Below are 139,569 nucleotides of genomic sequence, written 5' to 3'. Positions count from 1 at the left end.
TTGCCTTGCCCACAGATTTGAGCCCCAGCTTCCATCTGTATGCAGGGCAGTCGTGCTGACAGTGGGAAAGGGAGCCATGCAGGATGGCGCCACACGGCTGTGGTGCGAGTAGAGGGATCGCACACACTTCGCTCGAGTGCCGCAGTCAGCAGAGGGGCACCGGGATCTCTCCTTGCCCAGGAGATATCTCCTTGTCCTGTCGGCACCCCGGTACCTTATACCTGCCTGGCTTCTGGGGCTGGCAAGGAACCAGCAAAGGCGCCTCCCAAGGAGTGTGCAAGGGTGCAGAGGCAGTCGTGTTGATCGAGTCTGGGGTGTTTTGCACACACGCTAGGTGTAAGTGCAGACACTTCCTGACTTGGCCCAAGTTTGGTGTCAGCAGGGAGGAGGTATGGGGCTTTGCCCTGCCGTGCTCTGGGGCTCGGCTCCCAGGGTCTCCTGCAGCTCCCCTGTGCGCGGCGCCATGATGCGTGTGACTGGCAAGTGCTAGGATTCAAAGGACCTGATCAATAATTCAGCTAAAACGCCCTTTTTAAATCCAAAGGCTAATGGCAGCTGTACAGGAACTTTAATCTATTATAGTATTTCAGACTTTGTTTAACTAAACCTCAGAGAGAGCAGCGTTACAATAGCTAGTCAGGACCGTGTCCACACGGTAATTAGTTGCAAGCAGTCTCACTGGGCTAGCGAGGGAGATTGCAGCCACACGGTGCTGGCTCCGGCACGTCGGCTCACATGAGCCAAGAGCGTCTCTCTCTTGATATGCCCCCAGCACGGGATTAACAAGCTGGATATACCCCCAGACTCTTCATTGCATCCTAACTGGAAACTTCACACCTATTTGTCTTGCTTTTTCCACCCACCAACGTCACTTCCTTTGCCCGTTCACTCCAGATTTCCCAGGGGTCATGTTCCGGGTGTCAAGTTGGCACCATTTCTTCCAGCCTTACATCTAGATTAGCAAATCTAGTGCCTGTTACACTGCTTTCCAAGCACGTGGGCACCAGGGGACCGCCTAGCTGACCTCCTGTTTCTCTGCCTCTCTCACGGGCACATACATTGTCACGCTTGTAGCTGCTCAAACCTCCCATCATCTAGTCCACCGCTGAACTCCTGCAGCAGAGAGGAGCACGGTGCAGAGAGGGCAGGGTCCCGGTTACGGTCCAGCCAAGCATCTCTCTGAACTTTCTGCCTCCTTTCATTGGAGGTCTGCTCTTCGCTGCTCTCCCTGGTCTGGAAAGACACAAACAGGGGCGTGGATGTGGGCCTTCAGCTCCAGGGCACAGCCTCCCCTACCTCCCATTTATCCAGCAGCTCGGACAGCCCCGGCTGCTGACACAGCTCCAGCATCCCTCCATCACACCCCACCCTACAGCCTTGCTCCTCCACAGCCGCTCTCCCCTCCATCCCCCGATCAGCGCGCAGGGGCCATGGAGTAGGTGGCAGGTGGACATGTACCACGGGCAGTGCCAGCGGTGGCACCATATATATGTTTATCAACCTAGAGGCTGCAGGGGTTCTCCGCATCTCCTGCCACCAGTGCAAACCAAGCTGAGAAGCGGCTACCTGGCCTGCAAGCTGCACTGTGTGAACACGGCTACATTGCTTCCAGCTCCGAAGCTAGCCTAGGTAGCTCTGCACAGCCCCCTCCCACGCTGTAGAGACATGCCCTGTGTTGCTGAGCCACCGGCTAATTAGGTCTTCAGATGCCTTATTATAGGCTGGGGGTGGTTGGCATTAGTGGGTGCACTGCTATAGTGGGGTTGAGGTAGGTAGAGAAAACTTGCAATGAAGGGGTGACTGAAAGCAGTAGCGATGGGAAGCAGAGACGGAGAGCAACAAGGACACATGCAAAGCCCTGCAGTTGGGATGCAATAAGGGCAGGCACAAATACAGCCTGAGGAATGACTGGCCAGGATGCAGGGTTGCAGAAAAGGATGCAGGGGTTACCACGGACCATAAGCTGAGTACCAGCCAAGAGTGTGCTCCTGTTGCAAAACAGGCCAACAGGATCCTGGGGTGTAAATAGGTGTCGTGTGTCCAGTTTTGGGCCCCACACTTCAAGAAGGATGTGGACAAATTGGAAAGAGTCTAGTGCAGAACAACAACAATTAGGGGCTTGGAAGGCAAAACTTAGGATGAGAAGCTGTTGGGGTTTTTTAGTCTGGATAAGAGTGCAGGGGGGTTGATAGCAGTCTTCACAAATACCAGAGAGGTGATGGAGATGGACTCTTCTCTGTGGCTGTAGGGCCAGGGCCAGGAGTAATGGTCTCAAACCGCAACAGAGGAAATCAAGGTTGGAGATTAGCAGGAACTTTGACTAGGAGCGTGGTTCAACATTGGCACAGGCTGCCTAGAGGAGCTGTGGGATCCATCCTTGGAAATTTTCAGGAGCAGGTTAAACAGATACGTGGCTGGGACAATTTAGTCTGGGATGATCCTGTCCTGGGCAAGAAGCTGGACTAGATGTGAGCTCCTCAGGGCCCTTCCAGTCCTATGACCCTATGGGTTGCCAGTGGGATGTCTGCACCACACAAGACCCCCAGCTCTGCTCATGTTACCTAGAAAGTCACAAGCACCATACTGTCTGGTATCCAGGTTGTAGCCATATCGGTCTAGAGGAAAAGGCAATCAGGACTCATAGTAGAGTTGGTATCTTTTATTAGACCAACAAGATTTTTGCATTCCTAGAGCTAAGTAGCAATCATCTGCTTCTCACTAATTGATGGGATTAGCTGTGCCAATATAGGGCGGGGGGGGAGGGGCAGCAACACACACAGTGTGCCCTGGTGTCAGCCCCCAAGCTGCATGTTTTAGTCCTGGCTGGAGGAAAACTGCTGCTCTAGGTTGAGAAGGGCTTGCAAGCACAGTCCCCACTCACTTCTCTAAAGCAGGGGTGTCAAACCTATGGACCACAGGCCAGGTCAGGCCCAGAGGTGGCTCATCTAACCTGTCGTCCTCTCCCAGGGCTGGACTGGAGAAATCACCCATGCAAATTCATGTGAAGCCATGGCTTCTACTTGCAGCAGCTGCTGAAGCCACGACAGGAGGAGCCCACCTTCTCTAGAGCAGGTATAACCCACAGCCACGTACACAGCAGGCAATATAGCCTGTGGACCACTTTGTTGGCACCTCTGCTCCTAGCTGATCTCCTTTTCTCCCCACTGAACGTGCTCTTCTGCTTCGTGATCAATCAGCCTGCAGGTTTCAGGCTGCCACCGAAACCAAATTCCTGGTTCCAATCGCAGCAAACAATAGAGGGGAAAAACCCATTTAATGAGAAAGCTTGTAATGTGTTTTCAAGCCAAATATTGACCTTGGAACAGCTCGTCTCAAATCGCCTTCCTACTTCCTTGCCGGACCTTGCAGCTCGTTCTCCCCGTGCTGCCGTTTTGCCTTTCTCGCCGATGGAGCCGCAGCCGCGCTTTTGCTGATTTCCATCTGCCCCCGACCCCATTTCTCAGCCCGTTCTGACACCGTAATTCGGAGCCTTTGTTTTTCAAAGAAGCCATTGGCATTCTTGTGCACGCACGGGAAGAATGAGCTATTATTCACCGAAGCTATTCCTTGGGGCCTGGCCGAGGGCCTGGGGATAAATGCACAATGCATTACGCAAGACGCTCACCTTGGCACCTCAGCAGACAAGCAAACCGACAGTGCTTCCGTCTGGTTTTTCTGGAGTAATCTTTCCTCGATCGATTATTAACGGCCCTGTTTCTTTCAGGCAGGCCAAGCCTGGAAACTTGAATAAGCTGCATTTTTTTCTTTCTTTGACATTGCATATGTCCTGACAGGTCCGCTGGGCTCCTGAACACACCCGTCAGCATCCTTATTTGCACCCATTGCATGGCTCTGGGCACAGGCCTGGACCCCATCGGGTCACACACTGTGCACACGCATGGCAGAAACAGTGCCTGCCTCATAGAAGAGAGAAGTCAGGTTGGACAGGCCTGCTGAAGTCACACCTAATCCAACCCCCTGCCTGAGGCAGGATGAGCCCTGTCCAAACCATCCCAGACAAATCCAGAACATAACTGCTTTAGTACAACTAAATCAATCCAGACACAGCACACAACACAACACCCAAACGTCCCATCTCCAAGGCAGGAGGTAACAGCCGGACACAGACCAAAGAAACCGTCAGTATGGACAATCCTGAGCAAAACTATAGCTGCCTTGACCCCCCAGGCAACAGCTCATGCTCAGTCTGCATCCTGGGGCTGCAGGGGAAGGGCAAAGGCATGGGCCCTTCTTGGTGACGTGCGTGGTTTCCATGCTACTATTTTCTCTTGTCTCTAGGAAGACCTGACTGCTCTGCAGGGTCCTCGTAGGGGCCGGAGAGCTGGGCTGAAAGCCCTTCCATATGTCTGGATGCTGAATCACCACAGGTTGAGGCAGGACACCCTGATGTCCCTGCAAGTTGATGTTGGCGACCAGCATGGACAGCTAGAGACCCTCTGGGTAAATATTTGTGGGGAACACGGCACAGGGGACACAACGGTGGGAGTCTACTACAGACCTCCCACTCGAGGTCCTGAGCTTGACCAGGAGTTCGCCCGGGAACTGACTGAGGCCGCTTGCTCCAGGACCTTGGTTGTCATGGGTGACTTCAATTACCCGGACATCTCGTGGGAAGATCACTCAGCAAAATCCGAGCGGGCGCAAAGCTTTCTCTCATGCGTGGATGACCTCTACCGGACTCAAGAAGTCTATGGGCCAACAGGAGGCAAAGCGCTGCTCGACCTGGTACTGGCTACGGGGGACGACCTAATCAGCGACCTAGTGATTGATGGGAAGCTGGGTGACAGTGACCACGAGCTGATCACCTTCACCATCCGCCGTAAAGCTGGCAAGTCAGTCAGCAACACAGAAGTCCTTGACTTCAGAAAAGCCGACTTTGACAAGCTCAAGAGGCTAGTCGGTCAGGCCCTCAGGGACCATGACCCCAGGGAGAGGGGAGTTCAAGAAGAGTGGTTGCTTCTCAAGGAAGCGATCCTCAGTGCACAAGCTAAATCTATTCCAACACGGAGGAAAGGCAGCAAGAAGGCACAGCAGCCCCCCTGGCTCTCCAGAGACCTAGCGAACCTCCTGCGGCTAAAAAGGAAAGCCTACAAAGGATGGAGGACGGGATTCACCTCCAAGGAGGATTACTCCGCGCTGGTCCGGTCCTGCAGGGAGCAAACCAGGAAAGCCAAGGCTGCAACTGAACTCCAACGAGCTTCAGGCATCAAGGACAACAAAAAGCCCTTTTTCAGATATGTGGGGAGCCGGAGGAAAAGCGAGGACAACGTTGGACCCCTGCTGAACCAGATGGGGCAACTGACAACTGACGCCCAGGAAAAAGCCAACCTATTAAATAGGTACTTTGCGTCAGTCTTTCATCAGTCCCATGGGATGCCCATGCCTGCTATGAGACAGGGAGGTCCGGGTGATGGGGATCCCCTACCCTCCATCAATGCTGACCTCATGAAGGAACACCTTGAGAAGCTGGATACCTTCAAGTCAGCTGGTCCTGACAACCTGCACCCCAGGGCACTCAAGGAGCTGGCGAGCGTCATAGCCCAGCCCCTGGCACGGATCTTGGAAAATTCCTGGCACTCTGGTGTAGTGCCTGAAGACTGGAAGAAGGCCAATGTGGTGCCGATCTTCAAGAAAGGGAGGAGAGTGGATCTGGCTAACTACAGGCCCGTTAGCCTGACTTCTATCCTGGGGAAGATCTTAGAAAAGTTTATTAAGGAGGCCATCCTTGATGGACTGGCCTAGGCTAACATCCTAAGGGACAGCCAGCACGGGTTTGTTGCAGGTAGGTCTTGTTTGACCAATCTCATTTCCTTCTACAACCAGGTGACCTATCACCTGGACAAGGGAGAAGAGATTGATGTCATATATCTTGACTTCAAAGAAGCTTTTGATCTGGTATCCCACGATCACCTCTTGGCCAAACGGCCCAGTTGTGGCCTTGGCTCCACCACGATCCGCTGGCTGGGAAATTGGCTCCGTGGTCGGACCCAGAGGGTTGTGATTGATGGCAGTCACTCATCATGGTGCCCTGTGACCAGTGGGGTCCCTCAAGGCTCTGTTCAACATCTTCATTAATGATGTGGACATTGGAGTCAGGAGTGGACTGGCCAAGTTCGCCGATGACACCAAACTTTGGGGAAAAGCATCCATGCCAGAAGATAGGCGAGTGATCCAGGCTGACCTGGACAAGCTCAGCAAATGGGCGGACAAGAACCTGATGGTGTTTAAAACCGAAAAATGCAAGGTTCTCCATCTTGGGAGGAAAAACCTGCAGCACCCTTATAGGCTCGGCAGTGCTACGTTGGTTAGCACTACAGAAGAAAGAGACTTGGGGGTCATCATTGACCACAAGATGAACATGAGCCTGCAATGCGATGCTGCGGCTAGTAAAGCGAGCAAAACGCTGGCGTGCATCCATAGATGCTTCTCGAGCAAATCCCGGGACGTCATTCTCCCCTTGTACTCAGCCTTGGGGAGGCCGCAGCTGGAGTACTGCGTCCAGTTTTGGGCTCCACAATTCAAAAAGGATGTGGAGAAGCTGGAGAGAGTCCAGAGGAGAGCCACGCGCATGATCAGAGGTCAGGAAAACAGATCTTACGATGACAGGCTGAGAAACATGGGACTCTTTAGCCTGGAAAAGCGCAGGCTCAGGGGTGATCTGATGGCCACCTACAAGTTTATCAAGGGTGACCACCAGGATCTGGGGGAACATCTGTTCACCAGAGCGCCCCGAGGGATGACGAGGTCGAACGGTCACAAACTCCTGCAAGACCGTTTCAGGCTGGACATAAGGAAGAATTTCTTTACTGTCCGAGCCCCCAAGGTCTGGAGCAGTCTGCCAGCGGAGGTGGTTCAAGCGCCTACATTGAACACCATCAAGAGTAAATTGGATGCTTATCTTGCTGGGATCCTGTGACCCCAGCTGACTTCCTGCCCTTTGGGCAGGGGGCTGGACTGGATGATCTCCCAAGGTCCCTTCCAGCCCGGATGTCTGTGAAATCTATGAATAAGCAGCTCCGAAGAGCCAGGCCTCACCTGGACAGCCTCAGCCTGTTCAGGGGCCTCATAACCACTGTACCCAATGGCTGTCTACCAGCCATTACTGCACCCTTCTTGTACACGCAGTGAGGACACTGAGACTAAGACCCATGCAGGGGGTGTGCACCTACACCCCAGGGACCTTCCCTGGGTGCCCAAACACCCCCTGGACCTTTGACAATCTCTCCCCAGGGATTCGCCCATGGTTTGGCTCCAGAAGGTCATGGCTGAGCCAAGAATTAGACTTCAGTCTCCCCAAGGTGCATGCATTGCCATGCCTTGCCCCCCTGCAGATGTCCTCAGGGTTTGGATAGCCTTTTTGCTTCTCTGAACAACCCCCCAGAGATAATAATAAGGGCTCGAGAGTTGCTAAGACCCTGATTGTTGGATGGAGGGTGGCAGGGCCAAAATAGTGCTTCCCCAAGGTCATGACAGGACACTGGGAGCCCAGGAGGGAGCTCACAGGGGTCAATCAGATGATGAACAACTACGTGTCTGCATCAGTTATCCCACACACGCCAGCCCAAGTCGGAGCATCTTCTAGCACCTTTATATACGGGCAGGTGTTTACCAAGTCAGCTTAAGCTGGAGCACTGTTTGGGGACCTTTTATCATACATCTTATATATCCTCATCTGTAACATGTTAACTGTTCATTTTTTCTTTTATTGTCAGTTGCCTTTTGGTGGCGGGGGGGAAGGCAGCATATAAATCAAATTAATAGAAAAAAGGAGTTATTTGACAAAAATATTAAGACAGGACACGATGCAAGGTGAAGGGTTTCATCCGATCATAAAAAATGAGGGCTGAAAGGGACCTCAGGAGGTCCCATCTAGTCCTACCCACTGCTCCAAGCAGAACCAGCCCCAACTAGATCATCCCAGCCAGGGCTTTGTCAAGCCGGATGGGATGATCTAGATGATGGATGCGTCTGGGATGATCTAGAGGGTGATGCGTCTGGAGCCACAGTAGGAGCCTTAAGCTGCTCCTTCACCAAGCCCCTAAAGGATACAGACCTAGCCTTGCTATCTTGAGTGAATTAGTGCTGGTGAGAGACATCTGCCTGGTAGCTTCATCTCCCATCCCTAGTCTCCCAGTCCATCCCTTTTCCTTTGTAAACCAGGCACAGCAGGATCCTACCAGCTGGGCGCATATCACCTGCCTCCCCTGCTTTCCCCCCAGGGCAGACATAGTACAGGTTGCTGGCAAAGTCTCAGGACCATGTTCCCTATAGCATCTTTACCTCCTATAGTTGTCATATATGATATACGCACCTCTTTCAGGGGCCCTGTACCCCATCAGTAGGATGCAGGGTGAGGTTATGGAGATGAGAATCCAGACCCTTTTATTTTTACTCAGTCACAGATGTGGTTTGACGCAAGGAGCTAAAATAACACGACCAAGATCACACACCCAGCATCTGCATATAATGTATATTTAAAGGTCCATTTTTAAATATGCCATCCGAAGCAAGACATACAACTTTCCAGCCGGATTTCCAGGAAGTGCCCGGGCATGTTCATGTTTCTTCCACCCAGGGGGGCGAGCCCGCAGGCGTCCCAGCTGCCTGCAGAGGGTTTAGGATTGAGAGTATGACTAGGAGTAGAAAGGTAAGAAATATTTATTGACTTTACAAAAACACAACTATGCATAGTAACAAGACGAACAATGACAGACAAAAGCAATTTGCATTGGCAACTTATCGGCAGTCACCTCTGATGCCCGATACACAGCAAGTTCCTCTTTCCACAAAGTTCAGCGAGGTCTGCCATCCCTGATTGGTGCTGTCCAAGGGGTACCGGGAAGGACCCTGAAATGCAGTTCTTGGGCTCCTCGAGGTCCACTGGCCCACTGATCCAGGCAACAGCTACCTAATCCTTTTCACAGAGCTGCCTCTTCCTTCTGAATTGTTTCCAGATCTTCCAGCTAATTTATAGCTTCTGAAGGACACTGATAGCGTACGACCACTCAGATTCCTTTTACTTCAACTGTCCTTAGACTGACCAATAGCAGTACAGGCCTTGCATTCCTTTGATAAGGTAATTTTAACTGCGCTACGGGGCCTTACTACTTCTAGGCTTTGCTAAATTTACTAGGCCTTACTTTATACAAGGCCTCACTATATCTTAAACTTTAATTAGGCTTTTAGCAACAACGCATAGCTTAATAACTAAACAAATACAGGAAAAAATACTTGGTCTAGTCTTCGTAGAGCCTTCAGCAAGCACCTTTATCACACAGGCATACCTTTCAGCTGTCACACTCCACCCCTTGCTTGCACTATGATAGCTACAACTGAGATGCTAAAGCCACATGTGCTACATCGGGAAATGGGGAGGGATCTATACATTTAACTTGCATAGCATGAACAGATTTACAACAATGGTTGAAACACCATTTAGCAGTTGCCACTAGGGCAGTGCAGAATACTATGATGCTCAAAATGGTTAGCCACGTAGTTGAGGTGACACTTGGTGACACACGGATAGCACAGATTACATCATACCATATATATGGCTCGGGCACGTTGACAGCCAGACTGATGATTCACCCACCCTCTCAAGCAAGGAGCTGAGTGTCTTGCCGAGCTTTCGCTTTAAGGCTTTGCAGCTTATTTTTCACTTTATTCTAGTTTTTTAACCGTGGCATGTTTACATCTGACACTTTTAGCTCCTAAGCAACACGAATTGCATAAAGTCCAGGTGGTATCTCTTTGTCTGTGGGACTTAAATGCACTTACGGAACGGAAAATGACTGGCCAGTCTCATCTAAGCAACCCTTCAGCTACCCAGGCTCCTGCTGAACAGCTTGGAAAAGTAGCTCGGACATACCATTGTTCTGGTCTGAACAATACTCGGGCAGTGAACAATGAAGCATTTAGGAGGGTTGGGATTTTAACTTGTGACCTCCACCAGGGTGTGGAGTTATACACAGGCAGTGTTGGGGCCTCCCGTGGGGGAACGGCCAGAGACAGTAGTGAACACCCCACTTTCTCACAGATCACATCTATCCTTCCTTCTTTGGGAGCCTGCAACTATGCTTCGCCTCCCAGAGAGTGAAAGAGGACGATGCTGTATTGGGCTAATGAAACAGCATTGCCCTGGCAGGATCATAGCACTGATTTGCTTTAGGGACCCCACTGGTATAAAAGGATGAGGATAAGTGGTGGAGACTTGCGGATACAGCCTCCTTCTGGTTGTACTGAAGTGGGTACCATTACACCATGCCTGCGTTGGTATGATTCACAAACCATGTAATAACTTTGTTCCAACTTGTAATGCGCTCTCCCACCTGGTGGGCCTCACACCACCGCTGGAGAGTGCGATCAGCCATAGGAATGGGAGGGGGCAGATTCTCCCATAAACGCAGTGGCTCGAGAGGCTGAACAGATGCAGAATTTACTACTGGGGACACAAACTCAGGGGCGCTGAGCTCAATGGGGTTCCCCTCAGGAAGTATGTAACAACAAATTCCCAAACGGAGCAGAGCTACAACAATCACCTCCCCTTCCAGTCAGCCATTCTAGCCTTCAGGTAGGGAATGAACCCAAGGTAATAACTGGTGCCACAGGTGCACTGACAGTTACCACACCTTGCCAGTCAACTCTCCTGTTTCTTCTACTCAGAGACCAGGACTTCACTTGCTCCGGGGTGGCACGTTTCTTCCAGTATGGATACTGCAGCTGGACTACGTGAAGGCCATCTGAGTGTGTTTCCGGGGGATGCTCTTCAGGGTCAGGCCGCTCCCTGAGGTCTTCAGGAGCAAGTTCATTAATATCTGAGTAATAAGAAGGATAGCAGACATGCCCCACCCAGGAAACACAATAAGGCATTAATAAAAAGACTACATTCAAAACAGTCCACCACTTCATGGTGCCAGTTAATTCAGACTGCTGACAGAGCAGGACTCGTCTCCAGTGGCAGGCTCAATGAGGAATGGTTATGGCTGCACTTGTGGACAGATCCAATCTGTAGGAACAAGACAACAAGAGGCTCGGTTCCCGTTAGATGAATCTGACTTAAATACCCACCAGATCTCATGCACACTTTTTGCTAATAGTGTCCTCTCCCATTTATCTTGACGATGCTTCACTACTACTCAATCTCCTGCCCGGAGCTTTCCCGGGTCACCACCCCTAGGTCACTCTACTGCCGGCTCGCGGGGATAACCCAATCCAAAGGCCTGTTGCATGGGGCTACCTCCTGGACAGGGTCGGTTATTGGCCCAATTGATAGCTTGATCCAGATGCAAGTCCCAGTCTTTTAAGAGCTGGGCCAGCGGCCAAGCGCAAATTGCATTTGAGGATGCCATTGGCTCGCTTTACCAATCCGTTAGACTGCAGATTGTATGGGATGTGATATGTCCATAACATGCTATGTTTCGTGGTCCAGTCATACACAAGATGGTTGTGGAAGTGAGGGCCATTATCACTCTGTAGTTCTATAGGTGGTGGATGCACAGCTAGCAGTTTCCAGTGCTGCACAAGTGTCCACCAAGGGGTTAGTATTAGCATTCAAAGCTCGAAAGTCAAGTCAGCCACCACCCTCCATTTGGCTTGTGCACTGCTGCACTAGACTGTTATACGGAGAGTGGGTTCAGATAATAGTCCCGTCTTGTGACTGCTGACTTATGATACACTGGATAGGCTGGGTGGCCCCAGGGGGAGTTTGATACTGGGGTCTGTGTACTACTTTCATGGGAGGCAGGGTTAGTAGGATCATGCTACATGGAGTTACAGCTGTTATAGCGGTTTCTTTTGTTTCTCGGTGAGGCACTGCGCACCCAAACTGCCAATTCTCTTGTTCAAGGGCAAACTGCTGTCTTCTTAGTACATTAAGTCCCAGTAAGCTTGGTCCCCCTTTAAGTATTACAGCTGCCGCTGTTACCTTAGAGCCATTAGGTAACGCAAAGGTTGCTCGGACCAGATGTCCTGGTCGTCTGGTACCTCCGACTCTAATTACTTGATAAGGGGTTCCTTTCTCCCCCTTCCAATCTGCGGAATCTAAAAGGCACAACTGGGCACCAGTGTCTAATAGCGTCTCAATTGACTTTTTACTTTTACCTAACTGAATCTGTACAGGTATCTGAATTCTGCATTTGAACTAGCCAGCCTATTCCTGGCTCTTCTGGCTTGGACTTCTGCTGCTTTTGAATATTTTAAATCTCCACATGGGTAAAGGAATGCAGCTCTGTTCAGGGATTCTCTCCCTGCAGCCTTGAATGAGTTATCACCATGGGAAAAACTTGGCTGAGTTTCTCCCTCGGGGCGGGGAAGGCGTGGCTAGGTTCCTCCCTCTGGGCAGAAATGTACGGGGGTGTTTCAGCACCAGGCTTGTCTTCAATCTCCTCCTCTCCGTCAATCTTATCCCTTTGATTTTCCCAAAGCTCAACTTCTGGTTTATCTCTATACAGACACTTGTGGGAGGATGGCTCCACAGCCTGTGCTAACTGCACTTTCTTCTGGGGGGAAGCGGCCCCGCGTGTGATCATAATTTTTCCTTCTCTCTGTTCTAATGTCTCCAAGAAGCTCTGCGCAGCTCACGCCGCCTCACAGTTGGAATCTCTCACGTCTTCCAACTCCTTACTCAGCCGGGTGACCTCTTCCCAGAGCTGGGCAGTCTCTTCAGCCCCTAACCGCAGGCATGTGGCCAGCAGCCACGACAGGCACCCCTTCTCGGGGTTACCCCAGGCAGCTGTAGCAAACCCAGCCCAATGATCGGGTACAGTTCCTGGGTCACTCCAAGCAGGTCTCAATCTATCCTTATCCCATCCGGGATTCTCCACCCCTGTCACCTCCTTAAGCAAAGCCACTAACGGGGCCCATGCAACTCCCTCCATTCTGCTCTTTCTCTCCGGACCAGAGCCTCTCAATCCTGTTTGTGACGCCAATTTATGTCCCAGCCACCTGCGGAGGGTTTCGATTGAAATTGTGGTCAGGGGTAGAAAGATAAGAAAGATTTATTGACTTAATGAAAACACAACTATGCGTAGTAACAAGACAAACAATGACAGAGAAAAGCAATTTGCGTTGGCAATGTATTGGCAGTCCCCTCTGATGCCTGATACACAGCAAGTTCCTCTTTCCACAAAGTTCAGCAAAGTCAGGCATCCCCGATTGGCGCTGTCTGAAGGGTACCAGGAAGGACCCTGGAATGCAGTTCTTGGGCTCCTTGAGGTCTACGGGCCCACTGATCCAGGCAGCAGCTAACTAATCCTTCTCACAGAGCTGCATCTTCCTTCTGAATGGTTTCCAGATATTCCAGCTAACTTATAGCTTCTGAAGGACACTGATAACATACGACCGCTCAGATTTCTTTTACTTCAACTGTCCTTAGACTGACCAATAGCAGTACAGGCCTTGCAATCCTTTGATTAGATAATTTTAACTGTGCCACAGAGCCTCACTACTTCTAGGCTTTGCTAAATTTACTAGGCCTTACTTTATACAAAGCCTCACTACATCTTAAACTTTAATTAGGCTTTTAGCAACAACACATAGCTTAATAGCTAAACAAATACAGAAAAACACTTAGTCTAATCTTCAACAAGCACCTTTATCACACAGGCATACCTTTCAGACGTCACATGCGGGCTCTTCAGGGAACGTCAGTGTGCACTGAAACGCCTCCTGAAAGGCATCCAGGAAAGGCTCTAGGATTTCATCCACCGTGACATGCCTCTGGAGCTCCTCGCTCAGGGAGGTGACGCCCAGCCCTTCCAGTCCGCAAGGAACAATGTGGTCAAACCACCTGAGGTCTGTGCAGCAGTTCAGAGCCAGGCCGTGGGAGGTCACATGCCTTCCACAGTGGACGCCTGGAAAGCAAATTATACCCGTTAGTCTGGGAGCAACCCTGTGGAAAGCCAACAGCTGCCAGCACAGGCCGGGTCTATATTCCAGAGCTCTGCTAACATAACCGTGGTGGTCAGGAATGCAAAAGAAATCACACCCTTAGGGACACTGTTGTGCCAGTAGCTCTCTGTGCATGCAGGTCACTCGGCTATGGCCAACGTAGGTCGTGTTGATCGGGGAGCTGCCTCCCCTTAAGAGGACAACACAAATAACGGACACAGACAAGTTCTCTTCGCGGGGGCTACCAGACTGGAAATCCTCAGACCCACAGCACACGCTTCGTATGGCAGCCTGGGCACCAGCTTTGCTGTGCAGGCCGAGGCTTGCAGCCCTGGCACGCAGTCCCGGGGAGGAACCATGCCTGGCCGCAGACAGCCCTAGATCTCGGGGGGGAGGAGGACACAGGACAGCAGGATGGACATGGCCCCAATCCTACAGAATTTTACATTGATTTTATTTTATTGTTAAGCAGGTGGGTATGTGAGGCCCCTTGTTCCAGTCTCCCATTCCTCAGTGCTGACTTCTGAACCAATGCCAACAGCCCATTTTGTCATTAAAAATGTGGGGTTTTTTCCCCCTCTATATGGCAATCTAAAGTTGCTTTATATAACACAGATAACAGGCCTGTGTGTTTCCTAGGTGCGACTAATAGTTCCCCAAATTCTGAGTTTACCTTTCTTTGAGCATGTGTTGAAAAGTGTCTCAACTGCATGGGAAAATGGGATGTTAATGTCACCCGAGACACGTATTTCTTCAGAAGATTGAAACTGTCTTTGAATAACTGTCCACATGTTATTATGCCTAATGTGTTCCTAAATATTAAAGCTTCTGAATCAATGATTAGGATTAAATGCTGGTGTTAAAGATGACGGGTACGATCTTAATTTTTTCCATGCGTTTTCCTACATTTACAGTGTTCTCATAAAGGGAGGGATTGTACAGTTTTTTAGGAGTAGAAGGTTTCCCCAAATAAGAAAGAGATATACCACTAATTAAAAAAAAGTTAGTTAATTAACCATAAAGTTACTTTTGGCTAAGGCCCTGATCCTGCTAAAACTTGCACGAGTTCACCACTGTACCCACTCTGCTAATCCAAGCAACTCGAGTAAGTTTCTCTGGTGAGTAACGTGCATAAATCTCCCCGGGATCGCTGCATACAGATGTGCCACTTCAGTCACTGCCACAAGTAACAGTTATAAAAACAGAATGAGATTAGGGGGAATTTCCCATGATTTCAGTTCATTCACTACATTTTGTATGTCTTTAGTTTTGCAACGACCCCTGTGCTATTCTCTGGGCTCTTTTCCACACATGTCACACGACAGCACGTGAGGAAAACTCACGCTGTATACAGGCCAGGTCTTCAGTTCTTTCTGCATGAGGAAGGATTGATCTAGACTGACATGAGCAAACCTGAAGGGCGATGAAGTTTATACCAACACCACAGAGCGGTTGCCTGGCTTCACCTCACTAACAGCACCTCCTGGTGAAGAGCTGGGTCTCACAGTACATGAGAAAGAGTGCTGAGATTGCTGTTGCCATTTTACAGATGGGAAAACTGAGGCACACAGGGAGACCAGGCAACTTTCTCACAGTCACCCAGGGCCCGGGAGGCAGAGCTGAGATTAGACCTCTCTCCTGCCTCTATTATACCTGCCAGGCCTCGTTGCTGGCCTAGGGGCCCAAAACCCAGGCCTCCTACCACCTTGTCCTGCCCACTCCTCCCGCAGGAACAAGCTGCACCTGCGGGACCCAGTGCAACCACCCAGACACTTGGGAATGGGGGCCCTTCTTCTCCCTCTGAGCCCAGACAGCTGCACCCAGCAGTCCCTCTAAGTTGGCGCCAGGACCAACAGGGTGCAAACTCTCCGGGGGGAAGGCAGGTTAGCAGAGGCACAGCCCACACATGGCTCATCCCCAGCAGCAGCCGCAGCCAGCGGGGTGCAGCAGCATGGGGGTTCCCAATGCCTAGCCATGGCACTGGGAACCCCCCTCAGACAGACGCACGTGCCCTGGACCTGACTGACCCGGGAGGCCCTTGGGGTGCAGGCCAGGCCCAGCCCGCGGCCTCGATCCTGCACTCAGAATCACCCGCTCCCCACGGCCACCCCCCAGCACCACTGCCCAAGCGCCAGCACGGACCTAACCCCGCAGCCTCCTGCCCTGCCCTGCCCCGCCCCACCCCGGGGGCCCGTGCAACCGGGAACAGCCCCTTGTAAGGTGGCACACAGGGCGCTGCATCCAGGCACGTGGGGCCCTGCCACCCCTTGTCGCGGAGCCCCAGGCAGCCAGGTACACAGGGCCTTGCCATGGGGCGCCAGGGCCTTGCACCCAGGCAGACGGGGCCCAGCCACCCCTTGCACCGGGACACCCGGCAACAGGCACACGGGCCCCGCCCGCCGTGGAAGAGGCCGCGCCGCGCACTCACCGATGGCGCAGATCTTGCGGCCGCGCAGCCAGACGCCGGTGCGGGGCGGCGGCAGCGCCTGGGCGCGGGGCAGCGCGAGGCGGCGGCAGAGGCCCAGGGCCGCGGCCTCGAGGCCGGCCACGAAGCGGCGCAGCGGCAGGCGGCGGCGCTGCAGGTGCAGCACGGGGTAGGCCAGGAGCTGGCCCGGGCCGTGGAAGGTGAGCAGCCCGCCCCGCGCCGCCCGCCGGAACCCGGCGCCCAGCGCCCGCAGCCGCCGCTCCAGCTCGCGGGCCTCCGCCGCCCCCGCCGCCGCGGCCCGCAGCCCCGCCGTGTACACGGGCCCCGCCGGCTCGGACAGCACCAGCGCGTCCGGCCCGCCCGCCGCCGCCTCCCGCACGCAGCGCTCCTGCGCCGCCAGCGACCCCGCGTACGGCACGCGGCCCAGGCGCAGCACCCGCACGGCGCCCGGCTCCATCCCGGCCCGGAAGCGCCGCCGCCGGCGGGCTCGGGCAGGCCCCCTTGCGTACCAAGGGGCATGTGGCGATGAGGCCTTGCGGGGCTGCGCGCCTCCCCCACTGAGGGGTGCTAGGAGGGGCGGCCGGCAGGCTGAGGGAAGCGGTCAGGCCGCACCTGGCCCCGTGTCCAGTTGTGCTACCGCCGGCCTCAAAAGCGGCAAAAATATAGCGGGGGTTTGGTGTCTGAAACAACAGCGAGGCTGTCGGCGGCAGACCCCCACATCCCGCGCCCGGCGCCCCCCCGGCGCCGCTGTGTGACCCCGCCCGGCGTCACTGCAAACCGGAGCGAAGGAGTTTTGGTAAAAAACCCTCGAGTCTCAGATGATCTCACAGCCACAAACCTCCGCAGGACTGTTGTGAGCGTTTTAGGAAAGGCGTCTGTCAGGCTGGGGGGTCGTGAGGTCTTTTAGTCCCGCCGCCCGCTCAAGGCAGGACCGTCCCAGCCCCGCGCCTGTGCAGCCTGCTCCGCACCGGACTCCTCGCATCTGTCCGCGCCCTTCATGAAATCGGGGGCTCGACCCTGGCCGCAGGTGAGGCCTCGCCAGTGCCGATTAGAGCAGCAGAACCGCCACCCTCGACTTGCAAGCGAAGTTCCTGCTCGTACAGCCCAGGATGATGTGGGGGGCTTTTTCTGCAGCAAGAGCACACTGTTTTGCAACAAGAGCTCACTGCTGGCTTATATTCAGCTTATGTGGGGCCCTGCTGTCCCTTGCAATGGGGCACACAGGCTGTTGGTCCATTGTAACCCCTGCCGGGTCCTCCTCTGCACTGCTGAAGCCCAGCCGGTCCTTCCCTAGTCTGTGTTTGTGCTTGTAATAATTATCTCCGAGATCGTTTATTTTAAAGGACAGAGCAGGGAGTGCTCTGTTAGCCATGGTGGGACCTAGAGAAAATAACGCAGCAATCCAGTCTGAACTTCTAATTGCAATTCCAGCTTCCCCCGAGCGGTAATGGCTCCACCATTGCAAACACAGTGAACGAGACTCCACTGCCCCTTGTCAAGCCATGGTTTAAAGATATCAGGGAGATTAAAAATAAACCCTACAATGTACACAATATTTATCAGGTAATCTGCCAGGGTCATAAATACTTGTTTTTATGAAAACTTGGACTTCCTGGATGTCTGCAGTTTGTCACTCATTAGCTTTCCATCAGACAAGATGCAAAATCTACTGTGTGGTTATTTGCAAGGAAGGCAAAAGTGAGCCATAAAAGGCACTTCTGTTCAGTTCCTCTCCTGTTAATGTAACGCGGGTCCCTGGTATAACCTGGGAAACCGTGTCATCGCATCCATCGGTCCATTCAGGATCCAGACTCCTTCCTCATTGCTGTCCTTAGCATGAGGACGCAGCCCCAAGATCATTGACAGCTCAGTCGCGGGCTTCAGTAGAGTTACTCTGGATTTATAAACTGAAATCCGAGTCCAGCTCACTTTGTCCGCCCTCGGGAGGAGAGTTTTGTGTACTGGACCGAGGGGAAGAGAGAGACGGAGTGTGTGCATGTTTGTGTGTATTGAGTGATTTCCTTTTCTGTGATTAAGCATCACGTTCTTGCTGGACATCAAAGCCAAATGCTCTTCCTTTTTGGCTCGCAGTGACAGGGCATGCATAAGATCAGGAACATCGTGTGTAATGGCTCCGGGCTCCTTTGTAAATAAGACGACGAGCATGAGTTTAGTTGTGTACCTCCAGTATTTACTCCCAACATCCTGCTTTTGAAGCAGAGAGGATATGGAAAAGCAGCGCGGAGGGTGACCATAAATGGCTCTATGTTTCTCCAAATAGAAGAGCAGGAGCCTTTTCAAAAAAGGCTTGCGCCGTGTTGCGTGTTAGCTGCGTGTGACAGTACACTGCCCTTTTCTAGTGCCCTTCCAATTGAGGCACTCAAAGCACTTTTCTTGGAGTCTCTTGTTATTTCTGGTATATAACTACGTAGCGTTGCACTGCAGTAAGCACTGGACAGGAGAAGAGGACAGGTCCCATCCTGAAGTTTTTGGTCGCACCATCCAGCGTCCCCGAGCTGCTAAGAATCTGACAGGACAAAAATAAGGCTGCCTTTCATGCACGATACATCATGAGCTTCCCGGAGTGGTAGGAATGCTTGTCTCAGCAGAGATCGTGGAAATCCAGGAGTTCCTTGGTGGGGCAAGAGGCAGAACCGCTCTTGTGCATTCATTCACCCCACGATACATCCCTGTGATGGAAGCAGGGGGAAACAAGGACATCCACGCTGGAGGCCGGCCTCTGATCACACACAGAAAGAAACTCCCCCAACCCAGGGCTGCGAGTCCCACTCCCCCACGCAACAACATGCCCTTGTTGCCGAAGAGCGTGCGCATCCACGATCGGGGGGAGGAGGTCAGACCCGGGTGTGAATGCCACCACTGTGGCTGGCTTCTGGTCCGGTCTGGGCCTGACAAGGGAAGCTGCTGAGCTCCTCATGTTGAGATCCCTGGCAAAGGAGGGTGCTCATAGCTCCCAGGATCAGTCCTTGGATGCATTGCATCACTCCAAAGTGGTGTAACACAACAGTGGATGAAAGGTCCGGGGTCCGTCCACATCCCCATTGGTCAGAGATCCCAAACCTCTACGCTGGCTTGGCCAACAACGGTGCCAGTCCATGCTAATTCTCATGGGCTTTTTGTGACAGATACCCCCCACTGGGAGCTGGACTGAGATCCCCCCCCACTCACTTCACATATGCCACCAATGCCGTGCAATAGCCCAGCTGTAAGTGAAAGGCTCTGTCCTGTTTCTGGGCCCAGAAGCCATTCCCTCCCATGCACCAGCATTCCCCATCTCCTTTCCTGTTGCGGTTGCATTATCACTGTATATGGTGCTGCTGCCTTTACAAACCCTCCTTCCTAATGTGTTCCAGCCCTGGGGCCATGCCTTGCGCAGAAATAGAGGCCTGGCTGTATCCCATTGACCCTGGTCTAGGGTCCCGATCTTTTCCCGCCTCCCCTCCCTTGACTTTAATGCAGTCCATTTGCAAAACAAGGGCCTACATATTTCCACCTGTGGAAGGAGCTATTCGGGTGGTGCTTTTCTCCCAGAGGTCATTCTCCTTTGGAGAAGGTTCAGTTGTTTCCTTTTGCTTCCTGCCCCCTTTGTAATGTTGGTCCCGGGGCCTTCATAAATAAATGACTCCAGCCACAAGTATGGGAACCAGTGCTGCTGAGACGGCCGGCACAGAATATATAGTGTGAACATAAAGTAAAACTATGCATGGATTGGCATTAGCAGATTCAATAGAAAATAAAATAAGATTCAGAACTGCAGATTCCACATAATGCACCTCCTTCACACCTTCAGTTCAGAGTAGGGAGCCATTCAAACTATACCTGCCCCTTGGTTAGATGAGCGAGGGCTGGTCTGACAACAGGGCTCAGGCAGCCACAGGCATGGTATGGTATGGCATGGTGTGTCAGGGCAGGGCATGGCATGGCATGACCATCATGCATTTGATCCTAAGCCAACTGTACTAATAGGCTCATTGACTTTGAAGGCAGCAAAACAATTGTCCATGGGTGCCTCCTCCTGCTGCAACCCAGCCCTGATTTCACTCATCTGTAATAGTCACCTTAGGGTGCTCCCAGCCCTTCTCACATCACACAATGTGCCTCGTGACCACCTCTCCTGAATTTTTCAATGCAGACAGACTTAGAGCCAAGTTGCAAACTGCCCCCACGTGAGAAATCTGCAAAGGATATTTTGTCCATTGGCACTGGCTCCTGACACAGATTGCAGACAATTAAAATTGCTCGTGCTCAGCATTTTTAGTCGTAAGCGTATAGATGCCATTTAGCACGTTCTACTCTGAGGATTTCCCAGGCTTCTGGGTTTGCTGTTCTGACCCCGCATTTTGGCTCCATGTGTCAGGGGGTTTTCAAGCCTCCCCCAGAGGCGCTAGGTGCTGCTGCAGGCCAGGCTGGGGATGGGGACTGGGCTGTGCCAATGCTCCTGCTGGGACCAATCCAGAGAGTCCTGGCTAGAGGGTCTTGTCCCTCTGCCCAGGGTCACACCGACGCAATATTTGGGGTTGGGAAGGAATTTTTCCCCATGGTCAGATTAGTATGCACTGTGGGGGTTTTTGCCTGTCTGTAATGAAGACTATGATCTCTCCCTGGGACCTCTTGAGTACATATTAACAACCTTTTACAGCAGCAGGATGCCGCAGTCCCCCGGCTTCACCGGCAAGTTTGGGTTGTGTTGTGTCGGGGTTGATGGTGGCTTTAGGAAAAGTTTAGGTGCTGGATGTGTCGGGGATGGTTTGGATGGGAATGATCCTGCCTCAGGCAGGGGGTTGCATCCAATGTGACCTCTGGAGGTCCCTTGCAGCCCCGCTGCTCTGATTCTCTAAGTTATAGACCCTGACATAGGGCAGGGGTTGCTGCAGTTTAAACCTCGCTGTTATGCTGAGGCCTGCACTGATCTCTGCCAGTTGCTATTTGGAATGAAGGCCAAAGCCCCTTCTTAACCTCTTGCTAATATTAGCACATGTTACACAAGAGAGGAAGTAAGTTGGAGGGCCAGCGGTTGCAGTTCAGCTTGGGAAGCCCCGTGCGTAGCTGAAATAAAATCCCTAAAGTTCAATCTTAACTAATTACCACCTCCCAGGAGCTCTGGCTCTAACTGGTTCTCAGAGGTCCTGAAACAAAGGAACTTCTCAACGTCTCTCACCCAGTAACACCTCCCCAGTGCAAACCAGCTCATCAGCCAGACTCTGGTTGCAAAGGGAAGCAGCTTTCTGATGCAATCCACTGTGAAAAAAACAGGAAGAAAGCTTAGTGCGAAGCTTCTGCCTGGCATTTTCTGACATGCCTTTCTTTCTGCTTCGGGGTTAAGATGGTACTGCTGCACTAACCGAGTCCGTCAGGGCTGTCTAAGCAGCTCCTAGCCATTTAAAAACGCAGTGTCCGCAGGGTGAATTCAGCTGCACCACTGGGTTACCTGGCCCGTAATCAACTGATCTCCTATAAGCAACACTTTTACTTGACCTTTGGCTCCAGAGGAGCACAAGGGTTGGGGCTTCTTAGTAGTCTTCACATATCTGAAGGCTGAGTCCAGCGAGGATGGAGATCAGCTTTTCCCTGTGGCGGTAGGGGTCAGGGCTAGGAGCAATGGTCTCAAGCTGCAGCAGGGGAAATTTAGACTGGAGATGAAGGGAAACTTTCTGACTCTGAGGGTGGGCAAGCACTGGAACAGGCTGTCCAAAGAAATGGTCAAATCTCCGTCTTGGAAGTTTTCAGGAGCAGGTTGGACAGACATGTGGCTGGGATGGTTTAGGTCAGGGATAATTCTGCATTGAGCAGGGAACAGGACGAGATGACCTTGGGAGGTCCCTTCCAGCCCTGCTTTCCTGTGATCCTAAGGGTCTATGTATCTCTGACATCCAGAATTAAGAGTTGCTTGGAGTGGAGGCTTCTTCAGAGACTCCTGTGTCTTGGGCAACGATGACGAGGTCTGCGTGACTCTCTGCCTTACGTGTCCTGGCAGGAACTGCCAATTTGACTTGCAAATGGAGCAGCTGAGGTCCAGCACATGCAGGAGTAGTATTAGTTACCCGGTAGTCTCATGTAAGGTATGCTATGGGACCTGCTTTCCCTAATGACCATGAGCTATAGTAAGAAGAGTCCACTGTGGTAAGTAAAGATGCAGATGTGCCTACAGCATCAGGCCTGTTTTTGGTGTTTTTTTATATTGGTTAGCCCTAGTCCCTGTTAGGCAAAGCTTCTGCCCCTCCCAGGACCCCAAGTGCATAGACCCACGTACCAAACTGTCTGCTGTAAAGTAGCCTGGGTCTTGCTCTCCAAGAGGGGCTTCAGTGGAGCAAAAGCTTTGCACGGCCCCTTTGCACGGGAGGGAAGTTCACCCACTGGCAGTTATGCGTGCACCAACAACTGTCTTTGAATGTGCAGAGTGGGAACACAAGGTCACACCCCCAGTGCCAGCATGGCTGGAATTGCACATCCTCCTCACGGTGATAGAAGTGATAATTTAGGACATACCCTTACTCTAGAAGACTACAGAAGTTGATTATTGGGAAATGGAGGAGGTTCCTGGTCCTGGGGGAATGACCTAAAACTGTACCCTGCTGGGGCTGGGTGGTGTGGTGGGGATGCTTGTGGCAGGGTGGCTTCCAGGAAATGCCACACCAGTGTCCCCTCAGTGAAGGGCAAGAATGGGGTGCCAGAAAGCTTTGGCCCAGGTTGCCTTGCGGGTGACCCTGTGGAAGGGAAAGGCTAAGGGAGAAAACCCTGACAGAAAATCACAGGAGCCCAGTGAGAGGGCAGCGTAGTGTCCAGTGGTCATGTAGAGTAGGAGCTGAGGGGGCCTGACAGACTGCACATGGGCTGAATGGAGTAGCCAGTGTGGAGACCCTAGTGAAAGAGCATAAATGGCAGCCCTAGTGAAGGGGAATGAGAGGAGGCCCCAGTTACAGGGCAGTAGGTCTAGGCACATCTGAGGACACCTGAGGCAGAGTTTGTATTTTGGATGTCATCTGCGAGGCATGGGACACGGTATAAGGGGAGGTTTGGAGCTTTGCGTAACACCCTAGGCATTGGGGCATAAAATAGGCAGCCTCCCACATTATTACATAGTCTTTTATACATCAAGGCGTGGCAGGAAAGACAGGGCAGAGTACCCTAGACAGGTGGGCAGGCGGACTTGGTGACCAGCCTCGTGACTCCTCCCTGTCACAAGACCTTTTACACATACAGAATAAATGCAGGATAGCACTGGGGGATGCCTTTGCCCAATAAAAAGCATAGTGGCACTGCTCGCTGTTGTCTGGACTGTGGCCTCTTTCATGCCGCATATATGCCCCCTGATGCTTGAGCACTTCCAGGAGAGGCCAGCAGTGAAGGGGGGTTGCTTACGGATAATAAACCAGCCTCTGACTGCCACAGCCTGCAGTGAAGGCCACTTGGACTTGCATGTTGGAGCATCAGGAGAAAGCCAGTGAGATGGAAAAATGGGGCATAGAGCCATTGTAGGGTCTTCTGAGGCTGTCACCTTCTGCCCAAATGTAATGTGGGCTCATGCATTTGGATGTCAGTGGTGCTGAAAAACCAGACCAAACTAGTGAAAGGATCCGTGACAAATCTATTCCCTTTCTGGTGAATTGGACCTATTGCAGCATGTGGCTGCAAAGTGCCTGGGCAAGTGCTGCATGTTCTCATGGTGCCTGAGGGAGACCTGTTCTGCCAAAAAATCCCAGGGACCAGGTACAACTTTCACTGAGGGGAAATGTTCAGTCACTGCAGTGCACGAATGGACCAAAATCAGACCCACGCTAAACCAGCTGCTGCTCAGGGGACACGGTGTCCTCACCTGCAGACAGCTTAGCGGGGCAGGGAGTGCCATTCAGTGGAGTTCAATGGATTTGGGACATTGTCTGGGCTATTGCTGCCCACCTTACACTTTTCAGTTGTGGGAAGGAGGGTGAAAGGTGCATACGGCTCTGTATTTACTCTCTAGTTGAAGCTAACGCCAGTATGTAGGTCAAAAACCTACCCAAAGGTTTTGTCATGTCCTTGCTGACACCAGCAAGATGGTGGCCTCCATTTTACTAGGCGGAGAGTTGAGACCCTGCTTCTTCAGTCCGCTGAACCTCCTCTGTCCTCTGCCCTTGCTAGGTCAGATATCATCCATGAATGGGATAAGCTCCCTTCCAAAGCAAGATCAGGCCACCGGCTCTTAGGTACTCTTTGATCAAAATTCACTGAGTTTGGGGATCTTCCTTGTACTGGTCGCTCAGGCCCAGAATCTACCTGATTCCTTCTACGCTCTTCCTTCCATAGGTGTTAATGACCCTCTCTCCTTTTTAATGGCCTTTGTCTTCAACTAATGGAGCTATTCTTCCTTCTGCAATTCTGCTGCCTGTTCGCTGCTCCTAGTGATGCAGCCCGTATTTCAGCCTGTTTTTATCTCTAGCTAAAAATATTAAATCAGATGTGAAGATAACTTTCAGAGAAGCCCAGATGATCAAAAAGGCTTGACTTTCTTTTATGAATCGGAAAAAGAGATGTCCATCTCATTTCTAATGACTGCAGGACTAATGAAACAACATCTTTTGATGACTCTTGCCTAGTTTGTGGTGGGTTTTGTATGCATAAGATAGGATGTAGCAAAGTAATGCACATTCCAACAAATTTATATTTGCTTTTGTTCCCATTGTAAACTGAATAATCTAGCCCTAGACCACTAGCAGATTAGTAGAGCTTCTATTTTCCATGTAACTAGGAGTTGTGTTATAGGTGATGATGATGCATTACGCCACCTGCACCCCCTTTTTCAAAATCCTAGATCCCATGCCAACCCCTGATACAAGCTCTTCCATGATCTGTCTTATAGCTCATAGTGGCATAAGCGAGATCAGAATCAGGCCTTGTGCCTTCATTGGCCCCTTCCCACATCATCAGCTCATCAAAAGTCCTGAATCCTGTTCCTTTTTTGCCTTAAAATTAATTGGCAAAACCAGGACATCCCCTACACTGGACCTTCTAGGTGTAAATGCAGCTCCCAGGCGTGAAGTCCAAGGTCAGGAAATCATCCACAAGCCTCTGAACAGGAAACTGAACTGAGGAAAAAACAAAAGATGAAAAGGGGCCATAAAAAAAGTGATGAGCTATGTGTTAAGCTCCAAGTATTCCTTCCGTAAACTCAGCCCCAGCCTCCAGCCAAGAGCAACAGATCTTGGTGCAAGAATAGTTACAATACGGCTCAGATGGAGGGAGAGCGCACAATAGGAAGAGGATGTATACGATTTTATTATCAGCAAAACAAACTGGATGCCAGCTGACTAATGCGATTGTTGCGATCACCAGGAAGAAGAAGTCTTCTCCAACGCGCCGGGGAGTCATGTGCGTCACGTGAGTTTATTTTTAAGCCCCGGCCAACGTGTGCAATTTCCTTCCCTGCCTCACTAGGTAAAAAATGACGCATTCGAGCGCGAGATCTGTATCCGCTCTGAATTCCCAGCGAATGACTTTCACCCTAGGACAGAGGGCATCACATTGAATATGGCCCGAGAGCTGGTCAGGTTTCCTTTCTGTGACCCTGGTATGTCATGGGTGCAGTTCAGCCAGCACGAAGACATGGAAACCTATCTGTGTTTTCATTTCGAAGGAGAAGATGAAATAACTGACAACATCTGGATGGATCTCTCCACTGCCTTATCTTACTTTTCCCTTCCACGTGCTACTTGCCTATAAATTATACTCCTCCACACATGAATGGGCCTGAATTTTTCAGGGGGACAGAACCTGCTTGTATGGTCATTCACTGGGCATTGACAAAAATATCATTATAACTTGCACAGTTTTGGCAAAAAGACTGCATGCCCTTCTCCAGCTGTTCTTATCTCTTGCTCTCTTCCATCGACCATCAAGGCAGCAAACGTGGGGACTCGGTCTGGCCTTTGGATTCAGTCTAAGTGGTCTAAAGCGGGGTGATAGGTCTTGGGCAGCCTCCACTCCTCCATACGCTTGCCTAGGGGAATGCGTCAAATGTCTTGGTGTTATAATCCTAGACCTCTTATGTGCACACCATGATCCAGAGGACCGATGGGTGCCTACTACGGGTAAGTTTGCTCGTTGCCTTTTTCTCTGGAGGCGGGGGATGTGATTCCTGAGGACCAGACATTGGTGTTTTGGCCGAGAGGCCGAGAAAGGGGATATCTACACACCATTTGTGTGAAATGACTCTTCGAGTATGTCCTGAAGATTGGTCTCTGCTTTCTCCTGCCAAGGGCACCTGATCTGCAAAGCCCCACAGGGGAACACAGGAAAGTTGGGCTGGAAGGGACTTTGCGAGGTCGTTTAGTGCAGCCCCCTGCTCAAGGCGGGATCATCCCTGACTAACCCATCCCAGCCCAACATTTGTCTAACCTGCTTTTGAAAGCTTCCACGCATGGGCGTCTGGTGGGGTCACTGGATCACCAATGGGGTGGGGTGGAGGGGTCCTCCAGCGGCCCAGCACCAACTGAGGGGGGGTCCTCGATCCAGCAATGAAAGCAGAAGTGCACTTCCAGTTTTATCATTGGTGCTTCCAGGGGGTGCATGGCCGATCTCGGGGTGCATGTGAACCCGCGTGCACCCCCTACACATCGCCAGTTCTCCCAAGGATGGAGATCCCACAACTTCTCCAAGCAGCATGCTCCAATTCTTGACCAGCCCATCTGAGCCAGAGACGCCCTCCTCATCTTCAACCTCAGTTCCCCGCGCTGAAGCCCCTTGGCTTCTCTGTTCCTAGTCCTGTCCCCTACGGCCACAGAAGAAAAGCCCGTCTCTGTCCTCTGCCCTTTGGGTATTTGAAGACTCGTATCAAATGTCTTCTCCAAACTAAGTAACCTTCGTTTTTTTCAGTGTTTCCTCATAACTCCTGCCTCCCAGGCCCCTATTCGTCGTTGTTGCTCTGCGCCGGACTCCTTCCAAACTGTCAACAGCCTTCTTGAGGTCCCAAAACGGGACGCAGCTCTTCAGATGGGGCCTCACCAACATCTGCTACCACGCAGAGAGGTGATATTATTAATGTAAGAAATGATTTTGCAGAGGAGCACTGAGGCTGGGAGATGGGTCCCTCTGAAATGACAGCGCAGCCCGGGACTAACACCCACTGTGTGATGCCTTCCTTCCATCCTCAGGGCCATTTCAGCGACGCCCCAGGGCTCTTCGCCCACGACTGACAGGCCGTCACTCCTGCAGAGAAAGCCAGCGGTTTTCCAGCAGCCCACAAGTCAGCTGGCATTTCAGCTGGACTGCAATGCCTCTGCTAGGGCAGGAGAGCAGAGCTGTCAGGATGACAGGCGACACTCAATTTTGCAAGGGCTTGTGACTACCAGGACCACAAAGCAGGATCTCGTTGTGCCACCTGCTGATGGAGAGAGGTATGATACAGGACTCGCACCTTGTTGAATGAGATGCCTAGGGTCAGAAGGCACTAGATCACACCACAGGTACGCAGAAAAGGGCCCCTCCCTCCCCTGCTGCGATATGGGACCCAGGAGACCCAGCGCTGTGACACCGTATTACAAACATTCACTCTCACGTGTCCAAGGGGGCCTCTTGCGCCCACGGCTCAGGTGTAATTTCGGCTTCTTTCTCTGCAATCCAGTAAGTTGCCCTTTTCCAAATTCAATCACATTATGAGCCTAATTCTGGCTTGCAACAAATGGCCACACACAGGTATAAGGAGATGGTAGACCCTCTCCCATTGATCCGTGCCTAGACCTTAGGCTGAGGTGTGCAGAAGCAAGTAGGTCCTGTATTCACACTACTACTCCCCCAGCTACGACCCTTGAGTGAGAGGGGTCTTGGCTTGTCCCTCTGAACCCAGCAGGTAGTACAGGTCCTCACCTGTGCTATATGTCTCCTGCCACATCAGCCATCAAGGCAGCAAACATGGGGACTCGGTCTGGCCTTTGTAGACATATGGCAGGAGACATGTAAGCAAAGACCGGCAGCACAATCCCTTTGGGTGGTAGAGGTTTGCACTGTGCCATATTTTCCTGATGTCTCAATCACTGCCAGGGTATAGCTTGTAGCTGTCTTGGTCTAAAGACAGGCAGAGAAGGTGCTTTGGGTAAATCTGATAACTTCTATTAGACCAACTCAAATAGTTAGGAAAAAAAATCTTCTTTGCAAGCTTACAAACGCCCTTTGTCAGGCTGAGGAAGGGTGTTTGTGCCCGAAAGCTTGCAAAGAAGAATTTTTTCCAACTATTTGAGGTGGTCAGTCACTATCATGCACTCATTTAACTGCATAACCACAGGATGGAAAGCAAGGCCACATGCTTACTCTGAGCATGCAGTGTACCCGACTCAATGTAAAGGGCATTCACAAAGCGCAGGGACAGCCTGAGCATTGAGCCTGTATCTTGTTTCTTAGTGCACCTTATGCCTCTAATTAGCAGCTGTGCAGCTAACGGGGCTGCTTTAGAAACCTTGCGTTGTCTGCTGCTAGCCAGGCTCACCACTTGTATGCTGCCATGAGGTACAAATACATTATATAACAGTGGGGTCCAGGGTTTCCTGTGCAGGTCAGTGGTGTATGCACTTAACCCGGGGGGGGGCAATTATTTTGGGTGGAGGGGCACTTACTGAGTTTTGGGAAGCCATCGAGGGCCATATAACAGACAGCCAGGGGCAGATAAATATTAATTTTCTAAACTTTTTAGGGGCCCCACACGCCGGATAGAATGGCCTGGCAGGTCTCATGCGGCCCGCAGGCCGCGTTTTACTCACCCCTGACTTAACCCCAGTGTTGGTAACCTGTGTCCATTACAGTGCAAGCCAGTGATTCTCAGCCAGGGTGCCTGGAGATCCTGCCAGGGGTGCCACACAGTGTTAGCACTGGTAGGTGTGCAAACACGATTCACAGGCTGAAACCAGGGATTTCAAATGGCGCTAAAAACTCACTGAGCTGTCGTGAGCTTTGCTGAGTTCTTTGCAACAGAAAAATCACCCCCGTATTTTTTCTGTAGCAGAAAAAGAGTGTAAACGAAGAGCTGGCATTCTCGGAGGGGGGCCTCGAGCCCGATGAGGCGGGCCTCGGCGCTACAAGGGTTGAGAAGCCCTGTGGTGTCAGCCAGAGGGAACAGGAATGACGAGGTGTTGTGCTGGGAAGGAAATGATCTGCTTATCCAATATGCCAGTAAGCAGAGTCCACTGCAGTTATTTTTACAAGACCATCGTGGCTTCCTAGTTGTTCGCACTTCTTTTCTTTACTTTTCTTGCTGTGGACAGATATTTAAAGCAACGCTCGTATCTTGAGCTCATAGCTGCTTCCACCTCGCTCCTCATCTATTGCTGAATCACATTCCTTGCCTGTTTTCTTTCTGCCATTTGACAAAATCCTTGCATACAAGAGAAGGTGTCACTTGGCACAGCGTGGGACTTTGGTCCCTGAGACTCCCAAGGGCTAAGGACAGTATTTTTCAGGGAAATGACATTAAGCTTCACCTAGAAAAATATGGTCCAGTAATCAGATGCTCACAAGGGGACATCTCAGGGTGAGCAGCACCCCGCGCCGCGAGCCACCTCACTGGTCCAGTGGCAGAATAAAGTGGTAGTCACACATGGCCCTTCACTTTTTGCAGGTCATCATTAAGGGCTATGCAGGGACACTGACTGGCATAGCTGCTGAGGAATAAGCTGTTCTTCATTAGCTATAGGTCCCTGCTTGGGCACTTGATCCCAGAATAAAAATCACGTGGTTCCAGAGTAAAAGCATCAACTGTCGTAATAAACCAACTAATTACTCTGGAACACAAAGAGATTTTTATTTCAGAGCATGTCCACAAAGGGAGCTATTCTGAAATCACTTTCCCACCCCGGAAACATTGAGAGCACGCTCAAAACAGTCTGTTCCGATTTTGTGCCTTGCAAGGACTAGGGCGCATCTCCACGGTCATTAATGTGCTTTGGGTAACGCGCATTAAATCTCGTACCTCCATTGTGAAGTGCTAGAAGAAAGGTGCATTAGCCTATTTTAGTGAAAAAGCATGTTTTTGGTGACACTAATGTGCATTAAAGTTGGCCAGTGCATATTAAAGCACATGTGTAGACTTGCCCTCAGTAACTCCTCAAACTTTTTCCAGCTGTTGCTTGTTTGCTTTAGTTAAGAGGGAAAGCCATGGACCCGATTCACATCTTGTGGTGGTTGCACGGGGAAAAGTCTGCATTTTCAGCAGACCTGATGAAAAATGTCTTGTACTTGAAAGCCTGCCTAACTCTATCCCCATACTGATGCATTAAAGAGATCACTCTAAGAAATCCTTGCCTCTCTGTGCTGTTATGGGGTTGTACTGCTTGCTCTTATCTGTTGAAAGTGGAGGGGTTTAATAGGTGTTGTTCAGATGGGGAAAGGGTTAAAGGTAATGGCCCTCTGGATGGTGCTGGGAGGGTCCCTGGCCTGAGCACTGGGGCTTTTCCTAAAAGCAGGTGGCAGGAGATGTAAGCAGGAGAGCCGGAGCGTGCACGTGCCTGTGTGCACCCCCGTGTACCTGCGTGAGCGCCTCCAGCCCGCTGGTGCGAGCGGGGGTCGAGGGAGTCTGCCACGTGGGGGCTGCAGCCGTGGGGCAGAGGCATCCCGCCGAGGGCCGCAGAGAAGCCGAGACCTCCAGGGGCGAGGAGGAGCTTGCTGCAGAGACCGTGAAGACTCCCGCCTGCCCCTCGAACCAGCCTCCCACTGAGAAGAAAGCACCAGCCACAGTCTAGTTAGAGTGAGATGGGCTAGGTGATAGTGCATTTGAAACCTTCATGTTGCATTCTGTCTTCCCCCGCTCCATTGCAGTGTTTTCCCTAATTAGTCAAGTTGGGGGGTTTTACCCCTAAATTCAGCTGTCTTGCAACCGAAGCAAGAAGTTTGTGCCCTCACGGCCTTGGCTGACTTGGGGGTCCTGTCACCCCCTCTGTTTACTCCCATGTGCTAACCCCTGATTTACCTTGGCATGAGTGTAAAGGCGGATCAGGCCGGTGTCTGCCTCGGAGCCTTTATCACATGAATGCCATTGTGTAACCGAAACCCTTGTCCCTCGATCAGGCGGATCTCATTTCCCTCTGCACAGCGGATCTTTTCAGCAGCCCTTAAGTGGTATCTCATGATAAGGCGCACAACAAGGAGATGCTTCAATACCAATAATCAGATCAGGTCTGGGCAGATTTAGTAAACGAGCTTTGAAATGGGGGCCTCCCCTCCCAGCCCTTCCTTCAGCCTGCTCTGATGCTGAGATGGCTCAGGAAGTCCCTACGTCACCTACAATTAATTAGACCTTTGATGACACCGCACCAGATCAAAACCGCTCCCTTGCGCCATGCTTCCTAGTGACTCTATATAACGAGCTTCCAGGGATACTGGCTATTCTGTTCACCTACAGGAAGGTGCCTGGAAAATGGTCATCACCGTGAGTCCCTGGGGTTTGCTTCTGCTGGTGCTGGTGGCTCTGGCTACGAGCAGCTGTAAGTACCCCGCGGCCGTGTTAATCATAGGTGATGCTTGGGAGAAGCTGATCTAATGTTTGGGAGACAGGACAGCTGGGTTCAACTCTGGGCCGCCTCCTCACCCACAGCAAATAACATCGCTTTCTGGGCCTTATCTTCTTCATCTGCAAAATGGACATAGTTCTCTGCCATTCCTTAGGGCATCTGCGTCAAGAGGGTAGCGAGTCTCATATCCTCAGGGCAAAGGATTACAGTGAAGCTTGGTCACGAGACCAGCCTCACTGAGAATATCCCCAAATCATTTCTTAATGTATACTCAGAAAAGCAGCTTCCTTGCCATATTGTCAACGGCTTGGTTGGTCACTCAAAATTATGTTCCCTATGGTGTGAAATTCCCTCCCTCCCACTCCATTCAGATGTGTTTTACCTCTTTTATTTCTCGTTCGGATCAAAACCTTAGGAGAAACAGCTAGGAACCGTCTGCGTTTCCATCCTCCATCCGACCTGTGATTGCATGTCATTGCAGATATGTGATTGCATATTGTTCTCCAAGGCACCGTGTGTCCCAGTGAGGGGTACACGTTCGCCGGTTTAGTGGCTGGCACAGAAGACCGGGAGACAGGACCCCTGGTTGTGCTATTGACTGTTTTGTATGAGCACTGGCAAGTCATTCGACCTCTTCTTGTTTAATTTCCCTCTCTGAAAATCCTGGAGAAGATCACTGATCTCAAGGCACTGTTGAGAAGGCTACCCAGAATTTGTAAAGCCTACGTATTTTCTCCATCTATCTACAAGGGAGAGCACACAACAGTGCTCTTGGGGTGTGCAAACTTGTTCCTCTCCGCACCAGTGATAAATTTAGCATGAGAAGAATGACTCCTTTAGATAGCCTTTAAAATACATTCGTTATTGAGCTTTAAAGCAGTGTGGCCCTCTGTTTGTAACAGCTTATTAAAGGAAGGAGCCCCATGGAGACCCCACTCACCTACCCACCCGCTCTGTCCGGTACCCCCTGCACTGGGTGCAGGGCAGACTGGCAGTGGCAGCCGTATAGAGCAAGCTACCATCGCGGGGGCTGCTAGGAAGCCGAATCCAGCTGCTGCACCCCCAGCGCACTGCCCCTGCCCCTGCCCCTGCCCCTGCTGCACTGTGGGACTAGCCACGCCTGCCACAGCTTGGGCTGCCCTCATGCCTGGGCCAAGGGACCCACCGCAGGCTACACAGAATCCACTGGTGGGCCGGATCCAGCCCTGCTGTAGAGCCTCATCCTGCTCCTATTAAAATCAGTGACAACCTCTCAAATTTTACGTGGGCTGGGAGCAGGCTCATAGATCCACAAATGATTAGGGATCATTCCAATCTGCATGCAAGCAGATAGGCTCGGGATCAGAAAGCAGAGCAGCAGATCAGGCAGGAGAAGGGGACTGGAGTGGCACTTGGCTGGGCCCCTACTGGGCTAATGCATGAAAAGGCAGGGGCTGTGTCCAGCCCTAATGTGTCACGCCTCGTCAGTGCAGCTCGCTGGCGAGAGGGGCCCCTGGGTCGTAGCTTGGGTCGCGGTTGACAGCAGTAGATCGATGATGCAAAGAGACTTGCAGCTTGAGGCAAGCTCCAAGGAGAGGCTTAAAGTCCACTTTGTGATTTTGCAGGTCCGGGTGCCGGTGCCAGAAATTGGGGCTGTGCGAACTACCGGGGCTACTGCCGCGCTGTCTGTTACCCTCAGGAAAATTCGGTGGGACCCAAGGACTGCGCGGAAGGTCTTGTGTATGTCCCCATTAATAGTGTTCTCATGTCTTGATCCAGCATGTTGTGAGCCCCACACACACTGGAGAAACCTGAAATGCTCAGAGGAAAGCTCAGCCCCCGCATCCCCTCCACCCACTGACACTCCAGTAGTCCAGAGCGTGCAGCCAACGATCAGCAAATGGAGCAGGTTGAGCTCTCTTTATTTTCATGGTGGAGGCACAGCTCATGGAGACAATGGGTCTCAGGGTGTAAAATATGTCAGGCTGAGTGTTGCAAGGGCTGGGCATTCAGGGGAGAAAGGATAACGGGTCAGAGCATTATGTACTTTTCTGTTGGAAGGCTCAGGGGTGGGCATACAACATGATTAATACTGGGTAATATACCCTGGATTTTACCCCAAAATAGAGGGAGGCAGGTAGGAACAGAAGACTGCAGAAGAGAAAACTGGGGGGGGTAGTTAATAGCAGCCTTTAATTACCTGAAGCGTGGCTCCAAAGAGGATGGAGCTGCACTCTTCTCCATGGGGGCAGATGACAGGACAAGGAGCAATGGGCTCAAGCTGCAGCAAGGGAAGTTGAGGTTGGATATGAGGAAAAACTTTCTCACTAGGAGAGTAGCGAAGTGCTGGAACTGGTGACCCAGGGAGGTGGTGCAGTCTCCATCCTTGGAGGTTTTGAAGACCTGGGTAGACAAAGCCTTGGCTGGGATGATGCAGTTGGGGCTGGGCCTGCTCGGAGCAGGAGGTTGGACTGGACGTGACTCCTGAGGTCCCACCCAACCCTCATTTCTCTGCTTCTGGGAAGAGTAAGGAGAGGTGTCTGAGCAGCTCCCAGAGGCACCTGCCTGCAGTACCTGCCATAGCGTGCCTCACCATCCCGTGCCGGAGAGCAAGTTTGCATTGAGTAAATAGCTATGCCAGGATGAGACACACATCACGTGCTCTGTAGTAACTCACGCAGGGTAAAGCAGGGTAGAGCTTTTTGCAGGGTAATGTAATCTCCAAAAACAAACAAAAAAAGAGACTGGTGTCTGGGTAAGGCTGTGTGTTGTGTGTCCACTTCACTTTCACTAAGAAGCAAAGTCCGTTCACTTTGCATTGTGTATCTGCTCCTCGAGTCTCAACATTTGATGTTCACAGGCATCCTGGTCTGAATTTAGGGTGCCATTTGTGACCAAACTTGCCTGACTCTGTTATGAAACTGTGATCTGAGCTCAGGGACATCAAGCCACCTCCTGTGCCTCATCTTCCCCACTTCTACCCGGGATCTAACCAGCGCTATTTCTCACTTGCTCTCATCAGCCTTCGCTGTAGCAGATTCGTTACCAAGTTTTTGAAAAGGGGGGATTAGTATCTAACTGTTCCTTTGGGCTGCCGGCTGTGATTGTCCTTTCTTTCTTTCTCAGTTGCTGCATCTCAGGTGCTTTTGGGTAAAGATGCTTGTACCTGGGGACGTGCTGATACCCGAGAGGAAGCCCCACGGAGATGTTTTACCTACATCAGGAAAGACAGGAGATATCAGTCAACCAGCAACAATGCTCAGCAAGTCCTCCGACCTGCATAAAACCTTTGTTACAAATAATGATTTGGGATAATGTTTTTGACCTTGATCTTCTCCCATTCTAGTCAATGGGAAAATCTGCATGGATTCGAATGGGAGAAGGATGAGGCTCTTTCTTTGCCTTCTGTAATGAAATACAGCCACTGCAGCAGCATTAGTCCCGGGACTGGCTTTGTGATTAGGGGAACATCCTGTGCAAAGAGCACACCCTCCTCCTCATCTCCCACTTGTTCAGAAGCTACCCCCCCACTTTTCTCTCTGCCACATCTGGTGTAGCACCGGTGTGATGGGTCCCACAAATTTGGGGGCTCCACAGGTTTCACATATCCCCAAAGACAATTGATGTTCTGATCCGTCCTGCGTGAGGGGGAGCTGAGGGGACGACAGTAGGAAATAGGTAGCTAAATTAGATAGAAAAATTCTCAGTAAAGGGTTCATGAAAAAGCAGAGAATATTTGGTTTCAGGACAGTTCTGCAATAGTATTTTCCCTTCGGAAATGCAGCACACGTGAATGGTTAACACATGAGTTTAGTGCAGTGAACTCAGGAAGGACTGGCAGATTATATATCCCCCAGGACTGATTATAGGAGTTCATTTCCCATCCCAGGTCAATATGGCCGTGCACAGATGCATCAGCAGCTGATGTCAGCTAAGGTGGTACAGTCTCAATATGGATCCTACTAGGTAAGGAGCCAGAGTGCCCCCGAGGGAGATTTAAAAACCCTCCCTGACACATGGAACTGCAAGAGCGGTGGGGTAGGCAGACAAAACCTGACACACAAACGTGACTGAGACATCTTTCTCTGCAGTATCGTGGTTACAGATTCACTGGACCACCGGCTGTTCCATCCCAGGATGAACGAGAAAGCTCAGAAGGCTTTCACTGCTTCGCAAACTTGTAATGCGGTTATCAAATTGCACACGAGACTACAAGTGATTTATTTAGCTTCTGTATGGCCTTGCTTTTGCCCTGCAGAGGAGGCTCCACCTAAAACAAGAAGCTTCTCGGGGTGCTGTCATTCTTAGCCGCTTACGTACCGAGGAAAACAAAACCCATTCCTGCCTGGGTTGTAATCACAGCTGTTTTTCTTCTCATCTGAAACAGCTGCAAAGGATTTCAATGCATCTCTATCAGCCCAGCCAGGGTTTTCAATGTCAGTCTGGTCACTCCATTTAGGGCTCCATCTAGACCAGGATTGACCTCTTTCTCCATAGCTCCCAGTGCGCCATTCTGGATGACGCTGCCTAGAGGGACTTCCGCCTCTTTACATTTACCAGTGCCAGGACATGGGCAGCCAGGCCCAGGGGGCCCATCAAAGACCAATTTTACAGGATCAGGGTAAAAGCCAGAGTTATAAAGGCCAAGCAGCGTCTAGGGATAAGGTGGATCAGGAGCCTGGGGTAAAGAGAAGAGCAGAAGTCATGAGCAAGATGTTTGAGGAAACCAGGCGAAGCAAGGAATCTGAGTATTGCCCAAAATTTGGAGAAGCCGGACACTTAGACGTCCTCTCCCTCATCTTATGTATGGGAAGTGGAAGGTCGGGTGATAGGAGGTGGCCGGGAGCCAGCGGAGGCTGTGTCAGTGCTGGAGGCTTCCTCAGGGAGGTTGGGGCAGAGAGCCTTACCGGTCAGGTCAGGGCCCTGGGTTCGTGGCTGCAAGTCTCACATACCCCAAACTGCACCTCATCATGGGGAAGGGGTGCACCTGCTTGGAGATGGGGAAGAGGTGGACCTGGAGCTCACCCTGGGGAAGGGGTGCACCTGCCTGAAGAAGATGGGGAAGGGATGGACCTGCCATTCACCACGTGGAAGGGGTGCACCTGCCTGAAAAAGATTCCTCATATTCCCAAGCTTGCCTCCCGGTCCATGAACATCTATCACCCGCAACAGCCCCATCCTCCACAAGTCTCACGTTGCTTGCCGAGGCTAAGCCAGCAACAGTGGAGGCTCCCTGCTGAGCTACCACCTTGAGTGTCAGGCCAGGGAGGCGAGCTTAGCAAGAGCCCTGACAGCGGCCGGTCAACGCGGTGAATCTCAACTGCCTTGCGAGGGGTCTCAGTGCACAAAGGGCAGCCTCACTACCACCGGCTATGGCTGATTTGAGGAAGGGGCCTCCAGCTGTAGGAACTGCTCCAATGTCATAAATGAACCTTGGGTCCTGGGAATAAATCAGGCTGGAGCCTGCCTGAGACGCAATGCTCATCAAGTTCTCCTGACTCAGTAAGGGTAGTTTCAGCCAAAGAAATTGGGGGCCAGGGTCAATCAAGGTCAAGTCGCAAGGAACCAAGTACCAAGAGGCACCTGGGATGTTATAATGTCCATAAGTGTCACAGAAGGAGGATGGGTGTTGTCAGATGCTCTTGAAAGTTGGGAATTGCAAGTTTTCTGGGTCCAGGAGACCTTCTGATCAGGCCACGGAGATTTTCGTGGGTGATTTTGTGTTCTGCACCCATCACCTCATGGTAGGGTCCACGGTGACACCCCCGGGCAACAGAGCTAGCCTGCAGTTAGGAGGGAGAAGGGCCAAAGCCCAAGAGGGGCAGGGTCCAGGGCCGGGGAGCCAGGCTGCGAGCGGGCAGGACAGGCGCTGGAGCTCATAAGCCGAGGTCCGGGGCAGTGGGCTTAGGCTAACAGGCCCAGCTAAAGACGAGGGGGTCGAAGCCAGGAAGACGGAAAGGGGTGTGGAGGCCTGGCACGGCACTGGGGGCACGCAGCACCTGCAAGGCAGGGAGCGCAGGGCTGCGGGGACAGGCGCAGGCCGCGAGCCAGGCCTCTCGAGCCGCCGGAGCCCCAGAGCACGGCCGGCTGCACCCCCGCGCCCCTCGGGGCGGGGCTCGGCGGCAGTTGGAGGGGGCGGGGCCTGGGGGCGGTTGGGGCGGGGCTGAGGCATGGCGGGGACGCGGCGCCTCCGCGCGCTGCTGCCGCTGCTGCTGCTCGGCCCGGGTGAGGCGGAGCCGGGGGGTCGTTACGGGAATGACACGCCCCGGCCTGCGCCACGCCCCCTTCTCTCCCTTTGGGCCCTGTCTGCTAGGCCACGCCCCCTTCCCCACTCGTTATGGGGCGGCTGTGCCACGCCCCTCTCCCTCCTCCCTGTGGGGCAGGGCCCCCCCCACTGTCCCGGCTGGGCCACGCCCCCTTCTCCGACTGGTTTGGGTGGCAGCTGGGCCACGCCCCATCCCCCATTGGGTAAGGTAAGGGCCACACCCCCTTCCCAGCAGCTTGCAGGCCCGTGCCCCCTCCCGAGGGGAAGGGGCAGGGGCCCCAGGGCTGGGATGCAGGCCCCCAGCCGGGTGCGGGTGCCCTGGGCTGGGCAAAGAGCCCAGGGGAAGGGGCTTCCCTGCAGAGACACGAGGCGCGTGGCTGCGAACGCCGGGGCCCGTCCCCGCCCCTCGGGGACCGCGGCCTGCACGTGCCGTGGACTCCCGCTGGCGCCGCCGAGCAGGGCAGGTGCCAAGGTCACCGCCACCGTGAAGGGAGCGTTGCCGGCCCTGAACAGGGAGACCCTTGCACGGCTGCCCTCGCACAGCTTTGCGCAGCGCAGACGGGTCCGTTGCGCCGCGGGCAGCCCTCCCAGGAGTCTGCTTCTGCTGAGCATCTCATCCGTGCTTTACCGTGCGCGCCGGGGGGATGTCTCCCTGCCTCGCGCCTTCGGCCTTCTGGCGAAGGGCAAGTGAGACTCGGGGGCACACCTGCCCGCGCGATGCCGCCCTGGGTCCGCGGGTACCGAAGTCTGGGCGGTCAGATCCTCGCTGGTGGCAGCGTCACGTGGAGCTGAACGCCGAGCTCTGCTCGGCAGGTGGGGTTTGGAACTGATTTGCCTCCTTTGGCCCGAGGCACAACATTTTAAAAAAAGTAATAATTAGCAAGTACCCTGCATTCAGATGGTAAACCTCTCTGAGCTGTTGCACCACACAGAGGATCGTAGGGCCACGGGGCTGCACATCACATCTGGCCCCTGCCTGAGGCAGGATCAGCCCCGTGCAAATTATCCCATGCAGTCCAGCCTGGTAGTAAGACGCCAGCCACCCCGACACAGCGCTCTCACTACAGATGAGGCAGGGCGACTGTGGCAGTCCACGTCCTGCTTCTGGGAAATGTTAATATGCACTCAACAGATCCTGGGTAAGATCCAAAACCTGCTTTTTGCTGCTACTTCAAGCCATTCGTCTGCATCCTCCTCTCTGCAGCAAAAGGGAAAAGGTGTCTCCCTCTTCTTTACGGCAGCCCCTCAGGTATTTAAAGACTGCTTCCGTGTTTAAGCTGGCTGCAGGCAACGGTTTGAGAGCACACAGCTGCAAGCAACCAGGACACCACGAGCTAGCTGGGAACACACACTGTCCCCCGAGCCTCAAAACAACAGATACTTGCATCAAAAATACCTCTATTGCAACAGTTTGCAGGTCTTAATTGGTTTGGGCAGATTTCTGATCGAATTCTGCCTGCCAGGAGTATTGCACGTGGTCCCTGCCAGCTTGCTGGTGGGCTGCTGGTAAACCCGGGCCTCCCAATCTCTAGGCATGTCTGCCGGGAAAGTTGGCCGCCACTGGTGTAGAGGAAGGAGAAGGAAACATGTCTTGCTAAGGGGATTTTTGGAGGATCTGAGCAAAGAAGGGGAAACGGATCTAGCCGATGGGGATATTTTTGGGTGTGCAGAAATACAGCATGACGAGAGGGGATTTTGAGACCTAGACAAGGCCCGCCCAGGAGAGATGTGCAAGGAGTACAGAAGGGAATGTGGTTTTTTGAGGGTGTCATTTTTGGGAATGAAACAGCAGGAAGCAGGACCACGAGGAGCCAAGATCAGGGTTGTTAAACTGAGAGGACTGAGAGGGGGACAGAGAACTGAGCACGGGCTGTAGGAGATACTTGGGGGAGAGGGCACGTAGTGGGTACCAGTGTAGCGATGGGGAGGTGGAGGCCAACCTGGTTGGATGTGACACAGAGGAGGTTTGGAGGAGCAGGGGCTCATGTCAGAAGAGTGAAGCAGGCTGTAGCATTAGGTGGTGGATGAAGGGGTATTAGGGGCTTCATTTGGTGAAGAATGGGTATTTGCTGAGGGGAGACAGCTGAGATGGAAGGAAGGATGGATCCTGGCAGGGAGGTTCGGTTGGGCTGGGCTGGGAAAAGAAGACTAGGAACTAAAATACCATTCCTCCTTTTTCTCTCCTGTCTTCTCAAGTCATTTGCAAATAGCATTTCATCCTCCTTGTGTTAAAATTGTTCCACGTGCAGGCAAGTGACTTGCATCGAATGACACATCGTGGTACAAGGGTGTGCCACAGCTGCCGTAAACTTCTTCAATCTTCTGTTTTTCCAATGTGAGACTATTTCTTTTCTAGGCATTTTGGAGACTGCAAAATTCTCCTACTCGGAAGTAATAGTGCCAAGAAAGCTAGAGGCAGGAGTTGATGGCTCCAAGGTAATGCATCTCTTTAAGAAAAGAGGCTTGGCTCTCATGGCCTTAGAGCAGTGATTCGTGAGTCCAGTCTCTGGCAAATCCCAGCCAGTTCAGTGGAAGAATGAATGCCTCTCTGATCCCTTTGGGCACTGGAGGGGAAGGGGGTGTTTCTTGGCCCATTGATGATTTTGATCGAGTCTCAAGCACAAGGATAGATAATAATAATGACACTTTCTTCTTACCTGTGTAAATGCCATCAATATTTTTATTAGTGGAGTTTGACATACAGGCTTGACATTTATTATCTGACATGGCACAAATAAGAACCTCTGTACAAGGTACTGAAATAACCTGATCTGGAAGGGGCTCAAGCCTCTTTAAACATTTTACAGTGTTCAGATACTTTTACTGTGTTATTGTTCACAGCATACAGGGCTCATTTCATCACCACTGGCAAACCTAGGGTGGGGCGCAAAAATCACTATGCACCTTGGTCTTCCCTTTGCTGTGTTGCCAGCAGATCGAGGGCAGTGACTCTTCCCCTCTATTCAGCACTGGGGAGGCCACATCTGGAGTCCTGTGTCCAGCTGTGGGCCCCCCACTACAGAAAGGATGTGGACACATTGGAGAGAGTCCAGCGGAGGACAAGGAAAATGGTTGTGGGGCTGGGGGACATGACTGGTGAGGAGACGCTGAGGGAACTGGGCTTATTTAGTTTGGAGAAGAGAAGAGTGAGGGGGATTGAATAGCAGCCGTCACCTCCCTGCAGGGGGTTGCAAAGAGGATGGAGCTGGACTGTTCCCAGTGGGAGCAGATGACAGGACAAGGAGCAATGGGCTCAAGCTGCAGCAAGGGAAACTGAGGTTGGATATCAGGAAGAAACTTTTTCACTAGGAGGGTGGTGAAGCCCTGGAACAGGTTACCCAGAGAGGTAGTGGACTCTCCATCCGTGGAGGCTTTGAAGACCCGGGTAGACAAAGCCTTGGCTGGGATGATGTAGTTGGGGCTGGGCCTGCTTGGAGCAGGGGCCTGGACTAGATGTGACCTTCTGAGCTCCCTTCAACCCTCATTTATTTTATTCTATGATTCTACGAACATTCCCACAAAGTAGAGATCTCTATGAATACGGGACCAAGACTGAGACCTGGGTGGCTAGAACGAGATTGGCAAACCAGGTGGCAAAGCAGGACATACTCCACTTCTTTTTACAAGAGTTTTGCTGGTATTTGTGCAGGTGCACCACTATTAGCAAGGCTGAGGCCATTAATACAGAAAAAGTGCTCGAGTCTATACCCACATTGGGTTATACTTGCATTGAACATGTTTTATTGATATGATGGTAAATTTGGATATTCTGATATATAGGGGGCACTGTTTATAAAATACAACCCTCTTCTCTTCCTCCCTCTCTCTGCCAATGATAAAAATTGCACCTTCATGGCACCTGATGACAGGAAGTTGGAGGACAGGAGGACAGAGTTGGCATGCATAGCTGGCTCCCATGGAGATATCCTTCCCTGGGTCACATGAGAGGAAGAATCAGGTGCTACAGTATAGTGAAGGGTAGATCAATGAGCATGGTGATTTTGCTCCCCACGTTCCCCAGAGGTGGTGAAATGAGGCCCAGACCTTGGCATTCACTAGGATCACCCAACATGTGTAGGGTGGCTGTTTCCATGCTTGGGGGCCCCTTCTTAAAATTATAGACCATGAGGGTTGAAGGGTCCTCAGGAGGTTAGTTTGCACTAAGGGTCTCTGGGCTGCTAATACTAGACGTGCACCAACATGTCGGTTGTGTGTCGGATCAGCACGGATAAAAGGAAAATTAACATATTAGCTCTTGGCTTGTTTTGCCCAGTGTAGCCGATAATTGTCACTGATAAACATAATATGCCTTTTGGCTGTGCCCCCAGACACCGTGTACATGTGCACAGTCGCATGAGTGCATGGGGCCAAGATGTAGCCAGGCAGCGTGGAGAGCAGCGCCCTGCAGTTAAGTCTGAGGAGGGGAAGGGGTGTGTGGGAGAGAAGGTGCATGGGGGGGGTGCAGATCAAGTGAGGGAGGGGTTGGGCCAGGGGCTGGGGACACTGGTGAATGGGACCAGGGGCCAGGGCAGGGAACAGCACAGAGCCACACATCGCTTATTCAGTTGGTGCAGAAGGAGTAGGGAAGGGAGATGGCTCCCTGCCACTGTGCCCACCCCCAGGTGAGGCCTGGAGGGGGCACGTACCCCCATTTTTGTGAGCAGGGCAGGTGCAGGCTGCTCGTTGTGGGCTCAGAGGTCTCCGCTCTGCTGCCTTTGCCCCAGGGGCCAGAGCTGGCTGTGCACCCCCTGCCCAGCAGGAGGCGCATGGCCAGCTCAGGCCCCCGGGGCAAAGGCAGCATTGTGGAGGGTCCCGAGCCTGCAGTGGGCAGCCCACATCCACCCTCGCCCTGCTTGGCTCTGCTCCGGTTAAAAGCATCCCTGCACTTAAAACTGGTGGCAGCAGCGCTTGAATTAAAGTTCATCCAACCTTTATGTCAAGTGCCTCCACTGTCAGTTTTATGTGCTGGGACACTGATCCCCTGGATGAGCTGCCCATGGCTCTGTCCTGCTCCTTGCCCTGGCCCTGGGTCCCATTCATCACCCTGGCTGGGAAGAGCTCACAGCCTCTGCCCCTGCTCCTGCCCCACTCCCTCCCTCACTGTGGGGTACTCAATCTGCCTCCCCATGCCTCTTCTCTCCCCCATGCCTCTTCCCCTCCATAGGTTTACCTGCAGGGAGCTACTCCCCATGCTGCCTGTCTGTGCTGTAAATCTGTTATTGGATCGGTATCAGCCAATATGGCTGGTTAATAGTGAGCTATGTGTATCGACCAAGAAAATCTTCATCAGTGCACCCCTGTTCCAGTGGTGGCAGTGTTAGGAAAACGCCTCTTGAAAACTTCCCTGTTGGGGTCTGATGAATGGAGTGAATTTCAACCTGCTCTTTGTGCAGCTGTAGAGATGGGTCAAATCTACTGCTTGGAAGAGTGACTGTAGGACGTGGTCGATCAAAATATTCTTGACTACTGTTAAATTCTTCTTAATGCTTTAGGAGGCGGTGTCTTATGTTATTAAAATAGAAGGACATAACTATGGTGTTCATCTACTACGAAAGAAGTAAGTGCTTTCTTTCCATTCTTTCTTCCGCACTTTTTATAGCAAAATAGTTATATGTGGGGTTTGACACTCATGTATGCAGAAAAAGCCCTGCCCCAAAGCAGTGTCAGTCTAGATAAGGAGCAATAACAGAAGGTGAAAAAAGAGGAGGAATGTATTGCAAGGAAAATGGCTTTATTTTGGGCCATAGTAATTATGGAGGGACAAGCGTTTCTAGTAAAAATGTATTTCCATTTTAAATGTTTTTGAAAAATATTGTTTAGCTTTGCCAACCCTTATGAACTTCCCCTCATTTGATCTTATGCCAAGGAAAAGGTTGGAGAGGCTGGACAAGATATTTCAGAGAGATGGGAACTGCTTTTTGGGGGAGATCCCTGCATGTTGGCCCTATAATTATAGCACATCCTTTGTGTAATGACATGTAAACACATGCCGTAACACTCGGCGTGTAAACAAATGACGTGGAAGCCCATCTTTTGTGTGGTGTGTTCCTCGTTTTATCACGCCGTCCATTGCATTAACGGTCTGGGCAGCTCTTTACAAGACGTCATGTTTGAAGTGTAAAGTGTGCCAGGCACCTCTTAATAACAGTTGCATACAATTATAGTCAACTAATGAAGTATCTGGAGATTAAATAGCTGAGTGTGACTTGTGATCAGTGCACAGGGCCCTGGATTGGGTTCTGTTCCTCTCTGTCCTGTGCTTCCTGTGGAGCCCTGAGTGAGTGGTTTTGGACAGGCGACAGCTGCTGAAGCAGGATGAATTAGTTGCCACGAGATTTCTGTTGAAAACACTTCAACGTATAACATCCGAAAGAACAATCCACATTATTGTCACGGCATTGAAGCTAGCTAGCTAGCTCAGTATCTCTATTCTGCTGCACTCATTTCTGGTTGCCTTTACTACCTAGTGCTTTAGTTTCCCCATCTGTAACATGTAAGTAATATAATTACAGCATGGATCCCTATAGCTAAGCTAGATGTATGCTATTGAGTTGATTATGCCTTGCTCATGCTTCAAACCAACAGTTTGCATGCATCGGGGCAACAAATGGCAGGGGTCTTTGTTTTCATGTCTAATTTTAGGGCTCTTCATTTTTGTTTTCAGGATGTACATAGCCAAAAATTTCCCTGTTTTTACTTATAACACAAGAGGAGATTTGATAACTGATTATCCATATATTCAGGTGAGTCTGAAATGAGCATGGTGGAAGGTACAGGTCTCAGTAAAAGTAAACTGCTCTGCTGTGCATTGCTGAGTTGCTAGCAAAATCTTGGGAGTTCACTGGATTATAATCTAAGGATGTGTCTGTGTACTAGGTTAGCCATGGTCTGGGCAGATGGAAGATAAAATTAGCGCAGGATATGGTTAATGAACCACTAATTAATAACCCAGTGGCAAAATCCTGAATCTCTTAATTAAATCATAGAATCAAAGAAAACAAGGATTGGAAGGGAACTTGGGAGGTCACATCTAGTCCAACCCCTGCTCCAAGCAGGACCAGCCCCAACTACATCATCCCAGCCCAGGCTTTCTCTACCCAGGTCTCTTTTAGGAAACTCCAAGGATGGAGACTCCGCTGCCTCTCTGGGTAGCCTGTTCCAGTGCTTCACCACCCTCCTCATGAGAAAGTTTTTCCTAATATCCAACCTCAACTCCCCTTGCTACAGCTGAAGCCCATTGCTCCTTGTCCTGTCACCTGCCCCCACCGAGACCAGCCCAGCTCCGTCCTCTTTGCAGCCCCCTGCAGGGAGGTGAAGGCTGCTGTTCAATCCCCCTCGGTCTTCTCTTCTCCAGACTAAATCCTCCCAGTTCCCTCAGCCTCTCCTCACCAGTCCTGTCCCCCAACACTCAAACCATTTTCATCACCGTCCACTGGGCTCTCTCCAGTGTGTCCACATCCTTTTGTACTGGGGGCCCAAAACTGGACACAGGACTCCAGATGTGGCCTCCCCAGTGCCGAATAGATGGGAAGAATCACTGCCTCCATCTGCTGGCAACTCTCCTCCCAATGCAGCCCAGGTTGCCGGTCGCCTTCTTGGCACCAAGGGCGCACTGCTGGCCCCTGTTCAGCTTCTTGTCCCCTGGCACTGCCATGTCCTCTTCTGCAGAGCTGCTGCCCAGCCAGTCACCCCCAGCCTGCACCGGTGCAGGGGATTGTTCCCTCCTCAGTGCAGGACTTTGCACTTGTCCTTGTTGAACCTCATGAGATTCCTTTTGGGCCAATCCCCCAATCTGTCCAGGTCTCTCTGAATCCTAGTTCTGCCCTCCAACATATCCACTATTCCCCCCCAGCTTGGTGTCATCTGCAGACTTGCTGATTGTACACCACATCCCATCTTCCAGGTTGTTGATGAAGACATTAAATAAAACTGGCCCCAGGACCAACCCCTGGGGCATCCACTTGACACCAGCTGCCAACTAGACATCGAGCCATTGATTGCTGCCCTTTGAGCCCGACAATCCAGCCAGCTTTTTACCCTCCTTACAGTCCATTCGTCCAAGCCGTACTTAGCTTGCTTGCAAGAATGCTGTGGGAGACCGTATCAAACTTTTAATGGAAAAGAGGGGAAGAATCTGCAGAAAATGGGTTCTCAAGCAGCCAAAACATAAATGGTTTAAAAGAAAAGTTTTAAAAAAGACAAAACAAAAGGGCTCTTTCTGCCTTTCATTGTGTTTTGACTTAAAGCGGTTAGGACTTGATAGCCCTGAAGCCCTTTCTAGTCCCATGTCCCTGTGTCAGTGAATGTGGCACCTTCATTTCTTTCCCCATGTGTCAGTAGTTATGTGGAATATGTATTGTCTTCTAAGAATATTTTCTTGCTTCCTACCTTCCAGTACAGCGACCCCCCAAACATGGAAGGGATGGAGCAAAAAGGCTCTGCTGTGCTTAGTGAATATATCTAGTGCAGAACTAATACCCTTAATTCCCAGCTTTGTTTCTGACCTGCTGTCATAGTGGGCAAAACACTTCACCTCTCTGTCTTTTTTCTCTTCCCCTGTTTTAACTGTCTGTTTGAGCTCTTCAGGGCCAGGATGGGATTGTCTCTTACTATGCGTTTGCCTAGTGCTGAGCCTGGGGAGGAAGACGGGGAGGCGCGGAGAGGGCAGCAGTGCCACGGATCTTGTCTGGGGCCTTTTGGCACAATTGACATGCAGATAAATAAGAGGAAACTTTGGCCCTCTTATCATGGCTTTTTCTAGGCTCTACCACTTCTGGCCATCTAACCCTGCCTTCCTTCAGGGACCAGTCCTTCATCAAGTTATTGGAAAGGAAGGAGCCATTTATTTTTTTTCAGGAAAATGAATCAATCTCATGGAAAGGGTTTCTCTTGGAAAGGGTTAGAGCCAGATACAACTTGCTATAATGATAAGGGGCACAGCCTGTTGGCTGACATGGAGCAGGTCATGGGAAACTGTTGCGCAGATAAGGCCGACAATTCCTTTTGCTTTCTTCTTGCCGTCTTGCCTAGCGTTCAATTTCCATATAAAGTGAAACACTTCTATTACATTTCTTGAAGCCTCAGGTGGAGCAGTGAGCCTGGGCAGATGACCCCTGGTATAGAGCTGGCATCGGTTTTGTATTCGGCACAGAGCGGCATGCAGCCGGCCTGCGGTACCTGCATGCGGCGGCAGCTCGAACTGCACCTCCCTGAAATGATAACCCCCTTGCCTTATCAAATGTTGAATGAGATCTAAACTCATTTAACATAAATGGGTAGAGTTTTATTCCTGCTTCTTGTTTTACTTCTTCCCCCATTGGACTCAGCAAAGTTAACATGGCTAAGGGGTATATCCTTTGTCTATCTGCTGCTCTTTTACACTGGTGTAATGATAATGCCAGTCTACATGTGCAGTCTACCTAGGTCTAGGTGTTACGTAGTTTGGCTATTCAATTGACCATCCTTCATCATTATTCCTTCACTTTCCCCAGATATTATTGTATTAAAAAATAGTCTCGTTTCCACCAGTCCTCTTTTTTTTCTGCATACAGACATCTTCAGCTAGGTGCCATGGATGTGTGAATAATAAGCCCAGGGTGCTCTGTGTGACTGATAATATGTGGTGTTCCACCTGATCTAGAATAAAATCATTTTGGACCTTGCAGGATGACTGCTTCTACACTGGATACGTAGAAGACGTCCCAGGATCAGTGGCCGTTCTCAGCACCTGCTCTGGGCTCTGGTAATGTAGGCTTCTCAAGATGTAAGATCATAAATAGTGAATCACTTTATGCTAGATTATTTTCACCCCTTGGAAAAGAACGTGCAGATTTTAGCTCCCTTTTTCCTTTCCCTAGTACAGATTGCTTGCATCCAGTTTAAGATCCCTGCGGTCCACAATGTGATGGCGTTGTGGTTAAAGCGTCTCACTGTCATGCCTCTGGAGCTGGAGCTGGGCAGCTGCCCCCTGGCAACCCAATTTTAAATGTTTCGGGGATTTAAAAGTAGTCGGATGCGACACTATTGGTCCTGTTGGACAGGTTTGTGAGGGTTAAATCAGTAAAGCCTCCTAAAGAGCTAGATTGTGTGCCTGGCTGATCTGAGAGAGGATGCATCTGCACAGCAGGGATAGCTGCAGGCACTAACCAGGGAGGCACAATGTATGGCTAGAAAAGGTTAGGGCATCTTGGAGTAATGACATGCTGTGCCGGTCTGCTTTCTCAGTTCTGGACAAAGTACCATAATTATAACAAGTGCAAAGGATGCGATACCAGCAAAGCTCATGCAGGTTAGCAGGTGCCATCTAGTTAAGAGCACAGGCTTGGCATGTGATTAGCATTCTCAGTGGTTCTTAAACAAGTTCTAAAAATGAACCTATGTGACTAATTGAGCATTAGCTAATGATGCATCCATGGCTATAAAAACAGGCATCCTTGTGAAGGACTCTGGATTTGTGCACCTCTCCATCAGCCAGTCTGATGACTTCTCTGGCAGCGAATAATGCTTGGTTATACCTACTGCATCTATTTCTTCCAGGGGTAGGCAGTTATTTGGACTGGAGGGCCACTTAATGAGCTCTGGCGAACTGTCAAGGGCAGCGGGGCGGGGAGATGCCAGTTGATCCGATCTGCTGCATCCAGGGCTGGGTTTGGCCATGCAGCACGCAGACTCCTCCGCGTGGGACAGGGCGTGATGCAGCGTGCCGAGTAGCTGTCCCATGTGCTGTGATGAGCCACTGCTGCCACGCCGCACTGGGGAAGTCAGGGACGGCTGCCCCAGGCCAAACCCCACCTTGGCTGGCATGGACTCACCTCCCAGTGGCACTGCGGCGGCAGTGGCTCATTGCAGTGGGCGGACAGGGTGGCTGCTCGGCGCGCTGCATCACATCCCATCCTGAGCGGGCCTGGCTGCCAGTGGCTGCAGTGCCAGGACTGCGCAGCCGCTGGGCCAACAAGAAGCTGGGGTGAACGGGGACAAGGACGATGGTGGGGCAGAGGAGTCTGTGCATTTTGCATGCCTGGCTTACCCCCAGCTGCAGCAGAGCAGAGCAGCCTGATGTGGGGTGTAGCCCTCCTTCGTCAAGCTCCCCGCAGCAGCCAGTGGGTCAGATAGGATCAGTTGGCAAGCTGGGGACTATATGTTGCCCACCACTGGCGTATTCAGGCCTTATTGCAGCCACAGCTTTTTAATCATGTCACTCCCTTATGTGCCAGCAGCTCTGGAAACCGGCTTGCCTTAACCGCACAAGCAGCAGGGCACTTTGCCTGAGCAGCCCTTTGACTCTCTGGTGTTATTGCTGAGGGCTAAAATTGCACATTCATAAACTTCATGTTTTAAAATAATAGAAAAATAGTATAGGGATGGCAACTGTGTGGTGTGGGAGACATGTCAGACTCCCCAGGCCCTCCCTCAGGCCCCAGGGGAGGCGCACCCAGGCCCAGGGTCAGGGCGGATCTAGTCAGGGAGCGTCTGGAGGGACGGGATGTATTTAAATCGGCTGATCCGGACGATCTCCACCCCCAAGCGCTGAGGGAATCGGCTGCGGTCATTGCGGGACCCCCGGCACGGCTGTACGAGCGCTCGCAGGGCTCTGGTGTGGGGCCAGAGGACTGGAAGAGGCCAACGTGGTTCCCATCTTCAAAAAGGGGAGGAAGGAGGACCCAGGAACTATAGGCCAGTTAGTCTTACTTCCATCCTGGGGAAGGTTTTTGAGAGAGTTATCCTGGCGCATGTCCATGAGGGGCCAGGGGGAGATCATGCTTAGGGGCAACCAGCACGGGTTCATCAGTGGCAGGTCCTGTCAGACCAACCCGGCGGCCTGCTACGACCAGGTCACCAAATCCTTAGCCGCAGGGGGAGCAGTGGACAGCGTCTTCCTGGACTTTCGGAGGCCTTCGACACTGTCTCTCACCCCGTTCTCATCAAGAAACTGGGGGCTGTGGTGTCGACCCCCACACAGTCAGATGTGTCGCCAATGGGCGGGAGGGCCGCACCCAGAGAGTGGTGGTGGACGGGTCATGTTCGACCTGGAGGGACTTGGGCAGGGGGGTCCCCCAGGGCTCGGTCCTCGGGCCCACAGTGTTCAACATCTTCATCAGTGACTTGGACAAGGGGGTAAAAAGCACACTGTTCAAATTTGCTGATGACACTAAGATGTCGGGGGAAGTGGGCACGCTAGACGGGAGGAATAGGCTGCAGTCGGATCTAGCCAGGTTACAGGGGTGGGCGGATGAGAACAGGATGGGATTCAACACCAACAAGTGCAAGGTGCTGCACCTGGGGAGGAACAACCGGCATCATACCTACAGGTTGGGCAACTCGCTTCTTGTCAGGACTGAGGCAGAAAAGGATCTTGGGGTTATCATTGATGCCGAGATGAACATGGGTCGGCAGTGTGGGGAGGCAGTCAGGAAGGCCAACCACACCTTGTCATCCATCCACAGATGCATCTCGAGCAGGCCCAGGGAGGTGATCCTCCCCCTCTATGCGGCACTGGTCAGGCCACAGCGGGAGTACTGCGTCCAGTTCTGGGTGCCGCACTTCAGGAGGGATGTGGGCAACATGGAGAGGGTCCAGAGGAGGCCACTCGCATGGTCAAGGGGCAGCAGGGCCGGCCCTACGAGGAGAGGCTACGGGACCTGAACCTGTTCAGAGAAGTGGTGCTGGCTCCTGCCCTGGGGGTCTTTGAGAGGAGGCTGGATGAACACCTTGCCAGGGTCTTTCCTGCCATGGCAGGGGGTTGGGCTTGATGATCTGCTCAGGTCCCTTCTGACCCGACCAACTATGAAACTATAATTCAGAGCAGGTGTTGTTAGCCATGTAGTCTTCACAGAATGGGGCAGGAAGAAAACATAGACGTCATTAGAAAATGAGGGTGGAAGGGAGCTCAGGAGGTCACATCTAGACCAACCTCCTGCTCCAAGCAGGACTAGCCCCAACTGCATCATCCCAGTCAGGGCTTTGTCTCCCTGGGGCTTAAAAACCTCCAAGCATGGAGATGCCACCACCCCTCTGGCAAGCCTGCTGCAGGGCTTCACCACCCCACTTACAAGAAGTTTTTCCTACTATCCCACCTCAACTCCCCTTGCTGCAACTTGAGCCCATTGCTCCTTGTCCTGTCATCCTCCACCACTGAGAACAGCCCAGCCTCAGGAGCAAGCAAACACAGGGTAGCTCCTGGAATTGCTTTAGTTTACGGTCTGCACTTCATCCCTCTGGTTCTTGCATTCAAGGATGTTTATACACTAGCTGCAGTTTTTCAAGAGCTTTTCAGTTTTCTTAAGTCTTGAAATCACACTCGAGTTTTGCCATTCAGGGGCTACCTGAAAATATACGGCGTTGACTACGAAATCGAACCCATTGCGTCTTCCTCTTCGTTCCAACACCTCCTTTATCGGCCGGCACTTGAAGAAGACTCCCCCGAGCGGTGCGGGGTCGTCAATGAAGGTATGAGAGATCCAGCAGTGGAGCACAGAGAACCTCCAACAATGGGGAGACAGCTTGGAAAAGATGTAAGTTTTGTATATCCGTTCGTATCAAGTACATGGATATTGTATATGGTATACAAAGCTGTGCGTAAGGCAGTGTGGTACCTTATAGGCTAACCTGTTTAGAAAGACAGGAGCTTTCATAGGCAAATGTAAAGAACAAACCTGCAGAGAGCTCCAATACTAAATAGGAATAAGGTCAGTTCAATGCACAGGATGGGGAAGGGGGAGGAAAGGAGGGGACGCCACTAAGAGAGGTCAAGGTGAGTTGAGATCCAAAGGGTCCCAAAGCAATTCAGCAACCCATTGAAGTTCTGAGAGGTTATAACTGATGATCCATCATCCCTACTGAGACTGTGCTTAGTATAATCCAGGCTGTGAATGATTTCTTGTTCAGCAGTTTGGCATTTAAGTTGGATTTTAGAGATTTGTTGTTGAAGAATAGCTACTCTGTGCTCAGTGCCGGGATGCCCGGGGAAGTGGAACTGCTCTGCCGCAGGCTTTTGTCTCTTTGTGGGGTTGATGTCAGATTGGTGTCCACGTTTGCACATAGCAATTGCCCCATCTGTCCAATGGAGACAGCAGAAGCCACTGAACAGCGACTTGAACAGCCGGTGGTGGCAGATGACAGAAGGAGCAATGGGCTCAAGTTGCAGCAAGGGAGGTTTAAGTTGGATATTAGAAAAAAACTTTCCCACTAGGAGGGTAGTAAAACACTAGACTAGGCTTCCCAGAGAAGTTGTGGACTCTCCATCCTTGGAGGCTTTTAAGCCCCATCTAGACAAAGCCGTGGCTGGGATGATGTAGGTGGAGCTGGCCCAGCTTTAAGCAGGGGGTTGCACTAGATGACCCTTGTTTTCTGTCACTCTACACCTACAAAATTGTGGACCCATAAATCACCTGAAGGCTCCATTATGAGGCCTAAATTCTCCCAGTTGCTGGATTTTCATAGATTTCATAGACATGAGGGCTGGAAGGGACCTCGGGAGATCATCGAGTCCAGCCCCCTGCCCAAAGGGCAGGAAGTCAGCTGGGGTCATAGGATCCCAGCAAGATAAGCATCCAATTTACTCTTGAAGGTGTTCAATGTAGGTGCTTGAACCGCCTCCGCTGCCAGACTGTTCCAGACCTTGGGGGCTCGGACAGCAAAGAAATTCTTCCTTATGTCCAGCCCGAAACGGTCTTGCAGGAGTTTGTGACCGTTCGACCTCGTCATCCCTTGGGGCGCTCTGGTGAACAGACGTTCCCCCAGATCCTGGTGGTCACCCCTGATAAACTTATAGGTGGCCATCAGATCCCCCCTGAGCCTGCGCTTTTCCAGGCTAAAGAGTCCCATGGCTCTCAGCCTGTCATCGTAAGATCTGTTTTCCTGACCCCTGATCATGCGCGTGGCTCTCCTCTGGACTCTCTCCAGCTTCTCCACATCCTTTTTGAATTGTGGAGCCCAAAACTGGACACAGTACTCCAGCTGCGGCCTCCCAAGGCCGAGTACAAGGGGAGAATGACGTCCCGGGATTTGCTCGAGAAGCATCTATGGATGCACGCCAGCGTTTTGGTCGCTTTACTAGCCGCAGCATCGCATTGCAGGCTCGTGTTCATCTTGTGGTCAGTGATGACCCCCAAGTCTTTTTCTTCTGTAGTGCTAACCAGCGTAGCACTGCCAAGCCTATAAGGGTGCTGCAGGTTTTTCCTCCCAAGGTGGAGAACCTTGCATTTATCGGTGTTAAACACCATCAGGTTCTCGTCTGCCCATTTGCTGAGCTTGTCCAGGTCAGCCTGGATCACCCGCCTATCTTCTGGCGTGGATGCTTTGCCCCAAAGTTTGGTGTCATCGGCGAACTTGGCCAGTCCACTCCTGACTCCAATGTCCACATCGTTAATGAAGATGTTGAACAGGATGGGTCCAAGGACAGAGCCTTGAGGGACCCCACTGGTCACAGGGCACCACAATGAGCGACTGCCATCGATTACAACCCTCTGGGTCCGACCACGGAGCCAATTTCCCAGCCAGCGGATCGTGGTGGAGCCAAGGCCACAACTGGGCAGTTTGGCCAAGAGGTGATCATGGGATACCAGATCAAAAGCTTTTTTGAAGTCAAGATATATGACATCAACCTCTTCTCCCTCGTCCAGGTGATAGGTAACCTGGTCATAGAAGGAAATGAGATTGGTCAAACAAGACCTACCCGCAACAAACCCGTGCTGGCTGTCCCTTAGGATGTTAGCCTGGGCCAGTCCCTCAAGGATGGCCTCCTTTATAAACTTTGCTAAGATCTTCCCCAGGACAGAAGTCAGGCTAATGGGCCTGTAGTTAGCCGGATCCACTCTCCTCCCTTTCTTGAAGATCGGCACCACATTGGCCTTCTTCCAGTCTTCGGGCACTACACCAGAGCGCCAGGAGCTCTCGAAGACCCGTGCCAGGGGCTGGGCTATGACGCTCGCCAGCTCCTTGAGTGCCCTGGGGTGCAGGTTGTCAGGGCCGGCTGACTTGAAGGTATCCAGCTTCTCAAGGTGTTCCTTCACGAGGTCAGCATTTATGGAGGGTAGGGGATCCCCGTCACCCGGACCTCCCTGTCCCATAGCTGGAGGCAGATGTCCGAGCTGTCTTTCTCTTTAGAAAGTGCCATCTGCTTTCCCCTGCATGTAGAAGCACTTGGAGCAAACCCTTCACTAGTACTAAACTATCCTACCGGCATTTTTGTACTGGAGGAAGAGTTCCCAGAAGCTGGTCTGCATGTGTCCCAACAATACAGTTAGTCCAACAAAAGGTACCACCCACAAGCATCCTTTCCTCCCGTGTTGTCTTCTGCTACAGCTACAACCTCGCCCAAGCACTACTAAAATAATCTATTGTCACTTCTACCCAAACGCAACTCTCCCCACTTTCAACTGAGGATCAAAATCCACATCTCAGTGGGATCCATGCACGAACAGTTGGTTACTAAAAGTCTTTTAAGATCCTCCCGAAACTCCGGTGAACCAGTTTCTCCACCTCCACGTCAGTAAACACAGGCACATTATATCCCTTCGGGAGAGCAGAAGTAGGAAAAAAATCTCATGAGGAATGAGCCACAAAGTTTTAACAGTGCCAAATTAGGATGCCCTTCACCAATTGCATTGGTACAATTTCGTGCGTGTTTGAAAACAACAATGTGTTCCTGCCGCGTGAAACGTAGGATCAGGTGAGCAGCAGTTTTGTAAGCAACTGGGAGTAGTTTTGATTTCTCATTGCTGGGCCTCCACTTGTGGTCTTCTGCTTGGTCCTTGTTTCAGTGACCATATGACCAGGCCTCGCTTGAAAGCAGGTATGTCTCTTGGTTAGGCTGAAGACAGGGCACATATGCCCTTTTATAGACTGACTAAATAAGCTATACAGATAGAGCAGGAGCTTTTATGAACCCAGGTTCACTTCTTCAGATGCTAGGCTGATGGTAAGCTACCACAACTGATCATTTTGCAGTATGCCTATGGAGAGAGAAATGAGCACTAATATTCAAAGGTATACACGGCACACAGGTGTATATGGTAGTATAATGTAGATTTTAGACGATGATTTGTCCTGGCTGGTTTGGCCAGGGCTGATCCTGCCTCGAGCAGGGGGTTGGACTAGATGACCTTTAGGGGCACGTCCAGATGAACATGCACGTGCAGGATGTGGCGCCGCAGACCCGTTACATTTCTCTGGGCTTTTCCAGGTGGGCGAGTGCTCCAGCATAGGGGGGCACGTGTCAGGGTTGTATTTGTACGATTCTGCATTGAGCTTGACCACTTGCATTTCCTTCCCATCACCTTGTTTTACGTATGTTTGCTTCTAGGGAGACGAAGTAAACCTTTTGTACACAGCTACCAGATATTTAGAGCTGTATCTTATTGCAGACAAAGCAAAGGTACGTTGCATCAAATGTTAGGTATTACCACTTTGTTCTAATTGTGATGTGGGTGTAGGTTGTAGCCGTGTTGGTCTAAGGACGTTGGCAGACAAGGCTCTTTGGGTAAATCTGATATCTTTTCTTAGACTAACTCAAATAGCTTCCAGTTGGTCCAATATAGGGGTGGGCAAAATGCAGCCCGCAGGCCGGATATGACCTGCCAGACCATTCTATCCAGCCCCTAAAAAACTTAGAAAATTAATATTTATCTACCCCCGGCTGCCTGTCATGCAGCCCTCGATGGCTTGCCAAAACTCAGTAAGCGGCCCTCTGCCCGAAATAATTGCTGACCCCTAAGAAAAGATATCAGATTTACCCGACGGACCTGGTCCGCCCATTGTAATGTGGTGCATTTTAAACTATTCAATATGACTCACAGTACAATGTGTAAAACGTTGAAGTTTCGTTTCCAGATTAGGATTGGATTTATTGTCAGGAATACGTTGGGAAAGGAAGGGCACTTCCCACTGCCCTAAACGTACTCGTGCAAGAGACGGTAGTCATTCAGGCTGCCCATGTACTTCGAGCGCTCAAGGGCTGCTCTGGGACATATCTGCTGGAATGAAGTGTGTTGCCGTAGCTTATAGTCAGCACATGAAATCCAGTGTTGAGTTCATGCGGGTTACATCTGAAAGAAAAATACAGTGACTCCCCACTCAGAAGCGTGACCTTGCAGCAGCTGGCTGTGATGTCCAGCCGCTCCTCTGTCACCAAGCTTTTGGTCTCAGAGCTCGTCTCAGTTGTGGGGCTCGCTCACATCCCTGAGGTCCCTTCTGTATCCAGTGACAGACAACCTCTGCCTGCCTCTTTGTCCCCTGAAGTAAGCGCAGTGAGAGTCTACTGGTTCGTTAGTCAGAAGAACTTGGTTGCTCTTGGGTGCTCCCAGCCCCAGTTTCATACCACACAAGGCAGGAAGCCTGCCCTCCCAGTCAGCTCCTTCTTGGCTGGGATGAAGCAAAGGGCTGTCTGTTCGACATGCTTCTGGTCACTCCGGCTCTCCGAATTGTCCTTTCTTGCCCTGCCAGTCAGTTTGGTAGATTGCTTTGACTTTTCAGACCTAGCCCATTTCTTTTTTTTTTTTTTTTGCAGGGCTTTGTGCCACGGTTCGAAATTCAACAGGCCATTTTGTTGTCTAGGTGTTTGCTCCAGTCTCCTGCCCCAGAATTTCTTCCCTCGTTCCGGCAGTACGTGGGCTCCCAATTGTACAAAGCCTTCCCATTGCTTCAGTGTCCTGGTTCTCCAGGCACAGGGACACTTTTGTTTCATCCTGGCTTATTGTTGCATCCTCAGCATCACTTCCCCACTCTCACCTCTGTCTTCTTGTACTGATATCTTTGAACAAGTAAGCCACTAAGAGGTTTCCAGCTGTGTTTGTGAGATGGCCTGCAAGGAGACTGCATCAGTCACCTGCTGATGTCTTACCTTCTAGTGCATACAAAAGCTGGAGGCCCGCATCCAAGATGGCCTTCAAGCATCCCCTTGCCTTTCAGCCAAGAGGTTGTGTTAGTTTTTGTTGGTCATTTGGAAGTTTTTTAAGAGATGGTACCTGTGGCATGTCACCACCATTTAGTAGCCCTTACTTCCACTGTAGCAAATGAAACCTTTGCCCCGCACATGCGTTTCCTCGCCTCTTTTATCAGATGTTGTGGGGTGCACTTGTCCTACTTAAAATCTCTGCACTGCGTCTTCCACTGCCAGAGGGTTTGGAGCTGGTTTTGCATGCAACTTGGGAGACTCTTCAGAGAGCTGATCACTCACCTGCTCTTTTGACACTGCTTGAGTGCTTGTGGCTGAAGGCCAGACAAGACACCTCACTTAGAAAAGGAAGTGTTAATCCTCTGTCCAGAAGATGACCCCCCAGCCTCGAAAATGGGCAGATAAATCTCTTCAACAGACACATTAGGGCTGATCTCCAGGTATTGATATGGGCCTGATCTGTTCCCTAGGGCAGCATCCATTTATTATTTCATTCATTTCTGAAAGAGTGTCCGCTATGACTGTAGGGGACCGATGCCTTCTTTTGTGTAACAAAGATGGATCCAACATCTCCCTGTCCTCTGGCAGGGAAGACTTTATGTGTGTGTGTGTGTTCATATATGTGTGTATGTGCATGTTTATGTGTGAGTGTATGTATGTGTGTGTATGTATGTGTGTGTATGTATGTGTGTGTGTATGTGTGTATGTGTGTGTATAGGTGTGTGTGTGTACATATATCGTGTGTGTATGTATGTGTGTATATATATGTATGTGTGTGTGTATATGTGTGTGTATATATATAATATATATAGGTGTGTGTGTGTATATATGTATGTATATATAGGTGTGTGTCTATATATATGTGTGTGTGGGGGTGCATCTACACATGCACTTTAATGTGCATTAGCCTATTTTAATGTGCATTAAAGCATCACTAAAAACTGCGCTTTCACTAACGTACATTAAAATAGGCTAATGTGCCTTTTTCTAGTACAGCACAATGGAGGTACTAAATTTAAGGCGCCTTAGCGAAAGCACATCAATGCATGTGTAGATGCACCCACAGAGTGTGTGTGTGTGTGCGCGCGCGCGTGTGTGTGTGTGTGCATGCGTGTGTGGCATAATGAGTCTCTTGCCACTGCCTGGGGAAAGACAGCTTTGTCAAGGAATGGGCTTGTTACTCCAGCCAGAGGCTTGTATTTAAATCCATATGTTGCAGGTTAGAATGGTACAGATCCACACCATATCTCTGTTTGAAAATGTTTCTCCTTCTGTAATAGGATTTGTTTGTAAAATCTGTTGTTAACATCTGATCACGGATCCCCTTGCAGTTCCTGCCCAGATAACTCCTTTGGTATTAGTGGTTTTGCCCAGAAAATGCTGCAGCAACAGGAATTTCAAGAGTGATCCAAAAAGGGTCTTGTGTGGTGGAAGACTTGGGAGGAGGACTGTCAGCAAGCGTGACCAGAGCTCGTGGTATTATAGCTCGTATTGGTGTTGGATCTAGTGTAACAGGAAGACAGACTTTTGCACGGCAGCTGGCAGCAAGTTCTTGTGAACCCATCACAGCACTGATCAGTGGTCTGCACTGGGAGATCTGACTGCCTTTTGGAATGAAACTCTGTCTCCTTATACTTTGTCTTCAGTTTTGATAACTTGGGATCCCAAGAAGTCATAACCGCAAGACGTCCCTTTGCTCTCGCAACAGTTCTTTCTGCCCTCGGCTTCACTGAATGGCATCGGGATACCTCTCGATACAGAAGGTGTGCCTGCTTCTAGGATTTAAAACCCTCCGATGTAAAGACTTTCTCAAATCAGTTGCCTTGTTAGAGCCCAGATTAAAGCTGGCAAATATGGTAGAGGCTTTTATTGCTTGTCCCCTGATGGGTTCGGAGCTAAAATGAGTTTTCTCTCTTCCTTCCTTCTTTGTGAAGTCTCTGTCCTTGGAGGTTTTGAAGACCTGAGTAGACAAAGCCTTGGCTGGGATGATGTAGTTGGGGCTGGTCCTGCTTGGAGCAGGAGGTTGGACTAGATGTGACTCCCTGAGCTCCCTTCCCACCCTTGTCGCCTGTGATTGTATGATTCCAATCTTTTTAAATAACAGATCTGAGCTGCTTTGCTTCCACCAAAGCAGAATGGATGGCCTGCCCTGTCCTTTTTTTCCTTGCTCTGAGAGTGAAAGCAGAGCACTGGAGTACCTCAAAGGAGGCTGTCCTTCTTCTAGACAGGCCACACACCTAGTAGGCTCGTTGAACGTCAGATCAATGAACAAGATACACATTTCTTACATTCTGGCCATTCAGTCTTCGTATGCATTGCTGCAGAACTGAAGGTCCAACTTAACTATTACTTATGACGATTGAATGCACGGGCCACTTGTAAATCAGTCACTGGCTAAAGTATAGAAAGCGAAGAGTAGTTATAAACGGTTGCTAGCCACGAGGGAGGGAAGATCCACAGCGGTCTGTGCTGTTTAACATACTCATCGCTTGGGAGGGGGGAGTATGCAGTGAGGTGGCCTAGTTTGGGGATAACACCAAATTATTCAGAAGTTAAAAAAAACCAGAACAACCCCCCCACAAAAAAAATCCCAGAACAAAACAAAAAAAACCCCAAACCAAAGCTGATTGCAAAGAACTGCAGAATGCCCCCATAACATGAATTGAATGTATTTTTGCAAAACATTGCTTTTCTACAGAGAACGGAGACTCTAAGATATACTCTTCTCCTACTACTTCTAGTTCCTCCATGAAAATGCCAATGAAACTCTACTGACCCGGAAGATGTTTCAGTACGTTCATTTGATGAATTACGTGAGTGAGTTACCCGTCATATTTATTTGGGGCAAACCTGACTAATGATGCACGTCTGCACAAAGGAATAAGGAGGCAGAAGATGCCCTGTCAGTCCTGTGAGCAGACTCCCTGTATCATAGGTTGTGGCACAGTTCACAGGAGCAGTTGTTGTGGGACTGCCTCGACCCCAGGTAGTTTCAAGGGGTTTGCAGGTAAGCAGAAGGGATACAGGCAAGGTTTTGCTTTATCAGCTCACGAACCAACACATAAGTAGGGACCTACCAAAATAGTGGCGAGACAAAGGGGGCTGCTTGCAATGCACAGAGCCAATTTTGCAGTCTTTCCATGGCAAGCCCCCCCTCACCACTGATTGGGGGCCAATTCCTCATCTTCAGACTGCAGCATTGCAGCAGCACTGTGCTTGGTTCCTTAAAAGACGGTGCCAAAACCCTTTCACTTTCCTGACTGGCGCCTTCATTGAGTCTACATTGCTAGCTCAGCCTCTCAGTAGCTCTCTCTCAAACCATGTGCTCTGTGGCTGCAGGGATTGCTGCTTTCTTTGCATTTCAGTAAGCTTTCATTTTTGGGGGGGGTAGCAATTATGCAAAATCGTGGGAAATGCCATTTTTCGCAGGGATTGAGGAAGCCACTGCTTTTCACCATTTCTTCCAAAATCATGAAACCACAATTTTAGTAGGTCCCTGAACGTAAGGAGAAGTGAAAAGGTAGCAGGTCATCCTCGGTACTATTTACACTTAATCTGGTGTATATTAATCCTGCCATTGCTCAAGGGCATTCAGTTCTACCTATGCAATAGTCTGATTTTTTCCCCCTGTATTGATAATGGCTTCCAATTTTGTATGCTGAGCAAATTTCTTGAGTCCACTCCTCCTTATTGGGCCAGTGGCATTCATAAAAATATGAAATAAGATTGACCCTGAGGGCAATTCTTGGGAAATTCCACTGGTAATAAAAGGTGAAGGTTATTTTCCAGGAAGACATCTCATGAGAGAGAAGAATGCACAGGTGACACTGAAACCTTTAACACATTTGCTTTAAATTTTATGAAACATTTCTTTAGCCTTTTTTAGTGCGAGGACATCTGATATCTTTTCTTAGACCAACTCAAATGCAGGCAGTCCTCAAACCTTCGACACAACTGGCTCCGGAAAACCGCGTCTTAAGTCGAAACGCGGTAAGTCGGAGCCGGTTTTCGCATAGGAACAGTGTTACAAATGGGGGGTGGCTCCTATACGACAGTCGATGCAGCTGCATACAGCTGGTAAGTGGTGGAAGGGGTGGGGGAAGGGAAGGGGTGTGGGGGGGCAGATCAACACCCCCCACGGTGAGGGAGGGGCTGGGGCTGGGGCTGGGCGAGTGGTGGGAGGGCATTGCCCCCCGTCTCAGCATCTCCCACCGCCTGCCCTGCACAGATCCAGGGCACGCGTGCCCACCCCCCGTGCCCTCCTGCCTCTTGCCCAGCTGAGGCAGGGCAAACATGGGATGGAGCTGCTCTGCTGCCTCCGGACAAGTGGCGCGCAGTGGCAGGAGACGCCACCTCCCCCCCGCCGCGCCTGCCTGGCCCTGGCTGGGCAGTGCTTGCCCCAGCCCCCCGCTCATCACAGGGGGTGTTAATTTGCCCTGCCACCCCACACCCCTTCCCTTCCCCCTCCCCTGTCAGCACTTACCAGCTGCACGCAGCTGCATCAAGTGTCGTAAAGGCGAAACCCACGTCGGAAGGTCGAAACGGGGCGTCAATTTATAAATGTTCTAAGTGACGTTCATCGCAACTCAGCATCATACGTTGAGGACGGCCTGCAGTCGCAAACATTTGGGCACGTGGGCCAGATGTGTGCCCCTGCCCAGAGATGGGAGGGGGAGATGATGGTACAAGGTAGGATAGTCCAGTGCCAGGATGATAGGGCTGGAACGGGAACACCCAGGTCAGATCGTGAAACAAGCCCACGGCACAACACGGTTTGAGACATTCAGGATAGAGATGCCATACGGCACTGGTTTTGATCAGTGTATAAAAGGAGAGTTGGAAAGCGGGGAAACTTTGCAGTGGCCTGGGGGAGTTGCGTGGTGCTGTGCCGATGACCTCGTCACAGGTACGAGTGCCTTAGCTCCTGGCGTACTTGTTAGGCCAAAACATGTGAGGACTGTGCCCATAGACAATAAACCTGGCCAAATCTTTGCCACCAAACTAAGCCTGTGGTCGATCTTTAAGGCAAGATTAGTTTCATAGTTTGTAGGGTCGGAAGGGACCTGAACAGATCATCAAGTCCGACCCCCAAGTTTGGGATCTCTGGGCTGCAACTCTCCCAGCACCGCAGTTCCTGAGACTTCAACGCGGACAGCACATTAATCACACCCGACGAGGGCACCAGCAGCAATGGCCTGATAACCCCGGATGACAGTCATGTTTTAACTCTTGACCCAGCTGCACGTTCACTCAGTTAATGGTGAGATACAACAGGGAATACGCCACAGTTATTACGCAAATGTGTAATATCACGCAAACCCATTTAATAACTTTGGTGGCTTGTTTTCAGGTGCGTACCAGCGTCCTTCAGACTCCAGTGTCCTCTCAAGGCTGGGAGCACCAGCCGGCTGACTAGGGCTCCCAGCTGGGAAGACATATCAGAGTCCATGTAAAAGGGAAGGAGATCCTAGGATTGTTGAAGCAGCTTGCTTGAATTTGCCTCTAGCTGCCCTCATTGATGTCTATTGTCTTTTGCAAAAATGGACCTTATAAAACTTAAATGAGGGAATAAACAATGCTGTTATCTTTAAAAAAATCCTGCAAAAAAAAGACTTCAGTTTAGAAAAGCAAGGCGTACTTTTTAAAGGGGTGTAGGTTGGAGCTGTGTTGGTCTAAGGACACAGGCAGACAAGGTTCTTTGGGTGAATCTGATATCTTTAATTAGACCAACTTAAAAAGTTGAGGAAAGAGGGGGTTTGAACCTGAAAGCTTGCTTAAAATTTCTTTTCCAGCTATTTGAGTTGTTCTAATAAAAGATATCAGATTCCCCCAAAGAACCTTGTCTACTTTTTAAAGGGCATTCTGTCAAAAGCATATGCTTTTGGAAACTTTTTATATCAAGCCAGAGTGTCTCTTTAAAATGTTCGTTTTGGGTATCTATACAAAAAACTAGAACTCTTGGTTCCAAAATGATACCTTTTATTAGACCAACTGGGAAATTGCAAGAAAATACATTTAATATGCAAAATCCCCCTGAATAGGCATGAAGACAATGAACTCCACGTGACTTGATAGTCTGCCATTTGGACAATGCGATGTTGGACCATTCATGCTTGGTATAGCATGCAGAAGAGCAACGTTTTGTACAGGACAAGAGTTGTGTTGTCATGTTTAGTGCCTGAGACAGGACTTAAAAGGACCCTCAGCATTCTTAGAGCAGAAAAACTGGCACGTATGAAATACTGTGAAAAGCAGCAAACAAATAAATAGATATTCTCTGATCAACGCTTTCAGCTGTAATCACTGCAGATGGAACTATCATATGTAAAGGGGGGGCGGGCTCCAGATAAAAATAAGAGTTTCACGTTCATAGGGTCCTTTTAATAGTTGAATACTCAGCCCAAATTCTGTTGCTGCTGGAGGAACGAACAGAACTTGGGCCGAGGAGGGCACCACTCATGCGGAGAAGTGAAGGATTGACCCTTCCAAGTATTGCGGTGAAATGACTTTTTTTAATGCTTGATCTGTTTCCAGATGTTCCATCCATTCGGTCTTCACATTAGTCTGGTTGGAGTCGAGATCTGGACAGAAAGAGACATCACTGCGATCACACACCATCTGAATCGGGTTCTTGGGTTGTTTGCAGACTATGCTCACCAGACTCTCCAGCACCATTTGCATTTTGACCTTGCAGAATTAATGGTGTAAGACACTCTTTTATTTCAGATGCCAGCCTGTGTTTTTATCCCTGTAAAAGTGAAAACATACCTTTTGGGCATGGAAGACAGCTGGAAAAACATCCACCCTGAGATTTCAGAACAATTTGGGGGCTGGTCTTTCCCGTGGGAACACACTTGTGTGGACATCCTGAAACGAAAATGTTTCATTTGGGTAATTTTATACAGATCCCCAATACTGCATTTTGCTTTGTTTCTAAATTAGACACTGCAATCCTAGCATGAAATCACAGAATGATAGAAAATGAGGCTAGAAAGGAGCTCAGAGGGTCACGTCTAGTCCAACCCCCTGCTTCAAGAAGGACCAGCCCCAACTACATCATCCCAGCCAAGGCTTTGTCTAACACGGTCTTAAAAACCTCCAAGGACGGAAAGCCCACTGTGGCAGGAAGAAACCTTTGTTTCTCCCCAAAATCTTTGTGCTGTGCTGTGACAATGTGATTAGGACAGGCCCAGCAGAGGAGACAGCTCTTCACCCTGTCTCTTTAGATAACCTGAGCTGGCTGCATTCCTGAGGGAGGGGGAAACCGGCTCCCTCTGCCTACAGGACTGGCATCACCTACCTGGGTGAGGGGCATCTACCTGGTGGGCTAGAGTCTGCCCAGCAACTAGTGATGTATTTCAAATTGGTTGGCCGACAGCAGCCATGTGGGGGACTCAGATTTAGAGAGGAGTTTACCATCTGAAACTGGCGCTCTCCCCCATAACTCATGGGCTAGGAACAGCCTGCCTCCAGGGGGGATCTCCAGCAGCCTCGGGATGATGCTTATGAGTAAGCTACTCGAGATCTGGGTAGATATCTAGCTGGCAGTAACTCAGATGCGTGATCAAAAGGCTACCTCAGCCAGACTGTTTTGCTCTATGGGATTTCTAGGATATTGCTCAATCTTGTGACCTATTTTCACCCTACCCCCTGTAACCAATAAAGTTCTCCTTTGTGACTGGTGTGGGAGACTTATTGAGGGGTGGGTCTAAATTACGCTTAAGAGACCCCTTAGGTCTGCGGACTAAGGGAGACTTTCCTTTTTGCCCCCAGACTTGGGGAAGTGCCCCAAGTGCCTGTACTGGGTTGAGTACCCGTAGGACTTTAGGCCTGTGTTTCCCTGAGGACACAGGGCCAAGAGGGAGTCCATTCTTGGGGTGGTGGCAGCTACGTTACCCCCAGGCTAGCGAGTGTGCTCCAGGAAGGGGGTCGGCCAGACGCGAGGCGCCCCAGGGAGGCGCTCGGAGCCAGGAAGGTGGTTGGGCGCAGGGAGTGGGCGGCCCCCTGCTGGCCCGCCATACCCACCACCTCTCTGGGTCACCTGTTTCAGTGCTGGCAAATTTGCCTTATGAGAGTTGTAGCTTGAGTTTGATGCTGGAGCCCTCCACCTGGAGCTGTGATTGGCTAGATGACAGCTCCCGTTATCAGTGAAGTCGTGTGACTACTTTTATTCTATTTATTTGAATCCAAGACACGTTTTTTTCCCACAGTCAACACGGCGGGCGTTTTGTCTTAGATTTGAGTACCAACCTGAGGCTGGCTCCAGCTCCAACCCATCAGGCCCAGAGCTGCAGGTGCTGTGGCCAGGCTGGGCTGGGGCCACGTCGCTGTCTCTACTGTCCCCTGGCCAAAGCTGCCCCAAAAGTAAGCAGCAGGGGAACAGGACAGGCGGCACATGGCAGGAGGTCAGGGGCAGGCACTAGTTGCAGGGGTAAGCGGCAGAGGGCGGGAGGCATCAGGGAGGCAGGTAAAAGCATGGAGAGGTATGTGGTGGGGGGGCAGATGCCAGTGGGTTGCAAGGAGTGGGAGTCCGGCCTTTTACCCCCCACCACTGTTTTCCCTGCCACCGTGGTAGGGGACAAATTTAAGATGACCCCTTCGCCCAGTTATTTGATTCTAGACATGGAAAATTATACATTTATTATAACTGTCCAGGTCTCGAATCGAATTATTGGAGAGTCATCTTACATTTGTCCTCTACTGCTGTGGCGGGGAAAGCAGTGGTGGGTGGCAAGGGGCCAGACTCCCACCCCTTGCTCCCCACTTGTGTCTGACCCCCACTACATAGGCAGTGTCTTGGATTCAGGTAAATACAGTGTGGTCCATGCAATTAAAAGGGAGTTTGTATTGCTTTATGTGAGAGTGAACTCTTCAGAGTATGGCCCAGAGGAAGAATGGAGGCCAAAAATACAGCTTCCCCGGCTCCTGTAAGGTAGCAACCTACTAGGAAAGTGCAGTTCAAAGTTTTGTTGGACTGCTTTGAAATGAAATATTTGCTCTGCCCAATGCAACAAAATAATCTGTTAGTTAAAACCTTCTCAGATGAAATATTTAGTTTCAACAATATTGAACGTTTCCTGCAGAGATTCTATTTTTTTTTTTTGTAGAAATGGCATTGTCTGTCTGCAAATTGTGCTAAATTCAATACCAGCGGGTTTATAAAATTCTCTCTGGATGGGAAAATAGGTACGGAGGGAAATCTTAGATTGCTCTTCCTTTGGCTGGATTCCAAAACAATATTCAGCCTCTTAAAATCCCCTTGTAGGAAATCAGAGCGTGCATTTTCATGGATGCTCCCCATCACTGTTGCACGTCTAAAGGTCTTCGGAGGTATCCCACTGCAACGGGAGGTTTTCTGTCTCTGGAGAACATTCTCCCTAGCGGGTTGCAGAGCAGCTTTTGAGCTTGGAAAAACTCTGGTGACCTGTAGGCCTTGAAGGAGGACTGTTAACCCACACGGTATTTCCACAAGGCATTGCAAACTGAACATCAGTCGCGCGAATCTTTGGTAGATGTAACTTTGAGTTCACTTGCAAGAAGTTTTTCAGACCTGCCCTTTATCTTTCCAGTCACAGTAGCTGCTTTCTTTGTAACCAATTGCTAGGCTGATGTCAAGAGTTAGGTGTCAGGGACTGAGAGCACCAACATGCAACTTTGCCTGCTCATTTGTTTTCTGTCGGCACTCACTAACTTATTAGAGATACACCCATTGCACCCTGCTGTATGGCATTTGATTTACAATCACAGAATCATAGAAATGAGGGTTGGAAGGGACCTCGGGAGGTCACATCCAGTCCAGCCCCCTGCTCAAAGCAGAACCAGCCTTGACTGCATCATCCCAGCCAGGGCTTCATTGAGCCGGGTCTTCAAAACCTCCAAGGTTGGAGAGTCCACAGTATCTCTAGGTAACCTGCTCCAGTGCTTCACCACCCTCCTAGTGAGAAAGTGTTTGCTCATATCCAACCTCAACTTCCCTTGCTGCAGCTTGAGCCCATTGCTCCTTCTGTCATCTGCCCCCACTGAGACCAGCCCAACTCCATCCTCTTTGCACCCCCCTGCAGGGAGCTGAAAGCTGCTATTCAATCGGTTTTCTCTTCTGTAGGCTAAATCCACCCATTTCTCTCAGCCTCTCCTCATCAGTCATGTCCCTCAGCTCCTGGACCATTTTTGTTGCCCTCCGCTGGACTCTCTCCAATGTCTTTGCATCCTTTCTGCAGTGGGGGGCCCAAAATCGGGTGCCTGCTTCTTCCCCATGTCTTGTAGAGCCTGAGCGGAGGCTATTTTCTAGGACTGCTCCCGATACATGAAACAAGGAGGGGAAGCCAGTCCCAAATAGAAGCAAGCTCTACATCCTGGTGTAAATGGCTTATAAATGAATCTGAACCTGTCCTTTTTTGACTAAATGATGTAAACTTCACCGTGTTGGTTGGCGACTGGGCTCCGGCTAAGCTGTTATGTTTGAACGTCTCCACTGTACCTTTGACTGTCCAATCATAAACCAATTGCCAATAGTGAAGATAGCTTTCTGTCTTCACTGACATCTTCCTCGATGCCTCAGAGGCATCTTTCTTTGCAAGTCGGAGCGAGAAAGTTCAGAGGTGTTTCAAATTGGCTCTGACTACCTGATGTTAGACAGTAAGAGGCTGGATGGCTTGACCCTTGTGTTATGAGAAAATACATTTATAAGAGAAGAGTTTCTTCTTCCCTAATTAAGTGGAACATGTTTCCTGAACCTGTTAATTAGACTGAATGCATTTCCAGGTAATAGAGAACCATTTTATGTTAGCTTTTAATTTTCCTTTTCTTTTCCTGTATTTTGTGCTATAGGGGTGGAAGTTATCCTGGACTGTTTGGACTTTCACTTGGAGAATCGCTGTGCAAACATCATCCTCCTGTAGCTGTTGTCAAAGTAAGTTGAATAGTGACCGTAGTACGAATCATAGAAGATGGTTTCATTATTGTAAAACCGGGTTCATTAGTATGCCAAGGCTCAGTGGCATGGTTGTTTTCTTTATACATTTACCCTATTGTTCTGATTATAAGTTGACCCTGCATGTAAGCCAACCCCATGATTTCAGACTGAATTTTAGGAAAAATAGTTTTTCCCCAAAGTATGCTGATACCTAAATTAAGCGCTTCAGCTGCAGTTGTCCTTACAGTATCTCACAGGAGCACCAAATAGCAAATGAAAGCATTAGTCATATAATCACAGACAATGAGGGTGGAAGGACCTCAGGAGGACACATCCAGTCCACCCCCCTGCTCCAAGCCGGACCAGCTCCAACTACATCATCCCAGCCAAGGCTTTGTCTAGCCGGGGCTTCAAAACCTCCAAGGATGAAGCTGCCACCACCTCTCTGGGTGACCTGTTCCAGTGTTTCGCCACCCTCCTAGTGAGAGAGTTTTTCCTAATATCCAACCTGGAAAAAAGTATCAAAGAGGCCATTCTTGACAAGCTGGCACGGGTTTGTTGCAGGTAGGTCTTGCCTGACCCATCTTCTATGCCCAGGTGACCTATCACCCAGACAAGGGAGAAGAGATTGATTTCATATATCTTGATTTTTAAAAAGCCTTCTATCTGGTGTCCCATGATCTCCTCATGGAAAAACTGGCCAACTGCAGCCTCGGCTACACCACAGTCCGATGGCTGGGGAACTGGCTCCGAGGCCAGACCCAGAGAGTGGTAGTCAACAGAAGTGAAACACTGTGGTGCGCCGTGACCAGTGGGGTCCGCCAAGGTGCTGTCCTTGGGACGATAGTTTTTAACATCTTCATCAGTGATGTGGACACTGGTATCAGAAGCGGACTGGCCAAGTTTGCTGATGACACCAAACTGTAGGGTAAAGCATCCACACCTGGGGACAGGATGGTGATCAGAAACTGGGCGGACAAAAACCTGACAGTGTTCAACACTGAAAAATGCAAGGTTCTCCACCTTGGGGGAAAAAACCTGCAGCACCCTTATAGGCTCAGCAGTGCTACGCTTGCTAGCGCCACAGCTGAAAGGGACTTGGGGGTCATGACTGACCACAAGAGGAACATGAGCCACCCATGCAATGTCGCAGCTGGTAAACTGAGCAAAACCCTGGCTTGCATACATAGATGTTTCTCAAGCAAATCCCGGGACATCATTCTCCCCTCGTGCTCAGCCTTGGTGAGGCCGCAGCTGGAGTCCTGCATCCAGTTTTGGGCTCCACAATTCAAAAAGGATGTGGAGAAGCTTGAGAGGGTGCAGAGGAGAGCCACGCGCATGATCAGAGGTCAGGTAACAGGCCTTATGGTGAGAGGCTGAGAGCTACGCGACTCTTCAGCCTGGAAAAGTGCAGGCTTAGGGGTGATCTGGTGGCCACCTATAAATACATTATGGGTGTACATCAGGATTTGGGGGAACACTTGTTCACCAGAGCACCACAAGGGATGACAAGATCGAATGGTCACAAACTTCTCCAAGACCATTTCAGGCTGGACATAAGGAAGAACTACTTTACTGTCTGAGCCCCCAGCGCCTGGAACAGACTGCCGCCGGAGGTGGTGCAAGCACCTACTCTGGACTCCTTTAGAGACATTTGGACGTTTATCCTGCTGGGATCCTTTGACCTCACCTGACATCCTGCCCTTTGGGCGGGGGGCTGGACCCGATGGTCTTCCAAGGTTCCTTCCAGCCCGAATGTCTATGAATCTATGAACCTCAACTTCCCTTGCTGCAACTTGAGCCCATTGCTCCTTGTTCTGCCCCCGCTGAGAACAGCCCAGCTCCATCCTGTTTGCAGTCCCCTGCAGGGAGTTGAAGGCTGCTATTCAAACAGTCCAGCTCCAAATAAGAGCAACAAGAATGATTGAGTCTGAAAAATCCTACCAGACGGTGAAAAACATAAGAAGTTCAAGAGGTGATATGAGGGGAAAGATTTCTAATAGGAGAGGCCTCTTTGAACTTACAGGCAAAGCCTTCATGACTTGCATCTGGAAGTTAATGGTAAATTAATTTCTCCTGGAAATCATGCACATTTTTACCAGTGAGGGTGACTAAACATTGGAACGGGGTGTCAAACATACAGCCTGCAGGGCAGATGTGGCCCACAGAGCCCCGCTATCCGGCCCCGGTACTGCCTGTGGGTCTGACCAGACCCACACTGGGCACAGTGCACACCTGTGGCACGGGGCTGGTGTGCAGGCTGGATCCAGCCCATGGACCACCTTCCCTGCCCTACTCCAGCATACTAGACTCAGCAGCTCAGTCTCAGACCCACACCGCATGCCATGCAGATCCCAGAAATGCCTGCATGGGCACCACGTGCGATGCAGTCTGGCTGCGGTAAGTGCCTGGCTGCACGCGGTGGCTGTTCCTGCTGGACTGGACTGCACACAACGCCTGCTCTGGGACACGCACCGCAGACACCACGTGCAGTGAAGAGCCCAGACTGGCTGGAGCCAGCACCGCATGCAGCACCGTGCATCATGCTCCATCTGGACTGCACTGCATGTGGTGCCCGCTCCAGCAGCTCTGGGATCTGCGGCGTAGGCCCCATGCCAGCTGGAGCAGGCTCTGGATTTGAAAATTTTCTCAGGGTTCGGCAACTGTGCGAGAATTGCAACTACTGTATAATGATCTGGTTTGCTAATGTAATCACAGACAAAACTTAGAAGTCTAGCACCTTGCCCTCGATTGCTTTTTGTACTCCTATACCATTCTTAATTCCTTTTCCTCCATCTGTTTTGCCTCACTGCACAGGCAGTGTCTAGGTCAGTGCTATACGATGCAATCAGTATTGCACATGAGACGGGGCACTGTCTTGGCTTCACGCATGATAATGCTAAAGCAGATGTCTCCAGAAGCTGTTACTGCAATTGTACCTGTGGGGGACGATGCATCATGTCATCAACAAACTCGTGAGCACTGATTTTGTTTTTGTGTTAATTTAATCAATATTATTTCATAAGGTCACCCTGGAGAATAGTCCCTTTCTCCTGTGGACCGCTTGCCTCTGGTGAACCCAAAATGGCATAGTCCTTGTGCAGTGCACAACATGTAGGAACCAGAGGGTGCATCTACACATTCATTAATGCACTGTAATTAATGGCGCGTTACATTTAGTACCTGTAATAACTGGCGCAAATGAACACTTTTTGGGAATGCTTAATGCTTATTGGTCTAAGTCTACTGTGCATTAGTGCAAATGAACACTTTTTTGTGCAGCCTAATCCTCATCAGATTAATCTACTGCGCATTAGCATGGTTTTTGCCAGCTGTGCTCATGTGCGGTGGAATGAGTCCAATGGGCATTAAGTGTCTTGTGTAGATGCGCCCAGAAAGTAGCAGCTGCAGATGTTCTTGTCTCCAGGCTCCTCCTTTGTGTGTGGTCAATTGTCCTCCTGCCTTTGAAGAATCAATTAAGTGAACTGGAACAAATTACATGAAATTTCTGCTTCTTTTCAATAATTCTTTTTGGGCTGCTTTCCCCACATTTGGCCTGCAATCCCTTGCTTTGCGAACAGTTTCGAGTTTTACACCCCAGAAGGGCAGCTGTACTGATGGTGGGCTCTATTGCTGGTCTGCTTGGTTGTGACTGTATCTTCCTGGAAGTGGACAGCCCTTGCTTCAGTAGTTTCTGTGGCCAGGGAAGGAGCAGTTTGTCCAATGAGAACTGCCCGCTCTCTCACCAGAGCCCGAAAATTGCCAGGTAGCTTTCAGCGAGTTGGTTTTCTGCAAAAAGTGCTCTTCCACTGAAACTAAAGTATTCACATAGCTGGAAACTGTTCAGGGAATTTCTCAACGCAAGACAAGATCTGAGGGCTGCTTCAGCCCGCCTGGACAACTCTAAGACTACGCCACACAAGGGGCCAGCTCCATGGAAAACGCTTTGTCTCGTGCAATTTAAGTAGGTCCCTATGGGTCAGGTGTGCTGGGGGACCCGTGCTGCATCTGGCCCAAGGGAGGGTACAGGTGGGGCACTGCTGGTACAGACATTGGAAGACCTTCTAAGGAGTTGGATCAATGATTATGTGTTGGGAAATTCAGAGGCACATTGGGAACCCCTTGTCTCTATGCCTGACTGTGTTGCTAACACTTCCGCGCATGCCGTCCTTACGGCGCTTTGTTGCTTTACAGTCTCTGCACGGGGTTCAGTAACTGCACCAGAGCAGAATATTATGACCTGATCAGCAAACAGAGCAAGCGCTGCCTGCTTGACATCCCAGAAGCCAAACAATCCAAACCGAAGAACAAGTGCGGCGACGGTGTCGTGGGAGAAGCAGAGGAGTGTGACTGCGGGTCACATACAGTTCGTAATTTGTTGACTTCAGTTTTCATGCACTTTTTAGTTCATTTCTCGTGTCTCGCTGTAGCGAGTCCGGCCCTGGGGCGGCCAAGTCATTCCCCAGCGGCTGCCTGGGTCCTGCCTTGCTCACCCCTCGGGGTCCCACCCTGTTGTCTTGCCTTCCACGCCTTGGTGTTATTGCTGCCTGTAGAGATCAGGGGGTTTCGCTTCAGGTCCTGGATCCTTGTCTGGGCTGCGGCTCCCTGGCCTTGGCCCACTCTAGTCTGGTGGGTCCCTCCCCCCGAGATCCACTGTCCCAGGACCCAGCTCCAGCCTTGCTCTGATGGGCTCTGGGCTTGAGCCCTCAGTCTTTTCTGTCACATGCTACAGTCCTTCAGCTGATAACAACTCACCCCCCAGGTGCTGCTTGCAGCCTTCAAGCTTCTTGGGGCTCGTGACTGGGCCCTGACCCTCTCCACCGTAGCCCTCGATGCTATTTGCCATCCTTCTTTGAAGGGTTTAGGACCCAGGGTATGCTTGGCACCCTCCTCCATGGCTGCCCCCTCCCCTACAGCCACTGCTTCTGCCCCAGGTCTGTCAATCACTGGCCACATGGATCGGCTGCATCTGGGGCAGGCGGTCATTTTATTAAAGGGCACTTTGCCACTATTCGTCTCTCCAGGGGGCTGGAGCCAAGCAGATGCTCCCCAGCTCCATCCCTCCTTCAGTGATGGGGTAGGACCCCATGACATACCCAGCTTCCAAATGGGTGAGCACAAAGAGAGGGCATAGCGTTTTGATTCTGGAAGAGCTGTTTGAGTTTCTGTGGCAAACACTGAGTCGAGTTGTGCACTTGAAGTGGGATGTTATGTTGGAGGAACACAGCCTATTTGCACCAGAATTGCAGCTCTGACATTTGGAATGATCCGGGTATTTGCTGAGACTGTCTCAAGATAGGAGAGTTCGGCATATGAAATTGCAGGGTGTATGAAATTGCCTTTTCGGCGTGCTGAAAATTAGCCCAGCACCCTTCCCAAGGGATACTCCAACCCTCTTCCACTGCCCAATCTGCTGCTCTGCTTTCTGCTCCCTGTCCTGGTCTTGCTGCTCAATTTGCTGCTCTGCCTTCTGCTCCCTGCTATATCTGCTGTTGTGCTGCCTGTTCCCTCCCCTATCTGCTGCCTGCCATGCACGGAGGCTGCCTCTGCTACTTGGGCAACCGGGCCGCTAGCACAGCCACCCTGGTACATAAGGCGTATTCCTTCAATTTAATTATAAGCTCTACAGCAGGGGTGTGAACCAGATCCAGCCTCAGCCACTTGAAGGGTGCGGGGCTGGTCTGCAGACTGGATCGGTCCTGCAGATGGTCTCTATGCACCGAGTCAGCACACGGGCTCAGTCCAGGGTGTGCAGCCTGGTACCAGCACTGGACCAGGGCTTGTGCACAGAAACGGCAGGGAGCATGTGCTGCATTTGGTGCCCACGCTGGCTCTTGTGCATGGGGCCAGTCTGTGGGCCCAATCCAGATTGGCCCTGGATCAGCGTGCAGGGCCAGTCCAGTATGTGTCCCGGACGGGCCCCGCATGCCACACACAACATGTTGGTGCCAGTCCAGGGCTCATACTACACATGGTGCAGAGTCAGGTTTGTGCATGCTGGCCCAGCATGCAGGGGTGATCTGTGGGCCCAATCCAGCCCTAGTGGGCCCCACCAGCAGCACACACCAGACCATACTCGCACCCCTCATGCAGCACACAGTCACCTGTGGTTGGTCTGAGATCCATGGGCTGGATTTTAGGGCTATGTTGGACCAGATCCGGCCTGTGGACTGTATCTTTGACACCCCTGCTCTGCAGCTTCTGCCTATAACAACTGAGAGAGACAGAGGAGATCTACTTTGGTTAGTCTATAAGGTGCACATCTACCCTGCCTTCTGCTGGAATATCACAGGACAAGTGTTTCAGCCTGATACGGCTATATTGAACTCAGCGAGGTTAGTAAGACTGGAGTATTTTAGTCCCTAGGAAACTTTGTGCACAGACAGAAAATAGAAGAGGCATGTTATCAGACTCATTAGCAACCCTCGAAGTGAATAAGTCCATTGCAAACCCAAAGCCAGATTCACCCATACTCTAGCTGCTTGGTTCATCGCTGACAAAATGTTGCAGTATTTTGTAGTATGTACGTGGTACTTCTATAGAACCTGAGTACTTTGCAGATTTTAAATAAATTGATTGCATTAGATTTCAGTCATTTAAAATATCTCCATATGGTTTGAGCCACCAGAATTTTCTTTTTCTTACAATGTCACTGAGATTCATCCGTGTTTGAAATAAATCATGCTAATAGAATCCAGTAAAACAAAGCATTGTAAGACCAGTTTTTGAATGCAGCTTTTTACGTTCTAATGAGGCACTGTTTTCTCTTGCACTTCAAGTTATGCTTACAGGAGAAATGCTGCCTGTCTAACTGTTCAAGAAAGCGAGGGGCTCATTGTCTTTTTGGACCTTGCTGTAAAAAATGTCAGGTGGGTAAAATGTATGGTAGGTTCTGTATCTTTGAGTAAAATAACTATTTAATGGCCTTTTTTAAGCATCTTAAGTCAATGTGGTTCATTTTCAGTATTTTTTTTTCAAACGGCGTGTGCATTAATAGCATGTAGGTGGATCCCTTCACTCAGTGTGTGATGGCAACAAAAGCTGCAGTCGCTGGTGCGAGGGTGAAAGGACCAGCCCGTCTTCTCCAGCACGCTCTGCCATTAGTGGTGCTGCACAGCTCTGAGTGACTTCTTCTCTTGCTAGCATTCTCCCACGATTTTCTTCTTCCACAGGCTTCCTCTTTCCTCCCTATTGCTTGTCTCTTCTTTCTTGTTCTTGCTTGGCCTCCATAGCTTGGAGCTCCTTTTGCCCCTATGCTGGTATGAGCTCAAGCGTCCTCATAGAATCACAGACCATGACGGGAGCGCAGGGGGTCACATCCAGTCCAACCCCCTGCGCAAAGCAGGACCAGCCCCAACTGCATCATCCCATCCAGAGCTTTTTCAAGCAATCTCCAAGGATGGAGAGCCCACCACCTCTGTGGGTAACTTGTTCCAGTGCTTTAATACCACTTTTTTTTCCTAATATCCAGCCTCAACTTCCCTTGATGCAGCTTGAGCCCATTGCTCCTTGTCCTGTCATCTGCCCCCACTGAGAGCCCAGCTCTGTCCTCTTTGCACCCAGCTGCAGGGAGTTGAAGGCTGCTATCAAATCCCCTCTTGGTCTTCTCTTCTTCAGGCTAATGATATCCTCAAGAGAGCCATACCGATAAAGAGAAAACAGTCTAGTCCAGTTCCCACGCAATGCCTTCTTTAGAGAAAAGACAGCACCTCCTGCCTCCTCTAGACTGCTTTCTGAGATCCCTCAGGTCACCTGGAGGAGACACGGGTGACGGCAAGATCTCCCAGTAAAGAGCCCCTCAATAGAGGACGCTAATAACCCAGACCTCTTGTGTTACCGCTGAGTTAGGAAGCATGGCTTTCATTGCAAGAGGCAACTGAGAGTGGCAGGAAGCGTGTGCACGTGCCCTACTGCTGAGCCAGGACGTAAAGGATTCAGAGCAGAAGTCCCTGTGATGGGAGAAACTCCTCTCCTTTCCTGTGCACCAAGATCCCTGCCACCTTTTCTTTCTTTTTGCATGGACAGGAGCTCTGAAAACAGCAGCATTCCCATTGCAACACGTCTGGACCTCTTCCTCTGGCCACTAAGCAAAAGTTTCAGGGAAAAATTGATGACATGAACTGGTATGATCTCTTTTCCCTTCACCCCAGTCATTTGGCAACCAGAAGTATTCAGCCATGAGCGTGAAGTTTCCCTGTGATTTGTTGAACCCTCTAGAGCTGATAGAGGAGATACATAAGACCCCTCTTAAGGTTTCCAACAAAACAAAACACTTGGAAATATGACACGAATTCATCACTGAAAAATGCACAAGGACAAGGACACCAAGCAGCAAACGAGACGATGCAGCCCTCGGTTTGTGCCCATTCATCCCTCTTTCTATACATCTCCCTTCCTAGGAGGAATTCTTCCTTTGCAATTAGTTTCCCCTCCTGCAAAGCTGGGGAGCTCCCATTGCCGAAAGGCTTTTTGTTCGATAGGACAGCAACCATGGGACCTAGAGCATGTGCCGATCCGTGGTAGCAGGCTTTAATCTTGTCATCGAGAGTCTCAGAAGACACTGTGACTTGCTTCACCACCTTGATTCATGTATGTCCAAGACCCTGGTACACAAGCTCAGCAGATTAGCTCTCCAGAAGAGAGAGGTTTCGGGCTAGATGCTTAGCTGGACTCAAGCGGCTAAATTCACTCCTCTTCCATCCTTCTGAGTGTGAAAAGCCAGTCCCACAAAAGAGATGAGTTCAGTTCCTCACTTGGTTGGGGTTTTTTTTTTTTTGGTCTTCTGGCAAAGTTAACAATAGGTTACCCAGGTCGATGCATTGATGGCTTCTCAGGAACTCGAACAGGATGGATCAGAATTAAGCGCCGCATCTTGTCTGCTGGCTTCCTTGCTTTGAGACGCACGTTGCACGTTGCACGTGCAATGCTACAGGTGAGATGCTCATGGCCCCCGTAGCTCTATAAAAGTGGTGCAAGGACACGACTGTGGTGGGCTGTCTCCGACACCTGCTGCTGCATGACCAGAGCAGGGACCCAGACCTGGAGCAGCGTCTATCCCTCCTGGAAGGTGGTGGAAGTTGTCAGACACCGACATCTGCTACCCTGGGGGTTGCTGGGGGCTGTGTCTCCGCATAGCTACTATTTCCCAGCTTCCCTGGTAGGAAAAGTCTCCTCTTGGTGCGGAGGCAGCAGAAGTGCAGTCCATTGGCTGAAGAGCACAGCTTCATCATACCACGCTAGCCAGCTGATGCTTTGTTTTGTGCAGAAGCACTCGGTAGTGCTGCCGGTGAATGTGTGTCCGTAGCCTGGATCTGCAGACTGGGCCTTGCCTTTATACCAGAGTACGTAATGCTAGAAACTGTTGTGAAATGCTGAAAATTCATAGGGACGTTCCCTCTCCCGTTAATAGTTTCAGCTGCTGCACGCTGAGTGAGGGGGGTGCATGAATATTTTTCCTGGCGATAGACAAACACTTGTCTAGGATGGGAGGCTTGGGGGATGTTTTTGAACAAGGAGCAGGGGGTCAGAATAGATGGCCCAAGAGCCCTACCTGTCTGACTTCCCTATGCTTTTCTCCTCCTAGCCTTAGCCTCAGCCAGCCCACCAGAAGACAATGAATATGGGCAGTCGCCCAAGTTGACTTGGCACGTTGTTAACAATGCAGTGTGTATCCAAACTTTAGAGCTGAAACCAATCATGATGCTTATAAAGACAGAAATTGGAGAGCACTCCTTGAAACAAGCTCAGCAAAAGGCCAAGAAAGAGATGTTAATAAAAAAAAAAAAAAAGAAGTCATTTTGCCTTTGCTGCTTACATCATGTAGTGTATAAGAAATGGCTTTTTTCCTGATGTGTTGGGTGCCCGGTTGGTTTTAAGAGCAAATGGTATCGCGTGAGAGTGCTTGTCTGCAGGAAATCTCTTTCAGGTCCTTGTGCTACTGTTTCTAACAGCTTCTTAAAGAAGGACGGCTGTGCCGGGAAAGCAGCGGGGAGTGTGACCTTCCCGAGTTTTGCGATGGGATGTCAGAGCTGTGTCCAGAGGACGTGTTCAAACAGGATGGCACCTCGTGTAGTGACTCGTACTTCTGCTTCCAAGGGACATGCCACAAACACCAGATTCAATGCAAAGCCCTATTTGGCCAAGGCAAGGCTTGCTTTTTTTGTTAAAATACATGTCTATGTATGTGTGTGTATGTATATATATGTGTGTGTGTGTGTGTGTGTGTGTGTGTCTATATATATATATGTATGTTAGTGACAACACTTAATGCTTGGGGCTCTGCCTCCCCTACACCCCACCTAACACCAACCGTTCTGTTGTTTGTCGGGGTCGAGGTACTGACAACTCCCTGGCGCTCGGTGCCTTAGGGGCTGCAGTAGTTGGTCACTGGTGATATCTATGCTGAGCGTCTCCTGTGGCCCCCTTTTCCTCCTTGCTTACATGGCATTGGATTCTGCCCAGGATTTGACCCCCCTTGCCACATCGTTTCCTCCCCGGGTCTGGTACCTGATGTTCACTGTCTTCGTCAGAGCGCCCTCCCTGTTGCTCCTGCCGACGTCCCAGTTGCTGCTGCTGTCCTCCATCCACACTGGGTCTGTAAATGATCCCTGGTAAGCTTGTGGTCTCCACCACGCTCCCCTTCCATGGGAGCCACCATATTCTCATGTTGGGAGCCTCTAAGTGCCCAGGCTGCTCTGAGCCAGCTGAGGATGCTCTTGCTGCGGCTGCTTCCGTTTCCACTTCCTCTTCCGCTCCTCCTCCTCCTCCTCCTTCCCCCAGCTTCTTTCCTGCCAGGTCTTTTATCCTGGTGCCGGGTTCTTGCCCAGCCAATTGCCCCCGCATGCTTTTATAAAGTGCACCCAGGCAGACGCAGGAGCTGATTCCAGCTCCACCCGGCTCCACATTTTTACCTTGAATTTACTTTGATCTTTGCTCACACTGTGCTTCACTGCCAGCGCAGTGTCCCACCACCTCTCTGCTGACCTGGGTAAGTTTTCTCCACACTCCCTATGCACCTGTAGAGGGACCTTTTGTTGTCCTTTATTTCGGTTGCCAGCTTGATCACCACGCCCACCTTGGCTTTCCACGTCTCATACCTGCAGACCCTGGAGAAATCAGTGCATTTCTCTTTGGTTGCTATAGGTACAACACGTCATATTTAACTCAAGGAAACAATCAACTTGTAGATGTCATAGCTTCAAATGGAAGAGGTTTGCTCTGTGGACAGACATGAATAATGTAGTCCCTGCCTCCGCTGCCCTGTCACTCCATACCAGCAATTAAGATTCATCCACAATCTACGTCAGTGTGTCACTCTTACATCTGTAACTTTCCCATTTGAGAATACAAATGAGCTAGAGATGAATGTGAATGGATTGATTAGGATTCTCCACACCTGACTTCAAGATCCTTGTCAAGCTTCAGACCTTAATATAGTTCTCAAGCGGCTAATTAAGCAAGTATTGAGACAATGGTAGGATAGGCTTTAGGTCACCTGTCTATTAAAAAAACTTTCATACTATCCATATGTGCTAGCAGAATAAGTAAACGACGTGCCCTCAGGGGTAACCCCCCATTCACTGTTGTTCAGTCAGGCTAGGTTTTGACAGCCCTCATTCCTATTTCCTTCTTTGAGTGGTGATCAAATTTTACGCTATTGACTTACCAGTGTTTTTAAAATCAGATTAAACAAAGCTGTGATACCCCTAATTAATTCATTTTCTGTGCTGATAGGGAAAAAATCGGCAAGTGGTTATATCTTGGACCAGGGGGCAAAATGTGGCCCAGGGGTTGGATGCAGCCCACCAGGCCATTCTAGCTGGCCTGCGGGGCCCCTAAAAAAATTTAGAAAGTGAATATGTATCTGCCCTGGGCTGCCTGTCATGTGGCCCTCAATGGCTTGCCAAAACTTTCAGTAAGCGGCCCTCTGCCCAAAATAATTGCCCTGTCTTAGACAGGCCAAATGACATGGTTTGCTTGTTTTCACATCAGCATCGGTCCCCTTTTGTCACATTTTGCTAAAAGAAGCTTTGATAGTCAGCCTTTTCATAGCGATCTAGAGAACTGCATCCTGGCGTCCACTTGCAAAACAGTATTATTTGGACTTAACATATTCAGATCAGAGCCTTAAATTGGCAGGGCACTCAATTCCATCTTCATTAGGGACTTTATGTTCACATTTTTCTACAGGGAGTAGTTCATGTCAAACTGTAGCGACAGTGGGGACCGTACAGAGGAGGACCTGGAAGTGAATTGCATTGAACCAGAGTTTTTCAAGGTGGATCTTGCATATTCATTCCCTGCACCCCTGGCCCTGTTTCTTGATGGTCCCGTGCACAACCTGGCAGTCGGAGCAGATAGTGGAAGGAGTAGAGGTGGTGGAATACCATGCCGCCCTATCCTCCGACAGTCTGGGAGCGGTGCTGGGGACGGGGGGGAGCCCGCGAGCGCTGGTGCCGAAAGGTGCCACTCTCTGCACTGCACCACAGCACGGAAAAGGAGCAGGAATATGCCAATTGCATGCCCAAGACCTCTGGTCCCACCCTCTTTGTTTCATCTGAAACCCCTGATATGACTGAAGGAACGTGCATCTAGTCAAACGGTCCCTCTCATTTACCTTTTTGACTTTATTTCTTTCCTTACAGAGGCAGAAGAAGCCCCCTTCCTTTGTTACAAAACTGTGAACACCAAAGGCGATCGGACTGGCCATTGTGGTAGGGACGGGATGTTTTTCAAGAAATGCAAAGAAAGGTAGGTGGCATGTTTTATCTCGTGGGAAGCAACGTACTGAGAAACTGTCTTAGATTTAAAAAAAAAAATCTCATTTTAAAAAGTAACAGAGCCAAAGAGAGAGGCCTCTTCCGTTCATTTAGGCATTCCAGTTTTGCCCTCAATAGTTTTGATAGGGGCAGTCTGCTGTTTTAAATTTTGAACGTGCTGTATTTATGTAAGAAAACTGGCTGCGGAAAATCTGGTGGTATCAGTCTTTCTCAGGAAACTAGTACATGGTTGAAGAGATGACCTGGTGGCCTTCTCAGCTTTGCCGGCTTGGGTTGCAAGGTGGGTGTTGGCCAGCAGTTATCGGCGTATCAGTGTTGCTGGCCTGCTAACCCTCGGTGGCCAGCCAGGTGGGCAAAAATAGTAGGGATATTTTGGCTGGCGTGGTGGCATTACATGACATAAATCATTACATACATAAATCATAGAAAAATGCCAGGCATACATTCACACAGCCATACCTTTAAAGTACAGTTCCTTCTCCTATAAAGAAGCTTATTATCTAGCTTTTATTTTTTGATAGTGGCTCAAAGGTGCCAACCGTGTGCTCTTGTTGCAAACCCCCCTCCAAATCTCAACAGCGTCCTGGCTTATATTAACAGGGAGGTCACATGCAAATTAAGGGAAGTGATTCTTCTGCTCTATTCAGCGCGGGTAAGGTCTTGCTTGGAGCAATGTGTCTAGTTTTGGGCCCCAAACTTCAAAAAAGATATGGACAGATTGGAAAGAGTCCAGCACAACATGACAAAAATGATCGCAGGCCTGGGAGAGGTAGAAGGAACTCAGGTTATTTAGTCTGGAGAAGAGAAGATGGAGGTGAGATTTGATAAGAGTCTTCAAATACCTGAAGGGGGGCTGTAGAGAGGATGGAGATGGGCTTTTCTCTGTGGCCATCAAGGACAGGTCTAGGAGCAATGGCTTCAAGCTTCAGCAGGGGAAACTAAGGTTGGAGATGGGGAGGAACTTTATGAGGCATTGACCTGGTGTTGACTGGACTAGATGACCTAGTGAGAGCCCTTCCAGTCTTCATTTCCTGTGATCCTACTTGGTTTTCCTGAGTACCAGCACTACTCCAGATTGTCTAAACTAGGCTTTAATTTTACCTTGGTTCAGTTCCCACTGGCACATTTTGATGACCATTTCTCATGTTTTTACCTCTGCACAATTTAAATTAGTTTAGCACCGTGTGATTCTCATTGAAGTGTCCTTTGTGCTTTTGTCTCACTTAGGGGAGAATAGGAGAGATGTAGCCCTCAAGCAAATATTATATTTTTAAAGTTTCTATTACTCACTTTAGCACCTTTTGCAAGACACTCTTAAAATCCCTTTTTTGGCCTACTTGGTTTTGCTTTTACATTTGCCCTGTCAGAGTTTGTGTGCTCTCCTATTTTCCTCATTTAAGGCATGCTTTCATAGTTTCATAGTTGGTCGAGTCGGAAGGGTCCTCATCAGATCATCAAGTCCGACCCCCTGCAATGGCAGGAAAGAGTACTGGGGTCAAACGACCCCAGCAAGGTGCTCATCTAACCTCCTCTTAAACACCCCCAGGGTAGGAGCCAGCACCACTTCTCTTGGAAGTTGGGTCCAGATCCAGATCCTAGCCGCCCTGACCGTGACGTCGCGCCTCCTGATATCCAGCCTAAATCTCCCCTCTGCCAGCTTGTGACCGTTATTCCTGGTCACTCCTGGCGGTGCTCGGGGGAACAGGCACTCCCCCAATGCCTGCTGGTCCCCCCTGACTAGTTTGTAACAGGCCACTAGATCCCCCTCGGCCTTCTCCTGTGGAGGCTGAACAGGTTCAGGTCCCATCGCCTCTCCTCATAGGGCCTGCCCTGCTGCCCCCGACCATGCGAGTGGCCTCCTCTGGCCCCTCTCCATGCTGACCACGTCCCTCCTGCAGTGCGGCGCCCAGAACTGGATGCAGTACTCCAGCTGCGGCCTGACCAGTGCCGCATAGAGGGGGAGGATCACCTCCCTGGACCTGCTCGAGATGCATCTGTGGATGCACAACAAGGTGCGGTTGGCCTTCCTGACTGTGTCCCCACACTGCCGGCCCATGTTCATCCTGGAGTCAATGATGACCCCAAGATCCTTTTCTGCCTCTGCCTCTGCCTCTGCCTCTGGCCTGACAAGAAAGGAGGTCCCCAGCCTGTAGGTACGGTGCTGGTTGTTCCTTCCCAGGTGCAGCACCTTGCACTTGTTGGTGTTGAATCCCATCCTGTTCTCATCCGCCCACCCCTGTAACCTGTCCAGAGCTAGTTGTAGCCTGTCCCTCCCTTCTAGCATGCCCACCTCTCTGCACATCTTAGTGTCTTCTGCAAATTTGAACAGGGTGCTTTCCATTTTGGGAAGGATGCCTTTTGCTTTGGATGGCTTCCCTAACTCTTCAGGGGTCTTATGGAACTTGAATTTGGTCCTCACATTCTTGATGAGAGACATTTGAACTTATGAGAAGGAGTTCTCCACTATACTTTCCATGAAAATGGCTTTGCTGGTAGTGATGACATCAGCTAGATGAGCAGACAAAGTCCAAGTGCTCATGGTAGATCCCTTTTATGCCGTTTTTTACCCAGACAGAGTAACTGGAGACTCAGTTCCACATTTCTAACCAAGGTCATTGTGTACTTTCTCGTGTGTTACTGTTCTTCCCACAGGCTTACTTCTCTTGTGCGGAGGCATTACTGTAGTCATTTGATGTGAAGAAGGCACTGACTTATTACCTTCAAAGCATCCGATCATTTAGAAAGTCTCCTCACATGTTTTCATCTGTAGACAGCACACTGAAACATGATTTGGAAGAGCCTTGAAGCTCCTTGCTCATGCAACTTTTGGCAGCCCAACTGCACATAGTGCTATCTTCCAGTAAGGGAGTGGGGAGAGAACATTGTTAGAAGCAGAAACCTCTTTAAACGATGGTGCCAGAAGCTTCTTGAGCCAAAGTTTTGCTGAAACCTTAGCAAGACAGTGTTGGGGCACTGGGTCTCTAGTCTATCCAACACTGTTCAAATAGGAGGGCTCCAAGACTCACCTGTGTCAATGTGGGTCTTGAAATCACCCACAATGAGAATGTGCATGAAGAAGAAAATAAAGTTACTTATGGGTCACTAGAGCTCTTTGAATCCTGCCTTCGTCAAAGTCATAAGTAATATAGGACTTGGTGTGTGCAGACACACATAACAATTTAACTCTTCCAAAATGGCACTGATGGGGAACGGGTTCACAGTTGTGCAAAGTGCTGTGTCTTTGGGCACCTGCACACACCACAGGGTTTAATCCTCATTAAATTAAATAGGCTTATAAAATTTAAACCTGTTTATTTTGGACGATTGCATCAATATGTGCACGCACTAGATTTTCAAACAAATTAAGATTTGGAGCGTCACATCTGTGTTTGCACGCACTTGCTTTTCAAACTAATTAAACCCAGTCCCTGGCCAGCACTGCAGGAGAGCGGGATAGTCCAGCACTGCCCCACCAGCCTGAGCCTTTCCACCCTGTGCTCTACCATGCAGCTGTGGGAGCACAGAGCTGGGAAACAGCACAAGAAAAAACAAAAGCAGAAGCAATTCAAAAGTGGAAGCAATTCAAAGGGGTGAACTACAAAAAAGTTGCAGCACCATCTGGTGAACAAAGAGGCTCCTTACATATCTTTGAGTGCCTTTGTGTTTGCACACAACAAATCCATGGATGTGATGCTTTAATTCGTGGTAAGCCAAACTAAACTATGTCCAAGGAATTTTACTTTAATGCAGCAGACTTTTAAAGCCTCCAGAAAACCCACTCATGCAAACAGTCATGCTGCTGCAGTGCAAGAAAGGGTAAAAAACATGGCATGTACAAAGGCTCTTTGAGACCAGGGGATGGGAGTGAGCACCCACTCCAGCATGCTTCACTGTGGGTGAGTGGTGGTGCTTGCACCCATGCTCTGGAGTTCCCAGAGAGAGGGTGACCTGCAGCTTGGGACATTTCACATTTCTGCTTCCTCTTCTCTCCTAAACATGAGTTCAGTAAACTGAAGTCACCTGTAGTTGACCATGCTTTTTAGTTCCCAGAGGTTGGGGTGAGGCAGGATGAGGGGTTGCGGTGTAGTAGGGTTTTAAGCTGACTGCAAGAAAGAAGAGCCATCAGAAAACAGAGTGCTAGCTGCATATCGGGGTGAACGTTGCAGCGGTGGAGGAGAAGAGGGGAGGTGAGGAGAGATGCAGTGTGGGATGCCTTGAGAGTCATCTAGCTCCATGTCAGAGAATGCATAGTGTCCGCACATAACACTGAACCAGTTCATAGTGAACCAGTTCAAAAGACTACTTCAGTTTCCAGGTGCATTTCTGAACCAATGGCTGGAAGTTGCAGCAAAGTTTAGCTTGGATATCCAGAAAAACTTCCTCACTGTTAGAGCTGTGAGGCAGTGGGACAGGCACCTGGGGAAGTGGTGGACTCTCCATCACTGGAGTGGTTCAAGGAGAGGGTGGACAGCCCCTGGTCGGGGATGATCTAGGTGTAGTGATGCCTGTGTGGTACTATGGGATTTCCCAGGCTTCTGGGCTTTGCTGGTTGTCTCTTCTCCTCATTTTCTGCTGAATGTCAAGGTGTTTTTAAGTCTTCCCAGAGGTGCTGGGTGCTGGCTGCAGACCAGGCTGGAGATGGGGACTGGGCTGTGCCAATGCTCCTGCTGGAACCAAAACTAGAGGGTCCTTGCTAGAGCGTCTTGCTCCTCCACTAAGGGTCAGACTGCCCCTGCATTTAGGGTCAGGAAGGGATTTCCCCCCCAAGTCAGATTGGCACAGACTGAAGTGGGGCTGCCTCCATCCATAATAGGGAGTGGCCGCTGCCCGGGATCTCTCAAGCATATATTTAACAACATTTTATAGAAGCAAGTCATTGGCTGCTGTGGTCCCCCTGCTTTACCTGTACCAGGTTCGGGAGTTAGGTTTGTGTTGTGTCAGGGTTGATGGCAGTCTTATGTAGTTTAGATTATGGTTGTACGAGATGGTTTGGACAGGGCTGATCCTGCCTCTGGCAGGGGGTTGAACTAGGTGACCTCTGGAGATCTCTTCCAGTCCTACTTCTCTATGACTCTATGACAGGGGCGAGCAATTATTTTGGGCGGAGGGCCACTTACTGAGTTTTGGCAAGCCATGGAGGGCTGCATGATAGGCAGCCAGGGGCATATAAATATTAATTTTCTGAATTTTTTAGGGGCCTCACAGGCTGGACAGAATGGCTTGGCGGGCTGCATCTGGCCCCTGGGACACATTTTGCCCACCCCTGCTCTATAACCATTTGCTGCAGCTTTAGATTGGTTTAACAAGCATGTATGTCTGTCTGCTTCAGATTTAAACCTCATTTAAGCTGTTCCAAGTGCTATACATGTCCCTGATCCATGGCTAAGAGGAAACCAGAGAGTGGAAACTATACATTGCACTGAATCCCCCGCCCCCGGGGGTCACAGCAAGAAGCAGGGTAAGGGTATCTTTCATAGATACCGCCGAGGCAGAAAGCGCTATAGTCTACCGTGGTGAATGAGACACCCGCACAGGTGCAAACGTGGACAGTGCGTCATAAGGAACTCCAGTCACTGCTCAATAACTTCATTTCTTCGGGATTTGCAGTTCCTCGAACCGCAACCGGCGGCACTTTTAACCGCACGGGTTGAAATGGAAGTTCACTTTAACTTGTCTCTGGCAGCCCAGATCCCTCTCGAGTTGAGACAAGCACTCGCCTCAGACTCGTTCGGTATACAACTGGACCCTGCTAAGCCCTTCACTGTAACGCAGGATTAAGATGCGGGAGCTCTTCTCTTACAGCTGCCCTGCCCACAAAGCCTCTCCTATCCATAGGCCTTTTTCTCTCTTGTAAGCCAACTCTGCAAAACACAGATCTGATAACCTGGGCAAAGAGTCGATGGCAATCGAGGCGAGCTGCAAGGAACAGTGAGGCCATTTGGTGAAGGCTCAATTCCCAATCCAAGCATTTATGGACCATAAGAACTCGAATATTTGCAGGTAGTGAGAAGCCTATGTGAGCGGCTCTATGAGCACTCGTGGTGCTCTGGTGAGGTGCCGGAGGACTGGAAGAGGGCCAATGTGGTCCCTATCTTCAAAAAGGGAAAAAAAGAGGACCCGGGAAATTACAGGCCAGTTAGTCTACCTCAATCCTGGGTAAGCTCTTTGAAAAAATTATCCTGGCACACATCCAGGGGGGCCTTGTGGGGGAATGCATGCTCAGGGGCAACCAACATGGGTTCATCAGTGGCAGGTCTTGTCAGACCAACCTGGTGGCCTTTTACGATCAGGTCACCAAATCATTAGACGCAGGGGTTGCTGTGGATGTAGTCTTTCTGGACTTCCGGAAGGCTTTCGACACTGTCTCTCACCCTGTCCTCATCAAAAAGCTGGGAGACTGTGGTGTCGATGCCCACACGGTCAAATGGGTCGCCAACTGGTTGGAGGGCCGCACCCAGAGGGTGGTGGTGGATGGGTTCTTCTCGACCTGGAAGGACGTGGGCAGTGGGGTCCCCCAGGGCTCGGTCCTCGGGCCCGCACTGTTCAACATCTTCATCAGTGACTTGGATGAGGGGGTAGAAAGCACCCTGTTCAAGTTTGCTGATGACACTAAGATGTGGGGGGATGTGGGTGCACTAGAAGGGTGCAATAGGCTACAAGCTGACCTTGACAGGTTGCAACGGTGGGCGGATGAGAATAGGAGGGGGTTTAACACTGATAAGTGCAAGGTGTTGCACATGGGCAGGAAGAACCGGCACCACACTTACAGGTTGGGGAACTCCCCTCTTGCCAGCACGGAGACGGAAAAGGATCTTGGAGTCGTCATTGACTCCACGATGAACATGGGCCGGCAGTGTGGGGAGGCAGTCAAGAAGGCCAACCGTACCCTGTCATGCATCCACAGATGCATCTCGAGCAGGTCCAGGGAGGTGACCCTCCCCCTCTATGCGGCACTGGTCAGGCCGCAGCTGGAGTACTGCATCCAGTTCTGGGCGCCGCACTTCAAGAGGGACGTGGACGATATGGAAAGAGTCCAGAGGAGGGCCACTCGTATGATCAGGGGGCAGCAGGGCAGGCCTTATGAGGAGAGGCTACGGGACCTGAACCTGTTTAGCCTCCGCAAGAGAAGGTTAAGGGGGGACCTTGTGGCCTGCTACAAACTGGTCAGGGGGGATCAGCGGGTATTGGGGGAGTCCCTGTTCCCCCGTGCGCTGCCAGGAGTGACCAGGAATAACGGTCACAAGCTGGCGGAGGGTAGGTTTAGATTAGATATTAGGAGGCGCTACTTCACAGTCAGGGCGGCTAGGGCCTGGAACCGGCTTCCAGGGGAAGTGGTGCAGGCTCCTAGCCTGGGGATTTTCAAAAGGAAGTTAGATGAGCACCTTGCCGGGGTCATCTGACCCCGGTGCTCTTTCCTGCCAAGGCAGGGGGTCGGACTAGATGATCTACCTAGGTCCCTTCCGACTCTAGCTACTATGAAACTATGAAACTATGAAGCCCAGTTCTGGGATAGGTACTTTGGGCCCTGTTCTTTACCTGGCTTGACTTTGTGGTTACCCATTGACCAAGACCAAGACCAAGAATAGCAAGGTATAAGCTGTGTGTCAGAATGATGAATGTACAGAGCGGTATTTTGGAGCCCCTTCAGCAGCCCTGCAGCCCACAGACTTCACAACCGGTATCACAGATACGGACTTGACAACCCTCCCACAATCTTTGTTACTCTGGGATCCATTTGCCACCTGAATTGACAAGACCTGACAATCTCTCTCCAGCTTCCAGCTCCAGAACGGCGGGTGCTTATACGGCCTCAGATGTGAATCTTGATTAAAAACGCCCCAAATGTTATTACTCCCCACTTGTAGGGTACTTTGACTTCCTTTAACATTGATGATCTGCAACTTCTGTTGGCCTAAGATATGTACAAACGTGACAAGATACACCGTCTTATGTTGCTTGTTCTCAGTGATCCCCGAATGACATCTCGAGGCCCTTTCCAGCTTCTGCTGACCTAGCCCAGCTCTGCCAAATGGTGCCACCGATCACCTGTGGTGCCATCTGCCTCTCCCGGAAGGATACTTAATTATATTAATAATCAGCCTTGTGACTAAGAAGGCTCATTTTATTCCACATCACCAGCCCCCATCAGCTGAGGGAATGCCAAAATTTTCTTGGAGCAGATCTGCTTACACAGCCCATCCACAGATTTTGTCTAGGACAGGGGTTTTCAACCTTTTTTCATTTGCGGACCCCTAAAACATGTCAAACGGAGGTGCAAAACCCTTTGGAAATTTCAAATGGAGGTGCGGACCCCTTTGAATTGTAAGTGTGGGCATTCACGTACTTTTGGTTGATCGTGGTCATCTTTCGCAGACCCTTTAGACATAGTCTGCGGACCCCCAGGGATCCACAGGCCACAGGTTGGAAACCACTGGTTCAGGACCAGAGATGGCAGTTTTCTTTGTGTTTTTAACAGAACTCTTTAAACTCCTCAACACTGAACTTATCTCCTCTTCATCCCATCACCAGGAGACACCTGTGCACTCCCTAATGCTGTTTCTGCAGTTTATATTGAGTAACCATTGAGTAAAATGTATAGTCGCAGTGGGACAGCTTCTCACCTATTAGGAACAGAGGCTGAGGAGGGCATAGAGGCCAGTTTGTCCAATACTTGGGTAAATGCTCTAACTACTAGGCTCTGGGACTAAAAAAGGCCAGTCTTCCTCTGGTGTCGAGCAGCCACGAGTTGTTTTTATTCGGTTGCATTGCACACGGACCTGGGCAGTTGCAAGAGCCTGAGTGGCAGAAGCCCATTACTTTTTAGCCTGCTCAGAAAGGCAAGGTGAGTTGTGGAGTATGGGAGTAAGGTCTAAAATCTGCATAAGCGGCTTCAAGTGTCACTACATGGCTAACTTTAGCTGCATAAGTGCTACTCACCTGTCTACAGGGAAGTGAATCTAAGCCCTGTGACATGCGTACAGCTCAGGTAAACCTGAACTTCAGTCTTCAGTGAGTTGGGTACATGTACACAGTCACGTACACAATATATGGATGGATGATGCAAGTTTGAAGAAACCCAGTTATTGTAAAATAACTAGCTTTTTTCATCCATGCATATCAGACCATTGAAGAAAAACAGTAGGAGACGTGGCCTAATGAAGCCTAGGTAGAGTAGGAAGCAAATTCAGGACTAGCTTAATTCCTTGTACCTAGAGGACTGCCCCACTTTGTTGTGCTCTCACCGATCTCTGTTTAACTGCCTCAAAATTGATGAGCTCCTGCTTGAACCACACACAACAGCTCGTCATGGCTGAAAACACCAGCATGTAAGTGGGATTTGCAAGCAGAGAGACAAGTCAAGTCAGTCCCGAGGCCACTCTGACCATTGGGGCACCGCAACAGCCCTAGCTGAGTTGCTTCATAGTTTCATAGTTTCATAGTAGCTAGAGTCGGAAGGGACCTAGGTAGATCATCTAGTCCGACCCCCTGCCTTGGCAGGAAAGAGCACCGGGGTCAGATGACCCCGGCAAGGTGCTCATCTAACTTCCTTTTAAAAATCCCCAGGCTAGGAGCCTGCACCACTTCCCCTGGAAGCCGGTTCCAGGCCCTAGCCGCCCTGACTGTGAAGTAGCGCCTCCTAATATCTAATCTAAACTTACCCTCCGCCAGCTTGTGACCGTTATTCCTGGTCACTCCTGGCAGCGCATGGGGGAACAGGGACTCCCCCAATACGTGCTGATCCCCCCTGACCAGTTTGTAGCAGGCCACAAGGTCCCCGCTTAACCTTCTCTTGTGGAGGCTAAACAGGTTCAGGTCCCGTAGCCTCTCCTCATAAGGCCTGCCCTGCTGCCCCCTGATCATACGAGTGGCCCTCCTCTGAACTCTTTCCATATCGTCCACGTCCCTCTTGAAGTGCGGCGCCCAGAACTGGACGCAGTACTCCAGCTGCGGCCTGACCAGTGCCGCATAGAGGGGGAGGATCACCTCCCTGGACCTGCTCGAGATGCATCTGTGGATGCATGACAGGGTACGGTTGGCCTTCCTGACTGCCTCCCCACACTGCCGGCCCATGTTCATCGTGGAGTCAATGACGACTCCAAGATCCTTTTCCGTCTCCGTGCTGGCAAGAGGGGAGTTCCCCAACCCCAACCAGTAAGTGTGGTGCCGGTTCTTCCTCCCCATGTGCAACACCTTGCACTTATCAGTGTTAAACCCCATCCTATTCTCATCCGCCCACCGTTGCAACCTGTCAAGGTCAGCTTGTAGCCTATTGCACCCTTCTAGTGCACCCACATCCCCCCACATCTTAGTGTCATCAGCAAACTTGAACAGGGTGCTTTCTACCCCCTCATCCAAGTCACTGATGAAGATGTTGAACAGTGCGGGCCCGAGGACCGAGCCCTGGGGGACCCCACTGCCCACGTCCTTCCAGGTCGAGAAGAACCCATCCACTACCACCCTCTGGGTGCGGCCCTCCAACCAGTTAGCGACCCATTTGACTGTGTGGGCATCGACACCACAGTCTCCCAGCTTTTTGATGAGGACAGGGTGAGAGACAGTGTCGAAAGCCTTCCGGAAGTCCAGAAAGACTACATCCACAGCAACCCCTGCGTCTAATGATTTGGTGACCTGATCGTAAAAGGCCACCAGGTTGGTCTGGCAAGACCTGCCACTGATGAACCCGTGTTGGTTGCCCCTGAGCATGCATTCCCCCGCAAGGCCCTCCTGGATGTGTGCCAGGATAATTTTTTCAAAGAGCTTACCCGGGATTGAGGTAAGACTAACTGGCCTGTAATTTCCCGGGTCCTCTTTTTTTCCCTTTTTGAAGATAGGGACCACATTGGCCCTCTTCCAGTCCTCCGGCACCTCGCCAGAGCACCACGAGTGCTCATAGAGCCGCGCCAGGGGTCCCGCAATGACCTCGGCCAGTTCCTGTAGAGCCCTAGGGTGAAGATCGTCCGGACCAGCGGACTTGAACACGTCCAGCCTCTCCAGAAGTACCCTAACTAACTCCTCGCTAACCCCTGGCCCAGGCGTGTCTCTCTCGGGGCCCGAGGGGGGCCCAGCAGGGAGGTGGCTGAACTGGTCCCTACTTAGGAAGACAGAGGCAAAGAAATCGTTAAATATGTTAGCTTTGTCATCTGGCATGACGATTAAGTTGCCCATCGTGTCCTGCAGGGGCCCCACATTACCCGGGACCCTCTTTTTACCCCCTATGTATTTGAAGAAGGACTTCTTATTGTCCTTAATCCGGGAAGCTAGTCCTATCTCCAACTCTGCCTTGGCCTTCCTGACTGCCCCCCTACATCCTCGGGCAACTGTAACATAGTCCTTCTTGGTGATGACCCCATCCCTCCATTGGGTGTATGCCTCCCTTTTAGCAAGGAGACATTCCCAGATGCTCCTAGTGAGCCATGGGGGTTTATGTGCCCTCCTGCTCCCTTTGACCCTTGTTGGGATTACCTCCCTTTGGGCATGGAGGATCGTCTCCTTAAGGAGCAACCACTCACCTTGGACATCTGGCTCCCTTCCCCTCTGGGTCCTCAGCGCTTCCCCAACGATCCTCCTTAGCTTGTTGAAGTCAGCCCTCCTAAAGTCTAGGGCTGTTGCCTTGCTGCAGCCCTTTGCCACCTTACGCTGGATGGTGAATTCCAGCAAGCGATGATCACTGTCTCCCAGGTGGCCCATCACCCGCAGCCCCCTCACCAGGTCGTCACCCGTGGCCAGCACCAGGTCCAACAAGGCGTCTCCCCTGGTGGGACTGTGCACCTCCTGGGTTCGATGGAGGTCCTGCATTTGGGCTAGGGCCCTACGTGAGCGGTCAGACCTGGCTGACTGCTCCTCCCAGCAGATGTCTGGGAAGTTCAGGTCCCCCATGATGACCACATCCTTAGCCCTCACTGCCTCTGTGAGCTGACCTAAGAATTCCTGGTCGAGCTCTTCTCCCTGGTCGGGAGGTCTATAGTAGACTCCCACCGTTAAGTCTCTCTCCCCTGGACTGCCTTTTACTCTAACCCAGAGCACCTCAGAGTGCCCCCCCTCTACCCCTTTGCTAATTGACGAGGAAGTATATTCCTCCTGGATGTAGAGTGCTACTCCTCCACCTTTCCTTCCTATCCTGTCCCTCCTGTATAGCCTATAGCCCTTGACACTCACCACCCAGTCATGCGATGAGTCCCACCACGTTTCTGTGATCCCCACTATGTCATTGGCTTCGCGTCATTGGTGATTCTTCGGGCAGAGTGCCCATCGCCTCTCCAGGTATAGTTGTCAGGAGCTCATCTGCCCTTTGAGAGGTCTTGTTTTTAGACCTGCTGGGTGTCCACACACCCTCCCCACCCAGGCTAGCCCAGGTCGGGGTGTAGTCGCCAACAACCCGACCGGGGACCAGGCAGCAGACCGGGAGAGGCCTGGCCTGACAATGAGAGACGAGGGGAAGGATTTACAGAACTTACTGCATCTTCTGCGGCAACGTACACCCCCGCTGCCGCCGAGAAGTCTTCAAATGTTTGTAAAACCCATCCATTAAGCCACTGTTGTTTGCGTATGTGTGTGTTGTCTTTCAGCAATGTCATGTGTGGAAGACTGCTGTGTACTGATATTAAATACATCCCTGAGATGGATAAGTCTGTAACCCTGGTTCAAGATCCAAACGAAGATTATTTGTGTTGGACTGCAATATTAAAGGACAACATGGATGTTGGGACAGTGCGAGACGGGACAGCTTGTGGCAAAGAGAAGGTATTGTAATTGGTGTAGTGGGATTTGCAAATGATTTGGACACACGTTTCCATGTTTCCCTTTTTGGCATTACCTGGGAAGTCCAAGAAACCCCTCTACTCTGGGATACTGTTTAGGGGCAGGGGTTTTTTTATATTTTATTTTAATATTTTACTTGCTTTTATACCTTGTGTTCTCTTACTGCCCTAAGCCTTTGCTGGGTAGGGTGGCATATAAATCTGCTAAATGAATAAATAAATATTCTCACCCAAAAATAGATGTGGAAGACCAGCAGATGACTGTATTCTTAACCCGTCACTAGGGAGGTGGAAGGAGGGGGTTAATGGCAGGAAATACGCTTTCCCATTTTTTGGGAAGGGTGGACAGGGAGTTAGGCACCTGTGAAAAATCTCATGAGGTGCCTTAAAAAATTGACCCTCAAAGTCTCTTTCTTCCCTGAAGTTACTATAATGACTATCTTAATGAGTATCTTTAGTACTGTAAATCCATGTTCCTTTGATCTGAGTGTACTAGAGCGTGGATAAGAAGACCCAGCATAATTTTCTGTCAGGAGGACGCCTTTTACAAAGGTGAATCCGGCAACATGATCTGAGAATGGTTACACTTGAGCTACATCTTCTCTTTTTGGGCATCTCCTTGGGCCGGCACTGAAAACCTAGGTGTAGAATTGCTCAGATGTTAAAATAGTAGTGAAAAAATTTAGCTCCTTTTTTTCCAACACTGCAAACAAATAACCAGATGAGTAGGCCCCTGTTTCATTCTTCAATTAGAAGGGATATACTTATTTAACTGGTCTGTAGCCTCTATCTAGGAATCTTGGACTATGTGCGCAACCTATGATACGACACTCCTTTTGTCAAGTGGCTGTGTCTTTAAAACTCGGTCTTTGCAAATGGAGAAAATTTCAACCTCAGTTCTGTAAAGCTGCTTTACCTGCTGCAGTAGTGTCTTTTCTCTGCACTATGCTGCCTCACTCTTTCTTTCCATCTCGTTTCAGCTTACCTCCACCTGCCTAAAGTGTTCAGTTTTCAGGTTGATATCCCATTGGATCTAGTTACTGCTTGCCTCCTTGCTCTCCTCGGCTAGGGACAGGAGTTACACATAAATTGGTATAAGAGGGATTGAAAGCCGGTTCAAATCTGTAACACAACAGAAGTTCAGCGTGTACAGACTGCTTTCAAAATGGCCCAAACCAGTTTAAGATAAACCTGGATGGATGCAGTATCAGAGGGCATTTATAAGCATAGTTTTTGGTCCCGCGATGCGCCGAAGATCCAATTAATCGAGTCCGCTCTGCATGCGAGCTGATGCACACTGCGCTGCACCGTGCACAGTTGTATAAGCGGCGAAACGCACGTCAGCACACAGAAAATGGTAGCAGTGTGCTTTTAAACTAAAAACACCTTTGATGTGTTTTAGTTCAAAAGCACACCGCTGCCATTTTCTCAGCGCTGAAATGCATTTCACCGCTTATACAACTGCAAGTGTTGCAGCACTGGATGGTTTTCAAAGCACCCGGCACTGCCAGCACTGAGATGCTTGCATGTATGAAAATGCCCAGACTTAACAGAGTTAGGTTAAATTGCTTTATTGAACTTCTGTCCCAGATCCCCCCCAGATTCAAGTTAACTCACAGTCCTCCAGCATCCCAGGATGCTTTGCACCTCCCCTGCAACCCCCACCCCTCCTTGCAGGGCAGTCAGGCTAGCCTTGGCCCAAGGTGTCTACTCCAGCCAGGCAGGAAGGCATGTCCTAGGGCCCCCCACCTTCTGGCCTGGGCCAATGCAAGTCTGTGGCTGCATTTCCAGAATCAAAAGTGAATGTCTGTTCACTTGCTTATCAGTTCAGGCAGCTTAGACTAACCTGTGACGATTGAATCATTCAGCCCCAGGCTTCTTGACTGTCTGTTCTTAGCTCTTGTGATCATCCAGCATGGATCCATTTGTAACGTGTAAGACTTGTCTAATGTTTCCAATGAGCAGTTTCACAACAAATCCTTAGACTATCCCCAACAGACATTGTTCTTAAGACTGCAAGGGAAACAGACTGTAAAAGACAGGCTTGTTGCTAATTAGTGATACCCGACATACCGAACTAGCTGGGAATGATGAGTCCAGCGGTGCCGAGAGGATAACAGGCAAAGGTACAAAGTTCCAATGTAATGCAGTGAATAAGAGGGACTCCAGTGGAGAAAATGGGGAGAAATCTGGAGGCATTTACAAAAAAGGATGGTGTGGTAGACAAGAGGAGAAATGTTCAGGAGATAAATGGGTATCAGTTGTCATCCTACATGTCATAGGATCATAGAAAAGGAGGGTAGGAAGGGACCTCAGGAGGTCACATCTAGTCCAACCTCCTGCTCAGAGCAGGACCAGCCCCAACTCCATCATCCCAGCCAAAGATTTGTCTAGCCGGGTCTTCAAAACCTCCAAGGATGGAGATGCCACCACCTCTCTGAGTAACCTGTGCCAGTGATTTACTACCCTCTTAGCGAAAATGTTTTTCCTCATATCTAACTTAAACTTCCCTTGCTGCAACTTGAGCCCATTGCTCCTTGTCCTGTCATCTGCCTGCTGTTTGGACCTCAGTTCATCATTACAGCCTTGACTTGGCAGGTTGGGCCCATCCTGAGAGAGCAGTAACGTAAGGCTTCACACTAAAAATACTCAAAGAAGAATTTGTATTTACCAAAAACTAATTCTTTGAATAGGCCATCCACACAGTTTCCCCCTCCCCACCGCTGCGGAGTCTCTGATATGGATTCTCTGCCCCGGAAAGGAGTACAGGCATGTGCTTAACACCTCCTCTTTTTTTTTTCTCTAGAGATCTTTGATGTTTTTGCCAAGAGCATGTCAAGACATTTTGAAAACCCAACTTTTCCCTTTATCCTCTAGTCGTCACACCCAGCATGGTTTCCACATCTGTTGTCTGTTAGCTAACATATTCTAACATTACTTTAAAACTGTGCTCTAACATGTTTTTCTTTGTGTACTTTTACAGGTGTGTCTAAACAAGATGTGTGTCAACGTAACGTCTCTGAATTATAACTGCAACCTCAAAAAATGTAATAATAGAGGGGTAAGTAGCAAAGACTTAAATTTCCCTTGCATATCTAAGGAAATTGTGGGGCTTAATTTCTGACAAGCAGCGTTTCACATTTTGATTTTTTGTATTATAAGATTATTTTGGTTTGAGAAGGCTGAAGAAGCAGTAATTACAGTACTTGGAGGAGGGAGCCTATCAGATTACACTCTGTGTGATAAAAAAATCGCAAAAGTGTATGACATCTGATACAATAACTGCAAGACAGACAGATCTCATACCATTTAGAGTTTTATAATTAATGAATGTCTTCTGCCCATTGAACTTAGTCAGCTAAGCAGTCTGGAAACCAAAAGAGACCACAGGTGTTAGTTACATTGTCACAGCACTAAATGAACGTGGTGGTCAAAAAGTGGTGAAAATTTACACATAACCCAACCTAGAGATGACAAAAATATGGATATCTGCGGCATCGAATTGGCAAAGCCATCATTTAAAATATAAATGAAGGTGATAAAAGGTGCTTTCAGCTGTCCCTGTTCCATGAATGTGCATGGTTTATTAATGGTATTATGGATGCATTATTAATCATCCTCATTTCTCACAGGTGGGAGTGCTAGGTTTGCAAATGTGTTGTGAAGTATATGAAGATCTGCAAAGAGAAGGTCCAGAGTACTTCATTATGTAGTATGACCAATAGCCATTGTTCTGTCAATGGGCGACTGGTACCACCTTAGTCGGGGGGTGGGGGGGCACATGCCCCCTCCCTGTCCCAGCAACCAGTCAACACCTGGGGGGGGCCGGTCACCCCACGGCTGATTGTGCTACTCCCGGAAGTGGCTGCAGTGCTTCATCCAGCGCTCCCACTCCCTGAGTGGCACTCACAGAGGGGCACTGGCACTCCCACTTGCCCCCCTGCCCATTGCCTAAGTGGGCAGTGTGACCTGTCAGGGGGTGCACCAGTGCTCTCAGGGGGTGCACATACACTCCCTATGCATTGCCACTGGGTCTGTCAATAAAAAAGAGTGGCTAGGTCTAGAGTATCAGTTAAATGATTATCTACCATAAATAATTTGCGCTCTTCAATAAGAAAGAAGCCATCCTGTGCTTATTTTCGAGAAGAAACTGTTTTGGAGAGTAAAGTCTCTTAACCGCGGTTAATTGCTTGGCTGTCCATTACCAAAACTAGCGAGAGGAGATAGGGACAGATGAACAAGATTATTTCAGATCCTTTCAGCAAAATTGACACGGAGAAACAAGAAAGGTCAGCAGTCCTGGACACTCAGTAACATGCACTGCTTGGTTGTCACTACAGCCAAGTGTATGTCAGTATAGCCAAGTGCAAACCTTTTTTAAAAATATTGTCACCTCTCTTACACTGGAGTTTTTTGCATTCCTGATAAATTAATCAGAGCCCCATTTGACAAGATCTGTATCAGGATACCTGTTAATTAGACATGGCTGTACAACTCTGGGCATCAAACTGGAACTTGGATTCGTCACTCCCAAATGACAAGCCTGGATGGAGACACAGTGTAAGTCCTTCCATCAAGGGATTCAGAAACAAAAAATTGGCAGCCCCGAGGCTTACAGTCTGCTCTTCTTTTACTCTGTGCTGACGGACTGTACAAGGCAGGTGGGAAAAACTTGGGCTAATTACTTGTTCCATGACATTCACTTGTTTGTTATATTACAGGTTTGCAACTCTAATGGAAACTGCCATTGTGATTATGGGTGGGCCCCTCCGGATTGTAAATTCAAGGGCTATGGAGGAAGTATTGACAGTGGGCCTATTACAGATCATCCTGGTACGTGTTATGAAAAACTAAGCTTGCTACATATTTACATTCTTGACCATACTTGTTGCATGGAAATCCTGTTGTCTGCTCTTGATCATCATTTGTTTCAGACTGCAATGCCGCTGTTACAGCGGCATCATGGTTATCCCTTTCTCTTGCCAATGCAGCCAGATAGACTGTGCAAACCTATATTCTGAAAGGGATGTTGAAGAGTGGGATAATTTATGTATATAGCTCTCATATGAGAAGCAGGTGATCTCCACTTTGTACCAAACATCCTCCAGACCGAATTCTCCAGATCAGTGGTTTTCAACCTGTGATCCACAGATGCCGTGGGGATCTCCACTCTGTGGCAAAGGGATCCAATGAAAGATGACTATGATCTTTCAAAAGGATGTGAATACCCACACTTACAATTCAAAGGGGTCTGCACCTCCATTTGAAATTTTTTAGGGGTCTGCAAATGAAAAGATGTTGAAAACCACTGCTCTAAATAGATGTTATGGTATCCACTCTAGGAGAAGCAGAATGATTTATGCTGCTTGGGAGAACATGAAATGTAGTGTATTGAACTTGGGGAATATATTGTATAACGTGCTAGAGCAGTACAATTTTCTGTCTACATTATGTTATATTCGATAGTTTAGTAACATAGGATGGGCAAAGACCACATAGGTCATCGGATCCAGTTCTTTGCAATTACATGCAAACCAGTTAGTCCAAAAGGGTCCACAAAAGCATCTACTTCAGCCCTGCTGAAAGCCATAAAGTTATACCAAGCCATCTATAACAAGCCAAGAGTTTAATATGAGAAATCAAAACTCAGTGTGCCACAGGAAACAAGCAGAGGACAAGGGTATTGCCAGCATCACCAACCCCTACAGTGGAAGGGAATTTAAGTAAAACGTGCCAAAATGATACTAAAACGTGGAGCATGTCAATCCTAGTGGAAGGAAGACTTCTTCCTAATCCAAGTCCTTGGGCAGATGTAACACGTCAGAAGCAATTAACCTGTTAGTTGTGCCTTAAATAGTAACCCAGCCGCATGTTCAAATTAATTTATGTTGTGATAATACAGCAAACAAGCCACAAGGTTGTTCCACATATAATGCGTAACTCCTTTGTGGCTTCTTTGTATAACACCTTAAGTTGAACGTGTGGCAGGTTGGGGCTGACCCATGACAGATCCTGATGCTCAGCTGAGTGTTGGGGATCCAGCATCCAGAGACACAACCCAGTTGGGCTGGAGGCTGAACTGGTTTCTGGGCTCCATGCCCCACTTCCTATCTCCAGGGGCAGATGGGAGGGCACCGTGAGCCCGGCACTAGGGAATGTCTCCCCAGTGTTGGGCTCACTGCACCCCAGACCTTCAAATCACAGATTGTAAAGGTCATGGTGCGCCCGCACCTGGGATCAGAGAACTGGGGATGTCAGAAAGCTGCATGTACAGGCCAGCTGCACACTCAGGTCCCAGGAGGAACCAGACCTAAAACGGAGAAAAAGTGACCCCAGGTGCTGGGACTTTTAAAGATCATGTGAGCCTTTGGATTCTGCACCATGGGACCCCTCTCTCTCTTCTCTCTCTAAAAAGACCCAGGGGACCTTTAAAAACCACATGAGGTGGGGGGCCTTACTGGGGCTGGATCCAGACCCTGGTATGGTCCCTGGACCCAGCCGACAATCAGCTGACTGTCAGATCCTCAGGCTTCAACTTGCCAGTGCAGGGAGAGCCCCGAATCACAATCCCAGATCAAGAAGCCTCTCCCCTGTCCCAGAATTAATTTTGCTATTGAACATTCAAAAACATGCACTGGGGACATCAGAAAACCTCATGGGCAGCTCAGTTGCATGCAGTTTTTAAAGGTCTCAGCATGATGGGACCATGGGATCAGGGAGAGGCTCTTTGATCCCAGGTCCAGGTATGCCAGGACCTGTAAAAACCACTGTACACACAGTTTCTACCCATCATGGGGCTCACTGGGGCTGGATCCAGTCCCCGGTAGTCCCTGGACCCAGCCAATAATCAGCTGGTTGCCACTGCAGGGAGAGCCCATAATCATGATCCTGGGCTCCCCATGCACTGGCAGGTAGGGCATGATTTAATCCCTGATCCCCAAATCATGCCTCCTGCCATGCCCAGCACAGCTGTTGGGATCAGGGATTAGACCCCATCGTGCCTTTGAACGAATGCTTGTGAGTAGCCCATGTCTGACAATCGGCTTGCACACGTGAGCACGACCCATCCACCAAGCGCCCAAGAAGTCTCCTAGTACCTCGAGCATACCCTGCCTGATCCTGCAGTCCAACAGTAGCTCATCTTCCTAGCCCCTGCTTCCTTGGCAGATGAAAAAAGCCATCATAGATGCCACATGGCACATGTGTGCGCAACAAGTGAAAATGTGTTTCCTGCCCCGTTGCAGTCAATCTGTTTTATGCAGTGACTGTTAAATCCAGAGTGCAGAAATCTCGCTGGGTTCAGCAGGAGGGCTGTAACCAAAGGCCTGCTCCCTTTCTGGGGCAGTGCCCATCTCAGAGCCACGGTCCTTCTAGCTTGCTCTTCTATGACCCCTCATATGTCCCCCAATGGGATGGTGGAGAGTGCCATTACCTCTATCTACCAGAACAGCTTTTTGTCAAGTAGGGGGAGATGTAGGTGCCAAACCCCTCCTTAGCGAAGGGGACCTAGAACCTGGATCTCCTGCATGCTGGGCAGATACCCTAACCACTAGGCTATTGGCCAAAAAGCTGTGTGTTTGGAGGAAGGGGTGTTCCTCCTCTGCTGTTTCCCTGAGGAATGAGCTTTCCCATGGAGTAGGATCTAAAATCCTGCATTAGTGGCCTAAAATCCCACATACCCAGCTAACTTAGTTATGTAATTGCTACTTACCTGCCTAAAGGGGAGTTGAATTTGGGACAGAGTGTCATGTATAGCGTTCAGTTCTTGCTTGTGTATAGCAATGGCTGCAACCCAAGGAAGTAAATTGGCTCACACACCAAATGAGGCACAGGGTGACTCCCCTCAAGGTCCTGCTCAAGTTACAGCAAGAAACTCCACCCTTGTACCAGGACATGAAGCCTGCAATGGTGGATGAGGTCCTCTCCATTTCCCCTGGCTACAAAGTCTTGCAGGAGAGCTTGTGTGTAGCATAGGTTGTCAGTACAGGTGTAATCATTACAGGCACCTTGTCTCCAGTTCGGCTGTCTTGCCATTGGGTCACAATGAGCACAGTTGACAAAAATAATGTCAGCTTTTGTGGTAGTAGGTGCCACAGGGCACTAGGGTGCCCTGCTCCTTTAAAGCAGTGGTCTCCAAACTTTTTTTGATCGTGCACCCCTATCAGTAAAAAAATTTTGAGCACGCACCCCCAATATATGTATATTTATTTATTTATAAATTATATACACGTACTACTCGTGTACCGTACGTGATACGGACCGAGTGTGGGCGCCAGTGTCAATCCGTATATTAAATATTAGTAAAGCTCAATTTCTTCCTTATTTTTTTAGATAAAAAATAAATATAAATAGAAGTTCTAATAGTTTCTTCCTGCACCCCAATGGATCGTCTTGCGCACCCCCTGGGCTGCGTGCACCCCACTTTGGAGACCACTACTTTAAAGGGCTGAAACTGCCAGGGGAAGAGCCGTAGCAGCGAGTTGGAGGCCCTAGCTGTGGGTTACCAGGGCAGCCAGAACAGGCTAGCGGCCCATACCCGCCAGCAGTCACCTGACCAGAAGGGGCGGAGCCTGGCTCATATATAAAGCCCAGGACTGGGGCCAGGAAGGCAGTTCCCTGCCGGCAGCCAAGGGGGAAGGAGCTCTCCCGGAGCAAGTAAAGGGGAGAGGCCTGACTGCACAACCAGCTCCTGATACTGCTGTGGGACGGCGTATTCCCCGGTAGAGTTTGAGCAACGTTATAGCCGGGCGACTTGAGTTTATGTTATGGCCCAGGGGCTTGTGTTTGGTTTATTGCTGTATAACACCGGTGGTTTGGGTGAGGCTTTTAGGGGATGGAGGAGGCCTCATGGGGGGCCCACGGCAGCATGCAGACCCCAGCACCAGAGAGTGCACAACATTTGGGGGTGCACAGACCCCAGCACCAGAAAGTGTGCAGAGCGAGACATGGCTGTGGAGAGCCCAGGGAGGACAAGGAGGCCAAACTGCAACAAGGCCCAAAGCAAAACAACATCGGTACCATCTGTGAGGCTTGGGGTGTGGTACAGGGGTGGTTGGAGTCACCCATAGCACATAAGGCTGGGGTGCCCCGAAACACCCATTGTGACATCCATCTTGGAGTGGGACCCACCAGGGGTCCAGGGACCCACGGGGTCCTGAGAATCAATCTCGACTGTGTCCAAGAGGACTTAGAGGCAGACTCGCTATCATTCATACCATCAAAGATGTGGCGGGCAAGAATAGAGGGTGCCCAGTGGGCCAACTTGGCACAGTAAGGGGGCCTTGGGGAGATCACGGCTATCCTGCAGGACCCCGTCCCATGACAATAGGATACACTCAGCCTTGGCATTACAACCGTGCACACAGGCCGCCTGGGAGAGACTGTTACCTATTGACTTCCTTCCTTCTCATGCCCTTGTGACGGGGTATTTAGCCAAATTTATGGATTCACTGAAATCTGACCTGGCTGTACCATGAACAACTCTGCTGTGGCCTTGAACTTGCAAACTCTGGGCTGTCAACTGTGCACCTTAGCACCCCACCACCAGGGCTCCTAGCATATGCACACCCCTTCCCTCTACCCCATGGCTCCCAGGAGCCCCGATGGCAGGACAGGACAGCACGGGGGGCCTACAGCCCTGCACCAAGTGGCAGCCAGAGTTGGAGCTGCTAGGGCTCTAGCACGGCTTGCCTAGGGCCTGCCGCATGGTGCCAGATACGGGGGAGGCTGCTTCCACCCAGCATCCCATGCAGGGGCTCGGGTGCTGCTTGCCCAGGGACTGCCGTACCATGCCCCATGGGCTAGATAAAATCAACTGGTGGGCTGGATTCAGCCTGCAGGCCAGATTTTTCTCACCCCGTCCAATGTTTTTTCCAAGTGATTGTCCACACGTAGCTCATCGCTGATACCCACGAGCCGCAGTCAGCACAGATGACGTTCTTGTGGCCAGCAGCGTGTTTCGGTGCTGCGCCTCTGCCACAGGTGTTCTTGCAGCCACTACTTGAGGGCATAAAGGGCAGAGAAATGCCTTGCTTGCTCTCAGTTTCTCTGTACTGCGCAAAGGGGATGCAAAAAGGGACTCTTAGCAAACTCTGTGGTTTTTTTGAACACTGCAACTTGAGATCTGATTTGGAGAAGACAGGCAACCCCCTGCTTAACGCTGTTTCGCTCAGCACGATTCCGCTATAGTGCTCGTTTTACATTGACGCCCGATTCACTTACCGCTCAGCGAGTTTCACTTGTTAGCGCATTAGTGCTGTGTTAGCTGCGTGTAGATAATACTGGTATTTGTTCGCTCCGATTGGCAGTAGGAAGCGATAAACATGCTGGCACTGATTCTAGATCACCTATTAAATGGGTAAGTGGACTTCTAAGTGCAAACCTGTTCCACCCTCCTCAAGTTCCAGATTATACTTATGTCGCATGCAAATGTGGCACAAATCTGTGCGTCTATCCAACCAACATGACCGAGCTGAGAGCGCAGGTCCATGAGAAGTCCTAGCATCTTTAAATTGATGAAAAGGCCATTCCACGCATGGAAAGGAGCGCCATTTTCTGCATTTCTATGTATCAAGATGCTGGTGACAGACGCACTCAGGCTCACCTGACCACCTTCACGCTCAAGGTCTCTGGACTCCTGATAAGACCCACCATCATGAAAAAGTGCAAGAGGTCAAAAGCTCCTAATACAGCTTGCACTGTTTTGTTTTTTTTCAGTCTTACAATCCAGTCCTTTATAGTTCCTTAATTGTGAGACACTATGGCATGGTATCAACAGTAGCAGAGCAGTCCTGCCCTTTCTCTTTGGGTCTCAGAGCACTTGTCTTCTATGTACCCAGTCACTGGATACGAGTTAGCAGAACTGAAGTAGATGTGGGCAAGCAGCTACAGAAAACAGAGTGGTTACTGATCCGACAGGAGCTGTTTCTTCAAGATGTGTTGTCTAGATATCTGGATTGTGCACTGATGGAGGAATGGAGAGAAAGCTGGGCCTGTTCCAGCCTTCGTGTCCTTGGTGAGATGGGAGATGAGGGTGCATAGGGCACAGGCATGCCCCCAGCAGACACTGCTAGTCAGCACCAATTGCAAGTGCGTGGGGCACATGCACGTGAGAAGTGGATTACATGGGGAAAAGACAGCTCAAAGCATCAGTAACAGGAGAGTAAGCAAGAGCCCCTTTTTTTCCACCGCACAGTAACTCTAAAACTCCTCACCAACAAACAGCTTCCCTTCTTCAAGTCCCCTTCTCTCCTGCACCAGGCAAGAGTTTTTTCAAGCTGTCAATAGGGAACTGCTCTCAAGTAGGTGCAGCAGCATGGAAGAAAGCATGAGGATGCTTATTTTAAAATCTTTACTAGTAGCTGAAGAAGGATGATGACTTGGGCTGATAAGGGGCAGCATTTTATTTATACTGAATGACGTGACAGATAGAGCAGGGACTGGTTGTGAATGGTCTTGAAAGTAAAGACGGACACTTCACATTTTAGATGGGATGGAAAATGGGGCCCCTGGGAGGATACAGAGAAGTGCTTGGAGAAATGACCTTACATGCAGTATTCTGAATAGATATGAGCTGGGCAAAAAACATGCCAGGAATAAAAACAAAAAGATGCTACAATAATTAAAATATGAGACGAGAAGGACCTGGATGAGGTCCTTCCTTACCCCTTAGGTACGGTTTTGATACATAGCCTGAAATTGTGGCAGACTTTTTTTTTTTTGCAGCAATACCATGTCACACGTTCTTTCCCGGTTTGCTGACAATGCAACGCTGTCACCTGGCTTCTGCTCTGCCACCCAAGATGGGGGTTACGGGTAGGCAGCAGTGGGACAGGCAACCGCCATGCTGGCATAGGGCACATAGACCAAATGCATTAGATCAGCAGTGTCCATCTGGCAGGCCGGATGGAGGCTGGATGCAGCCGGTGGTCCTAATTTGGCACCCGGGGCAGGCACGGTGGACACTATCCAGCTGCACAGAGGGGCGCAGGGAGCAAGCCGGCCCCTATGTTGCCCTGCAGGAGAAAGGAAGTTGGCCCACAGGGGAAAGGGGATGTGGACCCAGCCCCAATCCAGAAGCAGTGGGGAGGGTACATGGACTAGCCCCATACACAGGGTTTGGGGATTTGGCAGAAGGGGATGGTGGCACCAGCTAGATCAGTGATTCTCAGCTTTTAATCGCCTCCAGGCCCCCCTCCAAATCTTTTCTGAATTTAGATCTAAGGGACTTTCAAGCAAGATGCTGTGAGATTCAGAAAGGTTATGAAGGGAGGCCTTGAGAACGACTGGTGCAGAGACTAATCCTTTCCTGGTGGATTTGGTGTCATCTTTGTAACAGTACATCTCAGCACCGGTATGATTGCCACCAGTTTTAATCTGGAAAAAGAAGTGTGCCCCAGGTATCAAAAGTTTGGGAAACTGATATAGAGACAGCAGCAGATCTACAGAAATACCCATTGCAGTTGTACCAGTCCGGCCTGAATGTAAAGTGTCTCGTTTCCTTCCCAGGTACCGATGAAAACATTGCTTTGGAAATAGTCATCAGTATCTCTGTCACAGTCCTTATGCTTATTGGTATTATAACATCTAGAACTCGCCAATCTGCCTGCAAACGGCAGGTAAAAAATCATTAATGTTTAAATTATATAAAATCTAAGTTCAGTTACATGGCCCTCTCCCTTGGATTGCCGGAACATATTTTGACAATGCTTGCAGCAGAAGGACTCTGGTGTCCCCCTGCTTTCCCTGTGGCAGGCTCAGTCTCACGGCAGGGTTGACTGTGTAGTTTCAGCAATAGGTTAGACAAGGATTTGAATGGGATGGTGTAGATAGAGCTGATCCTGCCTTAGGCAGGGTTGGACTGGATGGGACCTCTGGAGCTCCCTCCCAGCCTGACCTTTCTACGATTCCCGATTACATGACAACTTTGACACTTCCAGCCCTATTTGGTCCTAGCCCATCCTTACAGTTCCTGCTTTCTCAAAACACATGGCAAATATTGCTTGCCAGCTGAAAAAGCAGTTCCTTTTGACCCACTTAATACAGGGGTGGGCAGCTATTTGGGCCAGGGGCCACATAGGGACTTGGGGTAAGCTGTCACGAACCGGGTCAACACCACCCCGCTGCAACCGCTCGCTCCCTGTGTGGCTCTGCTCTGCGCTCAGCCTGGCAGCTGGGAGCAGCATCCAGGGCAGAGCTGGGAAAATGGGGCAGTGAGAGTGCAAGGCCAGGGCCAGGAGCAGAGTCATAATCTGGTGCCCGCACTCCCCTGCAACAGGCGCCGGTTCTGCAGGCAGGGACGTGCAGGGAGCAAATTGCAGCTCTGCCTCCGACCCCACTCTGTGACTGCCTGCATCCGGGATCTTGGGGTAGTGACAGGATAGGACCAAGGGCTGGGGCAGAGCCATGATCCACTCCAGTCCAGCTATACACTGAGTGGAGGCAGGATGAGACGCATAAGCGACACCCTGGGCTGCCCCCACACTTGGCCTGGGTGGGACTGAAGGACCCTCCATGGCCTGGACAAAAGGCCTGGCCCATGGGCCGTATTTTGCCCACCCCTGCACTAACAGCTCCTTAAGTGGCAAACACGTGGTTACTAATAACCAATATCATGCGATGCCAAGAGAAACAACTACAGTCATTTTCCCTTAGCCATTCTGTCTGCATATACAGATGTATGCCCAGCGTGACCCTCACAGCAACCCAGTAGGTGCATCTACACATGCACTTTAATGCACCGTAGCCTATTTTACTGCGCATTAAGTGGCATGTTTAAAAAAAAGCATTCTATATGCTCTAATGCAAAGATACAGCCTGCAGGGTAGTGGAAACAGATGAGCTCTTTTCCATCACTGTTTTTGCAGCCACCGCTGCTTGTCTGTAAATCTTTCCCATTCACGACATTCAGGTTGAAAATGTTGTTTTCTGCAAGAAACATTGAGGGGGAAAAAATGGCAATTTTCATTTAGTTTTCTCTTGAGGAATCATTCAAGCTGTTACTTTCCTTCCATCTTTGGAAACCAGAAAATCAAGTTTTCCAGTTTTTGGTATTATGGGGTTTCAGTCCATTTCTCTCCCTCTAATGCTGTGTTTCTTTCCATTACAGAACTGAGGCGGTAAATTTTGGAGGCTAACTTCACTGGCCATCAGAACGTACCCAGTTAGATTTGTTCCAGTTTGATTATTATATAATCCAGCCCACAACTTAAATAAATCATCTTCAGTGTGGCTGCAAGAGTGGTTTGTCTCCTCCGGCATCAAGTGCTTTGGTTTCTCTTCTGGTAACCTGCTTCGATACCTTCCATGGTTTTATTAGGAGTTTGCGCTGCTAGCCAAACTTGAGTCTAACATCCGTCCTTTCTCCGGGATCAAAGTTCTGCTGAGAAATGGAGGAGTTGGAAATGGGACAAGAGGAGGCCAGCATCAGTCATCGCTCACAGGCTATGTTGGTTATTGCAATAAGTTTATTAAGGGGAGGGTCCGCCACTTTCCAAGACCAGTCTAACTTGAGTTGCAAAATGATCGACATGTTTATATATTTCATAGAAGTGTCCTTACACCGGGGTGGGCAAAATACAGCCCGCAGGCCGGATGTGGCCCACCAGGCCCCCCCAAAATTTAGAAAATTAATATTTACCAGCCCCTGGCCACCTATCATGTGGCCCTTGACAGCTTGCCAAAACTCAGTAAGCGGCCCCCTGCCTGAAATAATTGCCCGGCCCTGCCTTAAGCAGTCAGCTAGTCAAGACAAGGATCATTGCTATCCAAAGCATCCTAGACAAATCTGTATCTAACCTGTTCTTAAGAGCTTCAGGAGCAACCCTTACGGATATTTTAGGAAGCCCCTCCTCTAAATCAAAGTAATTGGAATGCATCTTAATAACTTAGATTCAGCCTTGTCATAAAAGGCACATCCAAATTTCATGCTGACTAAGCACGATGTGTATGTATGACAGGAGCTAAAAAAGAAAAGAGAGGCAAGGCAAGATTGTTCTGATGCTGCAGACTCAGCGGGCGCTTGTACACATCACCGTATGGCGACAGGCTACGTCACCCTATGGCGCGCTACAGCGACACAGCGAGCAGTGGGTCTACACATGATCAGCAACTACATTGCCACAGCGGCGCGCTCCCCTGGCATAATGCACCGCTGTGGCGACATAGCAGCCAGAGCTAACCCTGCGCGGTGTGCGTGGTGCAGTACAGGAGGTAACTGCGCCATGCTCGACTACTTCCCAAAGGAAGAACCCAAGCATGGCGCCATAGCAACATTGCCGTACAGCAATGGGTAGATGCACCCAGTAAGTAATTTTCAGATTTCTCACTTCAGTTACTCTTTTATATGAGACGAGTATAGAAGACTTCTCGAGGCTGAAAGATCATAAAACCATTCCTCCTTTTCATTTTATAACGTGATTTTGCATCGACCATGTTAAACATGAAGGTGTCGCAAAAGGGCGCGCAGAAAGAGAGAAAAAAGTTGAGCCGTTTTCCAAATGAGGCCAAGAGAGAAATACCATTTCTCTCAAAAGAAGGGAATTCCTGTAATCTTTTCTCTAAATGGTTATGGTACAGAGATGGTAAAATGAAGTTTGGCAAGAAAATACCCCTAAAAGTGGGGATTGCTTTTCTGCGTTTGCACAAAAATCAGCTTAGATCTTGAGTGGAAGTATGAGAACTTGAAAATCTCTTCAGCGATGCTACTCTGTGTTCAGATTTACCCTCTGCGTCTATGTGTGCATTGTGCTCAGGACAGAAGTGTTTGCAGGGGATTGTACAAATAGGCCCGCAGAATCATAGAAAATGAGGGTTGAAGGGACCTCAGGAGGTCACACCTAGACCAACCCCCTGCTCCAAGCAGGACCAGCCCCAACCACATCATCCCAGCCAAGGCTTTGTCTAGCCGGGCCTTCAAAACCTCCAAGAATGGAGAGTCCACCACCCCTCTGGATAACTTGTTCCAGTGCTTCACTACCTTCCTCTTGAGAAAGTTTTTCCTAATATCCAACCTCAACTTCCCTTGCTGCAACTTGAGCCCATTGCTCCTTGAACTGTCATCTGCCCCCCACTGGGAGCAGTTCAGCGCCATCCTCTTTGTAACCCCCCTGCAGGGAGCTGAGGGACAGTTACAAATGGGAGTTGCAAATAAAAATGTTTTTATTTTTTAAAGCAATAATTAGAGAATTCTCTCTGATTAAATGAATATTAAAGGTTGCATGGCCACGGACTGAAAACTCTGGAAACGGCAAAGTCAGAATTGCAGCAGCAAACCTAACTGCTATGCACACATTTCGGTTTCCGTCTAAATGAATGTCACTCGAGAAATCACAGCTGCAGTGTGGAAGACGCACATGACATCTGGTGGTCAGCCCTGTGCGATCGGTGGTTACGCAGCTGCAGAATTTGGGAGAGCTGTGCTTTGACCGATGCCGCTGCCCCACGTTTCATTACATCAGAGATCAAAAAACACTTGCAGTGGATGTCTGCAAGTCCAGCCATGCCCTAAGCCAAGGGCTGGCAACGATTTTGGCCAGTGCCAAAAACACCCGCAACCTCAACTTGTAAAAAGTTGGCATGCCAGGGTGGACAGCGGGGGAGCTGCAGGGGTCCCAATCCCTGGTGTGGCAATGCAGCCCTGGCCCCTTCTCTGTGCCCCCAAGGTGTGCATGCCAAGCAAAATCCCTGTGCATGCCACACTCTGGCACCCGTGCCAGGGTTGCCTACCCTAAGCCTTACAGAAGGAAGCCTCGGGTGCCCGTAGGCGTTTGGAGCGGGACCTTAATGATGCTGCTAGAGTATAGGTGTGCATCTGCTCGCTGGCAGGGCTGGTGTCCACCATGCAGGCATTCCTGGGCCCTGGAAGAATGGGGGCAGGGTTGTGAGCCAGTCCTTCCCAAGGTCTGCGCCATCCGTCCTGGCTTGTCTTGGTAGCTGGTACTTGTCACACGCCCATTTTGGGGGTGTGAGCTTCCCCCCCAGTGCAACCACCCGCTCCAAGGAACAGCCTGAGCTTTTCCTGGGGTAGTTGTCCATCCCAGCAAGCCTCAGTTCCCTTGAGCTTACACTGTAGCTGCAGCAGGGGAATCTCCTCCACCTGGACAGGTCGGTGACACTACATCTGCTCAGTGGTCCTAGGCAGGACCCCCTAATACCCTCCTGTAGGATGCTGCCTCGCGTTCCCCCAGGCTCACATCGCTGCTGGCACGGGAGCTGCTGGCACTGCTGTCAGCCCGAGGGCCTCGTAGAGTCAGCGACGAAACGATGGAGACTTCGCGGCAGTACGTGTGAGAGCTCTTTGCGGTCAAAACTCATTCCTCCAAACACGCTCTATTGCAGGAATGTTAGGACCGGCGTCTTGGTCCAGCAGTAACACCAGCACCTCTGTTGGACTCGATGTGACCTCCGGAGGTGCCTTCCAGCCCGATTTCACTGTGAGTTTGAGACCACGGGCCAAGAGCTAATGGCGGTGGGGTACTTGCATGCCCCAATGGCTCAGAGCTACACCCCCTGGCAGACCCTCCTGGGCACACACAGTCATGGTTTGGGGTTATCAGAGGTCTTTAGTAGCTGCCGTGGCCCTGCCCACTGTGAACTTGTCCAGTGCCTTTTGAACTGGGTTGTGTTCATCCTCCTGTGGCAGTGAGTTCCACCAGTTAACAAAGCACAGAGTGAAAAAAAGGGCAGTCCCTGGTTTGCTTTAAGTGACACTGGAGTGGGGATTTCTCTTGGTGGGGGTTAAGTCTGAGGGAACCATCTCGGCCACTGTCAGGGTGAAGGTGAGAGGAGCATGAGCTACATAAAACCCACTTGCGCAGCTCCAGAGGTTGGCCGTGAGACCCCCCTTGGGGCCTTCCAGTGTCCAGAGACACGGGGAGGCTGGGAGACGGGTTTGCTCTGGGTGCATCCTAATGCTCTGCACCCTCTTCTCTGCTTCCACCTCCAGGGACGTGGTGGAGGAAATGGTGAGTGGAAGCCTCTCACCCTGCGGGCCATGATTGCGCTGGTTTGGGGGGCTGCATCATGCTGGCTCGGGGGGGCAGCGAAGGTGTTTTTTGTGGGCGAGCAGCAGCATGGGCCAGATCCTGGATCTGTGTCTCCCACCACACCGAGTGGGGAAAGACCCTCTGTAGTGCCTGGGGGTGTGAGCCAGCCTTCCCCCGGGGCGGGGCGGGGCAGATCACCCACTGTGGGGCTGGCTGGGATTTGACCCTCTCCTCCTCTCCCCGTACCCATCCAGGTCCTGGAGCTAGCGATGGAAAGGGCCTCCAAGACGAAGATCCTCATCGATGTCCGTGCTGCTCCGGTGTGCTGCATGCCAGGGCACCCGGGCAGGAGGAAGCTGGGGGGGTGCCTGCCATGGGACAGGGCTCTGAGGAGGGGTAATGCGAAGACCTGAAAGCAGGGAGCTGGTTTCCTGATGGAGGATGGAGGTGCTTATCTTGGATGCTGCAGCTGGGGCTTGTCTACACTAGGGCAGCCTTGGGCAGCACTGCCGATGCCCGTGAAGTGGGGAGATCCATCCAGGCCACGGCTTTGCCTCTCTGACTGGCACGAGCTCCCTCCTCCAGGCCGTGCCCACCCCGGGCAGTGCCTACTGGGAGACTTGGGATTAAGCGTGGTCTCTTGCAACAGCTCTACAAGAAAGAGCCCTGTCCAGCTGTTTGCGAGGGAGGCAGAGAGGTCAGAGGGGCCCGATCCCAAGTGGTGTCTCCACGGCTATCGGAGATCCTACCCCCACCCCCAAACTGGTCTCTGGGTCAGCCATGATTCCCCCCAGGGGAAGGGGCCTGTCATCATCCGTGCCCCTTTGGCCACGTACCACCCCCCCAGCATTGTCCCTCAAAGCCCCTAGAGACGCTCTCGCTGGCCTGCAGGCTCAGGCGGACATATACAAGTCAGCAGGACCAGATGATCTTCATCCAAAAGTGCTGAAGGAGCTCGCCAAAGCCATTGCAGACCCCTGGCGAAACTCCTCCACAACTCGTGGCGCTCTGGAAAAGTCCCTGAGGACTAGAGGAGGGCCACGGTTGTGCCCATCCACAAAAAGGGCAGGAGGGAGGACCCGAGTAACTATATGCCAATCAGCCTAACTTCCACCCTAGGGAAAATCCGAGGAAAGTTCATCAAGGAGTCTATCTGCGAGAAGCCTGCAGAAGGAAAGACTGAACAGCCAGCATCACGGGCAGGTCTCGCCTGACCAACCTCATCTTCTACAACCAGGTAACTCGCCACCTGGACACGAGAGAGCAGGTTGACATTGTCCTCCAAACGGCCTTTGATCTGGCATCCCACAACGTCCTTGAGAGAAAACTGGAGGACTGAATGAGAAGGATCTGACCACAGTATGAATATGAGCTGGCCGTGTGATGCTGTAGCCAGTAGGGCAAATAATACCCTGGCATGCATCAATCGATGCATCTCCAGCAGAACCAAGGAGGTGATTCCCCCGCTGTACTCAGCACTGGTGAGACCGCAGCTGGAGGACTGCGTCCGGTTCTGCGCACTGCATTTTAACAAGGACGTGGGCAAGCTTGAGAGAGCCTGAAGAAGAGCCACCTGTATGATCAGAGTCCTTGAAGGCAAGCCATATGAGGAAAGGCTGAGGATCTGGGACTTTTCAGCCTGAGGAAAAGGAGGCTGAGAGGGCGCTTGGTAGCAGCTTACCTGCTACCCTAGGGGCGTACATCAAAGGCTCGGCGAGCAACCGTTCAGCAGGGCACCCGAGGGAAGAGCCAGGAGTAATGGCCGCAAACTCCTGGATGGCTGATTCAGGCTCAATGTGGTGTTAGGCTGCATCAACAGAAGCGTTAGGTGCAAGACACCAGAGGTGATACTGCCTCTCTACTTGGCACCGGCTAGGTCTCATCAGGAGTACTTGCGTGTAGTTTTGGGCTCCATATTTTAGAGAATTTAAAGAGGGCCCAGAGGCAGATGTCAAAAATGATAAAGGACTTTGAAGGCAAGTCATATGAAGAGACGTGGGAGGAAACAGGCATGTTCAGCTAACCGAAAAGGGGCTTAAGAGGAGACATAATAGCAGTTTTAAAAAATCTGGAGGGACTCGAAAGGGGTGATTTGTTTTAGGTGTGGAGAAAAAGGGCACATAGTGAGATACTGTAACAAGAAAGGGGTAAGCAAAGGGGCCCACGAGTTTCCCCATGAAGAGCAGACGGACTGCAGTTTCAGGAAACACAAGGGGCCATGGTGCAAGGCCAAACCCATAGTCGAGGTAAAAATAGGAGACATAATTGCACCCGCTGTTGTCAATACCTGCTGTCCCCGTGTTTAGGTCATATCTAGTGACACCAGACATGGGAGAATTAACAACGTGGGTCAGTATGGTCTGTATACATGGGGCTCCGTACACATATCAGAGGAAAAGGCTAAGGTTGACAGTATTAAACCAAATGGAAGAAACTGTGGTAAGATTAGCTGAGTCCCGGCCCTGCCCTACGCTTTTAGGTACAGACTGGCCTTACTTGCAAAAAGTGGTCACAAAAGCCATGGGAGAAATAAGTACCCAAGATTATGTGAAACAGATAGAGGGGGAGGAAGAGCCAGAAGGGGAGGAGGAAGGAATAGATCTTGATGATATAATAGGGGAGGGACATTTTAGAGAAAACCAAAAACAGGAGTCATTGTCCCAAAACATCTTTGAAGAAAACCTAGCCAAGAGGGAGGAAGAGGTGCTCAAACCTGAGCTGGGGGAGATGACCCCTTGTTTCAAGGTAAGAAACGGGATACTGCACCAGATAGACAAAGGCAGGGGAGGAGAGGAAGCAGCTCAAATCCTGGTGCCTAGACAGTACTGGTTACCATTGTTACAAATCACTCACGCGTTACCCATGGGAGGACATTTGGGCCGAGATAAAGCAGAAGCCCGGTTGAAACAAAGGGTTTTTTGGCCAGGCCTCTACAAGATTGTATAAAAAATACTGTAAGGAGTGCCCAGAGTGCTAAAAAGTCTCCAGTTATAAGCCCGTGAAGGTCCCGTTAATACCAATACCCCAGGCAGCTCGTCCATTTGAGAGAATAGCTTTGGATATTGCGGGACCATTTCCAAGTAGTAACGTGGGATACCAGCATGTGCTAATGATGGAAGATTACACTACGAAGCTCCCAGATACAATACCTTTAAAGAATATTACAACGCCTAAGATAGCAGAGGAGTTGCTGAAGTGGGTAGTGAGAGTGGGGATTGCCCAAGAAATTTTAACAGACCAAGGGAAGACATTTATGCTGGGAGTGTTAGGAGGGGTGTGTAAAATTTTGAAGATAAAACAGCTCAAAACCTCCATGTACCACCCCCAAACTCATGGACTAGTAGAGAGGTTCAACCGGACGTTGAAGGGTATGCTAAGGGCCTGCATTCAGGGTGACCCGAGGAAATGGGAGTCCATTATTGTTTGCAGTCAAAGAGGCTCCCCAGGCGTCCACGAGGTGTACCCCATTCAAACTAGTTTATGGACACAAACTGAGAGGGTTGCTCAATATTATTTGTGAGAGGTGGTCCGAGGGGTCACCAGAGGAAGGGAGACAACCCCGATTTGTGCGAGAGCTTCAGGAATGGTTGGAGAGGGCACAAAAACCTAGGACTTAGCCAGCAGAGACAAAAACGAAATTGCGACTCCCATACCAAAGAGAGAGATTTGAAAGGAGGAGACTGGGTTTTGGGGTTGCTGCCAGATAGCAGCCGTAAAGTGTTGTCAAGGTGGCAAGGCCCTTCCCAGGTGACTAGGAAGTTGGGACCCGTAAATTATGAGGTACAAAGAACAAGACACATTAAGAGGAAACAAAATGACCACATTAACATGCTGAAGAAGTGGAATGACAGGGAAGCATGGTTGATGCAAGGAGCAATAGGAGATCCAGATGATATAGGACAGGGATGGGAAAAATACGGCCTGGGGGCCAGATCCGGCCCACCAGGCCATTCTATTTGGCCTGCAGGGTCCCTCCAAATTTAGAAAACTAATATTTATTTGCACCTAGCTACCTGTCAAAGATGACAGGAGCCAGGGGCAGTAGGACCCAGAGGAAGCTAGTGGCAGGACCCAGCAGCAAGGTCTGCCCAGCCCTGCCCTCCCAACCAGAAACCTCTGCCTAATCTCTGTTCCTGCTTCCCTGCGCCAGAGAGGGAAATGCAGTTCTCAACAGTTTGCCAAAACTTGGTAAGCAGCCCTCCACCTGAAATAACTGCCTGCCCCTGATATAGGAGATCCTAGAAAATTAGACTTCATAACAGGAGACCCACAGATAGGAGAGAAACTGTCCACTAGAGAGAGGGAAGAACTACAATGGTTGATATCCAAATTTCCCAACGTATTTAGAGAAAAACCCGGTAGAGCCAAGGGCGTAGAACATGGTATCAGGATACCCCAGGAGTGTATCATCAGAGATCACTGCAGAAGATTACCACAGCACTTACAGAGAGCCATTAAATGGAAAATTGCACAGATGCTGGAGGCAGATATTATAGAAGAGTCAAAGAGTCCATGGAGAAGTCCACTAATGATAGTCCCAAAGCTAGACGGCACTATCAGGGTACGTGTAGGTTTTAGAAAGGTTAATAAGGTAGCAACTTCTGATGCTTTCCCCATGCCTCAAATAAAAGAAATGCTAGAAAAAATCAACCAGGACAAATATATATCGACACTAGATTTGACAAAAGATTACCGGCAAATAACCATGAATGCTAGGGACAACAAGAAAACAGCTTCCAGGACCCTGTGGAATATATATTTAAGAGTATGCTGCTCAGCCTCCATGGAGTGGCAACGTCTTTCCAATGTTTGATGGATAAGATGTTAGCTTCTCATCAAGATTATGCATCATCTTATATTGATGATACCATAATCTTTTCATGAGACTGGAAACAACATTGTTAACATTTACAAGCTGTTCTGCAAGAACTCTGAAATGCAGGTTTAAAGCTAATCCCCAAAAAATGTAGTTTAGGGCAAGAGGAAGCCAAGTATCTGGGTTTCCAAATAGGACATAGTCAGATAAGACCACTAGCAGACAAAGTGGAGGCTATAAGAAGCTACAAGGTACCAAAGACATGGAGGCAACTTAGATCATTCTTAGATTTCGCGAACTACTATAGGAGATTCATCAAAAAATTTTCTGAGATTGTGGCCCCACTTATATACATGACAAAGGGTAGGCTCAGACACTTAAATTGGTCCAAGCAAGCAACAAGAGTCTTTGAGGAAATCAAACAATTGCTCTGCCGAGCACCAGTGCTATATAAGCCTGGACAAAATCCCTGTGAGCCAGATGCGGCCCACAAGCCATATTTTGACCACGCCTGCACTAATAGCTCCTTAAGTGGCAAGCACTTGGTTACTAATAACCAATATCATATGATGCCAAGAGAAACATCTCAAGTCTTTTCCCTTAACCATTCTGTCTGCATATACAGATATATGCCCAGCGTGAGCCCCACTGCAACCCAGTAGGTACATCTACACATGCACTTTAATGCACAGTAGCGCATTGACACGTTAAAAAAATGCACTATTTTGCTAATGCTCAGTAAAACAGGCTACTGGGCACCAAGCTCACACTGCAGTTTCACGAGGGAAGTTGCCTTTTGCCGTCCACACCCGAGTTTCCACATCAGCCGGCACAACCCAGCCTTCCTGTCACCAAGTCCAGCCAGCTCCGCACCCACCGCGAGCCCTCGGCTGATGCCCCCGCTCCTCCCAGGTCCTCCCAGACCTGCCACCCAGCACCTCGGGGTGCGCCCAGCACCGCAGGAGCTGCCCACCAGCGAGACGGGCGCCCCGCGCCCCTCCCAGGACGCCGAGCCCCCAGAGCCACACGACGGTGACGGAGGAGCATCGTGGTCCGCTGACACGGAGGCTTTTGAGCCGCAGCGAGCCAGGAGGTCGCGGTTAAAACGGTCCCGGGCAAGGGCAGCGGAGCAGGTTGGGACCCTGTGCCCGCTGCCCGTGCGCGCCTCCTTCCTGCAAACCTCCCTGGGGCTTAAAGAAGCGGATGACAGCAATGAGCCCAGGGAGCGCCGGAGGCAGCGCTGGCCCCGAGCTGTTGACGTCCTGCGGTGTCGGTTTACCTGACAGGTAACAGCTGGGGCATTCAGGAGCTCGCGAGCTGGACCCGGAGGAAAAGGAGGCGATTCTCCGCTGAGCTGGAGGCACCTTGGCGGGAAGCAGGGTGCTCAGCCCGGCGGAGCGGCTTAGGTGGGGCCGGGCTTGCTCGGCGCTTGGTCACGACTCGCAGGCTCGTTCGTTGCCCTGAGGCAGCAGCTGGAAGGCAGCTGGGGTCTGGGGCAGGCTGAGGGGCTGCACTGGTCAGAGCGGTGCCAGCAGTGATTCCTCCCCTCTGTTCGGCACTGGGGACGCCACATCTGGAGTCCTGTGTCCAGCTGTGGCCCCAGGACAGAAGGGATGTGGACACATTGGAGAGAGTCTGGTGGAGGGTGGCTGGGGGTCGGGGGGCATGACTGGTAAGAGAGGAGGGAACTGGGCTGATGTTGTCTGCAGAAGAGAAGACCAAGGGGGGATTTGATAGGTGAGGAGAGGCTGAGGGAACTGGGCTGATTTGGTCTGCAGAAGAGAAGAGCGAGGGGGATTGAATAGCAGCCTTCACCTCCTTGCAGGGGGGTGCAAAGAGGACGGAGCTGGGCTGGTCTCAGTGGGGGCAGACGACAGGACAAGGAGCAATGGGCTCAAGCTGCAGCAAGGGAAGTTGAGGTTGGATATTAGGAAAAACTCTCTCATGAAGAGGGTGGTGAAGCACTGGAGCACCAGAGAGGTGCTGCAACCTCCATCCTTGGAGGTTTTGAAGACCCAGCTAGACAAAGCCTTGGCTGGGATGATCTGCTTGGAGCTGGTCCTGCTTGGAGCAGGGGGTTGCACTGGATGTGACCTCCTGAGCTCCCTTCCAACCCTCGTTTTCTATGATCTTATAATTTTTATTCCAACCGTAGAGCTTATCCAATAAAAGTTAACAACTAGTTAGACAAGCTTTTGAGCGCAGGGCTTTCTTCATCATTCTGCATCCCGACCGTGCATGCAAGGACCGAGAAAGATTCAGGCAGGACTTTCTGGGAAAGGACTCAAGAAACGTGCCTACAAGGATGTTGCTACCATGCTAGAAAACACCGTGAAGTGCACAGCCAGTCTCAAGGAAATCCAAATGGCAGACGTTCATTTTTGACTACCCAAGAGGCTAGAAGCATCAACGCATGGAAATATCTGTTCCTTTTTTTTTTTTCGCAAGGTATGAAACCAATATAACCATGGTAGAAAGTCTTCTGGTGCAAAAAGAGACCTTATCTATTCCCCGGCCTTTATCTGCTAAACCTACTGCACACGAGGTGAACCTAGTTGCACGGAAGTGCAGCACCTGCCCTCTAGTATAGTTTACTGTGGGGATGCTGCGCATGCGCACCGGGCGGCTTGAGCATGGGGGAAGGGAAGCAGCTGCCGCTTCCTCTTGGCGCGCATGCGCACCCGCCGACATCAGAACGGGGAGGGGGAGCAGAACCCTCCTCCTCCTCCGCGCGCGCATGCGTGTTCTTCAGCTGCAGCCGGCGTAAAGCCCCGACTCCTTCCCGCGCATGCGCGCCAGGAGGCTCGGGCCCACACCGTCCCCGCCCCCCTGATTCCGGGTTGGGGGCGGCCACGTGACTGGGAAGGGCAGGCGTGCCGGAAGTGACGCGAAGGAGACATGGCGGCGCCCATGGACGGGGAGCAGCTGCCGCAGCAGGAGGAGAAGGAGGAGGAGGAGGAGGAGGAAGAGGAAGAGGACTGGGTGTTGGACTCGCTCGCGCTGTGAGTGGGCGGGGCCGGGGGTGGAACTGAGCCCCTCCCACTCCCCTTTCCCCCACGTGACGCGCCCGCCCCGCCTCCCAGGTACGAGGAGCTGCACGTGTTCGACCTGCAGGAGCCCACGCGCGTCCTCGAGTGGAGCCGCGGCCCGAGTGAGCCGGGGCTGGGGTTGAGGCCTGGGGAGGCGGTGGGGGCGGGGCAGGGGGAGGGGCAAGGACAGGGCCCCCCCCCAGGCAGCAGGTTGCCGCGGGGCCGTGCCTCGGGGCCCCGCAGGCCGCGGCGCCTCACCCCGTCTCTCCACCCCCAGGCCTCTTGGTGGCTGGATACGGCAGCTGCAGCAGGAGCGAGATCCTGCAGCTGGGGCTGCCCCCGCGGCTCTGCGCCCAGGAGAAGCAGGTGAGGGTCGGGGGCAGCATCGCGGGATCCAGCTCTGGCCCCAGCCGAGGGCTCCCCCTGCCTCCCCCCCACCAGAGGCCTCGTGGTGCCCTTTGCACGGGTGCCGGGAGCGCTGCCTGCGTGTCCGGTGGTAGTGACGGCCCATCTGCCTCTGGCTTGCAGGGGTTATGTCCAGAGAGGGACTTCAAGGTGGAGCGCGGAGGGTTTTCGCGCGGCCCAGTACATGGCTTGAAGCACGTGCCAGACACCAGGTAGGTTGGTAGTTACGACGTGTGACAGTCACGGCTCTGGCTCGCTTACTTCTATTTTCTCATCTCTCTCTCCACTACTGTGGTGTTTCCCGTTGCTTCTCGCTGTCTCCTCCCTGTGTGCTGCTGTTCCCTGTGGCCTCTTCCCTGATGCAGCCTGGTCTGCTTGGCCCCGTGCACCCGGTCTCCCCCCGGCATGGTCTGTACCTCGCTCCTGTCTGCCCTCAGAGGTTTATCTGTGGCATTTACCTCTTGCTGGGGCAGTCGCTTCTCCCTCCTGTCCTGCTTTCCCCGCTCTGGAGGCTGATGCTGGAGGGCTTTGGGGGGTATTGGCCTCTCTGCACTTGCTGTGCTGATGTGACCTGGGGAGGGGAGGCTGGAGGAGCCAACAGCAGCTGTGCAGAGGAGGCTGCCCTAGCTCCACTCCCTCTCCAGCAGCTGCGAGGTTGACATGAATACCCCAAGGCTCTTGGCTGTCTAGGCTCTCGCAGGGCCTGTGGGAGGGCTGGGCCATCGCCAACCTCTCCATCCTGCAGTGATGGTCTCACCTCGGACACGTTTTCGATCTGGCATTAGGACACAGGTTGGGTTTTTTGCTGTCTTGATGGGACGACAACGGGAAACATTCGGCTGGGGACCTCGGCTCTGCCCTGACCCGGCTTCTCTTTAGGCAGCGCTTGCCAAAGTGTTTTGAAATTAGAAAATCACTTTTATTCCCCACCTGAGGTGGTTCCTGTAGGATAATGCAGAAAAAGCCATTCAAACATTTCGGCCACCACAGCCAGAAACCCCCTGCGTTAGACAGTTCGTGAAGGGGTTCCCAGCCAGCTCCTCAAAGAGTTCGTATCATCTGCAGCGTCTCTGGTTTTAGCCTCCTCTGGGTGGGGAACATCCCTGCCAGCAGACAGGCCTCATGCCTCTGTGCAGGCTTTGCCCCTGCCCCGAGATCTGTGCCACCATGCACACGGCTCCTGGCTCGGCTCCTTCCCTCGGGGTTTGTTCACGGTGAACAGAACAGTCTTGGTGCAGCACTGCTAGAGCTGCGATCCCAGGGCTGCTTTCACCTGCCCAAGGCCTGTAGGGTTCCCCAGTCTGGGCTGTGCCCAAATGTCTTGCAGAGATGCGGCAGGGCTGGTGCAGCACGGCAGTGGCCAAGCCGGGGTGTGAGGAGGCACCAGAGCAGGCAGGCCTGGCCTGAGGGTTTTAGGAATTACCCAGGGTTACCAAGAGTTACCCGGGATTACAGATTGTTAGGGAGGAGGTTCAAGCTGGACATCAGGAGACATTACAGTCGGAGCTGCCAGGCTCTGGAATGGACTCCCAAGTGAGGTGGTGCTCTCTCCTACCTTGGGAGTCTTCAAGAGGAGGCTGAACAGATTTGGCTGGGGTGATATGACTGTGGCACCTGTTCCTGCGCAGGGCAGGGTGTCAGATCTCATGATCTGTTTAGGTCCCTTCCACCCCTAAGAAATATGAAGCTATGAGGGGCAGGGTTGCTCCCTGTTGCTGAAGAGCTCGCATCTCTGTCTGTCTTCCCAGCTTGCTGGTGACCAGTGGGCCCCCTGACAGTTCCCTGCAGGTTTGGCAGATGGCAGCAGAGGACACTGGTAAGTGAACCTGTCTATGAATAATAGCTGAGTGGTGCAGCACAGGCACCTTGGGATCTGCCAGATGCAAAGCTGTCGTGCTCCTCGGAGGTTTGCTTGCTGGTGCACTGGGGGTCTGGGAGGGACAGGATGTTAGCCCGGCCACCGAAGCCCACAGATGTCCTTGGGGTGAAAGACTCGGCAGCCTTGGTTGTCCTGGAGTGGAACCTGCTTGTAGCCAGGAGCACTGTGGGCTGAATGCCTCTGCCTGCAGGGCGAGGGCAGGTTGCGTCTTGGAGGCCGTGCCATCTCTAGGACAGCGGTGGGCAGTTAGTTGGGCTGCAGGGCTGCTTGAGGAGTTTCTGTGAGCTGTTTCCAGGGCTGGGTCCGTCATCGTGCAGAGGCAGAGCCGTGACCCGCACATCCCTGCAGTGGCACCAGTTCCACAGGCTGGGACATGTGGGGAGCGGATCACGCCTCGGGCCCATGCTGTCGTCGCCCCGTGATCTCAGCCCGTCCATCCAGGTCCCGGATGTCACTTCCCGCCCACCCACGGCCCCAACCCCTCTGCCCGGCTTAGCTCACCACACTGTCCAGCACCCTTGGCTGTGGGCACAGGTTGGACTGGCAGCAGCAGCCAGGCAGCGAGCCACCACCGCGGAGCCTGCCCGGAGACTGAGTCTGGCAGCGACCCTGTCACGTGCCTGGGACTGGTTGCACGCACCAAGACTTGGGCTGCCCCCTGCTCTTGAGCCGCGCAGGCGCAAGGGACCCACCATGGGCTGAATAAAATCCCTCGACAGGCCAGATCCTGCCTGCAGGCTGCATCTTGCTTGCCCCTGCTCTAGGAGGTGGCTTGTGGCCACAGCAACTTCACTCCGGATGCCCATGCTGCCATGGCCATGCCTCTGCTAGGTGTGAACTGGGAACTCCCTTCCCCTCCTGCCGGCCCTGACATCTGTTCCCAACTTCCTCCTGCAGCTGCAGCCTGTTGACTTCTGCTCATTGGTACTGGTGGCGGGGCGAGTCCCCTGCCCTGCAGGCGTCTGCTTGGCTGGACGCTTGGGTTCGTGCTCCTCCCCTGGGGAGGCAGCAGAGCCCGGTGGCTGTGGCACCAGCCTGAGGGCCGGGAGACTGGGATTCTCATCCCACTTCCCACCTTGGACCTGCCTCTCACCAGGCAGCTGCTCCATCACTCTTGCAAGCATTTGCACGAAGCCCATTCGTTTAGCAGGTGCTGATCTGAGAGCTGTGAGCAGGACAAGATAAAGGGCTCGATGGGTTGTCAGCTATTACAAGTTGCTTCCCCTGCCCTGTGTCTGGTCGTGGTGTTTTATCTGCCTTTGTAAAGCCACTTGGCATCTATGGCTCAGAAGTGTCATCAATTTTATTCTGCTTGTAGTGACTGCAAACCACTAGCTTGACACTTCCCAGCTTGGACTTGCTGGGTTTCTAACTAGCCTGTCACGGCATGTCCGGCAGACACGGTGCTTCTGCCTTGGAAGAGAATTGAGTCATACAAGGAATCGGTCGGTTTGTATGTCTGCATGCTGACCAAGCCTGTCTGTGCGGTAGATCAGCAAGGCCTCGCACTGTAGTAAAGCTCTTCTCTTTTCTCTCTCATAGATGTTATTAATTTTATAAGTACCATCCCTGCGGGAAATGCCAGTGAGAAATCTTGGGCCAAAATTGCAACTGCTTTTGCTAGGAACCCCTGGGTGCTTCATGGCTCAAGAGTCAGCAATGTCCAAGTTACAGAGATCGAGTCGAAGAGAAGCATCTACAGAGCAGGTATTTGGCCGCAAAACGCTGCCTGCCTTTGCTGTGCTGGGGGTTGGGCAAGGCAGGGTATCAGTGCTCAGAACGGGTGGCATATGGAGGTCATGCTTTAAATGCTGAGATTCCTCCTCCTTGGGTGTCAAACTCCCATTGAAATGACTTGTTATTCGGCACTTAGATACCCTTTGTGAACCTGGGCCAGTCCTGCTACTTCCCCATGCTGTGCAAATGGGAGTTACCTCTGTTCAGGAGCCACCCTGAGCATGTGGTGGGAGCCTGGTGCTGTGGGAAAAGAGGACAGCACCACAGGGTCTGTGTTTGCCCCTCTGTGTTCCCATCACGACTGTTGGCCGTGAAAGGTGTGCGACCCCACGGTTCTTTTTGCACCATCTGTAGCTGGGGGTTTGGATTCATGGGTGACATTCCTGTCAGGGCAAAGGTCTTAAGTGAGACTTGTGTGGTGCCTCAGCCTTGCCCCAGGAGCTGCACCCAGGGCTGGACGTTACCCAGGGACAGCAGAACGATCCCCTGCAAGGGTGGGTGTAGGGCAGTCTCCAGCCCTCTGTGGTCAGTCGTGCTGAAAAACTCTTGCCCCTCATTCATGAAGTTGCCTCCAGGGAGACGGCCCTAGTACCCGCTGAGGAGCGCGCTCCGGCCCGCTCGTTTGTCCTGCCCCTAAATAGAGGCTGGAGTAGCAGCCTCCGAACCGTGCCGTTCCCTCTGAGTCCTGAGCTTCTTCCTTCTCTCCGAGCCTCTAGCAACAGCGACGAGGTCGGTGGCCTGGAGTTCCTGGACTGCAACACATTTCTTGTCTGCTCCATGAAGGGACGACTCAGCTTGGTGGATATTCGGCAGCCACCAAGTCCTTTGGAGGGTGCGCCCGTCTCGTCAGCCCTGGGAGGAGAGCACTGGTGCATGGGCGTGGGGCACAGCCCTGACGGGGGGGCACTCACTGCAGCCTGCTTCTCATCTGGGGGGCAACTCATGCTGATGGATTTGAGAAGTGGCTCAACGCCTCTGAAACAGGCCACGTGCAAAGTCCCTGTGCCTGGGCAGAACACGGAGTTCCTGGGTGTCTCCTGGGCTCCAGCCCTGGAGGGATGCCTTGCTGTTTCAGGTGAGTATTGGGAGAAAGGGGAAGGCTGCATGTGTCTAGTGCGATTGACTCTGGCTCAGTGCCTGGGCCCACAGCAGTCTGCATCTCTGAGGCCATGCGCTGACCGGGCTTCTGTCATGGCTTGCAGTGGAGTCGGGCAGCGGTCATTGCAGAGTACCCCTCAGCAGCTGCCACCAGCACTGCTCACAGGGATGCAGTTTCCTTCTGGCCAAAACCAGCCCTGACTCTGGTAGCTGCACAAAAGCCTCTAACCAGGTGTCTGCCCTGGTGTGTTTCTTCCCTGACTTTCCAGAGAGGGCACTGAACGAGAGCTGGATGTAACTGGTTGAAGGGGCCATAGGGCTTCCTGCTCAAGGCTTTGTACCAATTCTGTTGTTTCTTTTAACCAAGGCTTTGACGGGACCGTTCATGTCTATGACACAAAGAGCTGGGATGACTCCAGCCGGGAAGCGACCCCACTGTTTGTTCACAAAGGACATGCCTTCAGTGGAGCGGGCAATGGAGCCGTGGTCACAGCACACACGTGGCATCCGTGGAAACCAAGGACTCTGCTGTCGGCAGCCAGCGATGGCTCCCTTCATGTTTGGGACTGGATGGATCCTTGCAGCAGTTAACATGCCTTCTCCTAGGACCTCGCTGCCATTCCTGCAGTCCTCTTCACAGATCTCGGACTGCCTCTGCACGGGCAACTGTGAAGGTTGCTTTAGGCTGACAATCATGGTCAGTAATCCCAAATTCAAGGACTACTGTTGTCAAACCAGCGTTGTTTTGGGAGCAGTTATCCCAGGTGTGTTGTCCCATGGCCCATTACTCGCTCTCAGGCAGCTGTTTTGTTTCCTGGTTTCCAGCCCTGCAGACGAAGGTTGAAAACCTTCCATGTTCTTGCTGGTCATCACGGTTATTTTACATTAAAAAAATCACCTACTCCAGAGCAGTGTTGCTTACCCAGGTCTCACGGGTCAGGTGGGCAGTGCCTAGTCCATCTATGGATCAGTTCTAGCTGGTGGTCTTGATCCGTCCCCAGGGCAGGACGGTGAGGCCCCATCTGACCATGCGAAGAGGAGCAGGGGGTAGGCAAGCCCCATGGAAGAAAGGGGCCCTGACCCAGCCCGTTTTGCGTGGGGGGACCTGACCCAGCCCAGGTGAAAAAAGGCTTGACTTTGTCTGGTGGTGTAGGGGGGTGAGAGAGGTTGCTGAGCTAGATGGACCTTTGGTCTGTGGTAGTATAGCTTCCCGTTTCCTTAAGCCCTTTACCTGTACGACATGAAGTTGAAGCACAATGCTAAGTAATAAGCACTTCTGGGGAACTCCAAATGCCACAGCCAGAAGCACCATGACTTCTCCTGGTACGGGACAAGCAATTGTAGCAGCTCTCCCCTGGAGCTTCATTTTCACTTCAGAATCAGCCCTGTCCAAACCAGCCCAGACATATCCAAAATTAAACTCTTCATAAAACTACAGTCAACCCTTGTGCAACACAAGACATCACACCCAAGCCTGCCGCAGGAAAAGCAGACTGCAGTGGCCAATATCTATAAAAGGTCGTTAATACATGCTCAAGAGATCCTAGGCCAGGGCGGCCAATAATTTTGGGTGGAGGGCAGCTTGATGAGTTCTGGGGAGCTATCGAGGGCCACAAGGGTAGCCCCACCCCTTGATAGCCCCCTTGTCACCATCTTGGGACTGGAAGTACCACCCCTAACCCTTGACCTCTACCACCAGGAATCCCTCTGCTTGCCCTCCCCGAAGTACTCCTTTTGAAAGGGGAGGTGCTGCCACCTTGAAACTAGGAAAGAAAACAAATATACTAAAAAAAAATCATCCACCTAGAACTTATTTTCATTTTATTGAAAAAATATTTTGTCCTGAGTTGTGTGTTTGAGTAGTGTATGCAGAGGTGCTTGCATCATAGCTCAACATCCAGTTTTACTCTTGTATGCTGTGTGTGCGGGGAAGGGGTGTATGTGGGGGAGATATGGGGGGTGGGTGGTTGAGGTGGGGACTCATGGGGGTGTGTGGGGGGGCTGTGGGAGGGGGTGGGTATGTTTGGGGGCCTGGTGTGGGGTGTGGATGTGGGAACGGGGAGTCCCCGGAGTGTCAGTCCTTGGACCTGCATGTGATGGCAATGAGCAGCTTTCATGCTCCCACCCCAGTCCCCATCCCCAGCAGCACGGGTGCCGGAGGAAGGCCCACAGCCGTGGCACCCAGGTGCCGGCAGGCCCTGCAACTGGCCCACGTTGTACCTCCAGCACCAAGGACTTCCGCAGCATTTGGCCATGGCCGTAGCCAGGGGCCTGTGGTGGCTGGAGTGGCAGGCCCCGGCTGTGCCGGGTCTGTAAGGCTTCCCAGCATCCAGAGATGGGGAGTCTGGGAGACAGGTTTGCTCCGGTTGCATCCTAATGCTCTGCACCCTCTTCTCTGCTTCCACCTCCAGGGACGTGGTGGAGGAGCTGGTGAGTGGAAGCCTCTCGCCCCGCGGGCTGGGATCGTGGTGGGTTGGGGGGCTGCATCATGCTGACGGGGGGGCAGGGAAGTTTTTGTGGGCGTGGGGCTGTCTGTGGCTGGGCCGGATCCTGGATCTGTTTGTCCCACCGCGCCGAGCAAGGAAAGACGCTCGTGGTGCCTGGCGGGGTGGGGAGGTGAGCCAGCCTCCCTCCAGAGCCAGGCACAGCAGAGCACCCGCCGTGGGGCTGGCTGGGGTCTGACCTTCTACCGCACTTGCCGCACCCGTCCAGCTCCTGGAGGTGGCAATGAAAAGGGCCTCCAAGATGAAGATCCTCATCGAGGTACATGGTGCTCCAGTATGCTGTATGCCAGGACACCCGGGCAGGAGGAAGCTAGGGGGTGCCCACCACGGGACGGAGGCTCTGAGGAGGGAAAATGCGAAGACCTGGAAGCAGGGAGCTGGTTTCCTGACAGAGGACAGAGATGCTCATCTCAGATGCTGCAGCTGGGGCTTGTCTACACTAGGGCAGCCTCAGGCAGCACTGCAGGTTGGCTGCAGCCTGTGCCCATGAAGCGGGGGAATCCATCCAGGCCACGGCTTTACCTCCCTGGCTGGCACAAGCTCCCTGCTCCAGGCTGTGCCCACCCCAGGCAGCGCCTGCTGGGAGCCTAGGTATTAACTGTGGTCTCTTGTGACAGCTCCACAAGAAGGAGAAGGACCTGGAGGCTGCCAGGACCGCGCTAAGCTCCTGTGTCTGGCTGTTTGAGGGGGAGGCGGAGAGGTCAAAGGGGCCCGATCCTGACCAGAAATCCTCCCCCCTCACCCCCAAACTGGTCTCTGGGTTATCCACGGTTTGCTGTGGACGTCGTCTTTCTGGACTTCAGCAAGGCCTTTGACACCGTCTCCCACCCCATCCTCATTAAAAAATTGGGCGACCGTGGCATTGATGCCTACACAGTCAGACGGATTGCAGATTGGCTCAAGGGTTGTACTCAGAGGGTGATGGTGGACGAGTCATATTCGACCTGGGGAGAAGTGGGCAGCGGAGTCCCCCAGGGCTCGGTCCTTGGGCCCGCGCTGTTCAATCTCTTTATCAGTGATTTGGACAACGGGGTGAAATGCAACCTGTTTAAATTCACTGATGATACCAAAATTTGGGGTGAGGTGGGCACCCTAGTAGGGAGGGAAAGACTGCAGCAAGACCTGGATAGGCTACAGGGGTGGGCTAGCAAAAACAGGATGCGCTTCAACACTGACAAGTGCAGGGTGCTGCACGTGGGCAGTAGTAACCAGCAGCACACTTATAAGATGGGAAACTCCCTTCTTGAGAGCACGGAGGCAGAAAGGGATCTTGGGGTCTTTACTGACTCCAAGGTGAACATGGACCGACAATGCAAGGTCACGGTTGGCAGGGCTAACCAGACCCTGTCCTGCATCCACAGATGCATCTTGAGCAGGTCCAAGGAGGTGATCCTCCCCCTCTGTGCGGCACTGGTCAGGCCGCAGCTGGAGTACTGCGTCCAGTTCTGGGCGCCACACTTCAGGAGGGATGTGGACAGCATGGAGGGTCCAGAGGGGGCCACCCGCATGATCCGGGGACAACAGGGCAGATCCTACAATGAGAGACTGCAGGACCTGAACCTGTTCAGCCTCCACAAGAGAAGGCCGAGGGGGAACCTGGTGACCGTCTATAAACTCACTAGGGGGGACCAGAAGAGTTTGGGAGAGACCTTGTTTCCCTGAGCGCCCCCCACATAACAAGGAATAACGGCCACAAGTTGTTGGAGGGGAGGTTTAGATTAGACATCCCTAAAAACTACTTCCCGGTCAGGGTGGCTAGGATCTGGAGCCAACTTCCTAGGGAAGTGGTGCTGGCTCCTACCCTGGGAGGCTTTAAGAAGAGGCTTGATGCCTACCTGGCTGGAGTCATTTGAGCCCAATGTTTCTCCTGCCCAGGCGGGGGGTCGGACTTGAAGATCTTCAAGTTCCTGTCCGACCTGACTTCTGTGATTCAGGGGAAGGGGCCCTGTCGTCATCTAACATCCCCGCCCAGCATTGTCCCACAAACCCTCAAAGCCCCTGGAGATCCTCTCGCTGGGCCCTTTCTTGAAGTGGCCAGAGGTCTCATGGGCTGAGCAGCCCTACCTGACTGCACACCTAGCGCCAGTCTCGCGGCTGAGCCTGCCACCCCGCACCCAGCGTCCAGCCGCACCTGGCACCCGCCCAGCACTGCCTCCCCAGCCCTGCCCAGTGCTCCCAGTCCACCTGGCTGCCCAAAGTGCTGGCAGCTCTCCTGGGGCCTGCCAAGAAACCCTGACCCTGCTCCTGCCAAGGGCACCAGTCCTCTCCCCCTTTCTGGAGCAGCTTCAAAGCATCAGCAGCATTAAAGCCCTATTTAGGCCCAGTCCCATCCTGCTGTCTGTGGTTGGAGGCACACGGGGGTTGGGAGGGGACCTAGTTGGCTTCCTGCTGGCTGTAGCTGTTGGGTATCGGGATGCATGGGCCAGAGACCACTGCCTGCAGCCAGCTCCCTGGCACTGGGTTGCAATGCAGAAAAATGACTGGCATTCGCGTTTGGTGGCAAAAGCTCGAAAGAGGATGATTATCCCTTGGGACAGGAGCTAGTGGGTCCGTACAGCCATCAGCCTGGCGCTCCTGAACTGCCTGGGCGCATTAGGTGCACGCAGGGTTGCAGTGCCAAAGCCCTGGGGTTTGACCAGCACTGTGTGCTAGGGCACGCTCACCTGTTTTGACCCCCCAGGTGGGTCACAGGTGGGCAAGGGATGGGTTGGGGGCTGGGGCTGGTGTTCCCCAGGGTTGGCACTTGCAGGGCTCAGCAGGTTACCCAGGGCTAGGCCCCGTTTAGGGTTCTCCAAGCACAAGATGGCAAGGCCTGGGCACCGTGGCTGTGCTCGGGCATGAGCTTCCTGCCTGACATGGGGGTACTTGGAGACTTATTTGGTGTTTTTTTTTTGGGGGGGGGGGGTTGTAAAATATGTATTTCTATATATTATATATAGAAATATGTATATAGAACTGTGTGTGTGTGTATATATACCACCCCTTGTTTGGTCAAGTGCTTATGGAGGACCACTTCTCCCGTCACAGTTTTGAATGCTGTCGCCACCAGGAGAAGCGCATGGACTTTCTTCCACACTTCTCTGGCTACGGGCAGTCCCAGAAGAGGTGGTGGATAGTTTCTGCCTGCCAGTGCCAGGTCTGTCTTGGGCAGTTCGACGCCCCTCTCTTCCCTGCACTGTTCCTCCATGCCCGCGCGGGGAGTGCCCAGTGGGCTGCCTGCTAATTTGGGTTCCTGTGCTCGTTCTGCAGGTCCTTGTGGAAAATTTGCTTGCACACAGCCTAGCAGCTGTCACCAGGTAAGAAGTCTACCGGCGATATGGTATCTCTTGCCTTTACCATCTCCCGTATCTTGTGGTGTTCACCAAGGTAGTGTCATGCAGCTTGTATTTGTCCCGGAAGAGTTTCGGGACCTTGTAAAACCATGGAGATACCATAGCCCATGGGCTCCTGTTGGTCACCGTGTGCCCCTGCCACTGTCGCAGCAGCTGGCCTGCAGAACACTTCACAAAGCGGGCTGCTCTGGATTCCCCGCCTTGGTGCCAGTTTGCAAACCTGACTTGTGTTCTTGGCCCAGAGGAAGAGGAGGCCGTCCGGCATCCTTCTGCCTCCAAACCCTTTTGCTTTGTACAGCTCGGCCCTTGCCGCCTCCTCCCACGTGCAGATCCAAAAGAAAACACAGGTGGCTCTTCGGATTCTGCAAACGACTTGTTTGGAGGGGAAACGAGGGCGGTGTGTAGCTGTGGTGGCAGGAGCATCACCTTCATCAGTGCCACATGCCCCCCTATTGGATTGCCATCGCCCCAGTTTCTGTCTGACTCCATCGTGATCGGGGCTCTCAGGGACCCGTTGACCAGGACCTTGCTGCTTACGTTGGTGTACAGTGCCTTTATCCAGGTGACGGATATTACAGGGACTCCCATCTTTTGCAGTGTCTTCAATAGGAAACAATGGAAAGGTAGTAAAGCCGACTTTCTCACGAGGAGGGTAGCAAAGTGCTGAACCAGGCTACCCGGGGAAGTGGGGGAGTCTCCATCCTTGGAGGTTTTGAGGACCCAGCTCAACAAAGCCCTGGCGGGGATGATGTAGTTGGGGCTGGTCCTGCTTTGACCAGGGGGTTGGACTGGATGTGACCTCCTGAAGTCCCTTCCCACCCTCATCCTCTCTGATTCTATACATGAGTGCATGTGTTGGTATGCATGCGTACACACACACACACACACACACACACACTTGAGTGCATATGCACACACATATGCATGTGTGAATACATGAGTGCATGCACAAACACATACCCCCCAACCCAAATGAGCGCAGCCATGCATGCATGCATGCATGTGTGGCAGAAAGCCACCTTGGTTTCTCCCCAAAATCTCTGCCCTGTGACAATGTGATTAGATGGGCCAGCACAGAGGAGTCACACCTCAGCCGGTCTCTTTAGGTCACCTGAGCTGGCTGCAGTCCTGAGGGAGGGGGAACCTGCTCCCTCTGCCCACGGGACTGGCATCAGCCACCCGGGTGAGGGGCATCTACCTGGGGAGCTGGAATCTGCCTGGTAACAGGTGAGATATTTCAAATTGGTTGGCTGACAGCCAGCTGGGGCTGACCTCCACTGGCCCAGGTGAATGAGGCCACAGGGGCTGTATAAGTTGGCAGGGGGAAGGAAGCTCGGGCTCTCTTCGGCCATGAGGTGAAGCAGCAGCCATGCGGGGGACACAGAGGAGCTTTACCATCTAAAGTTGGCTCTCTCCCCCAAACTCACAAGCTAGAAACCGCCTGCTTACAGAGGAGAATTTCACCAGCCTTCGGAAGATGCTTGTGAGTAAGCTCCTCAAGATCTGATTAGATGTCTAGCTGGCAGTAACACAGATGCATGATCAAAAGGCTACCTCAGCCACTCTGTTTGCTCTCTAGGATTTCTAAGATATTGCTCAACCCTGTACCCTAGTTTCCCCTACCCCCTGTAATCAATAAAGTTCTCCTTTTTGACTAGTGTGGGAGACTTATTGAGGGGTGGGTCTAAATTATGCCTAAGAGACCCCTTAGGTCTGCGGACTAAGGGAGACTTTCCTTTTTGGCCCCTGACTTGGGGAAGTGCCCCAAGTGCCTGTACCGGGTCGAGTACCCGTGGGACTATTAGGGCTGTGTTTCCCCGAGGACACAGGGCCGAGACAGTCCCTTCTCGGGGTGGTGGTGGCGATGTTACCCCCAGACTAGCGAGTGTGCTCCGAGAGAGGGGTCAGCCAAGTATAAGGCACCCTTATGGAGGCATTCGGAGCCTGGAAGGTGGGCGGGCGCAGGGAGGTGGGCGGCTCAACGCAGGAGCACCCCCTACTGGCCCGCCACAGCATGTTCATAGGTGTATGCGTGCACAACCCTGCTGGCAGCACAAGGAAGGACTCCCTCCCCCTTGTGTACCCCACTATGAGAAGCAGGAAGGCCCCCTTCTTTCCTCAGAAAATCCTCTGCAGAGGGCAGGGCAGGCAGCGAGGTGTGTGCCAGCAGCACGGCAAACGTACATTAAGTCTCTGGGCAAATTACTTAACTGTCGGGGCAGCAGGGCGGTGGGAAGAGCTGCCCAGGGACGGGATTCCCTGGGGTCCAGGCAGAGCCTGAGGGGTGTCAGCTTCAACCTCCTTTTCTACTTGGGTATTTCCCTCGCTTCTGTGCTTCACTAGTTTCTCCTCTGCTTCTGCTCCATGTGTCAGGGGGTTTAAGCCTCCCGCAGAGGTGCTGGGTGCTGGCTGCAGCCCAGGCTGGGGCCGTGCCAACGCTCCTGCTGGAACCAACCCCAAAGGGTCCTGGGTGCAGGATCTTGCCCCCATGATCAGGGTCAGACAAATGCTGCATTTGGGGTCAGGAAGGGATTTTTCCCCCTGGTTGGATTGCTACAAATTGGGGAAGCAAGGTGGGGTTTGCCTTCCTCTGTAGTGGGGGCTCGGGCCCTGCTTGGCATCTCTCCGGTTTCAATTAACAACCTTTGCAGCAGCAGGACGTTGGCGGCCACTTTCCCCCTGCTTTCCCTGTGGCAGGTTTTGGTGTGATGTCTGGTGCTGTGTCGGGCTTGACAGTAGGTTTATGAATCAGGGATGTCTGGGCTTGTCTGGACAGGGCTGATCCTGCTTCAGGCAGGGGTTGGACTAGATGTGACCTCAGCAGGTCCCTGCCAGCCCTGCTGCTCTAGGATTTGATAATAAGTATACAGGAATCCTGGTTATGTGAAGCAACGGTTATGCTAAGCTATAGTTGAGCTTGGGCATTGAAACGGCCCTTGCGGAGGACTGTGGCTGGACCTGCTAAGAAGTTTAAAAAGATAAAGCCACACAAAAGTGTGAAGAAGTGGATTTGAAGACGGGCATAGCACAAAAAGAAAAGGAAAAAAAAAAACAGTAGCTGACCAACTTGAGACATCGTGGATCAATATGGACCCGCTAAGAGGCAGTGATTAAAAAAGAACCAAGTACGCGGGTTTGCAAACGTGGCAAAACTCATTGTGCCCATCTGGGTAGAAAGCAAGGAAAGCAGTGGCAGAGATTAGGGCAGTTTGGGTATAAAGATGGGGGGCATTGTTTTTTGTAGCAACCTTGGGGAACGTTGCTCAAGTACTGTGTTGCTACCTGCGACAAGGGTGGGTTGAGGGTTAAACAGACCAGCTAGTGCACTGCCGAACCTCCCTGCACTTCCCCACCAAACGTGAACTTGAGTCGTCTGTTTTTAACATGTCATCACTGGATCTGGATAGCTGCTTGCTAGCTCTGGCCTCCCAGGCCACGCAGCCCCCAGCAGCCTGTATATCAATGGCCACGGCCTCTTGAGGGGAATCTGCTCTGGTGCTGTTGAAACCTCTGGACTAATTGCAGGATAGACTGAGAAGACACGTTCGTGATCCTGTGTAGGCAGGAAAAGAAAGGCGAGGAGTAAAGGTGGGTGTAACAGGGCACCAGTCTTGGGCCCTGTTCTGGGCTGGCCAGCTGGACAAGAACCCACCAAGGGACTTATCTCTGGGCCCTGGGGTTGCGGCGCCAATCCCAGAGATGGGCAGCCAGCCACTGGGCTGAGCGTGAATCAGCTGGCTTGGGAGGTGTGCAGCCACGTGCCAAGGGAGTGGGTCCCAATTTGGCTGCTGGGAGTTGTGCTGGAAGCCAAAAGGACCTATTGGCACACATGTAGATCCCCTGGAGAGGAGGACACGTGGCTCCTCCTGGGAGAGGGCAATGCGATGCGTGTAGAGGTACAGAACAGGGAAGCTGCATCTGGAGTCCCAGACACCAATCTGGGGGGAAGGAAAAGCCAGGAGCAGAGTTGGTGTGATGGATAAAACACTGGATAAGACTCAAGAACCAGAGGTCAAGAGGAGGAAGCCATCCAAGTCCCAGAGGAGACAGTGGACAGGGGGAGGATGCACCCTCCTGGAGGGAGACTGCTCCTTTCTGGTCAAGGGACTAACCAAATAGATGAGCCAGCAAGAGAAAGACTTGGACATGACAGCTTCCTAAACCTGAATAATTGATGGATAGAGCTGGTGAGGGAATAACTCATTAAGTGACCCATCCTAGATAAGTGTGGGGAATGGGAGGAGCCAGTGCCTGACAAACTCATTAATCTGTGTGGCATAAAGCAAGGATTAATAGAGTGATGATGAACTCATTAACTGATCATTCAAAGCAGCACAATTAAACTCACTTGTTGATGAAGTGTAAGTAAGGATTGAGTGATGAGAACTCAGCACTTAATGAAAACTAAATATGAATTAATTGAATGATGGAACTCATTAATTAAGGAAGTACAGATAAGGATTCATGTAGTGATGATAAATGCGTTCATCATTGATGTATAAATAAAAGCCAACTAATTTGGGGAGCCAATGGCAGGAGACTTGTTAACAAGTAAATCATAAATTAATTACATAGTTGAATGAGCCAGCAAGGGAGGGAATTGCTGACCCCGGCAGGCATATGGCAGGAACGCCTGGTCTGTAGCATGGCACCACCCAGTGTGTTATTGTGAGGACAGGATATCAATCGAGATCGCTGCCCTAATTCCGGGCAGGTGGGGTAAGAGCAGGGTGTAGGGGAGGTGGAGCCCTGTGAAGAGAAGTCTCACTCAAGCCATACACTAATTATGACAGACATCTGGCCTCCCTTCTTTTCTCTTTCCCAATTATTTGAACATCAAGGTATTGCAGATGAGTAAAAAATGGGGAAGCAAGCAAGTGAACAAGTGCAACATCAGCAGGGCACATTCTCTTATAGTGGGCATCTGTGGGAGGTCAATGGTGTTGGAGCACGGGATAAAAGGAAACAGTAGCAGCCTGAGGTTGGGCTTTGGAAACTGTGGGCTATTTGGGTCTGAATCTAAGGGAATGTTATGAACTGGGTGAAGCTGGCTGGGTCTCAGGGCTGCAGCTGCCCTGACACCCCCGTCCTTCAGTGTGGGCAGTGGGTAATACCCTGGGCTGCTTGCTTCCCCTCCTTTGGCATCATGGTTATCGTGCTGATTGAGCTGGGTTGGCTTGACCTTCCCAGCCTCTCTACAACAACACAGAGCAACTGCAGGCAGCTCCTGAACTTGTGATTTCAGGAGTGAGAAATACCCGCCACTCAAGCCGTGCAATCCCGGGGATCGTGGAGCCAGGTGCAGCATGAGCCCCAAGGGGGCCGGTGCCTCTAGGGAGAGGAGGGCTACTGTGAGCAGCACTCGGGAAAACAGGGTGAACCGATCCCGCTCTGTTTGCAAGCAGAAGGGTGAGAGATTGTCCCACAGCTGCTCAGGAAGGGTTCTTGCACACAGGCATGAGCACACAAATGCAAGTATGCATATGTGTGCGCACACTCATGCCTGCACACATGTGCGCACACGCATGCCTGCATGCCTCCATGCGCACATGCACACACAAATATTCAGATACACATAGGTGCATGCACACACCTGCATGCACATGCATGCACATACATGCCTGCCCCCATGCGTGCACAAGTACATCCATGCATGAACATGCATGCACACCCATGCACGTGCACAAGTATGCCCATGCCCACATGTGGACATGTGGACACATACACACGTGCACTTGCACACACATGCAAGTGCAGGCATGCACACACTGTCATTGCCAGAGCAAGGAGCCCGCATGGCTCGGCCCTTGGGGTCTCTGCCATCTGCCAACTCCCATCTGCCACTGCCTGCGTTGGGTTTAGGAGTGATTGGCAGCCGTGTTTCCTTCATGGCTGAGTGATGAGGCCCAGCGCCAGCTGGCTGGATTCTGCTCTCCGGACGAGATCTCACTCATTCACTGGGGAGGCAGCTATACAGCGGGCGCTGTATCTGGGGGCAGTCGGTGCTGGCGGGTGCCCCAGTGCATATGCAAGCATGGTGATGGGGAGCTAACAGCCAGGAAGGTCCCATCCACACCTTTGGGAACAAAGGCCCAGCATGCCCCTCTCTCCTCTAGAGGCCTTGAAGGTTTAGCTACCAGCAAAGCTGAGGAAGGAATCCCCAGGCCTCCCCCTGGTCTTTGGGATAACACTTACCCTGCCCCAGATGCTGCGGCTCTTAACGCTTGGCCTGCAGGGAGCATGATGTTCTTGGTAGCTTCCAAGGACCACCAGCCATACCATCTGCAGGGGTCTTGGGCACTCACTGGGGCATGGGGGTGGTCCAGGTCCAGGGGGGAAATGCCTTGGCCCAGCGCCTCCGGACCTGAGTGGGAGTCCCACATAGTTTCATAGTTTCATAGTAGCTAGAGTCGGAAGGGACCTAGGTAGATCATCTAGTCCGACCCCCTGCCTTGGCAGGAAAGAGCACCGGGGTCAGATGACCCCGGCAAGGTGCTCATCTAACTTCCTTTTAAAAATCCCCAGGCTAGGAGCCTGCACCACTTCCCCTGGAAGCTGGTTCCAGGCCCTAGCCGCCCTGACTGTGAAGTAGCGCCTCCTAATATCTAATCTAAACCTACCCTCCGCCAGCTTGTGACCGTTATTCCTGGTCACTCCTGGCAGCGCACGGGGGAACAGGGACTCCCCCAATACCTGCTGATCCCCCTGACCAGTTTGTAGCAGGCCACAAGGTCCCCCCTTAACCTTCTCTTGTGGAGGCTAAACAGGTTCAGGTCCCGTAGCCTCTCCTCATAAGGCCTGCCCTGCTGCCCCGGACCATGCGAGTGGCCTCCTCTGGACTCTTTCCATATTGTCCACGTCCCTCTTGAAGTGTGGCGCCCAGAACTGGACGCAGTACTCCAGCTGCGGCCTGACCAGTGCCGCATAGAGGGGGAGGATCACCTCCCTGGACCTGCTCGAGATGCATCTGTGGATGCATGACAGGGTACGGTTGGCCTTCTTGACTGCCTCCCCACACTGCCGGCCCATGTTCATCGTGGAGTCAATGACGACTCCAAGATCCTTTTCCATCTCCGTGCTGGCAAGAGGGGAGTTCCCCAACCCCAACCAGTAAGTGTGGTGCCGGTTCTTCCTCCCCATGTGCAACACCTTGCACTTATCAGTGTTAAACCCCATCCTATTCTCATCCGCCCACCGTTGCAACCTGTCAAGGTCAGCTTGTAGCCTATTGCACCCTTCTAGTGCACCCGCATCCCCCCACATCTTAGTGTCATCAGCAAACTTGAACAGGGTGCTTTCTACCCCCTCATCCAAGTCACTGATGAAGATGTTGAACAGTGCGGGCCCGAGGACCGAGCCCTGGGGGACCCCACTGCCCACGTCCCTCCAGGTCGAGAAGGACCCATCCACTACCACCCTCTGGGTGCAGCCCTCCAGCCAGTTGGCGACCCATTTGACCGTGTGGGCATCGACACCACAGTCTCCCAGCTTTTTGATGAGGACAGGGTGAGAGACAGTGTCGAAAGCCTTCCGGAAGTCCAGAAAGACTACATCCACAGCAACCCCTGCGTCTAATGATTTGGTGACCTGATCGTAAAAGGCCACCAGGTTGGTCTGGCAAGACCTGCCACTGATGAACCCATGTTGGTTGCCCCTGAGCATGCATTCCCCCGCAAGGCCCTCCTGGATGTGTGCCAGGATAATTTTTTCAAAGAGCTTACCCGGGATTGAGGTAAGACTAACTGGCCTGTAATTTCCCGGGTCCTCTTTTTTTCCCTTTTTGAAGATAGGGACCACATTGGCCCTCTTCCAGTCCTCCGGCACCTCGCCAGAGCACCACGAGTGCTCATAGAGCCGCGCCAGGGGTCCCGCAATGACCTCGGCCAGTTCCTGTAGAGCCCTAGGGTGAAGATCGTCCGGACCAGCGGACTTGAACACGTCCAGCCTCTCCAGAAGTACCCTAACTAACTCCTCGCTAACCCCTGGCCCAGGCGTGTCTCTCCCGGGGCCCGAGGGGGGCCCAGCAGGGAGGTGGCTGAACTGGTCCCTACTTAGGAAGACAGAGGCAAAGAAATCATTAAATATGTTAGCTTTGTCATCTGGCATGACGACTAAGTTGCCCATCGTGTCCTGCAGGGGCCCCACATTACCCGGGACCCTCTTTTTACCCCCTATGTATTTGAAGAAGGACTTCTTATTGTCCTTAATCCGGGAAGCTAGTCCTATCTCCAACTCTGCCTTGGCCCTCCTGACTGCCCCCCTACATCCTCGGGCGACTGTAACATAGTCCTTCTTGGTGATGACCCCATCCCTCCATTGGGTGTATGCCTGCCTTTTAGCAAGGAGACATTCCCGGATGCTCCTAGTGAGCCATGGGGGTTTATGTGCCCTCCTGCTCCCTTTGACCCTTGTTGGGATTACCTCCCTTTGGGCATGGAGGATTGTCTCCTTAAGGAGCAACCACTCACCTTGGACATCTGGCTCCCTTCCCCTCTGGGTCCTCAGCGCTTCCCCAACGATCCTCCTTAGCTTGTTGAAGTCAGCCCTCCTAAAGTCTGGGGCTGTTGCCTTGCTGCAGCCCTTTACCACCTTACGCTGGATGGTGAATTCCAGCAAGCGATGATCACTGTCTCCCAGGTGGCCCATCACCCGCAGCCCCCTCACCAGGTCGTCACCCGTGGCCAGCACCAGGTCCAACAAGGCGTCTCCCCTGGTGGGGCTGTGCACCTCCTGGGTTAGATGGAGGTCCTGCACTCTGGCTAAGAACCGACGTGAGCGGTCAGACTTGGCTGACTGCTCCTCCCAGCAGATGTCTGGGAAGTTCAGGTCCCCCATGATGACCACATCCTTAGCCCTCCCTGCCTCTGTGAGCTGACCTAAGAATTCCTGGTCGAGCTCTTCTCCCTGCTAGGGAGGTCTGTAGTAGACTCCCACCGTTAAGTCTCTCTCCCCTGGACTGCCTTTTACTCTAACCCAGAGCACCTCAGAGTGCCCCCCCTCTACCCCCTTGCTAATTAATGAGGAAGTATATTCCTCCTTGATGTAGAGTGCTACTCCTCCACCTTTCCTTCCTATCCTGTCCTTCCTGTATAGCCTATAGCCCTTGACACTCACCGCCCAGTCATGCGATGAGTCCCACCACGTTTCTGTGATCCCTACTATGTCAGGGCTGGTGACAGCTAGGAGGAGGGCGAGTTCCTCCTGCTTCTTCCCCATACTTCGAACATTCGTGTAGAGGCATTTGAGGCCTCCAACATGTTCAGCTAGTGCTCCTATTGCCTCCCACCCAGCACAGACACCACCACGTGTGTGTTGACCGCCACACGTGGAGTCAGGAAGGACTTTTCCCCCCGGTCAGACCGGTATGGACTGGGGGCTT

At 51.3% G+C, this 139,569-nt stretch overlaps 3 protein-coding genes and 1 long non-coding RNA gene across 7 annotated transcripts; 3 read left to right on the top strand and 1 right to left on the bottom strand.

The window, feature by feature from the left end:
• Window positions 1–8,482: 8,482 nt before the first annotated feature.
• LIPT2 (lipoyl(octanoyl) transferase 2) lies at window positions 8,483–20,557 on the bottom strand. 4 transcript variants are annotated; one of them, XR_016439681.1, is made up of 4 exons: window positions 16,337–20,534; window positions 13,630–13,871; window positions 10,650–11,026; window positions 8,483–8,654 (listed from the first exon to the last, which is right to left on the bottom strand). XR_016439681.1 is itself a non-coding variant. In XM_090030896.1 (3 exons), exons 1-2 carry the CDS (start codon window positions 16,788–16,790, stop codon window positions 13,633–13,635), a joined length of 693 nt encoding a protein of 230 aa, XP_089887022.1. In that variant the 5' UTR covers window positions 16,791–20,557; the 3' UTR covers window positions 8,483–8,625; window positions 13,630–13,632. The 4 variants fall into 4 exon arrangements, 2 of the variants coding, with proteins under 2 accessions (XP_089887022.1, XP_089887021.1); XR_016439680.1 differs by having other exon boundaries at window positions 8,483–8,625; XM_090030896.1 differs by lacking the exon at window positions 10,650–11,026 and having other exon boundaries at window positions 8,483–8,625; window positions 16,337–20,557.
• Window positions 20,558–38,144: 17,587 nt separating this feature from the next.
• Window positions 38,145–107,432, top strand: LOC149875504 (disintegrin and metalloproteinase domain-containing protein 20-like). Its single transcript, XM_090030893.1, has 19 exons — window positions 38,145–38,268; window positions 40,422–40,501; window positions 43,558–43,622; window positions 44,730–44,808; window positions 47,731–47,807; window positions 51,381–51,576; window positions 55,368–55,439; window positions 59,699–59,770; window positions 63,492–63,661; window positions 67,785–67,866; window positions 70,687–70,844; window positions 72,064–72,235; window positions 74,649–74,738; window positions 77,820–78,012; window positions 80,514–80,619; window positions 93,215–93,389; window positions 96,390–96,467; window positions 98,128–98,239; window positions 105,914–107,432. Exons 4-19 carry the CDS (start codon window positions 44,731–44,733, stop codon window positions 106,036–106,038), a joined length of 1,956 nt encoding a protein of 651 aa, XP_089887019.1. The 5' UTR covers window positions 38,145–38,268; window positions 40,422–40,501; window positions 43,558–43,622; window position 44,730; the 3' UTR covers window positions 106,039–107,432.
• A 10,650-nt stretch (window positions 107,433–118,082) lies between these two features.
• WDR73 (WD repeat domain 73) lies at window positions 118,083–125,256 on the top strand. Its single transcript, XM_090030894.1, has 8 exons — window positions 118,083–119,208; window positions 119,290–119,357; window positions 119,513–119,601; window positions 119,764–119,852; window positions 121,389–121,456; window positions 123,062–123,226; window positions 123,966–124,331; window positions 124,722–125,256. The coding sequence occupies exons 1-8, from the start codon at window positions 119,105–119,107 to the stop codon at window positions 124,943–124,945; spliced, it is 1,173 nt and encodes a 390-aa protein (XP_089887020.1). The 5' UTR covers window positions 118,083–119,104; the 3' UTR covers window positions 124,946–125,256.
• A 1,129-nt stretch (window positions 125,257–126,385) lies between these two features.
• On the top strand, window positions 126,386–131,844 carry LOC149875502 (uncharacterized). Its single transcript, XR_016439679.1, has 2 exons — window positions 126,386–127,449; window positions 129,886–131,844. It is a non-coding gene; the product is annotated as an uncharacterized LOC149875502 (long non-coding RNA).
• The last annotated feature ends 7,725 nt before the right edge of the window (window positions 131,845–139,569 follow it).

This window comes from Crocodylus siamensis, chromosome 1 (genome assembly GCF_052110815.1).
Source record: "Crocodylus siamensis isolate JL-2025a chromosome 1, ASM5211081v1, whole genome shotgun sequence".
Lineage (NCBI taxonomy): Eukaryota > Metazoa > Chordata > Crocodylia > Crocodylidae > Crocodylus > Crocodylus siamensis.
Note: the sequence above shows the minus strand (reverse complement) of the source record. Positions and strands in the feature narration are given on the sequence as shown.

What these genes read in the sequence shown, in the direction of transcription:
- LIPT2 (XM_090030896.1), bottom strand. Translation starts at nt 16,790, where the DNA reads ATGGAGCCGGGCGCCGTGCGGGTGCTGCGCCTGGGCCGCGTGCCGTAC. An exon ending in CCGCAAGATCTGCGCCATCG is followed by an intron (nt 13,872 to 16,336) that starts GTGAGTGCGCGG and finishes TTTGCTTTCCAG; the next exon opens with GCGTCCACTGTGGAAGGCAT.
- LOC149875504 (XM_090030893.1), top strand. Translation starts at nt 44,731, where the DNA reads ATGTACATAGCCAAAAATTTCCCTGTTTTTACTTATAACACAAGAGGA. An exon ending in TTCAAGAAATGCAAAGAAAG is followed by an intron (nt 80,620 to 93,214) that starts GTAGGTGGCATG and finishes GTTGTCTTTCAG; the next exon opens with CAATGTCATGTGTGGAAGAC. An exon ending in AAAAATGTAATAATAGAGGG is followed by an intron (nt 96,468 to 98,127) that starts GTAAGTAGCAAA and finishes GTTATATTACAG; the next exon opens with GTTTGCAACTCTAATGGAAA.
- WDR73 (XM_090030894.1), top strand. Translation starts at nt 119,105, where the DNA reads ATGGCGGCGCCCATGGACGGGGAGCAGCTGCCGCAGCAGGAGGAGAAG. An exon ending in GTGTTGGACTCGCTCGCGCT is followed by an intron (nt 119,209 to 119,289) that starts GTGAGTGGGCGG and finishes CCCGCCTCCCAG; the next exon opens with GTACGAGGAGCTGCACGTGT. An exon ending in TCTGCGCCCAGGAGAAGCAG is followed by an intron (nt 119,602 to 119,763) that starts GTGAGGGTCGGG and finishes TCTGGCTTGCAG; the next exon opens with GGGTTATGTCCAGAGAGGGA.